This window comes from Bos taurus, chromosome 17 (genome assembly GCF_002263795.3).
Source record: "Bos taurus isolate L1 Dominette 01449 registration number 42190680 breed Hereford chromosome 17, ARS-UCD2.0, whole genome shotgun sequence".
In the NCBI taxonomy this organism is placed as follows: domain Eukaryota; kingdom Metazoa; phylum Chordata; class Mammalia; order Artiodactyla; family Bovidae; genus Bos; species Bos taurus.
Genome location: NC_037344.1, coordinates 69,763,992 through 69,885,887, shown reverse-complemented (window position 1 = coordinate 69,885,887; position 121,896 = coordinate 69,763,992). Strand labels below are relative to the sequence as shown.

Below are 121,896 nucleotides of genomic sequence, written 5' to 3'. Positions count from 1 at the left end.
CTTGGCTATTGTAAATACTGCTGCAATGAACACTGGCATATACGTATCCTTTCAGGTCATGTTTTTTTCTGGGTAAATGCCCAGGAGTGGAATTGCTGGATCAAATGGCAGCTCTATTTTTAGTTTTTTAGTTATTTTTAGTTTTCTGAAGGACCTTCATCCTGTTCTCCATAGGTTCTCCAATTTACATTCCCATCAACAGTGGAGGAGGGTTCCTGTTTCTCCATACTCTCTCCAGCATTTATTGTTTGTAGACTTTTTTGATAATGGCCATTCTGACGAGCAGAACAATAACACAGTTTATAAATGTTTAACTAACTCAGACATCCTTTTAAAAAAATCTTCATTAAACATTATTTTTCTGTTACAGAAGTAACACCTGTTCATTGTATCACACTCAAATACAGAAGTATGGTTTAGGATTGGGACCATGCTGTACTTACTTCCACAGGCCTGGATTTCAGAGGTTTGATAAAGTTCACTGAATGAATGAATGATTCCTGCCTTCCTTCTCCCATCTCACTATCTTCCTATTCACATTTAAAAGAAGTCAGACCCTTAAAGTTCTAGAATGTGGCTCCAGGAATCGAGTTTCAGCTGCTGTGGGAGCCAAGGAGAATCAGGCTCCATGGTGGTGGGCTGTCCAGGTCTCAGGCAGAGGGGTGCTGGGTTTCCCCTCTTCTAGGCCCCTTTCATCACGAGTGAGGCTGCAGCTTACATGAATTGAACTCTGGCAATAATTCCAAAGGTAACAAGCTTAGGGAAAATAGCAGCTCAACTACAATGTTCTGAGGAGGTTGGAGGGGCAGAAATTTCTGGGTGACAACAGCCTGTGTAGCCTCAGTTTCCTTTATGAGTCTCTTTTGCCAAGGCCCAGCCTGGGAAAAACCTGAAGTCATTAACAGTGGGATCTGGCAACATCCCAAAATACCAGGAACAAGTTCACCCTTCTGATGCTTCAAATTCTTTAGAAAACATGGGCTGACGCTGTGGAAAGGGCAAGTTACAAAACAGTCTGTACAGAGAGTACAGAGCTTTCTCTGTAACTTTATTCAGCTTCTCTGCATAGAACCAAGTTGGGGAAGGAAGGCTGTTTAGCAGTGTGTTATCTGTGGTTATCTCAGGGGGTGGGAGGAAATTATTCCCAGTGATTTTTATTTTCTTTTTGGTGTGCCTCCAAAACTTCTACAGTGAACATCTATCAGTTTTTATAATCAAGAAATCTTTAAAAAATTAAAAAAAAAAACCAACCAGGCAGTTTGATACATGTCCTTTGTCCTGCTTGGTAAGTTTAGGACTTGTTCTAGATAGAATTAGTAAAAAGAGGAACAATCCAGCAGCCTGGTTACGGGAGACCGTGGGATTGTCTGACACATTCATTTGTTTTCCCTTGCTGTGTAACAGAAGACCACTGAGTGAGTGGCTTAGAGCAGCATATATTTATGATCTCAGTTTCCGTGGGTTGGCAGTCCAGGCACAGCTTAAATAACTCTTCTTCTCTGGGGCCCACAAGGCTACCATCAAGGTGTTGACCAGGCTGCTTTCTCATCTGGAGGCTAGAATGGGGAAGAACCTGTTTCCAAGGACACTCAGGGAGTTGGCAGATTTCACTTCCTAGGTATGTAGGACTGAGGGTCCCAGCCTCTCGCTCTTTCTTTGGTTCGAAACTGCCCTCAGCTTCTAGAGGCCAAGTGCAGTTTCTTGTCACGTGGGCTTTCCCAATATGGCCACTTCCTTCAACAAACCAGCAAGAAGAGCCTCTAGAGCAAATTTGCTAGCAAGATGTTGTCTGCATTAGTTGCTCAGTCATGTCTGACTCTTTGTAACTCTGTCCGTGGGATTCTCAAGGCAAGAATACTGGAGTGGGTTACCATTTCCTTCTCCAGGGGATATTCCCAACCTAGGGATCAAACCTGGGTATCCTGCATTGCAGGTGGATTCTTTACCATGTGAGCCACCAGGGAAGCAAGCAAAGTGTTATCTTTAAAAAAAATTTTTTTTTTTGCCACACTGCACTGCATGTGGGATCTTAGTTCCCTGACTAGGGTAGAACCTGTGTTCCCTGCATTGGAAGGGTGGAGTCTTAACTGCTGGACCACCAGGCAAGTCCCCAAGATGGGGGACTGTGTCTTATACAATGTAATACAGTCACGGAATGACATCCCATCCTTTTGGCCAGATGCCAGTGGTTAGAAGTAAATTGCAAGTCCTACCTCAGGGGGATGTCTGACTTCAGGGGAAAGGATTACCCGAAGGTGGTGTTATGAGATGAAGGTCTGTATCCCACCTCCCCAATTCATGTTGAAGACCTAACCTCCAGTGTGGCTGTGTTTGGAGATGAATTCTCAAAGGAAGTTATTAAGGTTAAATAAGGTCATAAAGGTGGGGTCCTTATCTAATAGGATTAGTGTCCTTATAAGAAAAAGCTCCAGAGATTTCTCTCCTTTCACACACACACGGAGGACAGAGCGAGAAGGCAGCCACCTGTAAGCCAGGAAGAGAGCCTCCCTAGAAGCCACATGGGCTGGTGACCCTGATCCAGGATGTCCAGCCTCCAGCACTTTGAGAGAATACATTGTGTTGTTAGAGCTGTCCAGTCCGTGGTATTGTTATGGCTGCCTGGGCCAACTTGAACTTAGCGTCAATGCCAGTGGCCACTGACCACGGTAAGGGCAACTTAAGAGTCCATCAGCCACACTTAATATTGTGAGGGTGGCTGGAATTCCAAGTAGAAATTTCAGAAGCTTCTAGTAACATGTGGATATTTTTGTAAAAATACAGATTCTTCTCAGAGATCATCCTTCTGTAGACCAGTGTAGGGCCTGAGAACTTTCCATGAACCCTCCCAAGGTGATTCCAATGCTGAAGCACGTCATCCACGTTTGATGGTTTGAGTCCAACAGCTTCAAATTCCAGCCCACTTGCTGGCTATGGGACCTTAGATCAGGGACTCCTCCTTCCAGCTAATTTTCCTTCATCTGCTGAAACATGTCAAGTTATTAAAAGAAAATAAAAAACACCCTCTGGGGAATTCCCCTGGTGGTCTGATGGTTAGGACTCAGCATTTTCACTGCCATGGGATTAGGTTTGATCCCTGGGTGGGGAACTGAGATCCTGTAAGCCATATAGAGTGGCCAAAACCACCCCTGAAACAAAAAACAAGCAAACCTACCCCCTGGTGTTAGCAGCTCCTCTTCCCAGTCCAGCCTCAGCAAAAGGAGGCTAGAATGCCTTATATCCCTCTCCCCACCTGTCTAGGTCATGGAAAAGTTCGAAATCAGAAGGGGTACAAGTTTTGGGGCTGTTCAAACATGGAGGTGACTTAGGTCTTTCTTCTTCTCATGTTTCCTTTTGGGGAATGCTGAAATATACCGTGGGGGCATGGAGAAGGTGAAGGTCCAGATATAGATCTGAAGTCAGCTGGGGGATGAAGTAAGGACCAGTGTTCCTGGACACCAGGAGGAAAAGCAGTCTTTGGCCAGGCTGTCCATGAGCAGGTGGAGTGGCCTCCATGGGGTGACTGCCATGCAGGGGCCTCAGTTTTCTGGCATCACAAGGACAGCATGGCTGGGAGTAGGGCTGTGTGTGGACTAGTTGACTCAAGAGAGTATTAAGTGAGCTACCGAAATGAAGTATGGGAAACTTCTTGTACTAGGTCTACAGAATATAATTCACACCAGAATCTTGTCAAATGAGAAGGTGCATGAAAACTGCAGAGCCCCGTGCTTGGTGTGTACTACGGGTTTGCTAAACAGAAGTTATTTTTCTATTATATCAGAATCTCCTGGAGCATTTGAGTGCCTATAACACCTCTGTTCATATTGTCCACCGTCATGGGTCCCGTTCCTTTTGAAGCTGAGAGATCTGGGGTTTGAAGGATGAGGTTTGGTCCCCACAAACTGAGGGACTCTGGTTTTCCTCCTTTGTGATGGCTGGAGTACTCTGAGTATTAACTGAGCTATTAAAGGCAGAGGGCTTAGCCCCACTCCCGGCTCTAGCAAGTGCTATTACTGTGTGTTGTAATAAGGACACCAAACGGTGGCAGACTGGGCGGCAGGGATGTGTTTTAGTCTGGGAACCTGGGTGAAATATATCACCAGGTCCAGATTCCTGGGCACGTGGCCTGTGCAGTCACAGGGGCCCCATACTTCAAAGAGCCCCACGCTCAGGAGGCCCTCAAATTTGGCTCAATGCTCTGGTGTCACCATCTTGAAATTCTTCCTAAGGTTTGACAAAGGCCCCTTAATTTTTGTTTTGCACTGGGCCCCATAATTATATAGCTGGTCCTGTCATATTACATTTTGACTCAGGGTTCTTAGGAGCCATCTTCATGTGAAGTTTCCAAATTTCTTATATCCCTTTATCTTGTATGAGTCTTTTTCTTAAAATTAAAAAAAAATTGGCTATGCTAGGTCTTAGTTGTGGCATGCAGGATCTTTGATTTTCACTGTGGCGTGGGAATTCTTCATTGCGGCGTGTGGGATCCAGTTGCCTGAACAGGGATCGAACCTGGGCCCCCTGCATTGGGAGTGAGGAGTCTTAGCTACTGGACCGCCAGGGAAGTCACTATCTTGTACGAGTCTTGATATATCTTGAGTGCCTCCTTCAATATGAAATTTCAGAAGGCAGGGGTTAGGAGAAGGTGGACACTCGAGGACTAGAAAAGGGGGAAGGAGCCAGGGCTGGAGAGTGTTCAGGATACCCTCAGTATAGTCCTGACACGTGCAGATGGATTAAAGGATGTGGTTTCCTGTTAAGACCCATGCATGGGGCACGTGGAGGCTTGACTCGAATTTTGAGTGGAAGGTAGAGCGCAGAGTAAGAGAAGCAGGGGAGGAGGGGCACAAGCAGGTTCCACTTCTCCTTCTTAGGCTGGTAGGCCCAAGGACAAGTACAGAAAGTGAAGCCAAACGTATCTAGTTATCATGAAACAGGTTCACGCAGGCGAGGCCAGGCTCTGGGGGACAGAATGCTATTACAGCAAAGCTCTTCGCCTTAAAAAGAGGGAACTCAGAGAGGTATCCAGGCAGAGAGCCATAAACACAGCCTGAGCCCTCGTTCCCTTTTTGGGTGCCCCAGGCACAAGGAAACTGCATCCCATTTGGCAAAGTGCTAAGAACAACTTGGTATCAATTTGCTTTTCGGCCCAAGCCAATGATGCCTGTTAAAGACTCAAGGTTTCTTGAAATTTTTCCAGTCACTTTTGATTATTGCAGGTTTTCCTATAGTTAGAGATAATGAAACCCCCAAAGTGGTTGAAGGGTTTGTTCTGGGTCAGGAAGTGATGGGAAGAAGATACGTAACTACCTACTTCCTCTGTAGGGCTCTTGAAGAGGGCCATCCCCTCCCATTGCCATGGAGACCCCAGCGAGGCCCTGCCTCTGGGGCTGGCTCCCTGGGCTATCAGCTCAGTGGTGGGGGTGGGGGGGCGGTGTGTGTGTGTGTCCCTGGACTCTGATTTCATGCTTGCTTTGTCGTATTCTCTTCAAAACTTGTCGTATAACACAAATGATCACACTGGAAAATGAATGTGGTAAAATACACAGAATATACTGTGGTATAATTGTGCTGGTCGTGGAGAAGTGGATATTTATTTTTAAATGTCAACTCATAGCGCACTATGAATGATGTGTTCTGACGATGGGATGTCTTGAGGACTGTTGTTGCTGTCTTTTTGTGTGCTCAGTCGTGTCTGACTCTTTGTGACCCCATGGACTGTAGCCCATCAGGCTCCTCTGTCCATGGGGTTTCCCAGGCAAGAATACTGGAGCGGGTTGCCATTTCCTACTCCAGGGGATCTTCAGGATTGAACCCGAGTCTGTTGCATCTCCTGGACTTCCCAGGCATTGCTAGTGGTCAAGAATCCACCTACCAATGCAGGAGATGCAAGGGCTTCTGAGATATTCAGAATTAGACCTGAATAGGAAAACATCTTTTATTTTTATTTATGTTAAGGATCAGGGTCTTAACTCTGTATATTAAATATACATATTTTTAACACAGGGAGCAGTGGGAGTGCTGGTTTTTGATCTGACCAACCCTCTGGAATGTGCCCAGGGTCCCAGGCTGGCTGTCTGATCTGATACAGATGAAGGAGGACATATTTCTAACAGGAATTGGACCTCCTTAATCCAGGCTTCCTACAACATCTGCTAACAGGCCATCTGGCCCAGGTGTCATCAAAGGACCTCAGCCCACGAGAGGAATGGAACGTGACATGTTTGCTGCTACCAGCACTCCAATGGTGATGGGGCAAATAAGGAATTGATTTTCTTTATAAAAGAGTCAGAGTAATAGTGTGTTCTGTGAACACTGGCTATTTGAAGTTAAAAAGATAGCAAGAGAATGGTTGTCTGCTGAGTTGAAGCTTTCAGGGAATTGTTGCCTTAATAATACCATTATTAACATTTACTGAGAACTTACTAGGTACCTCGCCCTGTGTTCAGTGCTGTGTGTACATCTTTCTCTCCTAATACTCAATCTTTGAGGTATGGACTGTTGCTACCCCTCTTTTTATAAAGCAGGCTTAGAGAGGTTAAGTAGCTTGCCAGCATCCTCAGCTTTGCCAGTGCAGAAACTCCGTGGCTCAGTCTGCTAGAGTTAGCAGGTTCTAGCTTGCCTTTTACAAAATGATCTCATATTTCCTAAATACGTACTGTGTGGCAGGTGCTGGTAATAAGGTGAATTGGAATGGTTTAGTCAGGGCTCTGGCCACTTCGTGAAGAGATGACAACTCAAACTGAATAGGCAGAAATTGGATTTATTGACTTACAAAAAATGTCCAGGGTTGGTTTTGCTTCAGGCATGGCTGGATCCAGCAGACAAAAATGTCTTTGGGATTCTGTTCCTTAGTTGCCATGTAGGTTCCATTCTCAGATAGGCAATCTTGTGGTAGCAAGATGGTTGCCAACAGTGCCAGGCTTGCAACCTTACAGTTCTAAGTTCAGCAAATTAAAAGCAAAAGGAAATGCCTTTTGCTCTTAAAAAACATTCGCTCACCACCCCGCCAAAATTTGGTTTGTGTAAGACTGGTTTGGCTTGGATCATATACTCATTCCTTTCCAACCACCCTGGCCAAGGGGCTACAGGGCTCTGGTAGGTTAATCTGCATTATGTGTTCACCTTGGAGCCATGGGTAGTCATCAGAGGGATAAAACTGGAGGAGGGCTGAAAACCCAGCAGGCAATTGATGTGCAGTTACCAAAAGAAGTGGGGATGGATACTGGGGAGACAAAGGCAACAGTAGGGAGTTCTGAGAATATAAAGAAGGGGCACCTAACTAATAAAGCAAGGGGCCAAATTATTAACTTATGATGGAGATATATGCCTGGTTCATGACCCAACTAGACACCGACCTAGAGCACTGCCCGCGTGTCAGTCCAGCTAGGAGCAGGTTGATTTAGTATAAAATCAGAACAAATGCAATTATGTGTTTCTAAGAAATTTGTTGTTGTTTAGTCACTGTCAAGTCCGACTTATTGTGACCCCATGGACTACAGCACACCAGGCTTCTCTGTCCTCCACTGTCTCCCTCAAATTTAAGAGTTTGCTTAAATTCATGTCCATTGAGTCGGTGATGCTAACAATCTCATCTTCTTCTGCCCTCTTCTCCCTTTGCATTCAATCTTTCCCAGCATCAGGGTCTTTTCCAATGAGTCAACTCTTCACATCAGGTGGCCAAAGTATTGGAGCTTCAGCTTCAGCATCAGTCCTCCCAGTGAATATTCAGGGTTCATTTCCTTAAGATTGACTGGTTTGATCTCCTTGCAGTCCAAGGGACTCTCAAGAAAGAGTCTTTAGCATCTTCAGTGCTCAGCCTTCTTAATGTCCAACTCTCAGATCTGTACATGACTACTGGAAAAAATCTAGCTTTTGACTATATGGACTTTTGTCAGCAAAGTGATGCCCCAGCTTTATAATATGCTGTCTAGGTTTGTCATAGCCTTACTTCCGAGGAGCAAGAAATATGTCCATCAAAGCATTTGTGGGCAAGTTGGCTCAGTTGTGAGGAAAAGAAAACCTAAAATACCAATTATTTAAAGACGATGTAAGTTTATTTATAGTTAAAGCAAGTCCAGAGGTAAACGGGTTAGGCCTGGTATGGTGGCTCCATGTTCATCACACACCCAGGCTCCTTCTCACTTGTGGCTCCATCACCATTCACACATAGCTCCTTCATGGATCAAGTAATGTGTTCAAGTTCTAGCCATCGAGCCCACATTCTACCCTGCAGAATGAAGGGAGCAGACGGGCACATACTCTTTCAAGAACAATCCCAGAAGTTGCTCACACCCCACAAGCAAAAGTTGAATCAATGGGTTCTATCTATCTGCAAGGAAGGCTGGGAAATGTGGGGTTTACTCTAGGAAGAACAGATACAGGGAGACAACAGGTCTTTGTCAGAAGGGCACCGCATCGGATAGCCCCTTTTCTGCTACAGACAGTGGCCTCACCAATGGTTGAAGACTAGTCATCTGGAACCCAAGCACCTTCCAAAGGCAACCCTAAACGTGTAGAACGTAAGCAACTGTCACTGTTTGTTGCGCTCTTGTTTGATCATCACTCTTCCATTAGCATATTCTAATATGAAAAAGTCCAGTTGCAATTCAACTGCTTCTTCCTTTTCTAAAAAATTTTTATTTTTAGCTGTACCGGGTCTTGGTTGCTACATACAGGCTTTCTCCACCAGTGGTGAGTGTGGGCTTCTTGCTGCAGTGGATTCTCTTGCGTAGCACAGGCTCTAGGGAACATGGGCTCAGTAGTTGCAGCTCACAGGCTTAGTTGCCTTGCAACACCTGCAATCTTCCAAGACCAAGGGTCAAACCCATGTTCCCTGCATTGGCGGCAGATTCTTAACCACTGGACCACTAAGTCAATTCAGTTGTGTCCGACTCTGTGCGACCCCATAGATGGCAGCAAGTTCTAACTGCTTCTTAAAATTATACATTATTTTTCTTAGAAATGAGTATGTTTTTAAATTAAAAGAAAATGTGTTTTCAATAAGTACTAAAACAATGCCAATATGTATAAAGTACTTTCTCCAAACCCTTTATTTTAAACCATAGCAGCCTGCTGCAGGGCTTCCCTGATAGCTCAGTTAGTAAAGAATCCATCCACCTGCAATGCAAGAGACTCTGGTTTGATTCCTGGGTCAGGAAGTCCCCCTGGAGAAGGGATAGGCTACCACTCCAGTATTCTTGGGCTTCCCTTGTAGCTCAGCTGGTAAAAGAATCCTCCTGCAGTGCGGGAGACCTGGGTTTGATCCCTGGGTTGGGAAGATCCCTTGGAGAAAGGAAAGGCTACCCATTCCAGTATTTTGGCCTGGAGAGTTCCATGGACTGTGCTGTCCACGGGGTTTGCAAAGAGTTGGACACGCCTGAGTGACTTCCACTTTCACTGTTCAGCCTGCTCCATGTCCTCCCGCCTTTCTTTCATGATCATTTAAACACAGCTGTTATGTTTCATTTTCACAAAAATGGGTTATCATGATATACACAACTCTGAAAATTTCTTTTTGCTTAAGAAATACATCATTGACATGCCAGAGGTTAAGAGCTAGATATCTGACTCATTTTAACAGCTGCATAATGCTCCAGAATATAGTTCTTCTATAAGTGATTCAAGCACTCCTTTTGATGGGCTGTCATTTCCATTCTTCTGCTACCTTAGGCACGTTGCAGTACACCTGTTGTATGGATGTCCTTATTTATATCTCAGTGCTCTTAGTTCTGAGATGGGGTCTTTGAAGTAGCACTGTTGGGTTAAAGAAAAAAGAAAAGCCATTCAGTCGTGTCTGACTCTTTGCAACCCCATGGACTGTATAGTCCGTGGAATTCTAGGCCAGAATACTAGAGTGGGTAGCCTTTCCCTTCTCCAGGGGATCTTCACAACCCAGGGATCGAACCCAGGTCTCCTGCGTTGCAGGTGGATTCTTTAACAGCTGAGCCACAAGATGCATTTAAAAAAATTTAATCAATATGATGAGATTACCTTCTAAAAGATGGCTGGAACAAATCACATTCCCACCCATAATGTATGGAAGTTTTCACTGACCCTAATTCTTGCCAGTACCAGAGGTCACTGCTCTTCTGATCGACAAGATTGTTGCCATCTGGTTGACAGTGACTTATGGTACCTTGTTGCTTTGCTTCACATCTTACTGACCACGTGTACACTTGATCCTCTTTCATATGCTTAGTGAAATGCAGACAAGCATAATGGTTCAAGGATTCTGGAGTCATTCCACCCAAGTCTGTGTCCTGGTTTAAGATGTGTGACTAGCCACTGTATAACTTGGGCAAGTTACTTCATTCCTCTGAGCCTATTTCCTTAGCTGAAAAACAGGGATATTATTTATTTCATAGGGTAAGTTGTGAGAATTGAAAGAGATATACTTGTAAAGTATCCAAAATTCTATCTAGTCTATAGCAAATACTAAATAAATGGTTGGTGACTATTACTGTTGAAATTTGAGATTTCTTGAGTTGCCTATTGGGTGCTCTACTGGTGTGATTGTTTTGTAGGGATGAATTTGTGGTAACTCTTTGTATATTAGCCATACTAATCTTAATCTGTCATTTATGTGGGAAATATTTCCCCAGTCTATCATGCATCTTTTACAGGTTTTCCCAAATTTCTGCTTATGTAGTCAAACATGTAATTTCCTTTAGGGTTTCTAGGCTTCTTGTTTCACTTATGATCTCCTGTTATAAAATTATAGTCTCCTAAAAATTCTTCCAGTAATTTTCATTTCAACATTTACATCTGTAGTCCTTCTGGTATTTTATGTGTATGATGTGAGGTATGGATTTGGTTGTTCTCTGGAGTTCTGTTTGAATAGTAGTTGCACATATCAGATTTAATTGAGAAACTTCATGAAAAGAGACATTTGGGAAGAAAATAAATTACAGTATTTGCGGCAGTAAGTAATTAATTGGGTAGTTCTGAGTTTTAATGGAATTTGATTTTTTCTCTTAATGGACTCTTCCCCTTCTCTCTTTTTTCACATGAAATATTATAGGAAACTCCAACATACAAAACTGGCTGTAACTGACATGGTGAAAGATAATGACGTTACAAAGTTGAAGAGTAAGATAATCAAGAGCCTTGTAAACAAGGATAAAGTTTTATAATAAAAGTTTAGATTTTATTGTGAAATGGGGGAAATGACTAAAAGATTTTAGGCAGAGGAGTGACACAATCAGCTCTTCCAAGAACGGGCTGAAGGAAGACAACCGTGTTTGGGAGTAACATCGCTAGAAAAGCGCCAAGTCCCAGCGACACACTGTTCCCGCGGACAAATGTGATGGACATGGAGATGGTTGCGGAGTGTGTTTAAATGACACATCACGGGATTTAATGGCTGACTAGGGTATCTGGGGTGAGAGAGAAGAAAGCGTCAGGAATGATGTCTGTGTGGTGGTTTGAGAAACAATGGAGGAGGGTGCCATTTATCGAGAAAAGGAAACAGTGGAAGAACAGCAGATTGAAGGGGAAATGGTGGGGTTAGTGTTGTAATGTGTGCCTGTGTGTATGCTTAATTGTGTCTAAGCCTTTGTGACTCCGTGGACTGTAGACCAACAGGCTCCTCGGTCCATGACATTTTCCAGGCAAGAACACTGGAGTGGGTTGCCATTTCCTACTCTGCAAGGTATCTGGATGTCAAATAAATGGGGGAATATCCAGACAACAGGTGGTCGTTCAGACATGGAGCTCAGGGAATATGCCTGGACTTAAGATAGGAGTCTGAAATTTATCAACATGCAGTCAGAAACCACAAAGCCATGAAACTGGATGAGATTTCTCAGACCGTCTATAGGGCAAGAAGACCTAAGACATAGGAGGGCCACTGCTTTGGTTGGGTTCTTGGACTGTAAGGAACAAAACTCAACTCTGGCAACTGAGCCTCTGCATATGGTTGTACAGGAGGTACCTAGTACAGTGATAGGTTAACAGTCTTCTCAGGCAGTGTAATTTATTGGAGGGATATGAGGCAGCTCTCAAAAATCAGAGAAGCGTAACATTCAAGAAAATCAAGAACCTGAACTGAGGAAATCTCAGTAACAGGAACTTACATGCCTCTTACATATTATCTGCTGGCTAGCTTCCCAAAGGGAAGGTGAGGTGCTATTCTCAGAAAAAAGGGGGAAAGCGCACTAAGTAGGCAAATGCAGCTGTCTCCCTTGGCTTTCCAGTACATGCATTCTTTAGAACAACTTTATAAATGACTCCATTCAACATACTGTAGAAAATGAATTCCATCTTCTCAGGGGAAATAATCTAAAATGATTTCTAGTTAACACATTCAGTGTCAAATCTAGATTTCTGGGTGATAGTCATTCCCCTCTAGATCTGAACCCCATCTTGACAGTCTACTATCTATGGATTTACTGGTGCCTAATCATCACCAGCACACCCGTATTAGTTTGGGGGAACACTGCCAGCAGAATAGCTCAGGTCCAATGGAGGAAAGTTTGATTGGGGTAACTTGGAACATGCTCGAACTTCAGCCAGGAAGTATGAGGGGCAAAGTATTGAAATGGAGGAGAGGGATAAAAAGACAAGGTAGGAAATATGGGTAGAAGCTATACAGACTTATTTCTACAAGTCACAGGGCTAGAGCTGGTAGTTCTCCTAAGGTATGCATAGGTGACTGGTTCCAGGACCCCAGTGGATACCAATATTTCAGGATGCTCAAGTCTCTTGGGTAAATGGCATAGTACAGTTGGCTTTCTGCACCCATGGGTGCCACATCCCCAGATTCAACTGTCAAGTGTGATCCATGTTGAATCCAGGTGCAGAACTTGTGGTTGTGGACGGCCAACTGTGCGTTCTCTTCTTCCTTGCTTATACACTGTATTTTTCCTTCAGTCAAGAGTTTTTGACTAGTGGGAAGACCTACATTTTTATTCCTGAGGTATACGTGGGTTGAAAATTTCCAAGTCTTTTGAATCTTCCCAGATACCAATATTACGTGTCAGTCTCTATTCAAACTTTTTCACAAAAAATCTTAGTAATATGGCAAATTGCCCTCATAATTCTGCAACTTGTGGAATCAATCTCCAAGTTTTAGTTTATAATTAAGCATGCCTAACTCAAGTGGTCTTAATCTTCCATATCCACTTCAGATTGTTCTACTATCAACAGCTACCTGATCATCCAGATGTTTTCTCAACAGGTACAAGATTCCAATGACACGGGGAGTATCTCTACTAGCTTTTTTGCCATTTTAAGTGGCTCATTGCCCTCCACCCCCACCCCAGTCCACAGACAGCAAGTGTTTCTGCTGCCTTGAATTCAATCAGTGCAATAATCAATTCCAGATCCCCCATGCTTCTGAGGGTTTGAAGCCTACTATTTAACTGTTAACAATTTCTGTAACCAGTCATTTGGTTACAAGCAAAAAAAAAAAAAAAAAAACCCACTTTGTTTGACAAAAACAATGAAGATATATGGTGGTCTCACAAACAATGGAAAATCTGGATAATCAGGTTTTGACAACAGAAACTAGGGCATCTTTGGGGATGTCTTCATGTAACTCCTATGATTTCCTTGGGACACTACAATCAGGACTCAGTTCCTATAATTTTGTGTCACCTCTCTTAAGACTCAAAGTCCTGGTGGGAGGGGAATTTATATTGTACAAGCTTGGATCACACAATCCAACCTGTCAGACAGGGGGCATGAGACAAAAATACTGTCATTTACAGCATTCCCACAGAATGGCAAAGAGTAGCATTCTGAAGGAAAAATGGGTACCTATCACTAAAAAAAAGGTGGGGGTAGGAGACAAAAATCAATGGATGTCTGTTATACCAATACTGAGAACTGAACCTACAAAGGAGCAATAGCCGGCAGGGAAGGAGGGAAATGACACTTGAGTCAGGATGCTGGTGGGAGTTGTTGTGCTGCTGAACATTCAGATGTTTATGTAATGGATTTAGCAGTAGAAGGCCATTATTGACTTTGACTGCAGGAAGATCCGAATACTCAAAGATTTCAAGGAGAATGTGTCTTTATCCTCCTCTCTGCCTAGTGTGAACACTGCAAGAGGTCTTAAATAGATTAATGTTGGTTGAGAACTGGAATAACCTTTGATGAACACCAAAATTATAGTTTATAAGCCAAATACACTCAGACAGTAAAAATTAAGGAAGTTACCAAGCTCAGAAAGGTTCAAGAGTCATCAGTTTGAGTAATGGATGAATATATTTATCTAAATATTCACTAATATAAAGGCAGGTCTTTTAAATTATTTGACAAAACAGGCTCAGTGTTAAGTAACTTGTCAAGGTTGAACAGTAAGCATTATATTTAATTTTTAAAATTCTTTATTTTGAAATAAGTTTAAATGTGAGTAGTGTAAAATATTCAAATACAGAAATGTATAAAGTTGAAAGTCATGTAATCTACACTGAGACTTTGCATTATGAACATAAATTCCTAGATGAGTTCATACTACACATTTTTCTAGCAATGGTTTGTTTCACTTAATAAATTATGGCCATTTTTCCATGCCCATATGTAATAAGTGTATTTTATTCTTTACAACAGACATGTAAATGTCCTTATATGGTTGAACCAGGTGTTTTATAGTGGTTATAACAAATTCTTTGCTGATAAGCATTTAGATTTTTTACTATATTTTTCTACCATGTAATTAATTTTTATGCTTCTGCAGTAACTTAAACATGTCAGCTCTTGTTCCACTCTATCTTCTGGACTGGAAAATAATATCAGTGTGGCCTTGACCTCTAGTTTAATAAAGATTCTGATATTGGTAGACAAGTATCTTAGGACTCAATTTCAAGTAACAGAAACCCAACTCAAAGTAACTTAAGCAAAGAAGGGTATTTATTGATTCACATAACTGAAAAGTCCAGGGGATATACTAGCTTCAGGCACGGTTTGATCCAGGGGCACAAACGTTGTCATCAGGACTCAAGTCTCTCCATCATTTGGCTCCATTTTCCTCTATACTGGCTTCATTCTCCGACTGGCTCATTTGATATGTTGGGCCCTGTTGGTTTGAGCTTTTCATCCTACAGAGCTAAGCATTCTCAGTAAAGAGCTTCTCTTCCGTAGTTCACTAAAACTCTTAGGGTTGAGAATCACTGGACCAACTTGAATCACATGACCAATCCTGCATCAATCACTATGGTCAAGGAGATGGACTGTGCTGATTGATCAGGTCTGAATTACGTGTCCATCCATGAAACCTAAGATTAGGTCAGACTGAACCATGTGGACTGAAGAAAGGGAGAAGGGGTTCGAAGAAACATCAGGGAGTCGTTACAAAGGAATGGAATGGAGGCTGGTCAATCAAAAACAACTGATGTCAGTGGTAAGACCAGATACTGAAAAAGTTTAATCTGTGCTCATAAAGTTGAATGGTAACCACTGGCATTGTTCCTTCCTTGATGATAAAAGTATTCTCGAAAAAATCATGAGTAGTAAGTTTGTCTTCTACTCAGGAGGCTTGTAATCCATCTGAATGGAATAATCATGTCCAATAGCATATCTGGATGATACAAGAGTTTCAATGTAAGTAAACTCAGTCGGCATGAGCCTGAGAGCCCAACTGTCTTGCTGACATGAAACAGGACAACCAGCCTCCCACTGGCAAAGAGTTCTGTGAGACTTCCTCAAGTCAGTGGTAAATTTTAAGTTCAGTGTAAAAGTTTTATGTTCCTTTAAGTCTTTTGCCAAGTTGAACTGGTACGTTTCTGTGAATACTGTAAATCAGATTCATCTCCGTATGACCATAGAATGGAGGAATGGACAGTGCTTTCAATCTGCTCTGCTCCTTCAGATCTGGCAGAGAAGGTCCCAAGTGCTGAAAATGATGATCTAATATATATAGGCATAGAGACTTACTCTGCAGTTAAAAAAAAAAAAAGCTGCTGGTCAAGGAGTATGTAGCATGCTCCTTCCTGTTGTGAACATCAAGTCCTGGAGACTACAGAAGTACAGGTTGCTTCTGTTCAAAACTTCTTGGTGGAAACGGATATAAGATAGCCGAGATCAGCTGTAGTCTTCTGAAGGACAGTGTCAGATTGCAGCAATATGTCAGAAAGGCAGGCAATGGCTGAATCAGGTAAATAGACAAGTAAGTAAGGTAACTTCAGCAGGGCCAGTCATATCAGTAGCCAGGCTAAGATCTGGAAAAACAGGCAGTTTAACGTTGAAGTTCTGTAAATTAGCTTTAACCCTGAGTATTCCAGGGTTAATCCATACGGTTTACTCTAGATACAATTTTCTGATCTTAAAGGGCCAGTCAGGTATAGCAACTTTCACTTTCCTGCTGATCTGTCCAAGAACTTTCAGCTCAGGAGAAGGGTATCTCTTAAATCCAGACTTGAGGTTCTGTTTAGGAGTCTATGCTACATCTGGGAGTGATAGGGTTGGGAGAGCCAGGTTCATCAAGGTTGGCCCTACTTTCTTTGGTAATCAAGTCTCCATCTTCTGTAATTCAGCTCATCTCTGAGAAACATCTTATCAACAAGTCAAGGCCTCAGACTGGTTGAATGGTACTGCTGCAAGATGAGATCTGAGGCATGGAGACAGTTACTAGGTTTGAGTTTTAGGCTTTTTCCACCATCAATTCTTATACACAGCATACATTAGACTCTTGAACAGATGATCATCTTTACCTTTTTAAGTCTCTCATTTTAACAGGGTTAAAGGAAATGACTGGCAGTGATAGATCAATGTATCTTCCGGTCAAGTCCAGGAGAAAAAGAAAATCGAGTTGACATTATGAAGGTAGTGAAAAAACCGAGTTTGTAGACAATTTCTTCTTTACAAATAATAGTTGTATATACACAAGCAGGCTAGTCATCAGATTTTGTTGAAAATGAGCAGTATAGAATAACCACTTAGGCTTTGTTTGATGATTTGTACACTGAGTCACATAATCACAATTAGTGTAGAGGATAAGAGACAAAGATATAAACATTCCCAACTTTTAACCAGTGCATTCATTAAAGTAGTTGAGGACAGCTGGCCCTTGAGTCAATTCTGAAGAAATAAGATTTTTTTCTCAGGGCATGGATTAAAGTCTACTTGTTCTACATGATCTGGTCTGGGAATTCATGAATCAAATCCCTCCTGAACAGACAAGTTGTCTTAATGCCTGAGAGTACTTCATGACAAGAAATGAAGTCAGCCACTGTGATTCAGTTAAAACAACAGATGAAATTCCATGGAAACATCCACAAGGACAAGGGACTGTGGTCTTGTGACATTGGGAAGACTCAAGAAGCTTGAGCCTATTGCTAAAACTCTTTAGCTGCAGGCTTTATAGATTTCCTTTCACGTTAGTCTACATTTCCAGCAAAAAGGTAGATACGGAATTTGAGATGCCCACCAAGTAAGCTATCAAGGCCTGATCCAAAGGCCTACCTCTAAATATCATTAACATCAACAACTGATGGTATCAGACATCAAAAGATTCATCTTAAACTCTCTCATTGGCTGGAAGAAAATTTTTACAATGGCCACATTTTAAATTACACACACAAGAAAAGGGTGTTCAGAGATTGTCTCTTGTGGATCAGGTATTACATGTAGAGCTGAGTACTAATTTCTGAGCAGAACAGGCAGATGTGCCAGTGATGGAGGAATTGTTTTAGCAGTTTTTCAGAGGTTATTTGCTTCTTTATTCTGGAAACAGCAGTTAAACGGAATAAAAACCAAGCAGTAGTGTAACTGCCAATGGCTGAGTGATAGTGACGTAGTTTGAGAAGATGAATCATCATCAGGTGCCCTTTTCGGTAATGTTGCCAGTCTCTGAATTCTGCTTTCATAGTTTATGGTTATCCCTTGCACACGAAGTAGAGTACCATAGCTGAGAATGGGAGGTCCAATGTACAGCTGGTCTAATACTGCCTCAATGAGGCATCGACTTTAACATCAGCTTCAATACTTGGTGTTCACTGTATTCAAGGAGGATCAAGACTTCAAGGTCATGCATCTTAAGTACCACTAGAGCATCCGGTGTTTGTGGAAGAAGTTGAATAAGGGGGTTTGTCAGTGTAACATACAAATTGCTCTGTGGCTGTATCATTCAGGAATCACTGGAAGTCTATTTGTGGTTAGAGGGCTATTATTCTAGGTCTCTTTGATATTACTTTCAGCCCATATAACTAATCTTGGGGGCAAAGATATGTCCATCTTCTTGCACTCTCTGAGTATTCCTAAGAATGCTCATTATCAACTGAACACCGACGTGTTGGGTAGAGGTACAGAACAGAATGCCATTCAGGTCGTACTGTTGTCTAGGGCAGTGGTTTCCAAACTGTGTTCTGAAGATTTCTAGTTGTTGTAAGGAAGTCTCCTTAGGTGTCACCATGATGGTAAAGTAAGATGCTTGTGGCAGGTTTCAGGCCCCCCACTTCTGCTTCCTCCAGAGCAGCTTCACTTTTACTCTGGGCTTCCATAAAGTTTTCATTCAAAGTGCTTCATGGCCACAAAGCCTTTGGAAAACCAATGATCTAAGAGTAAGTTGGTTCACAAAATGCTGAAATAAAAAAAATAGGTCACAGAAACCAGAAACTGTGAGCAAAGCCTGTGGTAAGCCAAAGCATTTTCCTATTTATTCCTTCTCTAATGTGGGTCACATTACAAAATGAAGAAGTTAACATTCCAGTCTGCTACAAACTCAGATCGCCTGATTGGGCTTTAAGTGACTATCAGGGCAAGGGTATTGGTTTTAAGCGACAATAGCGCTGGGTTTTCTGCAGTCAGCAAGTGACTGCAAAATGCATTAGTTTCTTTGTAAATATTATTTCAAGAAGTCCTTGCCTGGATGACTCCAAGTATTATAAGATTTCAATGGGCCACAACTTAAATCCTAAGAAAATATCTCCTTCTCATCCATTCCCTTTTACTCTATTTTTCTCCTCTTCCCTCCTCACTCACCTGAGATATAGTTCCCTTAAACTAGATTTACAGCACAATTCTATGAGACAAGTATATTGCTAAACATCATAGAATTAATCCATCTTTCTGGCAGAATTAACTTCCCCACACCCCTCTCCCATGTATCCCCACAAATCTTCTAGAGGTTTCTTTGACAGAAAACAAAGCTAACTGTCAAGATGTAGGGTTCTCAGATGATAAAGACATACTAATTCAAGAAGTTATTGACAAGAAAAAGGGGGGGAGGTGGAGAGTTCCAAAGATACTGTTTATTCCTAGGTCTCCAGGGCAGTTATGTTGGCAATCAGGAAACACTGGCTATATTGCTCTAAAGAAGTTTTCCCATTCCATTAAAAGAAATGCTACAAAAATAACATTATGTATTTGATTAAACTTAGGACACACTGGGCCAAACAACTAAATGAGGCTCTTTATGTAAGCCTTTTGAGATCCTTTAATACACTATACTGCATTAACAATCAGGGAAGGGGACACATTTTACAGTATTTTACCACATTATTGGACTACAGAAGCTCTTTATATATGATACATATTACATGTGTATATCAAATATATACATACACACATACATATGAACAGTACTGTTCTAAAAAAAACTGATGGCTCATTCTATGTAAATATTAATTTGGGGATAGAGGACCACAGAGTTGGTGTCTGGGAATATTAATAAGAATTAAAAAAAGAAAAAGGAAGACATGGAATCAACAGGGATTCCCAATCAACTAGGCCATCTTTGCAAAGACCACAAAGATGGATGAAAGATCTAAAAGTAGCTTTGTGTTTTCTAATAGGTAATCTTGTTGTCAGATGAATCTACTACCATAAAGACAGTCTACTACTGCCAAACCTCAGAGAGGATGCCATGGACTTCAGGTCCAGGCACAACTATGGCAAAATCACATCTCTGACATCCTAACTGACTGAGGGCACTGACTGAGATCAGGAAGTTGAAAACTTTTCTGGGGTTCCAAATCTCCAGTTATTTTAACACTGCACATAAAATAGAGGCTAAGTTAATTCCAAAGACAGAACTGGACTGGGAGTCAGAAGGCCTGGCTTCTACCATTTTGCAGCTGTGTAACCTTGGATAACTTTTAAATTTCCATTTCCTTATCTGCAAAAAGGGATTATAATTTGAGTTATTTGGTAATTAATAAGATTAATACAAGTGAAAGTGCTTTGAAACTGTAAAGTGCTAGATAAACGTAAGGGATTACCATATAGGTTCTACCTGGATGTATCAAGAGGCCTTTTCTGGAATCTGATTGGAGCTTTATGAGATGCTGTTAGGTAAAGGGATTCCTTGGTAGAATTTCTTACATTTGTGTGAAAAGTTCTGGTTCCTGAGTAATCCCAAAGAAGATGCTGTGAGTTCACTGTGCCTTTGTTTTGATCCCAACGGGTCAGAATATCTGCTTGCTCATTCAGTAGGCTACTACAGATTTGAAATGGAAAAAGAATGGGGTCCAGATTAGACAATTCCTGAATTTCAATCATTTGAGACAGTGGGGCATGGTCCGATATGGTTCTCAAAAAGATGCTGCCATTCTTCAGACAGTGCTGATAACTAAAAATCCCCTGGTCCAAATTTATTATGTGTCTCTGAAAGCTTTAACTGGAGAAACGAAATGCACATTTATGGAACAAGCTGAACCTTTGTTGTGATAAAACAGCTTCAGCTATTTGGCTTGAGAAGTTGAACTTCACTACAAAAGGCTGTGTTGAATCTGGGTAGAACAGGACAGGAGTGGAGGTGAAGGCCACATCATGATTCGCTGGATACGCCTCCTAGATCACAGTGGTCCACTGGAATGATGTCTTCTTCAGCACTGAGGTGGCAGAATCCATCACCATGGGCAAAAATCCAGGTACCAGATCTGTAGGCTGATGGAATAGCACAAAGGTGATCAGAAGATCCAGATGAACACTCGGCAACCAGGAGGCACAGGACTGGAGAGGAGAGTGACAAAACATGAGATAGCAAATGCTTGGCATTAGAAACACAGGACATTGGGGTGGGGCTGCTGTCAGCACACCCACTGCCTGATGGATACTGATTCTTGACAAATGCGAGGGGGCGGGGAGGGGGGGAGCTTACGATTAATAATCAGTGATGCTAAGAACAGAGAGTTCTCAGACAAAGACTGTTTTTGGACTCTTGAGGACAAACTGTTTCAGGGAAGCAGCAAATAGGAATGGCTCCAATTCTCATACTCTGGGGGAGTAATTTATCTGTATTCAGATTCCTGGGCAGTGGTTGGTGGGGGAGAACAAAGTGGCTCCCAGGTGGTCTGAGAACTGGATTTAAGTTGATATACAAACACCAAAGCAAAGGAGACACTGCTGTTCTTCCTTTTCCAATGCCTTTCACAAACTGTCTTATAACATATCAATACTTGTAAAACTTATCCTTAACTTTAATTTTAATGATTCCATCTTGAGCAGGAGAGAGTAAGGTATACAGGAACAAAACCCTTGCCCTCCTCTATTATACCCTATGCAATATGGTTATTTCTCTTCATATTTGAGGGGTCCCTAAAATCTTTTTAAAGTTAGAATTAAAAAATAATAAAACATCAAGTAAAGGAGGAGACATGGCCCATAATTAGTGACTTTTTCAATAATCAAGAATTAGGTTATCACACAGCAACTAAGCAAATATTGAGTGCTTATTTGGCGACAGCCTGGTCTCTAAATTTCTTCTTTCTACTAAAGCTTCATCATATGTGGTTAACATGTCTGGGCAAAAGTTCTGCTTTCAAGGGGCTGTTACCTGTAAAGAGAACTAATGCAATGCACACAAAAAAGTACTTTATAAGCTACTGTATATAATGATAGATATATTAAAAAAAGAAAACATTAAAAAACTTTAAAAAGGTTAATTTCTGCCTAAGGTTAAGAGATTCATGGAGAAGAGAGCATCTGAGTTGGATATTGAGGAAATGGCAGTTTTGACAGATGAAGAAGCAGAGGAGGGTATTCCAGGATACAGAACACAGCATGAACAAATGTGCAGAGATGGTAAAGAAAAAGGCATTTTGGAAAATGGCAAGTACCGTAGTTCACTTTGGATGAAGCATCGCCAGAGTATGCACTGAGCGTTTGGTGAAAACTCAGGTCTCCGAATTTCCAGTAATAGCGCTGGTGGCAGTGCTTGCTCAGTCATTGTCTCTTTTTCAAAACAAGGACAACACTCCTCAAATTCAAAAACAAGTCCAGCTCCCGAGTTCCTGTCACACCCTGGTATTTTCTTCCAGGTCCCAGATCCAGTTCTTGAAATTCTGGAAATCTGGAGCCCACGCGGTGATTACACTGAAAGACATCGGTTCCAGCGAGTGCAGAACGCTGTAGTGAAACCCTTTCAACCTCCTATTCTGGACAGTTCATGTTTTGTCACAGAATTTCAAGCTTTGAGTTCCAGTTGGTTTTCTCCTCCTTTCTCCTGAGGAAAGCATAGTATCACCACAGTCTCAAGATTCTTTTGAGGTACATCCAGATTTAATTACAAAAGAGCTAAAAGACCAACACATTTGTCTCCAAAACAGTCATTTCTCTGGAATTGAGATCATTTGTCTCTGCCCTCCAGGTAAAGGGAACAGTCAATTGATTTTTTCCAGACATTTGTATGAAATAGCAGAACCGGCTAACACCTAACAGACAAAACACTTAAGTGTGTTTGCATTTGCTTACTTAGAGCTGTACCACGGTAAGCACCACTCCACAAAACGAAAATGTTTGAAATCCAAGTGTTCAAACATTTCTATAGTGTTTGCTGGACAATGGCCTGGAATCTGATAAAAAGCAGCTGACAATTAACAAAGAAGCAAAAACTGGCATTTTGGCCATCTTAATAACACACTTGCAAGCAAAGAGAATACAAAGCAGGCAGGGAGGAAAGTTAAGGTTTGAAACACTTCCAGACTACTGACTTTGAGGTTCAGAGGAAGTTCTAACAAAACTTTTCAGAGAATGTCAACCTTCAATTAATAAAAACAAACATCTTCAGGAATTCCATGTCTAGTTCAGTCTATTCCAGTGAGACAGCTTGCTAAAAACCCACCTGCACCATTAATTAGCTGGACTTGGCAGCACCATTTAAAAATAAGCCTGCTCACTACCAACCACACGGAGCTAAGAATATAAAACAAGAGCAAGTAACGGATGGCAACCATGGTCATGGAAAATGGTCAATGAAAGAGTCAGAAAGGTAGTCAGGCACCAGAAAATAAAAAGTTGTTGGGCCAAAGATTGAATAGGCTTCTTGACACTAGAGAACACATCCACTCCTAGTTTCAGCTGCTTTATATTGGGTGTCACTGTACCATAAGCATCAGCCGCCCTTCAGGCAACCCATAGTGAAAGGACTCAGAACAGAAGCCAAGCAGTGGAGTGTTGTTACCCCGAGTAGCCACTATGCATAGAACAGCTCACATATCCCAAGGATTCAACAGGGGCTTCAACTTGATTGTTACGGGTCCCGAATGACATCTAAGCCTCAGTTTCCTCCTTGTGGCAAAGGAACTGTGGTTCTTAACTCTTCCGGGTCACAGCCCCCTCTGAAAACTTGATGGCGATGGATCCTCATTTCCCTTAATTGCATATTCCCACTAACTTCTGCACACAATTTCAGGGAGTTTGGGGATCTCCATCTCCAATCCAAGGTTTCCAGGTTCAATATCCAAGGACTGGGAATTTCTAAGTTTTCTTACAACTCCAAAAAAAAAAAAAAAAAAAAGCCAACCATAACGAACAATAATCATTCCTTTCATCCACCGACGCTTTATGGTTTACAAAGCGCTTTCAATCCCACAAACGTTGATAGAGGAGGAAACTGAGGCGCAGACAAATTACTGAGTGACTTGCTTAAGGTCACTCGGCCAGCTGGTGGCTAGGCCCGGAAGCAAACACAGCTCTTCCGACTCCGGAGCTCGCTTCTCCACCCCGGAGTTGCCGCCAGAGCTCCCGCCCCTCACTAAGGCGGCATAAGGAGGAAAAGGCAAAGTAGAAAGCCCACCACCAACCATCCCCCGGCTCCCTCCTGCCCCCCCAACTGGGTCCTTGCAGGCCCCGAAGGGTGGCGCCAGGCCTCCAGGCCGGCCCCGGCCACCCCAGCTTCCCCGGCCGCGCCAAATCCCGCCGCCGCCGCCTCCCCGGGAGCGGGGCGGAGCAGCTGCCCGCCGCCGCCAACAACCCGGACGACTCCTCGTCGAATCGCAAACGCATAGGCCGCCGCCCGAGTTCTGCGTACGAGAAGAAAGACGCGGCGCGAGCGCCAACGGCCACCGGGCGCGCGCCGCGGCGGCCGGGCCTGCGCCCCAAGAGCTGGATGCCAGAGCAGGAGAAAGAGCCGCCAACCGATCGCTCGATCGACCGCGCGCCCGCTCCTTCGCCCTACCAGACCGGGAAGGGGGGGAGGGCGCGCCAGGGCTTCTTTGAGTTAGGGGCCTGACTCCCCGGCGACGAGACAAGATGGCTCCTCCGGTCCGCGCTGCAGCTGCCGTCCCGGCTGCGTCGCTCGGCCCGCCCCCGGTACTGTTTCTTTAAATGGCGGAGAGGGTCAAGAAAGCAGGAAGAGAGGCGCGCGCACTCACGTGACAGGGGCGGGCCCGGCAACAAAATCCGGTCACGTGGAGACACGCTACCCACCAATCAGGAGGCGTCGCATCAGGGCGGGGGCGGGAGGAGCTGCGGCTCTATGATTGGCGGAATGCGCCGCGGAGGCCTCGGGGACTTGGGGCGTCGGGGAGTGCGCGAGGCGGCCCGGGTTGTGTGCACTAGCGGAGACAAAGAGGTGGCCGTGGCGGGAGCGGCGGAGCAGCCCTAGTCGCCGAATTTTGTAGTGCTGAGTCCCGTCACCATCTCATCTAGCGCGGCGCGAGGGCGGCTGGTCTCGCGGCGGCGGCGGCGGACGCGGAGGTGGCGGCAGCACATGGTTCCAAGAGCGCCCTGCGGTTGTTGGGTTCCAATTCCGTGGGGAGGGACAAAGGCAGCTGTGAGCGCTGGGCAACGCCCGGTCAGGTGGTGCTCTCGCCACTGCCCTCGATCCGGGCCTTGAAAACTGGGACTAATTTGTCTCCGTGAGGAGGAGACCACGGGACCGAGGCCCAGTGAGGGCCTGAGAGGCTGAGGCCGCTGTCTGAGGGAAAGGGGGAGGGGCGCGGTCCGCCCGAGTTGATTGGGTGGGTCAATTCTGTGGCGACTTAGTGGGCCACTGTGAGGTAATTTGACTCACTACCCTGAGGAAATTGGGGCGCACAGCAAGCTAGGTTTGATCTGGCTTTGAAAACGGAAATCGGTCTTCAGCGCTTAGGAAATCTTTCAGTTGGTAGGTGGTGAAGCCGAAACTAACGCCATATGCACTCGAGCAACATCGTGATCGCCAGTCTGAGGCTTATTTAAGGATCCTGGGATCATTGATGGCGAAGACGTGTGTGGCTATCCAGTTTTATGACTGCAGTTGCTAGATTTCCGGATTGGTAAGTTTCCGGATTGGTGAATTTCCTCACAGGAAATTTAGAGGAACAACAACAAAAAACTCGGAAGAACGTGAAGATGGAGCAGTAATTAAATCGCCAACTCCAGTATCAGCTACTCTAGGACGAACCACATCCACTCAGTGAATTATCGCAAATTCATGCTAAAGTTCCTTAAGACTACAGATTTATGACGTAGTTTATTCCAAAGTATTACATCGTAATCATTGAGAGGATAAAAAAGATTAAGAAATCAGTTTTTGTTTTAGACGTTTTTTTGAATATATTATAGATGGAAAAGTAGATAACTTTGCTTAACTGAGGAGCAGAGATTTACCAACTCTTCACTGGAAGGAGTCCTGAAAAATCTATTCCATTGTAAGCTTGTATTTCCCAATTAGTGGTTAAAGAACTGGAGACATCACCGCAATCATGGCTTTCTCGAATTACAGCAGTCTGAATCGAGCTCAGCTAACCTTTGAATATCTACACACAAATTCGTAAGTATTCTGTAGGTGCCTTTGAGGTCACTGATAACTCATTGCTCGATATTCATATGGAAGTCTTTCCCAGGAAGTCTCGCATTTTTTTTTTTTTTTTTTGGGATGTGTCACTGGAGGAGTCTTGAGCTCTGTATGGAAGAACTGAGATCAGTGAAATGTCTGTTGCTAATCCAGAAGAATATGATCTTCCTTTACTGGATCAAAATTTATTTGATAGAAGGCAAACTAATTCCTTGGAGTCTGTGTATTGAGTTTCATTCAAGTGTTTGATAGGAATCCAACAAATACTCTTCTTGGATCGCCAAAAATTGGACTATTCAACTCCTTGTCTTTGGTGTCAACAGCCAATACAGTTGGGTAATAACAAGTCTTTTTTTTCCCCCAAAACCAGTGTCGGCGTTGGATTTTTCATTCAGCCTGTCTGATGCAGAAAAAGAATGAAGACATTTAAATGACAACTTGTGAGAAGAAGTTATTTTTCCCCCTAGAAAACAGTTTGCTTTATTTTTCTGGGAAATTTATCCTCATCCAAAATAGTTTTTAATATGTTAAGCAGGAAGTGATAACTGGATTAAATCCATGATTTAAATAGCCTTTCCACCAAAGTTTCACAAATCATTGAATACATGCTGTGTTTGTAGTTCTTTGAGTTTGTGAAGAGATTGCCATCACTCCATTGATCTGAAATATTTCAAGGTTAATCCTTACTCCCACTTTTTTGGAGTTGATGCAATGAGGGCATCATTGTTTAGTCTTTTAGTACATTCATTTGGCACTTTTGAGATGAAGGTAAGTTTCTCATTTTAGTACTGGAGAAGTGGTGAGCAGCTTAATGAATGGTCCAGAGATCAGAAGAACCACCTTCAGGATTGAGAATATAGACTCCAGTTTTCAAGTAATAGTACAGTAACTTTAGCTGGCAAGGAATAGTACAATAATGCAATAACTGTTTACAGAAAATAACCACGTATTTGTGATAATATCTGTAATTTTTTGATTGCTGTTTTTCTTATGAAGGAAATAAAATTTTTCTGAGTAGTGAATTGCCAAATGAGAGCCTGGTTTTGTTTAGGAAGGTTCTTACTGAACCAGAGTATTAGAGTAGGGATTGTAGAGGTCACCTAGGTGTAGTTTTGTGTCGCAGCCTGATGAATCTGAAATCCAACTAGATAAGGTCTCTGATCAAAAGTTATACCCATCTTGCTCATGGCATAGCCAGGAGCAGAACCTTTAGTATCCTTGTTTGTATTTGAGCTGCCACATTAAGAACAAGCAGTTGAAGGCCACTTTGTTCACAGATTGTGTTTGATAAACTCAGTTCTGAGTTTTGGGGTGAGGGGCCAAATTTGGAATGACAGACTATGTGATGATTTTGGAAGACCGTTGAAGGAGACTGGAGACATTAGATTCTGGGTTCTTGTTTTAGCTTACCTGAAGATTGTATTTGATAATAAAACGATAGTGAAAAGTGAAAGTGTTAATTGTTCAGTCACATTTGACTCGAAGCTGCATGGTCTGTGGCCTACCAGGTTCCTCTGTCCGTGGAATTCTCCAGGCAAGGATACTGGAGTGGGTAGTAGCCATTCCCTTTTCTGGGGGACGTTGCCAACCCAGGGATGGAACCTGGGTCTCCTGCATTGCAGGCAGATTCTTTACCATCTGAGCCATACCATCTGAGTTACCAGGGACTGTGGCTTCTGCCAGTCACATTTAAACATGGTCAAAAATCATCGTTTTAGCAATCCTACTAGAGTAAGGATTATTCTTGTTTTGCATTTGAGAAGACTGAAGTTCAAAGAGATTATTACATGCCAGAGGTTACACAGCTTCAAGGCAGCTTCAAGGCACCGCTTCAAAGCGGTAAGATTTATCTGGCCACATGATTAGTGCTTTTAACCATTAGGCAACACCAGCTGTAGTCAGTTTTACCTTTAAAGGCTTGTTTCCTTGTATATATGCCAGAAGGTTTACTTTCCGTTTTGAAAGTCTTCAATTTTAGACTGGGCTTCCCTTGTGGCTTAGCTGGTAATGAATCCGCCTTCAATTCAGGGAGACCTGGGTTTGATCCCTGGGTTGGGAAGATCCCCTGGAGAAGGGAAAGGCTACCCTCTCCAGTATTCTGGCCAGGAGATAAATTTTAGTTTATCTCAGTGAACCTCTTAAATTGAGGATTCTGGGATATTTCATTTCTGTTGCTATTTTATGGCTTATTGAAAACAGAACAGAGCAGAGGGAAAGAATTGAACTTCAGTTAAGTCTCTTGTTTGAAATTGGAGAATTTTCTGGGAATTTGCCTTACTGTGTTGAACTGGAACCACTTGCTTGCATAAATGTTTTTGAGAGTCAGATGTATCATTTTGGAAGCTCTGGAATTTATTATCTGGATCAGACCTTAGAAATTGTTTACTTTTGAATGTATCCAGTTCTACGAGAAGAAAATATGAAGCCCAGAACACCTAGATAAGTTTTTGGTTTGTAACCAGTTTCAAGACCTTTATTGTGACTGGACTGGAAGTTCATTTCTAGAGGAAACAAATTTAAAATTTTTCAGAAAATGTGACTTGTTAATGGTAAGGATGGTAGATGTGTCCACTGGGTTAAGTGGTATGGTGTTAACCTTCAGAGAAGGGAGGGTTTCCCTTCTCCCTTTTTATAATTAAAAAAACACAAGACCATTTTAGGCTGTCTGATATCTATAAATTGCCATGGTGTATATTGTGAAAGAAATGACTCCTTAGCACCCATTTAGCAGAATCCAGGATAGAAGGGTAGGAATCAGTGTGATGCAGTAGAAAGAGCATGGGCTTGGGAGCCAGCCAGGCTTCTCTTTGCTTCCTGGCTGTGTTCTTGGGTAGGTCTACTTATATGAGCCTCAGTTTCATCATTTACAAAACAGGACTAATCTGACAATGTTTATGAGGATTGTATAAAATAATGTTTATAAAGTAATTAGATTGCACATAGTTCATAGTAAATATCAAATAGATAATGACAGTTATTTGTTCTAGTTATAATATTAGCTCATATAAACCAAAAATTGGTCAGTGTGATAGCAACTTGGTGTTTGGGGATGGTCATTAGGCAGATTAATTTTTAATAAGTTCTCGAGCATCTGTTGAAGATAATAAACACCTGCTTAGAATTATTATTGTTTTGGTATTGTTCTACATTAACTTGATTATATCAGTAAGGGTTTGAGGCAGGTCTGGGAAATTCTAACATGAAAGTCTTAGGTGAATTTCTTTGAAATACTGCAAATTGGTGATACGAGATGATTGAAATTAGGGTTTTTGAATAAAAATAGTTTTATGATTTTACTGCTGTTTGGTGTGGTGGGTTTTGTGACTGCTGCTGAAAAGTCCATGAGCAGTCTAGGTGCTAGATTCAAGATGGAGTTATAGTCGTGATGTTCCTTTGGCAGAAGGTACATATCTTAGGTCATTCTGTTTGCAGTCTTGTTTAGCGGTTTGATAGAGCAGGGTGCTTATGGATAAGATGCCTGCTTTGTATGTCTACTCCTGTTGGCACATTTAAAAGCTTACTGTCCCGGCCATTTGATATCTTTGAGTTGTTTTATTGATATGGGAAGTGAAGGTAGAGGAACCTTTCAACTTTACGTTTCTTGTGATTTATATTCCTGTTGAAATATGGGTTCACACTAAATATATTAAAGCCTTTGAATGTAAAAAGGTTGCCCTGGAATTTTTCAGCTTTATTTTCTAGCAGTTAAGGCAATTAACTCTGGACTGCATATCTAAGAACTCAGTATTACTGTGTGATGGGGTTATAAATATTCTATTGCTTTCAATTCAGACTGAATATAAATAGACCGTTTTCCTTACATAATGAGTAGATTTAAACTTGAATTTGTCATTGGAAATGCTGAGATGCAAAGCTATTTTGATTGTGGCACAATTGGTATAAAAGCCACAATCAGTTGAAAGTGAAAGAGTTCGTTAAAAATCTTTGTCTTTTTCCAGATGGTTGATCTTTCTTGGATTACATGTAAAGAATCTTTATGTCTGTGAAGAAAGGAATTTCCTTTGTTCCTTATATAAATAACTCTAAACTGCTTGCTAGCAACGAGTGCATCTCTTTGAATATTATTTGAAAAAAAGGGAAGATCTTTTATAGTTGGTATTTTTTTTTGTTATGATTTGAGAGATATTTCGAACTTTAGCATTTATTAGTAGGATCAGTTGAAGGTTTGAAGATTCTGAGTGTCGCCTCTGACCTTAGCAGCAGTTGTCGCAAAAGGCCCCTTTTGTGAAGTGTCAGTGCACATCATAAAAACACCCCTTAGCTACGTTGAAAGATAGGTTAACTTACCTGAAATCCGTTTTGTGGAACAGCATTGATACTGTGTGGAACAACGAAGACATTTGGGATGTTTTTAGATTCTAAATATACAAAGCAGTTTTCTAATTGTGTAGAAAACAGTGAAAACTTAGCCAGAAGTGCTTTGTCCTTTCCTTTTTGAGATGTTACTGAATTCTGAATGTCTTTAATTTTCATGTGAAGTGACAAAAAATAGGTTTTGTGAGAAGCCATTGCTATATCTGGTTTTTTTTTTTATTTCTTTGCCTGGATGGCAGAGGTATCAGAATTAGTTTTCCAGATTATTCATAGTCACCACTGTCACTACCATAGGCCAGATATTTCATTCTTCCTTTATTTCTACACAGATGGTAGTCTCAGATTGTATTCTTGTGTCCCCCACCCCTACCCTAGGAGCTTACTTCTGAGATTCCTTGAATTCAAGGAAATGAGAAGTATTGCAGTGGAATTTGTTATTTTACATTTTAACCTTCAAAAAATTTTAAAATGTATAGAAAACTAATTCACTTCATAAGTTACTTAGTCACTACAAAGTCAGACAGGAAAATGGTTGGTTGAAAGCTTTAGAGCAAATACTAGTTTTTACTTTTAACTTGTATTACTTTCAGCAAATCAATTTATTTAATCTAGCTTATTTCTCCAAATTTAATACATGGAGTGATATGCAGAAAATTTTTTGTTTCTTCAGTAGGTAATTTGAAGAATTTAGGGTGATACTTTTGGAGACAAAATTTTTTGAATAATTAAAGATATAGATGTTTTATGCAGGTTTTTTTCCTTGCGAAAATTTTTTTATTTCATGTAAAATAATTAAGAATTAGATTTAGAGGAATTTGAGGTCTTTTCAGGGAAATTGGAGATTAAATTTCTACTTTTTGTTAAAGCATGGTACTTCATTTGGATCAGCAACAGATATATTCACTGTTCTCACGGGGAAAAGTTCTTCCTAAAATTCCAAGGACTAGTAGTTTTAATTTAAAAAATTGCATTTATAAAAATTTGAAGATTTATTTGAGGAAAAAACTGTTCCTGGACAGTTGAGTTTTGGTATTTATTTTATAAACAAGTGTTTTACAATTTGTTTTGAACAATACAGTAAGTACTCACAAATCCTAGATGCTGGCTCTTTAATATTGGTATATTCTAAATATATATAGAAATTTTCACTTCATCTATTGACTGAAACTTTGTATACAAAAAAATTAACTGGAATAATATGTTTTTTTTTTACATTATGATAGTAATATATTATGTGGGTTAATGCTTACAAAAGTAAGAGTTTCTTTATTTCCCTGGCAGTCCAGTGGTTAAGACTGCTGTTCCATTGCAGAGGGCATGGGTTTATCCATATGTTGGCACCACAGGGCCAGGGGGGGAAAAAAAATTCTAGGTGGTTCTAATGAGGGCTATTATGGGAAATAGCACAAATTAAAGACGGTGTAAATAGAGGAAAACATGCATTAATACCATCTTTATTGTGCTGTGAATATGGTAATTGTGAATTTATCCTACCTAAATTTTGAGTAGCCTCCTAGAGGAGGAGATGACCATTGGCTATCCTTCTGGAAGGGACTAACTTGAGCAAGGACCCTAGGAGACCACACCAAACCTTTTTCCTCTTAGGAAGGGGTTGTTCAGGAGTATTATGGATTCCTTTATGTGGAGAAAGTTTTGGTTTTGGCCAAAATCAGGGAGCATCAAAAACTGGATTATTTTCTCCTTTCTCCCTACTTTCAAGTAGAGTATTTTTGCATATAAATTACACAAGACTGAATGGTTTTTCACCAGTAAATCATCACAAAGGTATTGGTAAAGCTAAATAGTAATGATTTCTCCATTGAGTGTTCTTACAGATGTGCAAAAACTGACAGCCGGTAAAGGCAATGATAAATAAAACATAGATATTTTTCTAGGTAGAATATGAATAGTGAAAAACATTGCTTTAGCAGTAGTACATCTGAGCTCTAGAAAGAATTGTGGAGAAGTTTAAAACTTGAGTAGTGTAAATTGATGCAGGTAGCAATTTTAGTTTTTTCTCCAAAAAACCTTTTAAATATTTTATAACCTTGACATTTTATTAGAACTATAGCTTAATTCATAATTCTTTTGCTGATTCTTAATATTTATCATTTCAGAACCACTCATGAATTCTTGTTTGGTGCTCTTGCTGAACTAGTTGATAATGCAAGGTATGTAGTCCTCAGGTGTGCAGTCTGTTCTTGAAAACTTATTGGGTTTTTGTGATCTCTGATCTCTGAAGGCTTGGGAGGAAGGCAGTTCTTTTGCATATGTGACTCACTCCTAGGAGGCATCTTACCCAAAAAGTATTTTAAATAGCACATTGGTTGATAATCCATTCATTTGTATGTTGCAGACTAAAAATAGTGAACTTACAACCTCCAAAGCTACTTTCCCTATGTGTTAGAACAAGATGATTGTTGTGAAACACAGGGAATTAAGATAAAAACTTAGGGATCTAATTACTAGGACAAACTGTTTAAATTTGCGCTACCAGGACAGTAAACCATCTATGTCTTTAAAATTATTTCAGAGTTCTGTGTCTTCCCAAAATGTACAGTCAGCCCTCTGTATCTGCAGGTTCTGCATCTGTGGATTCAAGGAACCACAGATCGAAAGTATTGGAAAAGTTCCAGAAGGTTCCAAAGGCAAAACTTGAGTTTGCTGCTTGCTTGCAACTATTTACACAGCATTTACATTGTGATAGTTACCATAAGTAACATAGAGATGATTTGGAGTGAACAGGAGAATGTGCATAGATTATATGCAAGTGTTACACAATTTTATAGAAGGCAGTTGAGCATCTGCAGATATTGTTGTCCTTGGTGGTCTTAAACCAGTCCCCTGCGGATGCTAAGGAGTGAGTTTTTTTGTCAGATTAGACTAGTTGATCAAAGCATCTTCCATTGTTAGCAGCTGTGCTTGGAAGAAATCATTCTTCAGCACGGTGTTATACTGAGTTCTTAGTGATAGAAGCCTCTAAATGTTACTGTGCAAGACTGAAAAGAAGTTTGGATTGGTTCAGGGATGGTGAAGTCCTAAATCAAAAGTCTGCCTATAATTATATCACAGATTTCTGAATGCACACATAAAATTCAGACATGGTGTTTATTGACCTATATGACTAATGAAGAAGAAGATGATAAGAGTTGACAAAAATACTTTCTAAACAGATGTCCAATTAATGACATAATGGTAATTATGTCTACCTATGTCTACCGTTATACTTTTATTGTTATTATTTACTGGACTGCGCATGGAAGTGTGCTAGTTAACAACTTGTTTAACCTGAAAAGCCCCATTTTCAGTGTTTTTCAATTGTTTCAGTCCTGGTTGACTCAATTTTTATATTTAAAAATGTAGCTTAATGGAACTATGTTTGAATTTGCCACTTGTTTAGTGATACGACAGTGTGTTTTGGCAGGCTGCTTTTTTATATATTACATGGTGAACTGGAGATTGCCTGGGAGTGTATGTTCCTGCTCATACACATACTTTGCCGATCTCTTCTGTTTTTGAAATGTTTTTATGTTTTTGGGAATAATTAGCTGTAGAGTTGTATGGATTTGAGTGGATTATTTTGCATTTAAAAGCACTGGAACTCAGCGCCTCATTTTCTTTGCCTGCAGTTGGCAGAATTGGGCTACATTACTTTCAAGCCTTTATGGAAGACTTCACTGATGACTGAGCTTTTATTTCAGCTGATGACTGGGACCTAATGGGGTGCCCTAAACTTCCTTTCAGGTTTAGGGAGGATAAGATTATAGGCTCATGAGTCAGTGTACTGACTGTAGTGTATATACCGTAAGACCTGATTTTCTTAGGCTTTGTGGCAGAGTATTGTTTTCCTTTTTTTCTCAAATCTTGGTGAGAAAGAACAATGGATGAAATATTGGAACATTGTTTATGATCGCAGTCAAACGAGTGATTGGAGTCATTTAGTGTGTAAAGGAATGTTCTTATTTATCCTCTAGCTGTTTTCACTGTGAAATTTTTATTTAAAAAAAGTGTATTCAGACCCTATGTATCTTGTGATTGTTTTAAATAACTTGGAGCTCCAGAGGTGTTTCACAGACATATAAGGAAAAGTGTGTTACCAAATGTAAAAGTATATCTTTAATGTATATAGAATTTCTTTTATGATTTCCTGAAAATAGATTCAAAATAGTATGTATCCCACTCAATACTGTGCATCTTGATGGTTATACTTCATATTCTCATTTGAATATTGATTTTTTTCCCCCAACTTTGCAGAGATGCTGATGCCACGAGAATTGATATTTATGCAGGTAAGACAGATACCAGTCTTCCTTCTCATGCCCAGTTCCCAGAAGAATTTACTGTTGTGCCTAAAAGTAAATGAGTGGGAGATAACTAGTTTCTGGAGTCTGGGTAGACAGCCTGATTACTCCAGGTTATTAGGCAAGACAGGTAGCCCTGATCAGGTATTTAATAGAAATCAAGAATATTGGTATTAAGGGAACTACTGCGAGGTGCCCAGATCTATCAGTCAGTTCACTTCAGTCGCTCAGTTGTGTATGACTCTTTGCAACCCCATGGACTGCAGCACGCCAGGCCTCCCTTTCCATCACCAACTTCCGGAGTTTACTCAAACTCATGTCCATTGAGTTGGTGATGATATCCAGCCATCTTATCCTTTGTCGCCCCCTTCTCCTCCTGCCTTCAGTCTTTCCCAGCATCAGGGTCTTTTCAAATGAGTCAGTTCTTCACATCAGGTGGCCAAAGTATTAGAGTTTCAGCTTTGTCATCAGTCCTTCCAATGAATATTCAGGACTGATTTCCTTTAGGATGGACTGGTTGGATCTCTTTGCAGTCAAAGGGAATCTCCAGAGTCTTCTCCAACAGTTCAGAAGCATCAGTTCTTCGGTGCTCAGCTTCCTTTATAATCCAGCTCTCACATCCATACATGATTACTGGAAAAACCATAGTTTTGACTAGATAGACCTTTGTTGGTAAAGTAATGTCTCTGCTTTATGCTGTCTAGGTTGGTCGTAACTTTTCTTCCAGGGAGCAAGCATCTTTTAATTTCATGACTGCAGTCACCCATCTGCAGTGATTTTGGAGCCCCCCAGAATAAAGTCTCTCACTGTTTCCATCGTTTCCCCATCTATTTGCCATGAAATGATGGGACTGGATGCCATCCATGATCTTAGTTTTCTGAATGTTGAGTTTTAAGCCAACTTTTTCACTCTCCTCTTTCACTTTCATCAAGAGGCTCTTTAGTTCTTTGCTTTCTGCCATAAGTGTGGTGTCATCTGCATATCTGACGTTATTGATATTTCTTCCAGCAGTCTTGATTCCAGCTTGTGCTTCACCGAGTCCAGTGTTTCTCATGATGTACCCTGCATATAAGTTAAATAAGCAGGGTGACGGTATACAGCCTTGATGTACTCCTTTTCCAATTTGGAACCAGTCTGTTGTTCCATGTCCAGTTCTAACTATTATTTCTTGACCTGCATACAGATTTCTCAGGAGGCAGGTCAGGTGGTCTGGTATTCCCATCTCTTTTAGAATTTTCCACAGTTTATTGTGATCCATATAATCAAAGACTTTGGCATAGTCAATAAAGCAGAAGTAGATGTTTTTCTGGAACTCTCTTGCTTTTTCTATGATCCAGTGGATATTGGCAATTTGATCTCTGGTTCCTCTGCCTTTTCTAAATCCAGCTTGAACATCTGGAAGTTCATGTTTCACGTACTGTTGAAGCCTGGCTTGGAGAGTTTTAAGCTTTACTTTGCTAGTGTGTGAGATTAGTACAGTTGTGAGGTAGTTTGAGCATTCTTTGGCATTGCCTTTCTTTGGGATTGGAATGAAAACTGACCTTTTCCAGTCCTGTGGCCGCTGCTGAGTTTTCCAGATTTACTGTCCTACTGAGTGCAGCACTTTCACAGCATCATCTTTTAGGATTTGAAATAACTGGAATTCCATCACTTCCACTAGCTTTGTTCGTAGTGATGCTTCCTAAGGCCCACTTGACTTCACATTCTAGGATGTCTGGCTCTAGGTGAGTGATCACACCATTATGGTTATCTGGGTCTTGAAGATCTTTTTTGTATAGTTTTTCTGTGTATTCTTGCCACCTCTTCTTTATATCTTCTGCTTCTGTTAGGTCCATACCATTTCCGTCCTTTATTGTACCCATCTTTGCTTGAAATGTTCCCTTGGTATCTCTGATTTTCTTGAAGAGATCTCTAGTCTTTCCCATTCTACTGTTCTCTATTTCTTTGCATAGATCACTGAGGAGGGCTTTCTTATTTCTCCTTGCTATTCTTTGGAACTCTGCTTTCAAATGGGTAGATCTTCCCTTTTCTACTTTGCTTTTTGCTTCTCTTCTTTTCATAGCTATTTGTAAGGCCTCCTTAGACAACCATTTTGCCTTTTTGCATTTCTGTTTCTTGGGGGTGGTCTTGATCCCTGCCTTGTGTACAATGTCACGAACCTCTATCCATAATTCTTGAGGCACTCTGTCTGTCAGATCTAATCCCTTGAGTCTATTTCTCACCGTATATTCGTAAGGGATTTGATTTAGGTCATACATGAATTGATGCTTTTGAACTGTGGTGTTGGAGAAGACTCTTGAGAGTCCCTTGGACTTCAAGGAGATCCAACCAGTCCATTCTGAAGGAGATCAGCCCTGGGATTTCTTTGGAAGGAATGATGCTGAAGCTGAAACTCCAGTACTTTGGCCACCTCATGCGAAGAGTTGACTCATTGGAAAGGACTCTGATGCTGGGAGGGATTGGGGGCAGGAGGAGAAGGGGACGACAGAGGATGAGATGGCTGGATGGCATCACTGACTCGATGGACGTGAGTCTGAGTGAACTCTGGGAGTTGGTGATGGACAGGGAGGCCTGGCGTGCTGCAATTCATGGGGTCGCAAAGAGTCGGACACGGCTGAGCGACTGATCTGATCTGAGTGGTCTAGTGGTTTTCCCTACTTTCTTCAATTTAAGTCTGAATTTGGCAATAAGGAGTTCATGACCTGAACCATAGTCAGCTCCTCGTCTTGTTTTTGCTGACTGTATAGAGCTTTTCCAGAGCTGTGTATCTATTTAAAGAAAGCCACTGGGATATTAATTGGGTTGATGTGGAGTGAAATGACCAAGTACCACTGATTTTCTTGATTGGAGTTAGCAGGTGGCCAGGTTTGTGGGGTTCGTAGTTTCTGCAGCCGAAGAAAGATCTTGTTGAAGGCCATCTTATCCCTCTGTAATCTTGGTGAGGACAAATCCCAACTTGAAGAGCTGCTGGTGTCAGTTGTACAAAACAGTTGTGTAACTGGATTGGCACTGAGGTTTGCAGAGATGTTCTCAGGCAGAGGAGTCAGGTGGGAAATAGGGCTGCTTTGCTTAGAATTTTAAAATATTGACACCGTCTATTATTTTTGCCTGATTGGCTTTGCTCTTTGGCAGTAAAGTCCTTTCTTTGTTATGGAGTGTGTATAGCAGTGACAGAAATCTTAGTCATTGTCGTTGCCCTACTGCTGCTGCTGCTGCTAGGTCGCTTCAGTCGTGTCCTACTCTGTGCGACCCCATAGACGGCAGCCCACCAGGCTCCCCCGTCCCTGGGATTCTCCAGGCAAGAACACTGGAGTGGGTTGCTATTTCCTTCTCCAATGCGTGAAAGTGAAAAGTGAAAGTGAAGTCGCTCAGTCGTGTCTGACTAGTAGCAACCCCGTGGACTGCAGCCTACCAGGCTCCTCCATCCGTGAGATTTTCTAGGCAAGAGTACTGGAGTGGCGTGCCCTTGCCTTCTTCGTTGCCCTACCCACCTTTTAATAAACAGCTTGCTTTCTGCCTGTTCAGTGTTTGTACCAGCACATTTTTTGTCATTTGAGTGCTAAAAATTTGGAAGTGGAAAAGAGGAAGATGGCTTTTAAATCCAGTTTGGCTGGCATTGCCTCACTTTTGAAAAACTTGAGTTTTTATGGGAATATATGGTTATCATATAATCCCCCTTTCTCTTTACAGACCCATTTTGATCAATGGAAATAAGCCCTCAATAGAAAGTAATTCTTAGAACTTCCAGTGTCATATAATTGTAAAGAATATTCCCAGATACGATTTCCTTCTGCCTGATACACTTTGGAGCAAAGAAAATACTCAAAACAGTTAAAAATCAGCTATCCTGCTTAAGTTCTAAAAACCTCTGTTCAAAAGGCTCTGCCAAGTGGTGAAAATAAGACTTCTTTTATTTTTAGAAGAGAATAACAGGAGAATGGGTCATAACATAAGAAAGTTAGAAGATGGTTTTTAATAACCCTTAGGCCAGGTGGAACTTTCTTGCTTTTTCCATGATCCAGCGGATGTTCGCAATTTGATCTCTGGTTCCTCTGCCTTTTCTAAAACCAGCTTGAACATCAGGAAGTTCATGGTTCACGTATTGCTGAAGCCTGGCTTGGAGAATCTTGAGCATTACTTTACTAGCGTGTGAGATGAGTGCAATTGTGTGGTAGTTTGAGCATTCTTTGGCATTGCCCTCCTTTGGGATTGGAATGAAAACTGACCTTTTCCAGTCCTGTGGCCATTGCTGAGTTTTCCAAATTTGCTGGCATATTGAGTGCAGCACTTTCACAGCATCATCTTTCAGGATTTGAAATAGCTCAACTGGAATTCCATCACCTCCACGAGCATTGTTCGTAGTGATGCTTTCTAAGGCCCACTTGACTTCACATTCCAGGATGTCTGGCTCTAGATGAGTGATCACACCATCATGATTATCTGGGTCGTGAAGATCTTTTTTGTACAGTTCTTCTGTGTATTCTTGCCACCTTTTCTTAATATCTTCTGCTTTTGTTAGGTCCATACATTTCTGTCCTTTATCGAGCCCATCTTTGCATGAAATGTTCCCTTGGTATCTCTAATTTTCTTGAAGAGATCCCTAGTCTTTCCCATTCTGTTGTTTTTCTCTATTTCTTTGCATTGATCACTGAGGAAGGCTTTCTTATCTTTTCTTGCTGATCTTTGGAACTCTGCATTCAGATGCTTATATCTTCCCTTTTCTCCTTTGCTTTTCGCTTCTCTTCTTTTCACAGCTATTTGTAAGGCCTCCCCAGAGAGCCATTTTGCTTTTTTGCATTTCTTTTCCATGGGGATGGTCTTGATCCCTGTCTCCTGTACAATGTCACGAACCTCATTCCATAGTTCATCAGGCACTCTATCAGATCTAGGCCCTTAAATCTATTTCTCACTTCCACTGTATAATCATAAGGGATTTGATTTAGGTCATACCTGAATGGTCTAGTTGAGAAATCTGTATGCAGGTCAGGAAGCAACAGTTAGAACTGGACATGGGACAAAGACTGGTTCCAAATAGGAAAAGGAGTACGTCAAGGCTGTATATTGTCACCCTGTTTATTTAACTTATATGCAGAGTACATCATAAGAAACGCTGGACTGGAAGAAGCACAAGCTGTAATCAAGATTGCCGGGAGAAATATCAATAACCTCAGATATGCAGAGGACACCACCCTTATAGCAGAAAGTGAAGAGGAACTCAAAAGCCTCATGATGAAAGTGAAAGTGGAGAGTGAAAAAGTTGGTTTAAAGCTCAACATTCAGAAAAGAAAGATCATGGCATCCGGTCCCATCACTTCATGGGAAATAGATGGGGAAACAGTGTCAGACTTTATTTTTGGGGGCTCCAAAAATCACTGCAGATGGTGACTGCAGCCACGAAATTAAAAGACGTTTACTCCTTGGAAGGAAAGTTATGACCAACCTAGATAGCATATTCAAAAGCAGAGACATTGCCAACAAAGGTCCGTCTAGTCAAGGCTATGGTTTTTCCTGTGGTCATGTGTGGATGTGAGAGTTGGACTGTGAAGAAGGCTGAGCGCCGAAGAATTGATGCTTTTGAACTGTGGTGTTGGAGAAGACTCTTGGGAGTCCCTTGGACTGCAAGGAGATCCAACCAGTCCATTCTGAAGGAGATCAGCCCTGGGATTTCTTTGGAGGGAATGATGCTGAAGCTGAAACTCCAGTACTTTGGCCACCTCATGCGAAGAGTTGACTCACTGGAAAAGACTCTGATGCTGGGAGGGATTGGGGGCAGGAGGAGAAGGGGACGATAAAGGATGAGATGGCTGGATGGCTTCACCGACTCAATGGACATGAGTCTGAGTGAACTCCGGGAGTTGGTGATGGACAGGGAGGCCTGGCGTGCTGCAATTCACGGGGTCGCAAAGAGTCGAACACGACTGAGTAACTGAACTGAACTGGAGGCTGGGTGGAGGTATCATTCGTGCACCACAGTAGGTCTCCCACCCCAGAGTGCTTCAGTGAGGAGCAAGAACTGCCACCTCTGGAAGAAGTCGAAGCTGTTTACATCATCGCACAGATGGCAAAGCAGAGAATATGTCTCCACTGCAAGTGATGTGGAAGGGGAAAAAATCATCCTGTTTTGGAAGAAGCTTTTTTTTTTTTTTGGCTGTGTAGCTTATGGGATTTTAGTTCCCTGACCAGGGATTGAACCTAGGGTCACAGCGTGAGAGCCAGGAATCCTAGCCACTGGACAGCCAGGGAATTCATGGGAAAAACTTTTTTTTTTTTTTTTTGTGGTGTCACAATTTTATTTTATTATTATTTTTTTTTTTTTTTTTGCCATTCTCCCAAATCTTCCCACCCTCTCCCTCGGAAAAACTTTTAAAAGAGATCATCTCTGCTCCTGTTTACCACCTTTGACCTTTCATTTCAGTCTTTCAGTCGTTTACCACCTTTGGTGGGTGGATTTCAGCAAAGACGCAGTGCTTTCACTTGGAATGCAACAGAGCAGTTGGATTTCAATTTAAATGCAAATGGCCCAGTGTACTTTTATTGTGTGCTCAGTGTTACCTGTTGTGCTTTGGGAGGACTTCGGGAGGAGTCCAGAGAGTATGAGGTGGGGCCTTTGCTAAATTGCCATTAGAGAATTTAGTTGTTTATCGGAGACAGGACTCCACAGTTGATTAGGGAAGAATAACTTGATCTAGAGGGAACTGTCAAGGTAGTTACGGATTAAATGGCATGATAGAAGCACTAAGCACTCTACCGTTTTGGGAAAAGACTTCATTTACTCCGAGTGCCTTGAGACTGGGAATCTTGACTGAGGTGCCCCAGCTTCACACTCTTCTACCTCAGTGTTACATTAGTACATTCAATAGAAATAAAAGCTACCTCATTTTACAAGTAGGATAATAGAATTTGTTGTTGTTCAGTTGCTCAGTTGTGTCCGACTCTTTGTGACCCCCTGGACTGCAGCACTGCAGGCCTCCCTGTCCATCACCAACTCCTGGAGCTTGCTCACACTCATGTGCATCGAGTTGCCGATGCCATCCCATCATCTCATCCTCTGTTTTCCCTTCTCCTCTTGCCTTCAGTCTTTGTTAGCATCAGGGTCTTTTCTAAGGAGTCAGTGCTTCGCATCAAGTGACCAAAGTATTGAAGCTTCAGTTTCAGCATCCAGTCCTTCCAATGAATGTTCAGGACTGATTTCCTGTAGGATTGACTGGTTTAATCTTGCAGTACAGGGGACTCGCAAGAATCTTCTCCAACACGACAGTTCAAAAGCATCAGTTGTTTGGCGTTCAGCCTTGTTTATGGTCCAACTCTCACATCCATACATTGACTTCTGAAAAAACCATAGCTTTCACTCTACGGACCTATGTCGCTAAAGTAACTGCTTTTTAATATGCTTTCTAGGTTTGTCATAGTTTTACAAAGAGCAAGCGTCTTTTAATTTCATGACTGTAGTCACCATCTGCAGTGATTTTTGGAGCCCAAGGAAATAACGTCTGTCAGTGTTTCCATTGTTTCCTCATCTATTTGCCATGAAGTGATAGGACCGCATGCCTTGATCTTCATTTTTTTTTTAATGCTGAGTTTTAAGCCAGCTTTTTCACTCTGCTCTTTCACGTTCATCAAGAGGCTCTTTAGTTCATAAAGGACAAACTGTATGGAGGATAATAGAATTAATAATATAATATGAAGTTTTTGTTGTTAATCTATCAGGGAACGTATTTTCCTGTCTCCCTTTCTAAAAGTAGCTTGATCCTGAACTTAGAAATCTTCCCAAACATCAAATGTAGTTTGAATTTGCCACAAATTCACATTACAGCTTAAAGAAGGGTGAGAGAGAAACCAGACTCCGGTACCCAACGTGTTCCTGTTAGATGGGGCCAGACTAGAACATGCCTGTCAGACTGTTTTTATTGACTTTCTGGACATCCTTCGATAGGGACTGCTGTGCTTCAAAGAAAGATTCCTCTTGTGATGCCAGGTCAGTGGTTAGTAAATGGAAACTTAGAGCAAATGCAGCTGAAATGAATACTGTTCAAACAGATTGCAGAGTACGATGAATAACTTGACGGTCGTTCTGTTACAGCCTCTGCTGAGGACAGCGTTATCTTGTTACCTCTGATGGTTCACTTAAAGCTCCGTTTTATGTCTCCTCCAGCTTTTTCCTGTTCTTCCCAGTGGGAGCTGGATGGAGGAATGTTGCAGTAATTGGGAGAAGCCAGACTTGGTCATCTAGGGGTAGCTTAGATGGGCCGCCTCCCACACGGTTCTGTGATGTCCTAAGCTGCCACCAGCGTCTGAGGCCAACTGCACAGAAGGCAGTTTGGCTCTGTCCTCCTCTAGGATGTATGCTGAGAGGGGGCGCAGACAATCCCCAGCTGCCCAGAGCCCCTCCTCTATCCAGAACTCCCACCAGCTTCATAGAATCCTTTCCTCGAGGCTTCGGATGTCATTCAGTTGGTTGATTAAAGTGAGTAGAAGGTGTGAGGAATGCATGTCCTAACTGCTGGAACGTCTGGGGGTTTTGTTGCAGGCAGGGGAGTCTCTAGTTCTTGCTAACTCTAGCTCTGCTTTACAAAGAGTGGTCCAGTAGTGGACAGTATTGGCATCACCTGGGAACAGTTTAGAAATGCAGATGGAGACCTCAGATCCTCCAGGGTGGAGCCCAGAATCTGTTGTAACAAGCTCTTCAGGTGATTCTTAAACGCACACTGCTTTTGCTCGAGCTGACGCTCTTCTCTGTCTTCTGCTTAAACCCTCCTTAACCATATGCTTGCAGGGGATAGTGTCCACTGGACTGGAAGCTCCCTGAAGGCAGTGGTCATAGTGGCATTGTTCTTGGCTATTATCTTCATTACAGGGCCGGGCACATCAAATAAATGTGTGATGGTGAAGCATTGTGAAGATGCCATACTGCCTGGTTTTGTTTTGTTTTGTTTACGAAGTTGAAGGAGTTACTGCCATGTCAGCTAGTCTGTCTTGGCTGCACATGACCATGGACCTGAACACTGCTAGACGCTTTCAGGCTGTGTGTCATTTATATGGCCAGGAGGACCCTCCATAGGTGTGTCTCTTAAACGGTATGAAAAAGATTTAAAATGAAGTCCTTGAGCAAGAAAGGGATCTCAGAGCCAGCGTTAAGAGATGACTGTGTGTTAAAACAGCCTGTGAGTCCTATTCTACCAAACGCAAGGGCCTGGAAGCAACTTCCTAGGTAGTGTTCAAGAAATACCAGTAATCCTTGGAGATTTTTCAGATGCACTTAGCTTGAACCACTTTCTAGCTCCCAAAGCAGAGTCTTCATGTGCATCTTAGGCTAAATCATTAAGCAAATGGCTCTTGGCTACATTTAGAACACTTCCTGTACCATGCTCTGTCCCTGACCCAGTTGAGTCTCCATCTGACACTTTGCTTCCTCCAGAAGAAAACTGAAGATTTCTGTCCCTTTTCTGCACTTGGTTCTGCTTACTAGATCTCATTTGGATTCTCCAGACTGATAAAAGGCTCTGCCACAAGGAGAAATTTTCTTATCTACAAGTCGGGCTTCCAGGAAGGTCCTTATGCTTGAACTATCAAGAAGCATTTGTTAATGTTTCAGTAAAGTTCAGCCATGAAATTAAAAGACGCTTGCTCCTTGGAAGAAAAGCTATGACCAACCTAGATAGCATATTAAAAAGCAGAGACATTACTTTGCCATCAAAGTCAAAGCTAGTCTAGTCAGAGCTATGGTTTTTCCAGTAGTCATGTATGGATGTGAAAGCTGGACTATAAAGAAAGCTAAGTGCCAAAGAACTGATGCTTTTGAATTGCAGTGTTGGAGAAGACTCTTGAGACTCCCTTGGGCTGCAAGGAGATCAAACCAGTCAATCCTAAAGAAATCAGTCCTAAATATTCATTGGAAGGACTGATCCTGAAGCTGAAGCTCCAATACTTTGGCCACCTGAAATGAAGAACTGACTCATTTGAAAAGACCCTGATGCTGGGAAAGGGTGAAGGTGGGAGGAGAAGGGGACGACAGAGGATGAGATGGTTGGATGGCATCACCGACTTGATAGGCATGAGTTTGAGTAAGCTCCGGGAGTCGGTGATGGACAGGGAAGCCTGGCGTGCTGCAGTCCATGGGGTCACAAAGAGTTGGACACGACTGAGCGACTGAAGTGAACTGAAAGTTCAGCTTCCTGAACAGCAAGTGATACTTGAAAATTTCTGTGGCTTATTGAACTTTTGAAATAGCATTTTAAATTACATTAACCCATTTAAGAGGCAATTATAATTTACTTGAATCTTCAGCCGGAGGGGAGGACAGAGCATTTTAGACTGAGATTCCCTTGCTTAGGTAGTTGTATAAAGTTGGCAAACTGTAGCTTGGTGGAGATAGAAATGTCCTCAGTTAGGAACTAGACTCCAAAGCCAGTTTGGACTTATCTCTGTAGCACTGTAAACTGGCCTTCCTCCTTTTAGTGTACATGGTCTCCTGATTCCAAGACCTGTGCTGTTCCTCCTTTGCCCATGTCAACCTCGTGACTGGAGTCGAAGGGCACCTTGGAAACTCTCGTTTAGCAGCCCTTTCCCTATTTGGGAGGCTCTTCTGTGGCGTTCGTGGTGTACTTGGACCCAGACTACTCTGAGTGACCACTTGTTGCTGCAGCAGCGGCCGCTGCAGGGGGGTTCTTTTTTCCCTTGGAATGGTGGCCTTACTCCGTGGGGTTCCTTCCCATCAGCCAGGATGCCTGGCCACAGCTGCACCGTATTTTACTGTCCAGTGACTGCCCCTCCTCCCAGGCCCTTCGAGCAGGTGCAGGGGGAAACCAGGCGGCTCTCACTGCGCTCCGTTCGGTCTCGCTCCTGGGGTGGGGGGTCTTGGGTTGAATGAGGCTCAGACCTTTGAGTTTTGAGAGCCTGGGAAAGAAAAGTAAACTTTCCCGTTTCCCTCTCCCCTGCTGGCATTGCTAGAAGGAGAAGACCTTTTTGGGCCCAGCTCCACAGGGATCCGCCTTCCAATCACACCCAAGTCACTGCCCTCTGGTGGGTAACCGCCTAGTAATGGCAGCTCCTCCTTTTACAGAAAGGCGAGAGGACCTTCGAGGAGGATTTATGCTTTGTTTTTTGGATGATGGAGCGGGAATGGATCCAAGTAAGTGATGGGCTGATTGCTTCTTTTGGGGAGGATGTAACTAAGCATTTTTATAAAATGCTTATTGTGTTAATTTGTTTTTCTGTTGCCTCACTCTTGTGACTAGAAGGGTGAGGGCAGTTTCTTGCAACATCTCAGGCTTAATTCCACTCCCAGATTTGCCAGGTCTTGTCCTAATGTGGGAGATAGGATCTGAATGGCAGCCTTAAGTCCGTCAGGCTACCTGTCTGTTGACATTGGCTTGCATAACATCCTGGAGCTGGAACTGTGGTGGCCTGCCCCAGCCTAGTTAGTGCGTTCTGGTAATGGAACTAGGACCTCGTGATGGTGGTGCTGACAGGCCAATCGGAGGTTTCCTCCATTTGCCTCCCAGTTGTGAATTTCCTGGCAGAGGTTTTCAGTAGACAGACAGCCCCGCTTGGATTTATTTTTGAGAGCCTGGGAAAGAAAAGCACACTTTGCCCTTTCTCTCTCGCCTGCCTCTTCAGGTGATGCTGCCAGCGTGATCCAGTTCGGGAAGTCGGCCAAGCGAACGCCTGAGTCCACCCAGATCGGGCAGTACGGGAATGGGTTAAAGTCGTAAGTATACCAGAAGCCCGTCACAGGACTCAACAAAATCAAGCGTTGCTCTCCCTGTCACTTCATCACCTTAATCCTGGAACAGGAGGACAGTCAGGAAGGGGTGGTGGCTAGGGACTTAGCAACTGATGGCCAGAAACGTGAACTAAACCAACTTTCAGTCTGGTTTACGCCACAGATGAAAGAGTGTGAATTTCCAGAACCATTGAGGAGGAGAATCTGTAGGCTTCTCTGAGCACTGTGTTCTGGAAGGGTGCCTCCCCTCTGGTTGGAAATTCTCATTTGTACCTGTGATTGAGGATGCTCGTGGTCGTTTTGTGTGCTGGGGATGCATCTGAGGTGGTGAGGGTCTCCCGGTGCAGCATTGTTCCCAGAGCAGCTGGCATGCTTTGTGCCAGGCACTGGGGATCCAGGGTGAGAGACCCAAAGCCTCCCCCACATGGAGGGCCTGGTTGCTGCTCACATGTCCTGCCAGGCCCTGTAGCAGGGACTTACCTTATGTCTTCATATCCCTTGGGACTACTTTCTCAGTCCCTTGGTTCCCACTTGTTTGGTGTGTGGAATGTGTTGTTCTGGTTTTGAGCAAAGCCCCAAGAGAAGGGTTTCTATTTCTGAAATGCTCACTTCCAGCTGTACATACCTTTGGATGGAATAAGATTTATTGGGATTAGAGTTTGTACAGATGGAGTTCTGAGTCATGTTTCTGGTCTTGCTGTGGAAACGTGTTGTGTTCTTTGAGGGTGTGTTTGGCCGGGCAGCAGCATAGGCTGTGCGTCTGTGCAGCAGGCTGGGGCTTGTGCGGGAGAGAGACGATGCCTCCCACGACTGCACAGACCTAATGCCTGGACTTCCCACTCGTCTCTCAGTGTCAGGCACTTAGCACGTGCTGGACACTGTGCTGAAAAACGTCACCTGGGTGATATAGTTTAATCCTCACCCAAGCCCTGTGAGGTGTAGGTACCATGATTCTCAGCTTCAGATGCAAGAAGCAAGGTTTATCTGGGTGGAGTGACTTGCCCAGAGGTGTGAAAATGCCCAGGGGCTGAGGTGTGCACCACGTCTTTCTGATGGCAAGGCCGGAGCTGCTGTCTGCCTCACTTCAGTCAGATGAACCAGGGTTCGGATGTGATATCAGTCACTTACCCTCTGAGGCTCGGCTTCCTCCTTTGTAACGTGGGGTGTAACGCATGTGAGTGGGTTAAGAACTACGTGCTCTCGCTCAGGGCCGTGAGTGCCCTAGCCTGGTTTCTCACTTCTGATTTTCTCTCTCCTTCTTTAATCTTTCCATGCTAAATTTTTGGCCTGCTCTGGTGGACCTGGGGTAGGGTCTGGGAACCTTTCTTTTGCCCCTGACGTGTTCCCTAGGTGATTCTGGTGTGGTCATCTAAGTCTCCAGCCACTGATGTGTCAGATGTAAGAAGCCTGGACTTCCCTCCGGGATGGTAGGCAGCCTCCTCCCATGTGGTTTCATCAGCTCTATGGCTGCAGACAAGCCCTTTCACCTCTCTGAATGTCTGCTTCCTGCTGTAAAATATGTGTTTCTAATCCCTGACATTCTTCCTTACTGAGCAAGTTTCGGGAGCAGATGAAATGTGAGTCTGAAAGTGCTTAGAAGACCAGGAAGGAAAACACACAGAAGTTGGGAGTGTTGTCATCAGCGTATTTTAGTAGAACGCCTTTTGGGGAGGAGCCATTGAGATGGGGCCATCTAGTGTTCAGACTGAATTCATTTTGAGATGAATTTAGAAATTAAGAGTTTCAGGAGGAAGTGATTTGTGGTGAGAAGAGGGCTAAGAAGCAGAGAAGTCAGCAGAGAAGTGGCATTTTTGAGTGGTTGCTATTTATTTCCCCTCCAAGGTCAGGATCAAAGACAGAGGGAAGAGGCACAAAAGGGAGGTTTTGCCAAATTAGGGCATGAGCAGGCTTTGACAGAAGGCAAGCTGGCTCGCCGCATTTTGCTTCTGGTAGGCTTCAGGGAGGAGAAGGCGATGGCACCCCACTCCAGCACTCTTGCCTGGAAAATCCCATGGATGGAGGAGCCTGGTAGGCTGCAGTCCATGAGGTCGCTAAGAGTCGGACTCGACTGAGTGACTTCACTTTCACTTTTCACTTTCCTGCATTGGAGAAGGAAATGGTAACCTGCTCCAGGGTTCTTGCCTGGAGAATCCCAGGGATGGGGGAGCCCAGGGACGGGGGAGCCTGGTAGGAGGCCGTCTATGGGGTCGCACAGAGTCGGACACGACTGAAGTGACGCAGCCTCAGCAGCAGCAGGCTTCAGGAGGAGGACCATGGGATTGTGTGGGGGAGGGAGCATTGCCAGTGCCTCGAAAAACGGAGAACGAGAGACATAACTTGGCAGCCCCCAGGGTGTCTCTGGATAGTGTCCTGGAGTTTTCCCGAATGTTTGGGGAAGTGGGTCATGGCATTCACTCGTGTGCTTGGCATGCCGGCCCGGCTTGTGTTTGTACACAGAAGAGAGTAGTAAGGTTTCGCACCACCATCACCGCCCTGGGGTCTTAGAGGACTAATGAGGTAACAGAAGCTGCTCAGGAGACGGGAACCGCGTGGCCATTGTTCGGTGGGCACCCCTCCGCCAGGGTTTCACGCTTTTACCCTGTTTCATATTGTTGGGAAAGGTGTGTCCTTGTCTGCTCCTCAGAAGGATTAACTCGGCCAAGTTGAGGAAGGGGCAGTTGATTCCATTCAGACTTCTGCCTTCTGGAAGTCAGCCTCGAGGCATATTTCTCAGAAATCACTCGGGTCCTACAGCAGGAACCAGTGGCTTAATGAGTAGACATAACAATACAATTCAAGACCCAGGATGGCTGTGGTTATAGGCCGTGAGCCAGTGGTAGAACGCCTTGAAACTCTTCAGCAGTGATGCTTTGCCTGGTTAGCCCTGTATTTGGCTGAGCCTCAAGGTCACCCTGGTTTTTGGAGGACTTGTGAGCACAGGTATTGTGGGCTGTTCCCTTCTCCTGACAGTGCTGTTCTTCAACGAGTGGATGGGGTGGGTTAGTGTCAGCGGAGCAAGGACAGGGTGAGAGCTGGATATGCTCAGCGTGGAAGTCGACGTGTTGAAGGTGTTACTGGAGTGAAGCCTGTGTGGCTGGGAGGTGCCCAGAGCACGGAAGCGACAGGCTGGGGCTGGTGCTCGGTGGTGAGACAGGAGAGAGCCTAGTGTGGTGGGGCCTTGTGGAGAAGGTGGTAAGGAGAGCTGGGCCCGTGAAGGGCAGGAGGAGGAGTGTCACAGGGGAGGAAGGGGTTCAAGGGCTGTGGCGTTCAGCGGGGGGTCCTGGGCCCCAGGGACGCCTTCAGGAGAATCCTCCAAAGGCAGTTTCATCACACCCAGAGCAGGGATTTGCCCTTTTTTCAGTCGAGCTTTTGATTCCCTGGGAGAGTAATCCTTGTCTGCTTCCCTTTCAGGGGCTCGATGCGCATCGGGAAGGATTTTATCCTCTTCACCAAGAAGGAAGACACCATGACCTGCCTCTTCCTGTCACGCACCTTTCATGAGGAGGAAGGCATTGATGAGGTGGGTCCCCTCCTCACGTTCCCAGTCACCATCCCACGTCTCCCGGTTCTGTCCAGACTCTTCTCGCAGGTCACTTGTATGCTGGGCTTGTTGGGGTTTCAGAATTGCAGCCACATCCCCGGTTAGGGGATTAGCCAATTGGTTGTATGAATTAGTTAAGGGGTTAAGGCAGGTATCATTTCACAGCTTCAGAGAACAGTTGTTCTAAGAATGGGGCTGCACATGGCAGGAGCCAAGAAGTGCATTTGTATCTCTCCTAGATCTGCAGCTTGAGTTTGGTCCTGGGGTGTGGGGCGGGGCTAGGGGTGTCCCTCCAGAGAGCTGTTTTATCAGGGGGAGTGTATGGGGCCTCCCCCACTACGGGTGGAGACCACAGCTGGTGATAATAATAGGAAGAGCGCTGTCTTTCCGGTGTGATGGTGATTCAGTGCCATGTGCCCTGAGTGCATTTTCTGTTCACCGTCGGTATCAGAAAGGCAGTCTGATTACCCGCAGGGGCCTGGGTGGGTAGTGAAGCAGGTAAACACATGGGAAATCAGTGTAAGTTCTTCGGTAAGTGGCAACTGTCACTCGGCCCCAGCTGATTATTGTTACACTAGAAGAAAGGCCTAATGACTCTAGAATATTCTGATTTTGAAACCTTTTGGTAATTAAAAACATAAGTTACCCAGCTGATTCTGGGCCTGGTGGCTCAGATATCTGCAGAGCTGGTCTGGTGAGGTCCATGCCCGCTCACTGGAGGATCATGGAAGGCCTTGGCCTGCCCAGCCTCAGGCTGGACTACCTCCTTTGCTGTGAGAAATGGAGGCAAGAGGTTGAGAAAGGAGGCTGAGCGGGTCGGCAGAGAACATGTCTGTCGTGTAAGCGGGCGGATTTGGTCAGAGTTTCAGTGGCTTTCATCTGTGTTGGCTGGCTGTGCTTAGACGGGCCCTGGCCTTGTTTAGATGTGAGGTTGCATCGCAGTAGATGAGCTCGTGTGCGTTTTCTTGGTGAGCCAGAGAGCATTTGCCTTTTCAGTGAGTCAGGTGCCGCAGCAGGAGAGCATTCTTGGGAAGGAGGGGCCGGAGGGTGCAGCCCCTGCTGGGCTCTTCGGGTCTTTTCGTGAATGACTGAGGGTGGCAGGAGGAGGGGTGCATGTCAGTAGAAGTGGTCCAGGTCCTGAGAGTGGGTGGGGGCTTGGCAGATGGTAGAAGCCTCTGGAGAACAGGGAGGGCAAGTTGGACTTGACCCCCAGGCCTTGGGAAGTGTGTGAGACTTTATTAAAAGCAGCCACTAAAGGGAATCTAAGCAGGGGTGTGACAGTGTCAGATTCTCTTTGGAAAAATCAGTTTGGCTATTTGGTGGCTGGACTGGAAAGATCAGGGCACTGGTGTTTAGAGGCCGTGGCTGTTTGTAGCCTGGCGGGACTCCAGCAGGAAGTTGGATAAATATGAGTGGTCGTCATCTCGTGGGGCCTCAAATTTGGTGGTCAGTCAGTTGGACAGGGGAAGGGGAAGGAGGAGGGTTTGTGGACGGCTGAGGTCCTAGTGTGCAGGGGAAGCCAAGAGAGTGGCGACACCGAAAGAAAAGGAGCTGTGTTCCCACGGCAGGCGATGCCAAAAGCGGTGAAGTGCCCACAGGTTAAAGCGATGCGATTGTCACCTGGGATGCTGAGAAGGATGAGAGGCGTGGCGAGAGGCACAGATCATAGAACACAAATGGAGCTCAATACCCCTGGCCAAAAAGCTAGGTTGAAATTTTTTCCTTACTTGGTGCTAGAAGGTCACTGTTTTGGATCCTGCTCTAGTGTGAACTCAGCCAAGATTTTAAAATAAGATCATTTTCAGCTGGGTAGGAATGTGTCCAAACCAGCCCCAGGGTTGGTTCTTAGAAACCAGTGAAGTGCCTCAGAACTCTTAACAGTTTATCACCACAGAGCTTGTTAAGTCACAGAGTCCCCTTCTGCACAGGGTGGGCATCAGTTTCGACCCTGCTGGGGTGCAGAGCTTGTTCCCTCGGGAGAGGGAATCCCAGGCCACAGGGCTCCCTGGGAGCTGCGGGAGGTTCAGTTGATGCCTCTGGAGAAGTGGCATTTGCTGTAGGGTTTTTGAAGAATGAGTAGGACTTTTTCCCCCTAGCTTTACTGAGGTATAATTGACAAGAGTAGGATTTTTTAGAAGATTACTTAGATGTAAGATTAAATCTCATACATATGACAGGGCATATTAAAACTGGGTGTATGTAACTGAATCGCTTTGCTATAGAGCAGCAGTTAACACTGTAGATCATAAAGCAGGTACTCACATAGCCACCATCATAGACTGAGGCTGGGGGTCCCTCTGTGCCCCTCACCCACCATATCCTCACTTCACCTCCGAAGAAGCTGCTTTGGGGATGATCGTTTCCTTGTTTTATAGTTCTGTCCCCTGTGTATGCATTTGTGAACAGTAGTTTAGTTTCCTAGTTATGAATTTTATATAAATGGACCCGTACTGTAGGGTTGTTTTTAACTTAACAGCAGGATAACTGCTTTACAGCGTTTTGTGGTTTTCTGTCATACATCAACAAGGGGACCCACGCCCCTCCTTGCGGAGCTCCCCCCTCGGCTTTGTTGTTGATTCTGTACGCTGCCGCTTTCACGTCACTGTGAGCTCCGTCTCTGCTGACGCAGTAGCTGTAGGTGGTTCATTTTCATCACTGCCCAGAATTCCGTGCTATGAATACGCTGTAGTTTAGCTTATCTGTTCCGTAGTTATTGCTGTTTTTCTTACACATGTGTCGGTAAGTACATGCAGGAATTTCTCCTAGGGTAGATAACTGGGGTAGAATTGCTGAGTTGTAAGTTATGTCTGTGTGTACCTTCAGATTCACTTCAGTTCAGTTGCTCAACTGTGTCCGACTCTCTGCGGCCCCATGGACTGCCACACGCCAGGCCTCCCTGTCCATCACCAACTCCTGGAGTTTACTCAAACCATGTCCATTGAGTCGGTGATGCCATTCAGCCATCTCATCCTCTATCATCCCCTTCTCTTCCTGCCTTCAATCTTTCCCAGCATTGGGGTCTTTTCAAATGAGTCAGTTCTTCGCATCAAGTGGCCAAAGTATTGGAGTTTCACTAGATAGTTGGAAATATATTTTGCTTAGGGGAAAAAGTCGAATTATTACCAAAATGGGGGGGTGACCAAGGACATCCCAAGCAGGGACCTGCTCATGCAGAGACCGCCTGGCCATCAACCAGCATATGTACCCAGAGGACCTAGCACCTGAGGCTGAGCCTTGGGAAGGGGCCAAAGCTAGAGCCTCTGCCACCTGGCTGGAGACTCTGGGCCAGTGTGGAGCCACTGTGGGGAAGGACAAGATGGATGCGTATTTGGGGGGAAGGCTGTTCTGGGGCTTCCTTCAAAGCATCTGTTGTGCTTACTCCAAAGGTGATAGTCCCGTTGCCCACTTGGAATGCTCGGACCCGGGAACCTGTCACAGACAACGTGGAGAAGTTTGCCATTGAGACAGAACTCATCTACAAATACTCTCCCTTCCGCAATGAAGAGGAGGTGATGACTCAGTTCATGAAGATTCTTGGGGACAGCGGTAAGGAAGCTTTGCACCTGCAGCTCTAGCATCGGACCGTGCCAGAGCCCTGAGTGGTGTGGGGTTGGCTGGGGTTGCCTGGCAGAACCATAGGAGGATTTCTGTTTCCTAGGAACGCTGGTAATCATCTTCAACCTCAAACTCATGGATAACGGAGAGCCAGAGCTGGACATAGTCTCAAATCCACGGGATATCCAGATGGCAGAGACTTCGCTGGAGGGCACGTGAGTGTGGCTGGGGAGGGAGGCAAAGGGAGGTGGCCTGAGGGGAGGGGTGAGCATGTGCCCTGAACTCCCCAGCTTTAGAGCTGGCAAATCTAAGAATGCATGTCTTCCTGCCATGAGGCAGAAGGGATGAATAGGATGACAGCAGGTCCTCAGCTAATCCAGATCCTTGCCCCAACTCCTTAACTGAGGAAGAGACAGAGGCCTAGAGGGGCGCAGAATTGCCGAGTCTATAGTGGGGATGTGGTGGGCATGTGCCCACCCAGGGAAAGCACCCCTCGACAGCAAGAGAAGCCGAGGTGGGAAGTGGAAAGGTGGAGAGCCTGAGGAGAGGCTGTGCAGCCAGCCCTGGAGTGGCCTGGGAGTGGGGCAGAGACAGACGCTCTGTTCCCGCACCTCCAGGAAGCCAGAGCGCCGCTCCTTCCGTGCCTACGCTGCCGTGCTCTACATTGATCCCCGGATGCGGATCTTCATCCATGGGCACAAGGTGCAGACCAAGCGGCTCTCCTGCTGCCTGTACAAGCCCAGGTAGGGGCCTGCCCACCTGGGCCTGCTGTTTCCTCAGGCCTAGGATGGGGCCTGACCAAATGTCTTTGGGGCATTGTTGGAGTCGTGGTGGATGAGTGGCTGACAGTGTTGACTGCATTTGGGCCTTTAAACTGCTTGCGATTGACTGCGGAGAAACTTGTTGGGTACTGAGGGAGGGGTGGAGCTGGCTCAGGGGGCTCGCTGAATGTGCCTTCTGAGGTGGAGGGTGCTCAGCTGGCACAGGGGGCTATGTCAGTGAGTGCAGGGAGGCTGCTTTTCAGAGATGGAACAGGAGGCAGAGGGCAAGTGGAGTAGGGAATTGAGTCTTTTTGCTAAAAGAAACCCAGCTTCGACTCACGGGGTGGCCGGCGAGGACCTTTGCTGCCCTGGGTCCCTCTTACTTGGGCCCTGAGGTTACCTACCTCTCCCCCAGGATGTACAAGTACACATCAAGCCGGTTCAAGACCCGTGCGGAGCAGGAGGTGAAGAAAGCTGAGCACGTGGCGAGGATTGGTAATGAACCCTTGGGCAGGAGGGTTGGCAGGATTGTCTGGGGACTTGTGGCAAAAGCAGGATCCAGGCAAAAGCTCCATCCAGCACCCAGGGTGGGCTGTCCTGAACCTCTGCTCCGGTTCCTCTTGTACCCTCCCTCCATGTTCCAGTCGCCTCAGCAGTTTTTCTCCCCAGGCTACTCCTTCACCCATTTATAGGCACTTACCTAAAGCAGCACTAACTCCTTAGCTCATCTGCCCAAAGCGAAGAATCCCACGCTGGCCTCTGGCGCAGATACTCATGAAATTGGTTTTCTTGACTCCAGGGCAAAAATTTCAAGGTCTCTCATGCTGGCAGAGCTTCTTGGCCGCTTGCAGAGAGTGATTTGCTGAGGATGTTGGAAACTTGCAGCTCCTACTGACCGTTTAGTTTTTGCTGCCTTGGGCAGTTTTTTATTTGTCTGATTTATTTGTAGAGTTGGGAAAATGTGTCTATTTTCCTCGCAGCCTCCTTGACTTTCCAAGCAAGTCTGTGCTCCGGCGCTCCCGTGTTCCCGGACAGTGTCAAACATCGCATCCCATGGGGACTGCACACTAAGGGGGAATTGACCAAGAGTTTTGACCTTTTGCATCCTTATCATGGTTTCTTCTTCTGGATTTCAGCTGAAGAGAAGGCACGGGAGGCAGAGAGCAAAGCTCGGACGTTGGAAGTGCGCCTGGGCGGAGACCTCACGCGGGACTCCAGGGTGAGACTCAGCGTTGCTGACCTGGCTCCATGTCCTGCCAATCACGAACCCTTGCGCTAAAGCTGTGAAATGGGATATGTTGATGTTTCTGTAGTCACTATTGCACACTCATGGCACCTTGCCACACGAGGAGGACACTGTTATAGTATCCTCAGTTCATAGAAGGAAATGGAAGAGGGTCGATTGCCCAGGTCACACGCAGTAGTAATGGTCGAAGCAGTTCTCTGCCCCTCCTCTGCCATATGCACCTCTGTAGACTGTGGCTTTGGTTGGGGTTGTTTCCTTAATGTCAGCAACTCTGATAACATGAAGCACAGGTTTTGAACTTGTCCCTAGTAAGGGCCCTTTTCTGCAGAAAGCTAAATTTCCAGGTCTGGTCTTGGCGTCCACATGATTCAAAGTGAGCAGTTCAGGCCTGTTGTTGCGACATTCCCAGCTGTGGCCCAGAGGCCTTCCTCTCCTTATCTGGAGCTGGCGTGTGTCTCTAGGTGATGTTGCGGCAGGTCCAGAACACAGCCATTACTCTGCGCAGGGAAGCCGACGTCAAGAAGCGGATCAAGGAGGCCAAGCAGCGGTGAGTGCCCGGCCGCCCGCGGCTCTGGTGTAACCATGTACTTCTGTGTGGATGATGGACAGAGAGCTCGAGGCCTCCCTCCCCACCCTGCTCGGTTGCCCTCTGTCACACATGGCTCCCTTGAGAAAGCCTTTAGTGCTGTGATTCCCAGGAGTGGCTCCTGGCTCAGCTCCCTCCTGAGCCAGGACTCGGCGGGCGGAACCGGCACCGTGAGTGGGGCACCAGCCTGTCCTCCGGGCACTGTCTCGCCTTCCCTCCCCTTCTCTCTCTCGCCTCTGCTCTCTCCCCACCTTTCCTGTCCTTGTCCTCTTCCCTTCCTTTTTAGTTTTTCTTTTCATTGAAAGCGTGGATAAAGTGCTCATCATATGGAGCTTGTAAAATATAGGACGTGTAAGAAATACAATTGTAAAGTTCCTTATATGTCTCCCACTTGGTGATACCGACTCTTAATTTTTATCCCTGGTTACAGATATAGAATAATGCTATAGGTTGAGTTCGTTCCTTTTCATCTAAACTGGGCATTTGTCATGCTCATTGCATGATCTCCGTGTCTGCCTGCGCGTCTGGAGTCTCTGCAGGCTCGGTGTGAGTCCTGCTTGCTTCTTGACCTCCTCACCACAGGCCTAGGTGTCCAGTTTCTGTCTTGTGAGTCCGTCCACTGGTTGTCTGTCTGCTCTTCAGTTTCCATGATTTTGTTAACATCCCATGAGATGTTTGTTCTCTCACATGTTCATTGTTCTTGTGAATTTTTGTCTCTTTAAAATTACTGTCACATTGGTGGAGTGTTTATGCAGACTGTAGTGAAAGTGTTAGTCGCTCAGTTGTGTCTGACTCTCTGTGATCTCGTGAACTGTAGCTCACCAGGCTCCTCTGTCCATGGAATTCTCCAGGCAAGAATACTGAAGTGGGTTGCCATTCCCTTCTCCAGGGGATCGTCCCAACCCAAAGATCGAGGATTGAACCCGAGTCTCCTACATTGCAGGCAGATTCTCTACTGTCTGCAGATTACCTTGTGTTTATTCCAAAGTACAGCTATCTTTGCAGAGATTTGCAGCAGCTTCACAGAATCTGCTTCATTCTTAAATCCATTCCTGTTTGATACCAAAAGCCAAAGTCATTTGCTTTTAATTAGGGGGAACTAAGAGTGACTGCACAGTGACCTTACTGAGTCTTAACAGGTTGCATATTGAATGCAAAGGCAAAACGTCTAAGTGTTTCAAGTTTCAGCTTAATCATAAACACTATGGTGTGTGTTAAGGGGTTGATCTGCTTGAATTTATCTTTCGCCTTCTCAGAGCACTTAAAGAACCTAAGGAACTGAACTTTGTTTTTGGGGTCAACATTGAACACCGGGACCTGGATGGAATGTTCATCTACAACTGTAGCCGCCTGATCAAGATGTATGAGAAAGTGGGCCCACAACTGGAAGGTGGCATGTGAGTGCTGCCAGGGAGGGCTTCTGCGTGGACAGGTGGTGGGTGGGCTTTGGCCAGTGGGTGAGCGCGGTGTCTCCCTTTGTCTCCTGCAGGGCGTGCGGCGGGGTTGTCGGGGTCGTTGATGTGCCCTACCTGGTCCTGGAGCCCACACACAACAAGCAGGACTTTGCGGACGCCAAGGAGTACCGGCACCTCCTGCGGGCCATGGGGGAGCACCTGGCGCAGTACTGGAAGGACATCGCCATCGGTAGTGCCGCGCCCCTCCCTGCCAGCTGGCGCCCTCCTCCCTGCCAGCCGGGGTCCTCCCCGTCCAGGGGCCTGATGCCTCACTCGACTCCTCACTCAACACACGGCTGTTTGCCTTCCAGCCCAGCGGGGAATCATCAAGTTCTGGGATGAGTTTGGCTACCTCTCTGCCAACTGGAACCAGCCCCCGTCCAGTGACCTGCGCTACAAGCGGCGGCGATCCATGGAGATCCCAACCACCATCCAGTGTGGTGAGCTGGGTGTCATGCAGCCCCTCTCCCCGGCTCCTTTCCATCATGGCCCCGTGCTGGTCTCTGCACTGCGCTGACAGTCAGGGACTTCTGTCTCGCTGGGTATACCAGTCTGTCTGGTGATGGCCCTGGGAACTCAGTCTTGGGACTGTGCCTTGCCCATGTGTTCCACCTGAATGAGGCAGGAGGTCATCTAACCCAGTGTGGTACCACATGGGTAGAAATGTGAGTGATGACTGAGCCAGGATCCTGCTGGAAGCAGGAGAGGGCTGGGGCCGCTGAGGGTGTATGAATAAAGTTTCCATCCTTGCTGGAATCACTGTCCCTGGGAAGAGTGACTGTTCTGTTAGGAAGGCAGAGGTGGAGCCAGGCTGAGGATCTTTGCATAGACAGTCAGGGGCATCTCTGTCTTGGGCCTGGCTGGGAGGAGCCTGACTGTTATTGGTGGGCATGCCGACGCTTGGGGGTGTTTTTTGTGTCACAGATCTGTGTCTGAAGTGGCGGACACTCCCCTTTCAGCTGAATTCTGTGGAGAGAGATTACCCTGACACTTGGGTTTGCTCCATGAACCCTGATCCTGAGCAGGACCGGTGAGCTCTTTTTCTAACAAGGAGTTTGTGGGCATCCCCCCACACCCCCTGAGCTTCCTCCACCCTTCTACTGTGCTTCTTGAGGTCACTGCTCTATCCTTACATCTCTGTCTTGCTGTGCATACTAAGTGCCTGGAAATACAGAAGCGTGTCCTGCAGTGAGTATTCTGTGCGTTTGGGAGGTCTGAGGTTGCTCTGATGAGAAAGAGCACGGGCTGGCTGAGGACAAAGGACCCTGCCCTACCTGGAACCGTCTTGCCATGCCTGCTCTAGCACTTTCTCTCCACAGGTGTGAGGCTTCAGAACAGAAGCAGAAGTTTCCCTTGGGAACATTGAAAAAGGACCTGAAGACACAGGAAGAGAAGCAGAAGCAATTGACAGAAAAAATTCGCCAGCAGCAGGAGAAGCTGGAGGCCCTGCAAGTGAGTGGGCAGTGGACAGATGGGCAGGGCCCCTCAGTAGCTCGTCTGTCCCCTCAGGCTAGTTTCACTCTCCTTTTGAACCCATAAGCACTGCCCGAGCTTCCCAACACCCTCTTCTCCTATGCCTTGATTATTCTGAAAAAAAATTGTATATGACAAAGAGGTCCAATTCATTTGGAATGTTTTGAAACTCCAGGAAATATCCTATTTTAGAGGTAACTGTTAACTTCATATCCAGCTTTTCATGACCACTAGCATAAATACATGTATTTCTTATTGGAAATATGGAGATCATGACTTTTGTGTCAAATCACACAGACATACTTTTTTTTAGGTCTAATTATTTTTATAGGATAGTTTTCCAGAAGTTAATTTGAAAGAGTAAAAGGATTTTTAAAATTCTGTGGATTTATTTCCAAGGTATCCTCCAGAAGATGTAGTATATCGTAGGTTTTTTTAATACAAGTACTTTTTAAATGTTTTTGAAAACTTGAAAAAAGATACACATCTTATAATTTGAATTTCATATTTCTAAAATTGAACCATTTTTTTCACATATTTCTTTTCAAAACTGGTTATTGTTTTTTCCTTAATTGATTAGTCAGGGTTTTTTAAGGTATGTATGTAGCCTCCACCTTTTATCATGTTTATTACAAAAGCGTTTTCCTTTCTGGCTTCTGGTCAGGCAGGTGCTCTCATCGTATTGTATGTTCCTCCATCTGCCAAATCCCATGGGTCCTTTCTGGCTTTGTCCATCAGGGATCTCCCGTCTTTTTTGCCTTGTTTTGTAGGAATTTAGTCCATTGATACTTTTCCCGTCTCTTGATTGCTGGAATAATGATGTAGAATCTTGTAATTTGCTGGTGGTTTACTGTCTGTGAGTTTGTCTTCTCAGTGAGAATGGGAGGCTTGTAATATTAGGACTGTGGTCCAGATGGTCTTTATTTGCCCACTGTCCCAAATAGAGAGGGCTCCAAAAAGAGTTGACTTCCAAGCACCAGACAACCTACTCATCCTGTTTACCCTGCAGAAAACCACACCCATTCGCTCCCAGGCTGACCTGAAGAAACTGCCCTTGGAAGTGACCACCAGACCTTCCTCTGAGGTGAAGCCCTGGGGTGGCGGGGGCTCTTCTTGGGTCTCATGCTGGGATTGGTATTCTCACTCTCTGAGCCTCTTTCAGGAACCTGCACGTAGACCTCAGCGTCCTCGGTCGCCTCCTTTACCTGCTGTGATCAAGAATGCCCCGAGCAGACCCCCTTCTCTGCAAGCACCCAGGCCAGCCAACCAGCCCAGAAAGGCTCCTGTCATCAGTAGTGCCCCAAAGCCTGCTGCCCCAGCTGCCCGGGAGGAGGCCAGCACTTCCCGGCTACTCCAGCCTCCCGAGGCACCCCGGAAGCCTGCCAACACTCTGGTCAGGCCTGCGTCCCGGCCCACCCCCCCGGTACAGCCACCGTTACCATCTCCCCAGCCCAACTCCAGGAGCCCTCGGGAGGTCCCTTCCTCCCGAGCTCTGAAGACTCCAGTGGTCAAGAAGCCAGAGCTGCCCACTAAACTCTCCCCGGTGAGCTGCTGTAGCTCCCCCAGCGCCGCCCGCAGTGGTACAGGGATGGAGGGGCCGTGTTGGTTGCATGGGGGCGGTGCTTGGTGGAAATCCGGCTTCCCTGCTGCCCCTGCAAAGGAGAGGGATGTGAAGGCACTGGGTGGGGGGCACAGAGCTTGTTGGTCCCCTGTCCAGGAAGTTCTCTGGTACCCCTCTGAGGTTTGGTACCCCACAGACTCAAGTCACCTCCACTGGCTTCTCCTGCTCTGGGCAGAGGGTGCATCTTGGTGACAGCAGTGGTGGGTGTGGCTCAGTGAGGTGTGAACCGAGAGGGCCCTGCCGTGACAGCTCTGAGCAGAGGTCCTCGTGGGTGTTGGGCCTGGGGGTTGCCCTGTCCCTCGTTGTGTTGGGTGCCCAGCCCTGGTGGGCACGGAGACCCACAGGCCCCTCTCTGAACGGCTTCTTTACATCACATGGGCTCTTCCAGCACCTGAGGGGCTGAAAGAGTCCCTCACATTCCTGCTGCTTTTGCAGCAGGCCACTCCCAGTCGGAAGCGGAGCCTCGGGGTCTCTGATGAGGAAGAAGCAGAGGAAGAGGCTGAGAAGAGGAAGGAGAGGTCCAAGCGGGGCAAGTTGGTTGTGAAGGAGGAAAAGAAGGACTTGAATGAGGTAGGTCCTCAGCCTCCTCCCCACCCCTGCAGTCTGACACGAGCTGACCAGAAGCCCAGGCCCCCTCTGAGGGGCTCACAGTCGTACACACGCCTAGAAGCCAGTGCCTGGGAGGGTCTTGAGATGCACTGTGCCTCTGCTCAAGGCCTGAGCTGACACCCATGCAGATCTGTGCCTCTCTGCCCCTTGCCTCCTCTTGTTCATCGAGGTTTTTGGAGGCAGGTATGTAGATACTGAAATAGTGGTTGAGAGAGTGGTTCTCCGTGAAGCTCGGGCATTTAAGAGGCTGCCTGAGGTGGCATGAGATGACCCCAGGCAGATGGTCTGCTCTGCAGGGGCACTGGCGGTGTCTCTAACAGACTGTCCTTGCAGCTCTCAGACAGCTCTGGGGAAGAGGACTCGGCTGACCTCAAGAGGGCTCAGAAAGGTAAGTTCAGGAGGTGCCTGGAGCCTCTGGGGCAGTGGGAAAGGGTCCCTTGGTCAGCGGCACCTCATTGCGAAGGCTTTGTTGGCTCTGGGCTCTCCTCCAACGGTGGTTTCAAGTGTTAATTCGGAGAAGCCTTCTGAGGATAGCACAGCTTCATGTTTATTTTTAGCGTCAGTTCCTTGGTGTTCACCTCTGGCTGTCACTCATGCTGCTGCTCTGTGGCACCCTCGTGAGGGGGAAGTGGGGGAAAGAGGCCAAGGTGGCTGGGCTCCACGTCCCTGGCGTAGTGGGATCAAGCTTCTAGGGATTCTTGTCTGTGAACCTGGGTGGCCCTGGCTGGGTGGGGGGCTCTAGTGCATCCACTTTTCTGACTCCAGCCCTGCTCCCACTCTCAGATAAAGGGCTGCACGTGGAGGTGCGTGTGAATAGGGAGTGGTACACAGGCCGTGTCACAGCTGTGGAGGTGGGCAAGAATGCGATGCGGTGGAAGGTGAAATTTGACTATGTGCCCACGGACACAACACCAAGAGACCGCTGGTAACACCCCTTCCAGGAAGATGGGTTGACAGTTGGCCAGGGCAGGGGCAGGCAGCCCGCCTGGGAGCCTGGAACACGTGTGGCAAACACTGGGTTCTCCCTAGGGTGGAGAAAGGCAGCGACGATGTGCGGTTGATGAAGCCTCCGTCCCCAGAGTATGAGAGCCCAGACACGCGCCAGGGCAGGGAAGAGGTGGCGGTGGCGGCGGCCCCGGCGGGGGATTTGGTGGCCCAGCAAGCTATAGCCACGGTGGAGCCCTCCACCTCGGACTGCATCCCCATCGAGCCTGACACCACCGCCCCCAGCACCAACCACGAGACCATTGACCTCCTCGTCCAGATTCTTCGGTGTGTCATCGTCCTGCTCCGGGACCAGTGGTGGCTCCCTCCGACTCTGTGCCATTCTGATTTCCTGTCCCACCTTCCTTCTTGTTCAGGAATTGTTTACGGTACTTCCTGCCTCCAAGTTTCCCCATCTCTAAGAAGGAGCTGAGTGCTATGAATTCAGATGAGCTGATCTCGTTTCCTCTGGTGAGTCTACCCACCCGCCTTGGTGCTTCTTGTGACTGCCAGGTCTCAGTTGTGTGCTCCATGAAGTCTGTCCGAGAGAAAAGCAGGGAGTTTTATCTCCATTCCACTTCAAGGAAATGAGGCTAGGAGTTGAAGAAACTCAGGCTCAGAGAGGTTAACAGTCTGCTGTGATAGAGCCAAGATTTGAACCCGGAACACCTTGAGAGGACAAGGGTCTTGCTCTCCAGGCGATGAGTTCCCAGGGTTCCCAGGGAGCTGCTGCGCCTCAGTGCTCGCCCTTGTTTGGGCTGCAGGCGTCTTCTGCAGGTCCTGGGAACACACTGCTGATAGGCCAGCAGGCTTGGCCTGCCATCCTCTTGTCAGCTTCGTTGCTTTTGGCTTCAGGCTGTTGCCAAAATGAGCAAAGCCTGGGTGCAGTGGGATTTCTACAGCGGGCATGACCCAGGCCAAAGCACGGTCAGCAGGAGTGTCTGAGCCGGAAATAGTCTTTCGCTCACGCTTGTAAAAGGAGGCACCACTAATGGGCCACCTTAATAGCTCCTAAGGGAAATGCCTAAAATAACTCAAACTTTGATACTTCCATCTTAGGGACACACCAGAACAATGTTCACTGTGTCTGTGTCCGTTTGTCAACGACCATCCTACTTCTCCTCATGCTGCCAAAGCGCTCCATGAAGCGCTCAGGTGCCCTGCAATACTAGATTCAAATGTGTACTTTAAAAGTAACACAACTGCATGTGAATCTGTAATGGCTTAAAAGTGAAAAAATTCAAAAACATACAGGAATCATAGTTAGGCTCATGACATTGTATGTTAAATTTTAATACTCTTGGCACCTGCTTGAACGTTTATTTTGAGCTGCCAAGTGATAATTATTTTCTGTGCAGAACTTGAAGTTTCTGTTGCCATCTTGATTTACTAGGATAGTATTCTAGATTGTAAATAAAGCATTCTAACAACGTTTTAAAAACAGCACTGAGGAGCCACTCAGTGCTGGGTAGCTCATAGGTCTTCAGAGAAGTAAATAAATGCTATAGTTGGAGAGACTGTGGTGGTCAGCCAGACTGCTGGTTCTAGGTTTGTGTTCATCAAAATGGCCCTTTCGTTCTCACTAGTGATTCATGAGTAAATCATAATAACTTTGAAAATAAATTAAACATAAAGAGATACACCTAAATTGTTTTTCATATTGAGATACCATGTAACTTTCACTCAAAACAAGTGTTCTGCTACTTTGGAAAAGCTCCTGTCTAGAGAAGCTGCTGGTTAACATCACTACACACTGCTGGGGACTTTCAGGTGCTTGGAGAAGATGGTGAAAAGTTGTATGCTGTGTAAACATACTTCACAAACATGGATGGGCTGTCTGCTACTGACGAGCCCAGTACATACTGGTTGGGTGTGACCTGGATGTGGATTGCTCATCAGTGCTGTTGGCAAGTTAAAAGGAGAATGGTTGAGGATCGTGCCTCATGTTTACTCACGGCTTGGGGTTTGCAGAGCTCTTTGCCAAGTGCTTCCTGGGTGTGATCCCGTCTCCACCCTTGAGGCAGCCCTGTGAGGTGGGCCTCAAGGTCTTTCCTCTCGGAGCTGCAGGGGCACTGGCTCCTGGGTTTGATATCCATTCAGGCCGAGCTTCCTGGTGCCGAGCCAGTTGGGGACACCAGTGCCCGTCTGGAAGGGCCCTGGGGACCCTTGTGAGCCCACGCACTTACCCGCTGGCTTCTCTTCCGACAGAAAGAGTACTTCAAGCAGTATGAAGTCGGGCTCCAGAACCTGTGCCATTCCTACCAGAGCCGTGCCGACTCACGGGCCAAGGCTTCTGAGGAGAGCCTGCGCACATCCGAGAGAAAGCTGCGTGAGACCGAGGAGAAGCTGCAGAAGCTGAGGACCAACATCGTGGCACTCCTGCAAAAGGTGCAGGAGGTGAGCCAGGCCACCCTCTCATTGCGGCGGACCACCTGGTGTCTTGGGCGGGGGGGGGCTGGGTACCTCGTGCTCCCTTCTCCCCACTCATAGGAATGTGTGGTTCCAACCCTGGCGGCACAGCATCCTGACCAGGAGGGCTGGAGGTGGTGCGGCTGCCTGGGCCTCATCCCAGCCAGACCCACGGTATCAGACTTCTGCCCTTGTTTAGACATGGTGACCTGCAACCTGGTTTGAGACACTTCGGAGTCATGAAACAAAGACATTCTTGGTTTTCCAGATGACGCCTGGATGGGAGTGGGTAGCCCACAAGTGGGGAATGTCCTGTGGTCTCAGCCCTTCATCTGGGCAGGAAACTGGGGATCCCTGTCCTGTGACCCCTGGTGACCAATAGGGGCCCTGCTCTCGGAGCACAGCAGAGGGAGGAGACAGAACTGTTGACGGCAGGAAGTGCCACAAAGGAAACAGGAGAGAGCAACAGGAAGCCACTGTACTAGAGTGTCAGGGGAGCCTCTGTGAGGAGGTGGTTGGGCCCAAGGCAGAAGCAGACGTGCTGGGGTGGGGTGTGAACTGCAGGCAGAGAGAAGAGCGGGGCCCATGGCAGGGCCCTGTACCAGGTGGGAGGTCCTTGGACCTGTGGTGCTGAGACGTGTGCAGCCTAAGACACCTACTTTGGTTGGTTGTAGGAGAGGCCGAGGTTAGAGTCCAGGACTCCACTGAGGAGGTTCCCAGTTATCTGGGTGAGAGATTCTGGAGGCCTGAACCTTGGATGGTGCCAGTGAGGAGGGAGAGAAGTGTCTGAGGGGAGGACGAGGGAGCAAGGGCGACTGCTCGAGTCTGTCTGAGTCCCTGAGTGGAGGGAAGGGGGGAGGCCTGTACTGAGATGGGAACAACCCGGGGTGGGTGGTGGGACCAAGCTGTTGGATGTGTTGAGTGTAAGAGTGAGGCTGGGGCAGGCGGGCAGGAGTGGGAGGACGGAGAGGGGATGGGTGATCAAGGGCGGCTCGACAGGGTGGAGGGGGAGAGTAGAGGGCATGGCCTGGGCTGCAAGAAGGCTGGGGAGGCGGGCCTCCCACCACCCTGTGAGCCCCGTTTGACCCTGCCCTGCTCTGTTCCAGGACTTAGACATTAACACAGACGACGAGCTGGATGCCTACATCGAGGACCTGATCACCAAGGGGGACTAGGGCCCGGAGCCAGAGATCAGCTCCCCTGCCCCTCAAGGCAGAGCTCCTGAGGGTGGCGTTTCATTTATGGGTTGATGGACTCACCTTGGTTTGACTCACGGGATATCTGTGCTTTTGGTGGGAGAGAGACTGACTCTTTGACTCTTCCACCCTAAGTTGATAAATATTTATTTTTTGAAAGAAACAACATGCTGTGCCTGCTGTGAGACCATACATTTTTTTGGTGACTCTTGGGCAAAGGACAGAACCAGGATGCCAAGTCTTGAGTTGCTTCTCTCGGCTCCTGGCTCCTCAAGATGTGGTGAATTCCAGCGCCGTTTGGAAGTTGGAGGGGCTCCAGGGGCAGGGCTGGGGGAGGGACAGGACCCTTCCCAGGCTGGTGCTCCCCCAGGAGCTTCAATCCAGGGGATCTCCATGGGGCTACCATCAGCAGGAGGCTTAGCGCTGAGGAGCTCCCTGCCTCAGGTCAGGGAGGTGAGTGGTGGTCCGAGTGGTCGGTCTTCTCGGCTGTGGCACTGTGCAGTCAGCTCGGGGAAGAAAGATCTTCCTGTTCAGCTTCCCCATCCACCACCTAAATTCTCCCTGCTGGATATTTCCTTAGCTAGCGGTAGATGGTGAGGTTTCCTGCCACAAAAACTTGAGTCCAGGTTAAGGCGTGGACAGATCTGACTGGTCAGACTGCTGACCTGGGTAGCACATCATTTGCGTTCCAAAGGAGTCCCCTTAGGAATCCTGTGTGTGAAGGAGCGCTGTGCTGGTCTGGTGGTGGCCTCATCTGCCACTGTGGCAGGGTCCTGGGGAGGGCTGCTGCTCTTATTGCTTCCCCTCTGTTCACCCCACCACGCCCTGTCAGGGTCTCTGGTTTGGGGCAGATGGGAGGAGGGGGTCACTGAGCCCCTGAGCACGCCATGCCTCCCTCTGCCTAGTCACAGCCTCATACTGCTGTGGTCCTCAAACAACTCAGGGTCAAAGACCAAGGCCAGAGTCGCTGAGTTTTCTATAATGGCCATTGGAAAAGTTCTGGTTCGATTTCCCCCAACTCACTCCTTACCCCCCTGTATTTGGGGACTTCGGGTTTTCTGAAGGCACAAGAACCATGATCTTGCCCCACTGGTCTGCAATTCTGACCTCTCGGTGTTTCCAGCATCTGCCCACCTCTGCTCAGCAGTGGCCACGTGCCGCCCTATGAAGACTGCAGGAGATGGGGAAGCAATGGTGAGGGAGGCAGGCCACGGGAATTAAGGTCTTTGCCCACTTGTGCATGTGGCCAGAAGTGCCTATGATTTGTGGGCTTGGGACTTCTCAAAACCACACCCCTGGGCAAGGGCTGTTCCGGAGAAATACCAGGGAGGCCCTGACCTCTTCCTCGGAAGATTTTCCAAGAGTCTTGGGGTTTCTTGAGCTGGTGGTTCCTATCCTGTCCAGCTCGTTTTCTTCATCACAGGCAGCATATGATCCATTTTTGTCCTCAAACTTTGTTTTAATCTAGATAGAAGCTGATTCTGCATTTTTACCAGGGGGTAATACTCAAGGTTTTTATTTACACACCTGTAATCAAAATGCAATACTATAAACTTTTACTGGTGAGACTCCTGAACTCAGTCTGTTTTCTTCTAGTAAAACCCAGCACCTTCCTCCTCTTCATTCTTTCCACCATGTGTCTTTAAGCTGTCTTCAAGTTCTTCCTCATCTCCATCTTCATTGTCTTACATCTTCACCGTCTTTGACACCCACAGAAACTGACATACTGAAGTTCGTAAATATTTTAGCTTCAACTTCCAGGTGTTCCTACTCTGCTGTTTAAACCCAGCAACAGCGGTGCTGAATATAGCCTGCTTCCAGGCAGAGCTGTTGCCATTCTGGGCAGGAAGATAAGATGCAGGAACTCCCTTCTAAACTGGGTAACTAAGCTGCTTGGAATTGTCTAACAACTTGGGAAGAAGAGGATGGTCTGGAATGTCTGTTGCAAGAAGGTGAATGGGTGCAGAAACCTGTTTTTATGGAGCAGGAGGAATATTTTTGGTTTTTTGTTTTTTTTTTTCAGGTGACACATGCACATGATGAAAATTCAAACAGTGTAAAAGGTTGGACCGTGAAAGCAGGGCCCCGCCGCCCCCGCCCCAGTGCTCTTTCTCCCTAAAGAGTATCCATTCTGAGCAAGTGCACATCTCCTCTGCTCTGCCTTAGTAGATCCTGGGACTTGTAAGAGTTCACATGGGTCTACTTTATCCTGACAGCCACATAGCGTTTCAGTGTCCTGGATGTACTGTTACTCATTGGTCCCATTTATAGACATTTAGGTTTTTAATGTTTACAAAAAATTCCATGATGACTATCTGTGTGTGTGTACTTAGATCTGTGTTTATTTGGATGAATTCCAGAGAGAAATGTCTGTGTCAGAAGGTGGAGGCACTCCAGAAAAGACTTTACAATTTCAGTCCCCACCAACAGTGTATTCCTCACCCCTCTCCTTGCCTGTCTGCAGTCTCTTCCATCTTAATCTGAAAGGTGAAAAGCCTATGGATTTTTGATTTGGCCTGAATGAATTTATGTGAGGTCAATCATTGTTTCTTTCTGGGACAGGGCTGTAGTTCTGAGTCTTGGGTTAGGGACTTTAAACCAAGGACATCAAACCAGTCAATCATAAAGGAAATCAACCCTGAATATTCATTGAAAGGATTGATGCTGAAGCTGAAGCTCCGACAACTGGCCACCTGATTCGAAGAGTAAACTCATTAGAAAAGACCCCGATGCTGGGAAAGATTGAAGGCAGGAGGAAAAGGGGACGACAGAGGATGAGATGGTTGGATGGCATCACCAACTCAACGTAAGTTTGAGTAAACTCTGGAAGATGGTGAAGGACAGGGAAGCCCGTCATGCTGCAGTCCATGGCATCACAAAGAGTTGGACATGATTTAGATACTGAACATCAAAATCATGAAAAACAAGGGGTGAGTTTTCTGGGAAATGTCCACCTTATACTACCCCTTCAGCCCCTAGGTGTCCCGTGGATTTAGCGTTAAAAACCCCACATCAGTACCATATTACTAGAAGACAAGGATTTGACATTGTTTACCAAAGGAAGGCAATGGATTAATAACAGGATGAGAGAAACTTTTGTTTCTCCTGCATGTGTGTCCGAGTGATATTGCCTTCTGGCTCCTCTTGTTGGGTCCAGGTCCCCTTGAAGACATGACTGTCTTTCAGACCTGTGGTTCAAGCAGTGTTGGGCAAGAGTTCATGGCTCTGAAGACCAACAAGTGTGAGACAGATAAAGCTCAAACTTCCGTGTCTTTTACATAGAACACAGGTTTGGCCTGAGCGGGTGGTGCTGCCACTGGCTACTCGTCCCCAGTGAAAGGCTGTCTTGCAGGTGGACCAGGCTGTAAGGGACCTGTTGGCAGCTGCCAAGATGCCTGAAACATCCTCAGAATTCCACTGGAGGGTTCTGCCCTTTTTTGCAGGTGGAACCTCTGAGGCTTCCTTTGGAAGGGCCATATTGCTCTTGGTTCCCTAAGAAAGTGGACAGGCAGCTTGGCCATGGGAAACAGAGCTACAGAAGAATATTCCTTCTCTGTGGCCATACTTCAATGCTCTGACTGCCCTCAGCACTGCTGGGGGCACCCTCTCCATAGTGAGCAAGACAGACTGGACAGAGAAAAGAGTTTGGTGAGGGACCGCCCACTCAGCAAGGAGCCAGAATGTTGCAAGCCTGTGTTTCAGTCTGGTAGTTTTCATCTAGTAACTTGCAATGTGCCAGCCCCAACCAGGACTCCTGATAGATCCTGCAGAAATTTCCTTTCAGTTCACAAGGCGTCAGACAAATCACTGCCCATTCTGGGTTCCCCTTTCTTTTCTAAAAAGAGTTGGATGACAGTCGAAGTTTTCTGACTTACTAAGCTGAATTCACCAGAAATTTATCCAGAGGCCCACAGAGGCGGCAAATAACTGGTCTCAGCAAGAACAGACAAGAAAGCCTCCTTAAGTGAGAGGAAAACAATAGAATGGGGAAGACTCTAGAGATCTCTTCAGGAAAATTAGAGCTACCAAGGGAATATTTCATGCAAAGGTGGGCACAATAAAGGACAAAAACGTCAAGGACCTATCAAAAGCAGAAAAAATAAAGAGGTGGCAAGAATACACAGAACTGTACACAAAATGTCTTAAGGACCCAGTAACCACAATGATGTGATCACTCACCTAGAGCCAGACATTCTGGAGTGTGAAGTCAAGTGGGTCTTGGGAAGCATTACTATAAACAAAGCTGGAGGTGATGGAATTCCAGCTGACCTATTTCAAATCCTAAAAGATGATGCTGTGAAAGTGCTGCACTCAATATGACAGCAAATCTGGAAAGCTCAGCAGTGGCCACAGGACTGGAAAGGTAAGTTTTCATTCCAATCGCAAAGAAGGGCAATGCCAAAGAACGTTCAGATTTCTGTACAATTGCACATTTTATATGTTAGCAAGATTATGCTCAAAATACTTCAAGCTAGGCTTCAGCAGTACGGTGAGCCTAGAAATTCCAGACGTACAAGCTGGATTTAGAAAACACGGGAACCAGAGATCAAATTGCCAACATCCGCTGGATCATTGAAAAAGCAAGGGAATTCCAAGAAAAATCTACTACTACTAAGCTAAAGCCTTTGACTGTGTTGATCACAATAAACTGGAAAATTCTTCAAGCGATGGGAATACCACACCACCTTAACTGTCTCCTGAGAAACCTGTATGCAGGACAAAAAGCAACAATTAGAACCAGACGTGGAACAACAGACTGCTTCAAAATTGGGAAAGGAATACATCAAGGCTGTATATTGTCACCCTGCTTATTTAACTTCTATGCAGAGTACATCATGAGAAATGCTGGGCTGGATGAATCACAAGCTGGAAGGAATCAAGATTGCCAGGAGCAGTATCAACAACCTCAGATATGCAGATGATACCGTTTAATGGCAGAACATGAAGAGGAACTAAAGAGCCTCTTGATGAGGGTGAAAAGGGAGAGTGAAAAAGCTGGCTTAACATTCAAAAAATGGTCATGGCATCCAGTCCCATCACTTCGTGGCAAACAGAAGGGGAAACAGTGGAAACTATGACATTTTATTTTCGTGGGCTCCAGAATCACTGCAGACAGTGACTGCATTCATGAAATTAAGACGCTTGTTCTTTGGAATAAAAGCTATGACAAACCTAGACAGCATATTAAAAGCAGAGACACCACTTTGCTGACAAAGGTTCATCTAGTCAAAGCTATGGTTTTTCCAGTAGTCACATAAGGATGTGAGAGTTGGACCATAAAGAAGGCTAAACACCGAAGAAATGATGCTTTTGAATTGTGGTGCTGGAGAAGACTCTTCAGAGTCTCTTGGACAACAAGGAGATCAAACCAGGCGATCCTAAAGGAAATCAACCCTGAATATTCATTGAAAGGACTGATGCTAAAGCTGAAGCTCCAATACTCTGGCTACCTGGTGTGAAGAGCGGACTCATTGGAAAAGACCCTGATTTGGGGGAAGATTGAGGGCAAGAGGAGAAGGGGGCGACTGAGGATGAGACGGTTGGATGGCATCACCGATTCAATGGACAGTTTGAGCAAATTCAGGGAGATAGGGAGTTCCTCATGCAAAATCATCAACTATCACAACAAAGCACGAGCCCTAGTACTGGCTGCAACTCACCTGGTCCCGGCCCTCGGCCATCACTCTCCAATGGCTTTTAGGGTGTCCAACGTTCACACCCATCCGGGAGCCTGCCTTCTCTGAGGCCACCAACGGTTGCGGGACACGCAACGCCCCCCCCGCCTCCCCACAACGCCACCCCCCCCCCCCCCAGCCTCCCCGCAACGCTACCCTCTCCCAGTCTCGAGGCAGATGTGCAACTGCCCGTGCATGGCGCCGACGCCTGGCGTGTGCGTGACGCTGACGTCCAGCGCTTGCTCTACGCCATGCGTATGCGCCTTAGAACATCACGAGCCCCGCGTCTTGCCCGAGTCGGATGTGCTGGCGTCAGTGTGTCAGGCAGAGGCGAGGCCGTCAAACCCGGCTGTGTGAGGCCCGCCCTGGGCCCACCCTGGGGACTGAGGCCTCGAGGGTCCCACACCCTAGGGCTCGTGGAAGGCGTTGGAATCCAAGCAGAGAAGCAGGGATTTTTTTGTTTGTTTTCCGCCGGAGTCTGCGTGTTCAGCCTCGACACCAGTGAAACTTTTTCCCCGGTTGTTTCCAGCTCTTGTGGCTTACAGAAAGCTTTTTTGTATGAATGTCCTTAATGGTGTGGTGCATTTACATTTGCAAGACCGACGACCCACAAGGGAAGTTGCATGCGTTAAGTGTCTTCTCCAGGTAATTTCCCCTGAAGGCCCAGCCCTTTGTAGGCCTCTCACAACCTGAGGCCTCTTGTCTTTCGCAGCTTCACAGCTTTTATTTTTTCTGCTGGTTTATCTGTGTTGGTGGTGTAGTTGTTCAGTCGTGTCCGAACCGCCTCTTGCGACCCCATGGACTGTAGCCTGCAAGGCTCCTCTGTCCATGGGATTTATCTGTGCTAGGCTTGGTTTATGGTATTTCTTGAAAGGTTTTGGGGTTTCCTCTCACGTTTAAGAGAATTCTTCCCCCTCTACCCAATTCTCTTGTATTTTGTCGGACTGTTCTTTTCTGTGTCCCCACTCCGTGTGGGAAGTATTTTAGTATCAGCAGTAAGGCAGGAGTCAAATTTTGGTTTTGGTTTTTGCAGATGGAAAGTCACTTATGCCAGCCCCATTATTTATTTTTTTAAACTTAATTTGGGCTGTGCTGGATCTTTGCTGAGGCGCAGGCCTCTTGGTTGCTGCAGGCAAGCGTTCTTCAGTTGTGGGGGTGGGGACTTCTCTGTATGGCAGCGGTGCGCCGGCCTCTCACTGTGGTGGCTTCTCTTGTGCAGAATGGGTGCTGGGGCTTCGGTAGTTGCCCGCTGGTGGGCTCAGTAGTCGTGGCGCACTGGGCTCAGTTGCCCCGAGGCATGCGGAATCTTAGTTCCTGGACCAGGATTCGAACCTGTGTGCCCTGCATTGTCAGGCAGATTCTTAAATTGCTGGACCACCAGGGAAGTCCCAGTCTCATTTATTAATGACCCACGTTGGCCTGTATTTATTTTTCACTCTATTTAGTTTTCAACTTGTTGGGCTTGAGGTGATGCTTGCATGTATCGGTGGAGACATCATGTTACCTGCTGGACAGGTGATTCTGATGCGAAGGGTGCGGTTCTAGGTGAAACAAACATTGGGGGCATCATCAGCATATAGATGGATCAATCTTCCTTGCTGTTTTTCTTATTAAAATATTTTCCCAAACTGTTCTTAGAATTTCTTCTCACATGAAATTTAAAATCATGATAGTCCAACTTTCTCCCATTCCTGCGCACCCCCAACCAAGTTCCACTGGGATTTAAATTTAAATTGTGCTAAATTTAGATGTAAGTTAAGGGGAGGGTTGATATTTTTATGATTTTAAATTTCCCTAGATGATATGAAATGGTTTTCCATTTGTTTGAATCCTTTACATGTTCTAATAAGATTTTACTATTTCTTCATATGGGTTCTGTAACTTTCTCATTTTATTCCTATATAATCACTATTGTGAATGCAATTTTCTTCCCCATTTATATTCCTAGTTATTAATATGTAAAAAGCAGATTGTTTAACATAATTTATTTTCTATCTTATGAACTCTGGTAATTTTAAAAATAAACCTGTTTATAAATCAAATGTGCAGATTTGCCAGAGTGCCGTTTTAATTGCTGAACCTCTGAAACAGTGTTGAATAACTAATTATTCAAATCTTTTTGTTGATGAGGATGGAGATTCATATACTGGAGTTGAGCAGAATATTGTCTGCTGGTGACTGGTCTTTAAAGTGTGGAGTTTCTGTTTTTGTTAAAAACCTTGGGATGAAGTTTTTAAAAAGTGGGCTGAAACCGGGGTTGCCAGTCTTGTCTGAGTTGAGCACCAGGGGGCGCCAATTACACAGGCTGAAATGGGGACTGTGCGCCCGCCATCCGTGTCCCCGGTTGTCAAATGTCTTTTCAGCATCTTGATAAAATCGTGTGGAGTTTTTCACCTTTAATCTCCTGTCTTAGCGATTATTTTTGTTAGACATTGAACGACTGGGTCGGGAAAATCCCCTGGAGGAGGAAATGGCAATCCGCTCCAGTATTCTTGCCTGGCAAATTCCATGGACAGAGGAGCCCGGCAGGCTATAGTTCATCAGGTCACAAAGAATTGGACATGACTGAGCACACACACACGCACCTACAAAAGAAAACTGTGTTTATGAAATATTTATAAGATAGGAAGCATATGCAGTGTATGTCCATCACCTGGTTTAGAAGACACTTTTATTATTTCTTTATAATCCCTGTGTGTGCCTCCTGGGTCCTCTCCTCTTTCCTCCTTGCTCAGCGGTAACTGAGAGAGGAACTGGCAGGAAGGCTAGGGGTCTCCAAACGGAGGAAACAGGCTGCAAGCGTCAGATGTTTTCTATCCCTGTCTTAAGCAGCAGGAGTTAACAAACTCCAAGTGTCAGATGTTTCCCTTAGGAGGTTTCTTTTAAAATTCTCTGTTGCCATGACGACACCTGGTTCCACCTGAACTCAACTTTTCTCAAACCTTAAGCTAACCGATGCGGTTTTCTTAATGGGAATGTTTTTCTTAAGCTATGTTAATGAACTATGTACTTACCTTAAACTCTTTCTTCAGGTCAGTTCCACCTAAGACTCAGACCCAATAATGGCTCAACGAACCAGTATGTTTTACTCATACAATTGTTCTCCTAATCTATGTTAATGAAGCTATGTATATTTTAAAAATTAATTTATTTTTTATTGAAGGATAATAGCTTCACAGAAATTGGCTGTTTTCTGTCAAACCTTAACATGAATCAGCCATAGGTATCTCCCCTCCCTCCTGAACCTCCCTCCCATCCCCTCCCCATCCCACCCCTCTAGGTTGACACAGAGCCCCTGTCTGAGTTTCCTGAGCCATACAGCAAATTCCCATTGGCTATTTATTTTACATATGGTAATGTAAGTTTCCATGTTACTCTCTCCATACATCTCACCCTCTCCTCCCCTCTCCTCATGTCCATAAGTCTATTCTGTATGTCTGTTTCTCCATTGTTGCCCTGTAAATAAATTCTTCAGTACCATTTTTCTAGATTCCATATATATGTGTTAGAATACAGTATTTACCTTTCTCTTTCTGACTCACTTCACTCAGTATAATAGGTTCTAGGTTCATCCACCTCATTAGAACGGACTCAAATGCATTCCTTTTTATGGCTGAGTAATATTCCATTGTGTATATGTACCACAACTTCTTTATCCATTCATCTGTCGATGGACATCCAGGTTGCTTCCATGTTCTAGCTGTTGTAAATAGTGTTATATGTATTTGCTTGGAAACCTGCCTTCAAGATTCATGTCAACTGTTCTACCACCCAGAATGACTACCTTGTGCCACTGTTACCTCAAAATGGATGTTGTGGGTGAGGGGCCTGGTGGCACTCCAAGTTTTGAGACATTTCCTTTCTCTAATTAGCAGCCTGCTGATAGGTGTATAACATACTGCTAAAGACTAGCAGGGGCACTCTTTCTGCCCCCTTTTGATGTCTGTGTCAGAAGCTTTCTCTGTCTTTTCAGTTCAGTTCAATCATGTCCGACTCTTTGCAACCCCATGGACTACAGCATGCCAGGCCTCCCTGTCCATCACCAACTCCGGGAGCTTACTCAAACTCTGTCCATTGAGTCAGTGAGGCCATACAACCATTTCATCCTCTGTCATCCCTTTCTCCTCTTGCCCTCAATCTTTCCCAGCATCAGGGTCTTTTCCAAGGAGTCCATTCTTCGCATCAGGTGGCCAAAGTATTGGAGTTCAGCTTCAGCATCAGTCCTTCCAATGAATATTCAGGACTGATTTCCTTTAGGATGGACTGGTTGGATCTCCTTGCAGTCCAAGAGACTCTCAAGAGTCTTCTCCAACATCACAGTTCAAAAGCATCAGTTCTTCAGTGCTCAGCTTTCTTTATAGTCCAGCTCTCACATCCATACATGACTACTGGAAAAACCAAAGCTCTGACTAGATGGATCTTTGTTGGCAAAGCAATGTCTCTGCTTTTTAATATGCTGTCTAGGTTGGTTGTAACTTACCTTCCAAGGAGCAAGCATCTTTTAATTTCATGGCTGCAGTCACCATCTTCAGTGATTTTGGAGCCCCCCAAAATAAAGTCTCTCACTGTTTCCATTGTTTCCCCATCTATTTGCCATGAAATGATGAGACCGGATGCCATGATCTTCAGTTCAGTTCAGTTCAGTTCAGTTGCCAGTCTTGTCTGAGTTGAGCAGTAGGAGGCGCCAGTTACACAGACTGAAATGGGGGCTGTGTGCCCGCAGTTCAGTCCTTCAGTCTGACTCTTTGCAACCCCATGAATCGCAGATCGCCAGGCCTCCCTGTCCATCACCAACTCCCGGAGTTCACTCAAACTCATGTCCATTGAGTCGGCGATGCCATCCAGCCATCTCATCCTCTGTCATCCCCTTCTTCTCCTGCCCCCAATCCCTCCCAGCATCAGAGTCTTTTCCAATGAGTCAGCTCTTTGCATGAGGTGGCCAAAGTACTGGAGTTTCAGCTTTAGCATCATTCCTTCCAAAGAACACCCAGGACCGATCTCCTTTAGAATGGACTGGTTGGATATCCTTGTTTTCTGAATGTTGAGCTTTAAGCTAACTTTTTCACTCTCTTATTTCACTTACATCAAGAGGCTCTTTGGTTCTTCTTCACTTTCTGCCATAAGGGTGGTGTCATCTGCAGATCTGAGGTTTTTGATATTTCCCCCAGCAATCTTGATTCCAGCTTGTGCTTCATCCAGCCGGGCATTTTGCATGATGTACTGTGTATAAGAAAAGGTGGCAAGAATACACAGAAGAACTGTACAAGAAAGATCTTCATGACTCAGATAGTCACAATGGTGTGATCACTCACCTAGAGCCAGACATCCTGGAATGTGAAGTCAAGTGGGCCTTAGGAAGCATCACCACGAACAATGCTAGTGGAGGTGATGGAATTCCAGTTGAGTTATTTCAAATCCTGAAAGATGACGCTGTGAAAGTGCTGCACTCAGTATGCCAGCAAGTTTGGAAAACTCAGCAGTGGCCACAGGACTGGAAAAGGTCAGTTTTCATTCCAATGCTAAAGAAAGGCAATGCCAAAGAATGCTCAAACTACCACACAATTGCACTCATTTCACACGCTAGTAAAAAAGTGCTCAAAATTCTCCAAGCCAGGCTTCAGCAATACGTGAACCGTGAACTTCCAGATGTTCAAGCTGGATTTAGAAAAGGCAGAGGAACCAGAGATCAAATTACCAACATCTGCCGGATCATCAAAAAAGCAAGAGAGTTCCAGAAGAACATCTATTTCTGCTTTAGTAACCATGCCAAAGCCTTGACTGTGTGCATCACAATAAACTGGAAAATTCTGAAAAAGATGGGAATACCAGACCACCTGACCTGCCTCTTGAGAAACCTGTATGCAGGTCAGGAAGCAACAGTTAGAACTGGACATGGAACAACAGACTGGTTCCAAATAGGAAAAGGAATACGTCATGGCTGTATATTGTCACCCTGCTTATTTAACTTATATGCGGAGTACATCATGAGAAACGCTGGGCTGGAGGAAGCACAAGCTGGAATCAAGATTGCCAGGAGAAATATCAATAATCTCAGAAATGCAGATGACACCACCCTTATGGCAGAAAGTGAAGAAGAACTAAAGAGCCTCTTGATGAAAGTGAAAGAGAAGAGTGAAAAAGTCGGCTTAAAACTCAACATTCAGAAAACTAAGATCATGGCATCTGGTCCCATCGCTTCATGGCAAATAAATGAGGAAACAGTGGAAACAGTGGTTGACTTTATTTTTCTGGGCTCCAAAATCACTGCAGATGGTGATTGCAGCCATGAAATTAAAAGACGCTTACTCTTTGGAAGGAAAGTTATGACCAACCTAGACAGCATATTAAAAAGCAAAGACATTGCTTTGCCAGCAAAAGTCCTTCTAGTCAAGGATATGGTTTTTCCAGTGGTCATGTATGGATGTGAGAGTTGGATTATAAAGAAAGCTGAACGCCGAAGAATTGATGCTTTTGAACTGTGATGTTGGAGAAGACTCTTGAGAGTCCCTTGGACTACAAGGAGATCCAACCAGTCCATTCTGAAGGAGATCAGCCCTGGGTGTTCATTGGAAGGACTGATGTTGAAACTGAAACTCCAACACTTTGGCCACCTCATGCGAAGAGTTGACTTATTGGAAAAGACTCTGATGCTGGGAGGGATTGGTGGCAGGAGGAGAAGGGGACGATAAAGGATGAGATGGCTGGATGGCATCACTGACTTGATGGACATGAGTCTGAGTGAACTCCGGGAGTTGGTGTTGGACAGGGAGGCCTGGCGTGCTGCGATTCACGGGGTCGCAAAGAGTCGGACATGACTGAGGGACTGAACTGAACTAAACTGCACTCTGTATATGTTATATAAGCAGGGTGACAGTATGCAGCCTTGATGTACTCCTTTCCCGATTGGAAGCTGGTCTGTTATTCCATGTCCAGTTCTAACTGTTGCTTCTTGACCTACATACAGATTCTCATGAGGCAGGTTATGTGGTCTGGTATTCCCATCTCTTGAAGAATCTTCCATAGTTTGCTGTGATCCATACAGTCAAAGCTTTGGTATAGTCAGTAAAGCACAAGTAGATATTCTGGAACTCTCTTGCTTTTTCAGTGATCCAACGGATGTTGGCAATTTGATCTCTAGATCCTGTGCTTTTTCTAAATACAGCTTGACCATCTAGAAATTCATAGTTCATGTACTGTTGAAGCCTGGCTTGGAGAATTTTGAGCATTACTTTGCTAGCGTGTAAAAAGAAAGAAAGTGATGTCGCTCAGTTGTGTCCGACTCTTTGTGACCCCATGGACTATAGCCTACCAGGCTTCTCTGTCCATGGGATTTTCCAGGCAAGAGTACTGGAGTGGGGTGCCATTAAGATGAGTGAAATTGTGTGGTAGTTTGAGCACTCTTTGGCATTGCCGTTGTTTGGGATTGGAATGAAAACTGACCTTTTCCAGTCCTGTGCCACTGCTGAGTTTTCCAGATTTGCTGTTATATTGAGTGCAGCACTTTCACAGCATCATCTTTTAGGATTTGAAATAGCTCAACTGGAATTACATCACCTTCACTAGCTTTGTTTATAGTGATGCCTCCTAAGGTCCACTTGACTTTGCATTCCAGGATGTCTGGCTCTGAGTGATCACACAATTGTGATTATCGGGGTCATGAAGATCTTTTCTGTATCGTTCTTCTGTGTATTCTTGGCACCTCTTCTTAATATCTTCTGCTTTTGTTAGGTCCATACCATTTCTGACCTTTATTGTGCCCATCTTTGCATGAAATGTTCCTTTGGTATTATTGTGGAATCTGGAGTCTCAAAACACACCTCAGAGGCCACTCAAAGCAGTGGAGCACAGTTTACTACGCCAGCGGGTCCAAGGGGTTAGGTCCTTCCCAACAAGGACCCTGATGTTTCTGAGAGGCCCAGTTTTATACCCCTACTACGTGATTGGTTGGTTACATGTAGTCCCTTTGTTGTTATGATTGAGTTTTACAACAAGTAGGTGCTAGGAGAACAAACAATTAAGTTTAAGGGTGGTGGGGGGAGACAATGATTACACATCGAGGGGGGATGTTTCCATGGCTAATCTAACAGGGGCAGCCTGACCTCAACTACAGTCTCCATTTGCCAGCTGTAGGGAGGGAAGTCTCCAGGAAACCTGATTTTCACTAGTAAAGGTTTCCTCACTCTTGGGCAGGGTTTAGGCCAGTTCACATCCTGTCTTTAAGATGGATGAGAAGCTTCAGGATGGAGTCTCTCCTGCTTTCCTCACCCTGGCCCCAACAGTATCTCTGATTTTCTTGAAGAGATCTCTAGTCTTTCCCATTCTATTGTTTTCCTCTATTTCTTTGCATTGATCACTGAGGAAGGCTTTCTTATCTCTCCTTGCTAATCTTTGGAACTCTGCATTCAAATAAATGGGTATATCTTTCCTTTTCTCCTTTGCCTTTAGCTTCTTTTCTATTCTCAGCTATTTGTAAGGCCTCCTTAGACAACCATTTTGCCTTTTTGCATTTCTTTTTCTTGGGGATGGTCTTGATCCCTGCCTCCTGTACAGTGTCACAAACCTCCATCCATAGTTCTTCAGGCACTCCATCTCTTTTATACTTTAATAAACTTTTATCACACAAAAGTTCTGAGCAGTCAAGCCTCGTCACTGGCCCCGGATTGAATTCTGCTCCTCCAGAGGCCAGGAATCCTGGCGTCTTTCACAGCTCAGCAACAACCTTTCATAACCACAGTCCAGAATTCTGTGCTTCTCTTCGCCCTTTTTGTACTTCCACCACATTGGTTTGTATTTCTAAGTACTTGTTTTGTTTTGCCTGTTTTTGAACTTGGGTATAGTGTTTTATTTACTGTTCTGCAGTTTGCTTTCTTTTCAGTATTCCGGAAATTCACCCATGTTGTTGAGCGTAGCTACGATTTATTAATCTTCCCTACTGTGTGGTAGTGCTGAACACAGCGATGAAAGCAAACCACGTCCACCCTGAGACAGGAAAGTGCCAGCCGCTCATCGTGGCCGACTCTGCCACCCATGGGCTGTAGCTCCCCAGGCTCCTCTGTCCGGGAAATGTTCCAAGCAAGAATACCTGAGCGGATAGTCGTTCCCCTTCTCCAGGGGATCTCCCCGACCCAGGGCAGAACCTGAGTATCCTGCATTGCAGGCATACCACAGTTTTAAAAATCCATGTCTCTGTGATTGACATTTGGCTTGTTTCTAGCTTCTTGCTATTGCAGTACATTTGTGCACATTCGTGTTTATGTCTCCTGTTGCTTGGATAATCCTTGGAGTACACTTGTTCCGTCATGGGCCATGCCCAGATCAACTTTACTAGGCAATGCTGAGTTTTTCAAGAGGCAGTTGTATCAGGTCACATGCCCGTTGGCACCAAGTGCTTCATTCCTGTGCCTCCTCACCTGCCCTTGACATTGCTAAACTTGACTTGTTGTTTGCAGTTTGATGGGTGTGTAGTGATCTCATTATGATTTAATTTGCATTTACCTGATTTCTAATGTTAAGCATCTTTTCATGTCTTGGCCATTTGGATTTCTTCTTTGGTAAACTGTTTGCTTAAGACTTTTGCTTATTTTTCTATTCTTTTGTCTTTTTATTGATTTATATTTTTGCATATTTCTACATACAGGTTATTTATAAGTTATATGTGTTGCAAAAATCTTCCATTATTTAGAGTACTTTATTTTTCCTTTTTATAGTCTTTGATGAAAGCTCTTAAATTTAATATAGACTAATTTATCAATTTTTTCTCTTTTATTGTTTGCATTTCTTGGAACTTGTTTAAGAAATCCTTTTCCATCCTGAGGTCATGAAGACACTGTTTTGTATTGTCTTCTAAAATGTTTATACTTTTGTTGTTCACATATTTAATTCATCTGAAGTTGACTTTTGTAATGGTGTGAGGTAGAGCTCCAGTTCTTTCCTTCTTCCTGATTGCCCTTACAAAAGTGTTACCTTTCTCTGTTAATTGACAGCACAGTCTCTCTTGTATATCAAATGTTCATGTATGAATCTGTTTCTGGATTTTTATTTACTTACATTTGTTTTATCTCTATGCCAGTATCTCTAGGCCAGTGACTTAATTATTATAGTTATACAATAAGTTTTGATATCTAAAAGACGCTTACTCCTTGGAAGGAAAGTTATGACCAACCTAGATAGCATATTGAAAAGCAGAGACATTACTTTGCCAACAAAGATCCATCTAGTCAAGGCTATGGTTTTTCCTTTGGTCATGTGTGGATGTGAGAGTTGAACTATAAAGAGAGCTGAGCACTAAAGAATTGATGCTTTTGAACTGTGGTGTTGGAGAAGACTCTTGAGAGTCCCTTGGACTGCAAGGAGATCCAACCAGTCCATTCTGAAGGAGATCAGCCCTGGGATTTCTTTGGAAGGAGTGATGCTAAAGCTGAAACTCCAGTACTTTGGCCACCTGATGCGAAGAGTTGACTTATTGGAAAAGACTCTGATGCTGGGAGGGATTGGTGGCAGGAGGAGAAGGGGATGACAGAGGATGAGATGGCTGGATGGCATCACTGACTTGATGGACGTGAGTCTGAGTGAACTCCGGGAGTTGGTGATGGACAGGGAGGCCTGGCATGCTGCGATTCATGGGGTCGCAAAGAGTCAGACACGACTGAACAACTGAACTGAATGAGAGCTAGTTTTACCACCTTTTCTGCTTCAAGAGTGTCTTGACTCTTCTTGGTATACTAAGTGCAGGCGGCTGCGACCGATGCACTAAGCACGGCCGTGAGAAGCTGCCCCACGCCCGAGGTCAGGGGCAGAAGCCGGGAGGACCCCATGCCCAAAGGGTGGTGGCCAAGAGGCGTTACCCCACGTCAGAGGTCAGGGGCAGTGGCCAAGAGCGCCAGGCTGCGAGGGCGCAGGAACGGCTGAGAGGAGCTACCCTGCGTCCGAGGTCAGGGGCAGCGATGAGAGGAGTTACCCCGTGTCCGAGGTCAGGGGCCGCGGCCGGGAGGACCAACCCCACGGTCCAAGGAGCCGTGGCTGTGCGGGCGCAGGAGGGCCTAGAGGAGCTATCCCACGTTGAAGGTCAGGAAGGGCGGCAGTGAGGAGATACCCCTCGTCCAAGGTAAGGAGCAGCGGCTGCGCTTTGCTGGAGCAGCCGTGAAGAGATACCCCACGCCCAAGGTAAGAGAAACTCAAGTAAGACAGTAGGTGTAGCAAGAGGGCATCAGAGGGCAGACACACTGAAACCATACTCACAGAAAACTAGTCAATCTAATCACACTAGGACCACAGCCTTGTCTTTAACTTAATGAAACTAAGCCATGCCCGTGGGGCAACCCAAGATGGGCGGGTCATGGTGGAGAGATCTGACAGAATGTGGTCCACTGGAGAAGGGAATGGCAAACCACTTCAGAATTCTTGCCTTGAGAACCCCATGAACAGTATGAAAAGGAAAAATTACAGGGTACTGAAAGAGGAACTCCCCAGGTGAGTAGGTGCCCAATATGCTACTGGAGATCAGTGGAGAAATAACTCCAGAAAGAATCAAGGGATGGAACCAAAGCAAAAACAATACCCAGCTGTGGATGTGACTGGTGATAGAAGCAAGGTCCGATGCTGTAAAGAGCTATATTGCGTAGGAACCTGGAATGTCAGGTCCATGAATCAAGGCAAATTGGAAGTGGTCAAACAAGAGATGGCAAGAGTGAATGTCGACATTCTAGGAATCAGCGAACTAAAATGGACTGGAATGGGTGAATTTAACTCAGATGACCATTATATCTACTACTGCGGGCAGGAATCCCTCAGAAGAAATGGAGTAGCCATCATGGTCAACAAAAGGGTCCAAAATGCAGTTCTTGAATGCAATCTCAAAAACGACAGAATGACCTCTGTTCGTTTCCAAGGCAAACCGTTCAATATCACAGTAATCCAAGTCTATGCCCCAACCAGTAACGCTGAAGAAGCTGAAGTTGAACGGTTCTATGAAGACCTACAAGACCTTTTAGAATTAACACCCAAAAAAGATGTCCTTTTCATTATAGGGGACTGGAATGCAAAAGTAGGAAGTCAAGAAACACCTGGAGTAACAGGCAAATTTGGCCTTGGAATACGGAATGAAGCAGGGCAAAGACTAATAGAGTTTTGCCAAGAAAATGCACTGGTCATAACAAACACCCTTTTCCAACAACACAAGAGAAGACTCTATACATGGACATCACCAGATGATCAACACCGAAATCAGATTGATTATATTCTTTGCAGCCAAAGATGGAGAAGCTCTATACAGTCAGCAAGAACAAGACCAGGAGCTGACTGTGGCTCAGATCATGAACTCCTTATTGCCAAATTCAGACTTAAATTGAAGAAAGTAGGGAAAACCACTAGACCATTCAGGTATGACCTAAATCAAATCCCTTATGATTATACAGTAGAAGTGAGAAACAGATTTAAGGGCCTAGATCTGATAGATAGAGTGCCTGATGAACTATGGAATGAGGTTCATGACATTGTACAGGAGACAGGGATCAAGACCATCCCCATGGAAAAGAAATGCAAAAAAGCAAAATGGCTGTCTGGGGAGGCCTTATAAATAGCTGTGAAAAGAAGAGAAACGAAAAGCAAAGGAGAAAAGGGAAGATATAAACATCTGAATGCAGAGTTCCAAAGAATAGCAAGGAGAGATAAGAAAGCCTTCTTCAGCGATCAATGCAAAGAAATAGAGGAAAACCACAGAGTGGGAAAGACTAGAGATTTCTTTAAGAAAATTAGAGATACCAAGGGAACATTTCATGCAAAGATGGGCTCGATAAAGGACAGAAATGGTATGGACCTAACAGAAGCAGAAGATATTAAGAAGAGATGGCAAGAATACACAGAAGAACTGTACAAAAAAGATCTTCATGACCCAGATAATCACGATGGTATGATCACTGACCTAGAGCCAGACATCCTGGAATGTGAAGTCAAGTGGGCCTTAGAAAGCATCACTACGAACAAAGCTAGTGGAGGTGATGGAATTCCAGTTGAGCTATTCCAAATCCTAAAAGATGATGCTGTGAAAGTGCTGCACTCAATATGCCAGCAAATATGGAAAACTCAGCAGTGGCCACAGGACTGGAAAAGGTCAGTTTTCATTCCAATCCCAAAGGAGGGCAATGCCAAAGAATGCTCAAACTACCACACAATTGCACTCATCTCACACGCTAGTAAAGTAATGCTCAAGATTCTCCAAGCCAGGCTTTAGCTATATGTGAACCGTGAACTTCCTGATGTTCAAGCTGGTTTTAGAAAAGGCAGAGGAACCAGAAATCAAATTGCCAACATCCGCTGGATCATGGAAAAAGCAAGAGAGTTCCAGAAAAACATCTATTTCTGCTTTATTGACTATGCCAAAGCCTTTGACTGTGTGGATCACAATAAACTGTGGAAAATTCTGAAAGAGATGGGAATACCAGACCACCTGACCTGCCTCTTGAGAAAATTCGTATGCAGGTCAGGAAGCAACAGTTAGAACTGGACATGGAACAACAGACTGGTTCCAAATAGGAAAAGGAATACGTCATGGCTGTGTAGAGGAACTAAAAAGCCTCTTGATGAAAGTGAAAGAGGAGAGTGAAAAAGTTGGCTTAAACTTCAACATTCAGAAAACGAAGATCATGGCATCCGGTCCCATTACTTCATGGGAAATAGATGGGGAAACAGTGGAAACAGTGTCAGACTTTATTTTTCTGGGCTCCAAAATCACTGCAGATGGTGATTGCAGCCATGGAATTAAAAGACGCTTACTCCTTGGAAGGAAAGTTATGACCAACCTAGATAGCATATTCAAAAGCAGAGACATTACTTTGCCAACAAAGATTCGTCTAGTCAAGGCTATGGTTTTTCCTGTGGTCATGTATGGATGTGAGAGTTGGACTGTGAAGAAGGCTGAACGCTGAAGAATTGATGCTTTTGAACTGTGGTGTTGGAGAAGACTCTTGAGAGTCCCTTGGACTGCAAGGAGATCCAACCAGTCCATTCTGAAGGAGATCAGCCCTGGGATTTCTTTGGAGGGAATGATGCTGAAGCTGAAACTCCAGTACTTTGGCCACCTCATGCGAAGAGTTGACTCATTGGAAAAGACTGATGCTGGGAGGGATTGGGGGCAGGAGAAGGGGACGACAGAGGATGAGATGGCTGGATGGCATCACTGACTTGATGGACGTGAGTCTGAGTGAACTCCGGGAGTTGGTGATGGACAGGGAGGCCTGGCATGCTGTGATTCATGGGGTCGCAAATAGTCAGACACGACTGAGCGACTGAACTGAACTGAAAAGTTTTAGAATCATTTTATCAAGCTTCATGAAAAAAGCTTATGGGGGTTTCATTGGAATTGACTGTATGTCATCAGTTTGAGAAAGTTGATATCTTTGTAACTCTTTCAAACCAAGAAGATGGTATAACTCCCCATTAATTTAGATCTTTCTTTAGTGTCTTTCAAGAAAGTTTTGTAATTTTCCCTTTAAAAGTCTTATATGTCTTTTGTTACTGTATGTACCTATGTATCCTAGGTATCTGATGATTTTTGATGGTATTGTAAATATTTGAAAAACTTGATTTCCTGGTAGTTTGTTGCTAATGAATAAAAATGTAATTGATATTTATATATTGATTATTCTAATTTATCTTTAGATTCTTGTGGGTTTTCTATGATACATGATTTGGGAGCAGTGATAATTTTGCCAGTTCTCATATGTTTTTATTTTTCTTGTCTTACTGTATTGGCTAGGACTCCCAATACAGTGTTGAATGTAAAGGGTAAAAATGGTTATCTTTTGTTCCTGTCTCACAAAGAAGGCCTTTTCTCTTTTGGTAGTTTTATCATTAATCAGATTAAGGAAGTTTCTTTTTAAGTGTTTTTTCCTTTTCTAAGTATCATGGATGCATGTTGAATTTTATCTCGTGTTCTCTGCATCTGTGGAGTCATCTTCAGTGCTCTTTCATTTGTTAATGTGGTTATTTTTTCATAGGTTAGACTAACTTTGCACTTCTGGAGTGATTATAGGTTTTTTATATTGCTCATTTCAGTTCAGTGACTCAGTCATGTCCAACTCTTGGTGACCGCATAGTGGATTTGTTAATATGCTGCTTTGAATTGTACCAGCCTTGTGAGTGACACTAGTTTGTAATTTTCCTTTCTCATACTGTCCTAGTTGGGCTTTGGCAACCAGATTTTGCTAGTTTCAAGAAATGAGCTGGGAACATTTGTCTGGGGATAGTTTCTGTAAGATTGGTTATTCCTTGGTCAGCTGTGTCTGGAGTTGTGTGTGTTTATATGTAAAGCAATTTTTTTAACAAATTTTTTTTAAAATGGTTATAATACTATTCAGGTTTTTCTAATTTTTGAGTCAGGTTTTATTTTTCTAGAATTTTATCTCAATTTTCAAAGATACTGTTACAGAATTGTTTATAACACCCTTAAAATATCTGTAGCATCTCTCTGTCTTCTTTTCACTCCAAATGTTTTTTTTGGGTTCATCCGTCATTGTCCTTGTCAGTAAACTTTGTCAGTTTTCGTTTTTCTAAGAGTCAACTTCAGCTTTCTTGGTCGTTTCTATTATGTTTCTTTTCTCTTTCATTAAGTTCTGATCTTTATTTCCTAACGTGTCCTTTGGATTTATCCTAATGTTCATTTTTCTACTCAAATTGGATGTTTAGTTCATTATATTTTAGCCTTTGTTCTTTTATAACCTGAGCTCTTAGGCTATAAATTTCCCTCTAAATACAGCTTTATCTATGTCCTTTAAATTTAAGTATATAATATTTTATAATTTCTATATTTTAGAAATTTAGAATTATAGAAATGTCTATAATTTCTGTATTTTCAATTTTTGTTTTCTTCTTTGACCCATGAGTTATTTAAAAGTATATTTCTTAAGGTTCTTTTTCGAATTATCTTTTTGTTATTTATTTTGAACTGTTTTCATCGTGATCTGAGAATGTGGTCTGTATACCAGTCCTTTGAAACTTGTTGAGGCTTTACAACTGGTCCACATGTGTGGCTAATATTCATAAATGTTCTGTGTGCATTTCAGAAATAAGTATTTTGCATTTATGTGTAATTCCCTGTATGTGCCCATTATGCCAAGTTGTTAATTGTGTTTTCTGAGACCTCATTACTGGGCAAGATATGTTGAAGTGTTTGTGGTTTGTCTAGTTCTCCTTTTGATTGTGTCCATTTTACTTTATTTTGAGATATTAGATGGCTGTGAGTTTTAGAACTTTGAATTTTACTTATTATTATTATACAGTGGATATTTTATTTTCTAAAAGTTGACATCTAGTAATATTTTTTGCCTTAAGGTCTACCTTGTTGTTATGTTTTAGGTGTTTACCTATAAATAACATACAGCTGAATTTTGTTTTTATTTTGATATTTTTTGTTCTTACCAGAGCATTTAAGTTACTTAAATTTTGTATAATTATTATGTATTTGTTTTTCACTTATTTCCATCTTCTTATTTGTAATTATTTTTAAATTTTATTTAATTGGAGGATAATGACTTTACAATCAACGTGAATCAGCCACAGGTACACGTTTCCCCCGATACTGAACCCCCCTCCCACCTTCCTTCCCACCCCGTCCCTCCAGGCCGACCCCGAGCACTGGCTTTGAGTGCCCGGCCTCATGCGTCCAGCTTGTGTGGGTCATCTGTCTCACATATGCTCATATAGATGCTTCAGTGCTGTTCTCTCAAATCACCCTGCCCTAATCTTCTCCCACTGTGTCCAGAAGTCTGTTCTTTACAGCTGTGTCTCCTCTGCTGCCATGCATGTAGGATCATTGTTACTGTCTTTCTAAAAATTCCATATATATGTGTTAATATACAGTATTTGTCTTTCTCTTTCTTCACTCTGTATAATAGGCTCCAGTTTCATCCACCTCATTAGGACTGACTCAAGTGCATTCCTTTTTATAGCTGAGTAATACTCCATTGTGTATATGTACCACAACTTCCTTATCCACTTATCTTCTGACAGGCATCTAGGTTGCTTCCATGTCCTAGCTACTGTGAATAGTGTTGCAGTGAACATTGAGATACGTGTGTCTTTCATTCATTTCTGGTTTCCTCGGGGAGGAAATACAGTGGGTTGTATGGCAGTTCTATTTCCAGTTTTTTAAGGAATCTTCACAGTGATCTCCATAGTGGCCATACCAGTTTGCATTCCCACCAGTAGTGTAAAAGGGTTCCCTTTTCTCCACCCCCTCTAGCATTTATTGTTTGTAGCCTTCTGATGATGGGCATTCTGACCAGCATGAGGTGATATCTCATTGTGGTTTTGATTTGCGTTTCTCCAATGAGTGATGTTGAGCATCTTTTCATAGGTTTATTAGCCATCTGTATGTCTTCTTTAGAGAAATGTCTGTCCGTTTTTTGATGGGGTTGTTTGTTTTTCTGGTATTGAGCTGCATGAGCTGCTTGTACATTTTGGAGATATTATTTTCTCCCATTCTGAAGGCTGTCTTTTCACTTTATAGTTTCCTTCATTGTACAAAAGCTTTTAAGTTTGATTAGGTCTCGTTTGTTTATTTTTGTTTTTATTTCCATTACTCTGAGAGGTGCGTCATAGAGAATCTTGCTGTGATGTATGTCAGTGTTCTGCCTATGTTTTCCTTTAAGAGTTTTATAGTTTCTGGGGTCTTGTATTTAGGTCTTTAATCCATTTTGAGTTTATTTTTGTGTATGGTGTTAAAAGTGTTCTAATTTCATTCTTTTGAGTGTAGTTGACCAGTTTTTCCAGCATCACTTGTTGAGGAGACTGTTTTCTCCATTGTATATTTTTGCCTCCTTTGTCAAAGATGAGGCGTCCATAGGTGCGTGGATTTATCTCTAGACTTTCTATTTTGTTCCACTGATCTATATTTCTGTCTTTGTGCCAGTACCATACTGTCCTGATGACTGTAGCTTTGTAGTATAGTCTGAAGTCAGTAAGGTTGATTCCTCCAGTTCCATTCATCTTTTTCAAGATACTTTGGCTATTTGAGGTCTTTTGTGTTTCCGTACAAATTGTGAAATTATTTCTTCTAGTTCTGTGAAAAATGCCATGGGTAGTTTGATAGGGATTGCATTGAATGTATAGATTGCTTTAAGTAGTATACTCATTTTCACTATATTGATTCTTCCAATCCACAAACATGATATATTTCTCCATATATTTGTGTCATTTTTGATTTCTTTCTTCAGTGTTTTATAGTTTTCTACATACAGGTCTTTTGTTTCTTTAGGTAAATTTATTCCTGAGTATTTTATTTTTTCCATTGCAATGGTGAATGGGACTGTTTCCTTAATTTCTCTTTCTGATTTTTCATTGTTAGTGTATAGGAATACAAGGAATTTCTGTGTGTTAATTTTATATCCTGCAACTTTACTATATTCATTGTTATTCCACCTTATCTACATTTCTTTTTTCCTCTTCTTTCCTTTTGATTAACTGAAAATTTCTTCCCCACATACAATGTTCTTCCTGTATTTTAGAAATGTAATATTCCTTTTTTTCTATATGTTTTACATAGTACTTAACTCATCAAAGTCTAACTCTATAAGCCATTTTTTATTGTTTTAATAAGATATTTTGTTAATGTCTTTATTTTCCTTCGGTTCCTGAAATATATTTTCACTGGGAATACTAACATTTTCTCGTCTACTTTGGAGCAATCACTTCATTGTTTTCTGGCTTTCTTTGGTGGTCAGAAGAAGTAAACTCTCTGATCAGTGCTCGTTCAGGGTATACCCCACCCAAATTTGAGTCCTTTTAAAATCTTGTTTTAAAGTCTTGCAATTTCTCTCTCTCTCTCTCTCTCTCTATATATATATATATTATATTATATATTATAAATATATATATTAATATATAATAGCTGTGGATGTCTTTTTATTTATTCTGACTGGGATTTGTTGGAATTGGCTCTCTGTATTGTATATTGGTGTTTCTTGTTAAAAAGTTGAACTTTTTAGTCATCAACAGAGTGCTTCTCTTGCATTTTGATTGGACATACATGGGACGTTTGCTCTTTATCCTCCATGTCTCGTGTTCTTCACCTCTCTTGCGTCTGTGTTGTTTTCTGGATACTTTGCACAGATCGCACTTCTATGTCATTAATATTCTCTTTGTGTGTAGTCTGCTATAAAATTATTCATTATTTTTAGTAATTTTTTAAAACTTTTGCAAGTTCTTTAGTATTTTTGAATGCTTTAAACTTCATTTTCAAGCCACCTGTTTCTAGAAATACATTAAACATGTTATTGTGTCTCATTAATCTCACTATACTGAGGAGTTTTGTTATGTCTGATTCTGCTGTTACTTTTGTAGGCCATTGCTTATACCTGTTTGTGGTTGTATTTCCTCGTGTGTTTGGAGCTGTTAACACTGTGAGCTGCTCGTTTTCCTTGCAGTTTTACGTCTAGGGTCCCATAAGGCCTGGAATGAAGGAGAGCGCCTCTAGAGAGGATGTGTTTCTCTCGATGACTGAGGACATTGCCAGTTTGGGACCATGCCATATTCTCTACTAGACGTTTTCGTGGACCACCCTGATAACATTTGGGCTGTGAAGCCAAGTGAGAGTCTACTCCTGATTATACATCCTTAGATTCTTTTTCCTGCTTTGCTTTAAGACAAGCAATTTTCCTTGCTTTTGTAAAAATGATTGATTCCCCATCATAGTGAAGGTATAGCCCTGTGGAGGCCGAGCTTTAGAAAGAATATCTCCTACTGGATGCCCTGTAGCAGGCGGGTCATTTGAGGCAGTGAAAACTTAGGCTCAGTGGCGTCAGTGAATGGCTGTGAGAAGCAGGCTTTAGAGCTCTGATCTCCCCAGGTTTCCACACCCGCTTAGTTCTTGGCCTGAGGCTTCCTTATACTTCTTCCAGCTCATGGATACATTTAAGGTGTTTTAGAATTTTACCCAACATGTCTAGTTTTCTACAAAGGATTATGCAGTCACCTAGTCTACCATCCAGAAGGAGAAGTCCTTCTTGAACTGGTTGGTATAATGAATGATTTATAACTAAAAACTTAACGATTTTGCCCCATTCTTGCATTTCTGTGTAAAACCAGCTTGGAGTATCAGTGTTTTGTATGTAGCTAGCTTTTATGTATGTTGGAGAAGGAGATGGCAGCCCATCCAGTGTTCTTGCCTGGAGAATCCCGTGGACAGAGGAGCCTGGTGGGCTACAGTCCATGGGGTCTCAAGAGTCAGACACGCCCGAGCGACTAAACCACCACCACCAGCTTTTATGTGCTGTTATCATATTTGGATATATGAAGACTCTGTTCTTAAAGCCCATTCCCTCCCCTAGCAGATCCTCCTCCCCTGCCTTCTGGTCAGGCCACCCTGGGGTTGCCTCACCGCTGCCCTTCTCTCCAGGGAGAGCTGCCCCTCCAGCAGTGCGGCCAGGACTCACTGGTGCCTGGCTCCCACAGACGGAGAGGAGGGCGCTGTGTGGTTGCCAGTCTTGGACCCCACAGCACGGGGGGTCGTGACCGATGGCTGGCGCCTGGCTCCCACCCTCTTGGTGCCCTGCCTGACTCCCTCCTCTCACCTGCACGTGCCGGCAGCGGGAGCACCACCCACTGGGCCAGACCAGCCGCCCTTGGATGGGTCCCAAGAGCTAGTGATCCAAGTTGCTTGGCAACTTGGCGCAACAGAGTGTCCCAGGTAATGGTTGTTGGGCAGCCCTAGAACTCACCAGGGCCAGTGTGCCTGTGGAGAGTGGTGAGGGCCTTGCCTGGGCCCCAGGCCAAACGGTGACTCTGCTGGGTGCCTCGTCAGCCCTCCGCAGCCTCCCTTCCCAGGCCTTGCCCCACCAGCTCCTGTGCCCCCTTGCCCCATCCAGGCCAGCCCCCCACTGCCTGCTGCCGGCGCCAAGCAGCATAGAGCCTTGCTCCTCCCCTGTGCCACCTGTGGGCGCTGCCTGCTCCCCTGTGGTGGCCTCGCCCACCCAGTCACGGACAGACACAGGGGCAGGGCCACGGGAAGCTCCAAATCCAAGGCTTCTTTATTACTGGTCAGAAGGTGCTCACTCCCAAACAGTTCTGAGAAGAGGAACGTTGAACAGCTCTGCCACAGTCTGTGTGGGGCTGCCTGCCCACCCTCCAGTGGGTACCCTAAGGCCTTTCATACGTTGGTGTTTTCACTTTTGTATTTTTATAAAAACAGAACCAGTCCTGGAGTAGAAAGTAAAACCCTGTGATGACTTTTCAGGACCAAACCAAAGTGTGACGGGTTGGAATAGGAGTTCTGAGGGGCTGGGACAGTGGCCACAGTAGTCCAGTCCCATTCCCCCCAGTGGTTGGCAGAAGCCACTGGAAGGGGGTGTGAGGAGAGGGCAGGGCATAGCTGACAGGAAGGCCAAACTCAGACAGGAGCACCCTGTCTTCATCATTTTTTCACTTCTACATACCATAGAAATTTAAGCAAAATAGCTATTTTGTATATATTTATATCTCATACATATAAATCAGGCAAATAGAGAGCTCACGGGCGCTGAGATGGGGTACCCCGGAGGTGGGACGCTGGGTTCTCGGGCACCCAGGCCACCAGCCCAGGCTGGGCCGAGGCTCGGCTCTTATTGCTGACGTGGCGTGGTTCTGTGGCCAAAGCGCCTGCGGCCCGCCGGGCCCCTCGGAGTGGGAAGTAGCCCAGGTGGCTGGGCTCCACGGGGGCGGTTGTCCTCAGACCCACGCGGCGGCCCCGCAGGGCCCCTTCCCAACCATGGGTGGGGCTGCAGCTCCAGAGACTTGTGCTCTCCTGGCTCCTTCCTCTGGGGGTCCTGGGCTTCCGGGGGGCCGGCAGCTCAGACACAGACAGCCTTGCTATTGGGGCTGCACAGCGCTCCTGACCCAAAAGGGTCTGGCTGGCTTCCTGATGTCTTAAAGAGAAGGGGCTCTTGCCAGGACACTTGTGTGGCAAGAAAGCACAGTTAGGAAGTGGTCCACTAAGTGCTGTACTAAAAATATTTACTGAACATCTTGGCTGAAAAGAAATGGGAGATAACTTTTTCTAAAAAACTCGGAAGTGGCTCCCTGGGAGGGGCCGGTTCCTCCCTGGGGGGCTGGTGACTGAGGCAGCCCAGGGCCTGGACCAGCCTGCCTGAGTTGTGGGAACTGGAGCTGGGGGCCCCAGGGGGCCCGAGTCCATGGTGAAGGCGGGTGGGAGACCCGGGGCACCTGGGGGCTTGAGAGAACCCGGGTCAGCACTTCCTCCTTCCAAGGTGAGAGCCCCAAAAAGTGTTATTAAACCAGAAGGGAACGGTGGGGTGGGAGGGCCACACAGCGCTAAACTGAGTGCGCGAAACAGGAGGTGGAGCGGCGTGCGGGCGCCTGTGTCCGCAGGACGGGCGGAGCTCAGAAGATGTTGGGGCACATGTGCCAGTCCTGCCTCTCCTTGGCCTCCCAGTAGCCCCCCTTGTACACGCAGGCCATTTCCCCGGTGAGCGGATCCAGCTTCTTCTCGAACCACAGTGGCACATACACTTCGGCCTCCTTCTCTGTGGGGCGGCACAGCGGGGCGGCGATGGGCGGCCTGCTTCCGACGCTGTCCCCGGAAAGCCACTCCCTGCCCCCTCCCCGCGGCCAGAAGCCCCCAGCCCTTCCCAGCTCCTGGGCGACCCCGCGGCTCTCCCGCCGGCCCCTCTCCCGCCGGCCCCTCTCCCAGCGGCTCACCTTCATCCACCCCGCAGCCCCGGGAGCAGGCCTCCAGCCGCCGGCGCCGGTTGGCGCGCTGCTTCTCCTCCAGCCGCTGCTTCTCCGTGTTGGCCTCGTCCCAGTGGCCCTTCTCCATGAGCCGCTGGTCCGGCCGCAGCCGGCTGTCTGTGGGCGCCACGCCCTCCTCGTTCTCATTGAGGGTCAGGGCCAGTTCGGAGAAGTAGTACATGTTCTCCGCGTTGTCCCTGCGGGGTCCCGTGGGTGAGCAGTCGGGACACACTCGGTCCCTCTGCTTCCCCTCCTGCGTGTCCACCCGCTGAACCCCCAAACCCAGCCTGGCGCCCGCCTCACCCTTCCCTCCCTGCGTCTTGCAGGCTCCACCAACCTGCATCTGTTTTGCCACCTTATACTTCTCTGGAAACTTGCCCATTCTCTCCGATTTTTCATGTTATCTGCTTGAAGTGTTATAATGTCAGTTCCTTTAATGTGTGTGAAGGCACGTCCTGTGCTGCTTTTTTGAAGCCTTAAAAGCAGCGCGTACTGCTGCTTTTTTGGGCCTCAGGCGCTTTGGATTAGTCCTGATGCTTGGTACGTTGGTCCTTACACGGCCTGCTGGTATTAATGCAGCCTTCCCACCTGACCAAAAGGTAGAATCCTGACAAAATCTACATGTAGCCATGAGGAAAACTCACCAATCCACTCCCTTCTCAGGCAGCCTCTAGCAGGTCTCCTGGGTTTATCAGTTCTTTGCTTTCCTTTTGCTGCTGCTACTGCTAAGTCGCTTCAGTCGTATCCGACTCTGTGAGACCCCATAGACGGCAGCCCACCAGGCTCCCCTGTCCCTGGGATTTTCCAGGCAAGAGTACTGGAGTGGGGTGCCATCGCCTTGGTACAGTTTTATTGCATCTTTGTGTAGGCTTAAGTGTGTGTGTATGTCTCTCTGTATTTTAGGTACTTGTTTTTAAGTATAAAGAGATGTCATAGAACCTTCTGGGAGTTGCTTTTTTAGACTTAATGTTAAATTACCAACATGTATCTATACTGTATGTTGCTGTTCATTTGTTTCATCTGCTGTATATACTGCACTGTGTGAATATACTAGTTATTCACCCCATACATTTGGGTTGTTTTGGTGGTTTCCAAGTTTCTGCTTTGGAGTAATCTTACTCATGTTTCTTGTTATACACTTAGAGGAATTCTCTTGAGTACCTAAAAGTGGGACTTCTGGGCTGCAGAGTTTGTGATGTCCTTCTTTAGGAGGTAAGGTCACGCTGCTTTCCAGTGTGGTCCTACCAGCTCACATTGCCACCAGTAATGTGTAAAAGATACTGTGGATCCATATCTTCAAGACTTGATATTACCAGACTTTTCATTTTTTCAAATCAAATGATGGTAAAACTGCATATCTCATGTGGTTTTGATTTGCATTTCCCTGACTACTGATGATGTTGATAATTTTCATATGATGACTGGTCATGTTGCTTTTTCTGTAAAATTCGTGTTGATAACCCTTGCATTTTCCTTGCACTTTTTTTTTTGCTTTATTTATTAGTTAGAAGTTTAAAAACTTTTTCTTTATTCATTTATATTTGGCTGTGCTGGGTCTTTGTTGCTGTGTGGGCTTTACTCTAGCTGTGGTAAGCAGGGGCCACTCTCCGGGCGCAGTGCACGGGCTTCTAATTGTGGCGGTTTCTCTCGCTGTGGAACGCAGTCTCCAGGGCACGTGGGCTTCAGTAGCTGCAGTTCCTGGGCACTGGAGTACGGGCTCAGTAGTTGTCGTGCACGGACTTAGTTGCCTCATGGCATGTGGGATCTTCCCGGACCAGGGATTGAACCTGTGTCTCCTGCATTGGCAGGAGGATTCTTTACCACTGACTCACCAGGGAAGCCCTAGGCAGAAGATCTCTCTGTATTCTTTTTAAATTATTGTTTTTAATTGTAGTAGAATACATACGTATTCTTAATACTAATTGTTAGGTGTAAATATTGTGATTACTTTCTCCAAATTTATTTATTGTCTTTTCACTTTCTTTAAATCATCTTTCAATGAGCAAAACTTCTTTTAATGAACAAAAGTTTAATTGAATACATCATTGTTTTTGTCTTACTTAATATGTAGTTCCTTAAGTTTTAGAAGATACTCATCTATATTTTCTACTTAGAGTTTAACAGTAAGTCAGATGGATGGAGGAGCCTGGAAGGCTGCAGTCCATGGGGTCGCACAGAGTTGGACACGACTGAAGCGACTTAGCTGCAGCAGCAGCAGACTTAATACTTATTCGAAGTCCTTTATTTGGAGTTGATTTTTGTTATAATGTGAGGGAGTCACTTAACCTTCTGTATGGATAACCATTTTCCCTAGATCCTTTTAGTGCATGGTGCCATCTTCCATGGATAGGATAATGCCACCTTTGTCCGGTAGCAAAGATATATACACGTCCAGGCTTCTGTTTCCAGGCTCACTATTCTGTTAAACTGCAGCTTCAGAATAAGTCCTGGGGTCTAATAGGGCAAGTCGTCTTTTTTCTGTTCTTCTTTAGAAATATCCTGGCCTTTATTCTTTAATATAAACTTGAAAATCATAATACCAAGTTCCATGAATAGTTCAGTATCAGGATTTTGCTGGATTTGCTGACTCTGTGTGTGCTGAGTCACTCACGTCGTGTCTGACTTTGTGACGGCATGGACTGTAGCCTGCTAGGCTTCTCTGTCCGTGGGATCCTCCGGTCGAGGATAGTGAAGTGGCCATGCCCTCCTCCAGGGGATCCTCCCAACTCAGGGATTAAAACCCATGTCTCTTATGTCTCCTGCATTGACAAGTGGGTTCCTTACCACTGAGCCACCGGGAAAATCACTATTGGGATTTTGTTTGATTTACTGACTCTTTAGATCATGATACTTTTATATTCAGTCTTTCTACCCATGACCATGGTATCTTTGTCCATTCATTAAGCTCTTGATATCACAGCAGAGTTTTAGGCTTTTAGAGTTTAGAGTTTAGAGTTTAGAGCAGAGTTTAGAGTCTTTAGGCAAGACCTGTAGAGGTCTTGCATATATTGCAAGATTTACTGCAAGGTCCTTGATATTCTCTGATGTGATAATTGGTGTCTTCTCTTAAACTGTACCTTCTGGTGATTTCAGTGTGTAGAAAGGCAACTGACTTCTGCATATTAATCTTACGTTGAGGCACATAAGATGCTTTTTCTGTATCTGTTTACATCTGTTAATGTAACAAAGTGATTGATGGATTTTCTAGTATAAAATCACCCTTGTGTACCCAGGATAAACTCAAAATATGATTGAAGAACGTTTTTGTTTTGTTTAATACTGTTGGATTTTCTGGTGTGTCATTTTAGGATTGTGCTTATTATCCATGAGTGGAAAAGGGTTTATTATTCTGTGTTCCTACTACTCTTTTATCCTCATTTGGTACCAGTTATCTTATATTTGCCTCACAGTATAATAAAGTATTTTTTCTTTTTTATATGGTCTGAAAGATAAAATTGGGATATTTATTTCTTAAAAACTTGGTAGAATTCACCTATAAAATGACTTGGGCTTTGTGTTTTCCCTGTAGGAATTTTTTAACCACTGCTTCAGTATCTTTAATTATAGGACTATTCATGCTTTTTTATTTCTAGACTCAGTTCTACAAGAAAAATTGTATTTAGAAAAGATATATTTTTCTAAAAATTTGTCTTTCCAGTCTGAATTTTAGTGATCTCTTTATACTTTAAATATCAAAACAGACACAATGAAAACATTAATAATACCTATTTCTATATTCTCTTGCTCAGTCTTGCCAGTAGTTTTCTACTTTTTTCCCTCAAAGATCTACTTACTTTTTAAACTTTATTTTATTTCTACTTTTTAACTATATTTTCTTTTTAAACTTTATTTCTACTTTTTAACTATATTTTCTTTTTTCTTTCAGTTTGTATGTTGAGCTTTCCCTAATTTCTTAGAATGAGACTATTTATAAGCTTATATACCTGTTTAAGGCAAAAATTTCCTTTGAAGCATTGCCTTTGGTACATCCAGCCAGTTTTGGTTTTTTTCTCAGAAGAATTTAAAACTTCCCATTCAAATTTTTTACTTTCCCCATGAGTTACTTAGCACTTAAATTTTTTCCCGACTGCGTGGGGACTCTCTGACGTACCGCGTGTAGCTTCGGCTGTCCCCCGTGGCCTGTGGTCTGCGTGCCGCCTCTTGTGCAGTGTTGAGGCTCTCCTTGGGCTTAGTGCACAGCTGAGTTCTGCATAAACCCCGTGTGTGTTCGAGAAGAAGCGTGTTGTCTGTTGTAGCCATAACCATATGTATATCCTGTGGCTTTTTGCTCTCCATTTTGCTGAGTTGTTTCCCCGTTTTAACTCTCACCGAGAGGGAGGAGCGTATTGAAGTCTGTCTTCCGTTGGGCGGCGGATTTCCCCGTTTCTCCCTTCGCTGTCAGCATGTGCTTTGTGTGTTTTTGAGGCCCTTGCACGACACACGTGATGCTTGTATCATGCATACTGTTCATATCTTCTCAAAGAACTCAGCCTTTATCATGTAGCAACGCTTCCATTCCTGGTAATGCTTTTGCCTGTTTTTACTTGAAATAATAGCATAGCTGTTATAGTGTTTTTGGTTAGTGTTTTCATGATCTATCTTTTACTTTCAATCTTTGCCCATCTTTATACTTTGGATATTTCTTAGAAGGTGCATGCATCTGGATTTTTAAAAATTCAGTCAATATTTTGCTTTGTAACTAATGTTTCATCTATATATTATGCTTTCTGTGTTAACTATTTTTATTTGCCTTTCTTAAAAATATTTTAAGTGGTTTAAAAATCTGTCGGCCTCCGCCTTCACATCCCTTGTCCTTTGTCTCTCCAAACCCCACTGTGTTAACATCATCTACACTCTAATTCTGGGTTGTTGTGGGAATGTTTGCTCTTTTTTTCTTTGGTCTTAGTCATTTTAAAAAAACCCTTCACACCATCTTTTATTCATGTACTGTAGCACCTTCTGGACTCTTCCCTCCCCTTTTAAAGTTATGTCCAGCACTGTTTTCTTTGTGGGTTTTGTGTGCCAGACCTTTTGGTGCTGTTCACCTGAGAATTGTTTTTTTTTAATCACAGCCTCATATTTTGAATGATAGCTCGACTGGACAGAAACTTGTACCTTCTAATTTCATTCCCTTCATTACTTTGAAAATATTACTCCAACATTGGCTGTTTAAAAAATCTGATGTCAATTTGATTTTTCATTCTCTGCTGAAATCTTCTCTGTTGGGAAGCTATTAGAATTTCCTCCTTGGTATTCTTGGTTTTCAGTATAGTATGATCTAGGCAGTTTTTCTTTATTTTTTGTTTCTGGAATGCTGATGGGCCCAAGGTCTTTCATGTCTTCATTTTTATACAGGGAAATTTATCTCCATTATTTCTTTTAACTATTTCTCTCTCCTTTCTATTTTTCTTTCTTTTCCTTTCCTTCTAGGATTCCAAGTAAGCATTAATTTCATGGTTAATCTAGAAATTACAGTATCCACCGTAACATAGTCAGAAGTTAGTGTGCCTCTTGAACCTCCTCTTGGGTAGCAGAAAGGCCTTTGAAAATTTTCCTTCCAGTTAATCCTTTTCTGGGCTTCCCTGGTGGCTTAGAGGGTAAAGAATTTGCCTGCAATGCGGGAGACCTGGGTTTGATCCCTGGGTTGGGAAGATCCCCTGGAGAAGGGAACCAGCTATCCGCTCCAGTATTCTGACCTGGAGAATTTCATGGACTGAGGAGTGCAGTTGTATTTAATGTTTAGATTTTGAACTTCATGAGAGGTTCTTATTCCTTCACTGTTCATGTAGGTTTTGTTCCTCATTTCACACGTCTTGGTTTTTCCATCTGGGAGCTCTGTCCTTTAGCGCAGGTCTGCTGGTGGCAAAAGGAGTTGTTCGAAAATGCCTGTTGCAACTTCAGTCTGTAAAGATGTTCTTGCCAGGTGTGCAACTAAGTCTAAGCTGGCAGCGAGTCTTTCTGCACGTGGAAGATGTCATTTGACTTTTCAGGCTTCTGTGACGTTGCCCATGAGGAGATGTCTGTCTGTCTACTGGTGCTTGGAAAGTAAAGTCTTTCAGAAATCTAGCTACTTACTATCTTCTCTGAGCTAGTTTTAACATCTCCTTGTATAGACTTAGATGTGGAAAATTCTCTGCTGCTTTCTCTGCTGATCTCTTTCTTCTGGACTCTGACCTGCCTGCTGGACCCTGCTCTCCAACCCCACGTGCACTGCACATCCCCACTGCATCCAGCAGGCTCCAGGGGTGCCCGTGCGCTGCTCCCCGGACTCTCTCTGGGTCCCCAGGTGGTCAGCCTTCTCACTCTAGCTTCTTGTCTTTTTCAGGGTTTGTCTCTTTATCTGAAGATTTTGGTTATTTCTTCTGACCTGTAGCCAGTCAGTGGGTTCACTCTATTAATCCTTTCTGTGGAGTTCTCAATTTCAGTTACTTGATCTTTCTTTTGTAGAACTTGCTTCCTTTTCTTCGGAGTCAGCTGCGCTACTGTTTATAGCTTCCTGTTTGCTGCGCTTCCTGTCCTTGCGTTTGTGTCCCTGCCATGGCCTGTGGGGCCTGCCCGAGTCTCTGTGAAGGACTGGCTGCTGCCCATCACACTGTGTCACGCGTGACTCCAGCTGCACATCTGCCCCTCATGGGGGGACAGAGCGCTCTCTGTGCTCCCCATGCTTCCCACCTGGCTGAGCGGTCGCCTCCGCCCGCGGCCCTCTCGCCCCCGTGCCTCCCACTGGCCCCGCAGCCCGCTCGCCCCCATGCCGCCCCCCGCCTGCGCCTGGCCCCGCGGCCCCGCTCACGGCAGCGGGTGCTTCTTCCACAGCAGCTTGGCCGGCAGCGTCTGGTAGACCGTTTTCTGCTTCCCATCTGAGCTGGGGCTGCTGGGGCTGCTTTGCACAATCTTGGCGCACTCCATCTGCTCGTCCCAGGAGCCGGACAGCACGTAGTGGGCCTTGCCCTGGCTGTCACTCACCACTCCAGTCACCTGTGGGCATTGGCAGGGCTGGTGTGGGCACGTGCCCCACCCCGGGGTCGCCCAAGACTTGGAGAGGCGGCCGTGCTTACCTTCCGGGCCACCTCTTTGGAGAAATAGCTGTAGGGCAGGAACTTCAGCTGGCACCGGTCCTTTGTCTTATGGTTCACGATCTCAACGTCCCCTGTCTGGACAGGCAGGGGGTGCTCAGTGGCTGCTACCTGCCCGGCCCAGTGGCCCTCCCCTGGGGCACCCCCTGACCTGGTCAATCCAGAGCTTGCCCACAATGATGTTATGCACAGTCGAGGTGCTTTTCCTCCATACGTAGTGATTCCCACTGGCCTGGAATTCTAAGTGGATAGCACCTGGAAGCCAGACACAGGGTCAAAGGTCACAGCCTGCCAAGCTGGGTCCCAGCCAACCTGCCCCACCCACCCATAACCCTGGGGTCCTGAGGACCAGAAGAAGCATTTGTAGAGACTGGGGACAGGGCGCAGGCCAGGGGGGATCCAGGAGGCCTCTGGGGGGACTCCCATTACCCTCGGAGGCCCCAAGCTGGCTTCGGGGTCGGCAGGCCCTCGCCCTTGCCCAGCACGTCTTTCTGCCCCTGCTCACCTAGCGGCATGATGGAGAGGTATTTCCCCCGGAACTTGCTGGCGATGGTGATCTCCTGCCAGAGGCTCCAGCCATGCTTGGAAAACACGTAGTGCGCGGCGGACGGTGGGTGGTGACTCACCTGAGACCAGGCCCACGGGTCACGAGTGTCTGTGGACACGGCCCAGGCCCCTCCCCTACCAGCTGGGGGACAGATGCACGGGGGGCCCTGGACCCCCCAGAAAGGAGAGCCACACAGCGAGGGCGCGGCAGTGGGAGCAGCTTGGGTGGGGGGAGGCAGGGCGGGCGCCCCACCACCGCGGGCCTGAGCCAGCGGCCTGGGGGTCTCCACACCTGACTTGGGCTGTGGGGCGGGGTGAATGAAGTGAGCGTGATGGGCTCTAGGGAGGCCTTCGGACCCACTCCAGTCACGCCGTGCGTGTCTGCACCGAGGTGGCCCAGATCAGGAGGCCCCCAGCCAGCCCGGCTCCTGCCCCAGCCCGACGGCGGTGCCGCCTGCTCGGCCCGCTGGGCACCTCCACCCTGTCCTCTCCCGCACCGAGCACCCCGACTGTGTCTGAGCACACCACACCCACCGCATCAGCGTTCCCGCACCCGGTCCTCCTCGTCTCTGTGGCTGCTGGCCGCAGGGTTGGGGTGAAGCCCCTCCCGTCTTGCGGCCACCTGGCGCGGCGGCTGTGGGCCCAGCCCTCCCCCAGAGGCTCCTGACACGCCCCACAGTGGCCCCCCACTGCCTTCCACAGCCCAGACCTGCCAGCTGCTCCTGGGTGACAAGTGAGCCGCCAGGGTCCCCACTGGAGCCCACCCCCCACACTCAGGACGTGACCCTGCGCCCTGGAGCTCTGCTCGGCCTCCTCCTCGGGCAGATGACCCCGTCCGTCCAGCGCTCACACCAAATGCCTGGCCCTTCTCACGTTCCTCCTCTAATCCTTAGCAAATCCTGGCTGTTCTTCAAAACAGCATCCAGAGTCCGCCCTGCACGCTGCACTCTCCCCATGGCGGCGGCGGCGGGGGGCTCCCCATAAAACGGCCCCCTCTACCTCCAGTGACTCCTCCACACAGAGAAGAGCCAGAGGCCTCCTGCCGCCCGCCCCCTTCTCTCTGACCTCAGCGGCTGTCTCTCCCCCACTCTGTCAGCCAAGCTGCTCCCAGACCACCCCCCTTCCTAAAAGAGCCAGAACCGTCCATTCACACAGTATCTATCCCCGCCCCGGCCCATGAGACCCCCCAGCGCGAGCACCTCCTGGTCCATCGTGGGCACGGCTCAGCTCTGTTCTGCTCAGGAACCCTGGGCATCGCCGCCGCCTTCCCCAGCCCCGCTCCTTACAGCCACCCCTCCTGAAGGTGCCTCTGCTTGACCTCCGACCTCCCCTGGTCCGGCTTCCCACAGCCCCATGCGGCAGGCCGAGCATGCCTTTGAAACCAGCCACTGGACTGCAGACTGTCAGCGTCCTGACTCATCCCTGGGCCCGCGGCAGCGGCCGACAGAGCAGACGCTCAGCGGCAGCCTGACCGGTCTGTCCCGGCTGCCTTGCCCCCCAGCACGCAGTGCTGCATGGCTGGAACTGCCCTTCTGCAGACGAGGGTGCCAGGGTGGGGCCTGGGGCTCATCACCCCCAGCCTCCACCGTCGCTGACCACAGCGCACGGGGCGCAGGCCTTCAGCTCAGCGGAGACCCCAGCAGCTCTAGCCCCGCGGGTCCCTGCAGACGCCCCTGCCCACCGCTCCTGGCCGCAAGGGGCCTCCTCCCCCGCAGCGCTCCTCCCACGCGGCCCCCCCACCTCTCTGGGGAGCCTGCCCCCCCACGGGAGACCCAGCCACCTGACCAGGCCTTGGCCTGATGGCCCCCGGGGTCAGTCCGTGTCCCATCTGTCTGACCCTGACCCCCGGCCTGGCTGGAGCCTCACCTGCTCGCAGAGGGAGCGCAGGCCCATGTCATCGAGACGGTCCAGCTCGAAGGTCTCGCCCAGCATGGGGTTGAAGGGCTTGGCGATGCGGTGCACGGTGGTGGAGTAGGAAGACACGGAGAAGGCGGCCACCAGGCACATCTGCTCCACTGTGCTGCCGCAGCGCGCCGCCGCGTCCAGCAGGCGGTGGTACTCCAGGTCCTCCGTCAGCCGCTGGAGCATGGACAGGGGCTCGTTGAAGTTCACCTGCAGGCGGGCGGGGGGTTGGTCCGGGGTCTGCACGGACCTGGGGCCGTCACCACAGCCTTGCTCTGCTCCCGTCCAGGGACGTCACCGCTCAGACCACCGTCACTGGGAGGCTCCTCTGCCGCCCTGCCTGCCCTCGCCTGCCCTCGCCTGCCTCCGTTTTCTCCAGGTCCTCACCATGGTCCGACCTGCGGCCTTGGCAGAACAGTGAGGTTTACCTTCAGTCTCCCCTCCTAGGATGCAGGCGCCCCGGCAGTGACTCCTAGGAGTCAGGGAGCGAGCGAGCGAGCAAGTGGACGACATGGGTCCACCTTGCACTCTGAGCTGTCATGCAGCTTTCTGCCCTGGGTCACAGAGCGAAACCAAGTCCAACCTGGAGCCCCGGCTCCCCTCTGTGGGGAGGCCGCTGTGGTCAGCTGCCTGCAGTGACCTTGCTGGGGTGGGGGCCTGGGGCAGCCCAGCTCAGAGAGGGCAGGCCCACTCGGCCCACACCCAACCCAGCCCCACCATTTCCCCTCCTGCCGGGGCAGGTGGCGGTCTGTGAGCCCCACGTCTGATCAGCAGAGCCCCTCCCTGGCTCCTTGCCCGAGTCCGAGACCTCCAACCTGGGGGAACGTCAGCAGCGCCGAAGGACACGATTCAATAATGCGATATGTGCTCAAGTGTGCCGCTAAGAAAGCAACATCAGGGCTGCGTGCACTTCCCACGGGCCACTGCGTCCCCTCCAGGAACCAGCACAGACCCCCGGGGCCCCTGCCTGGCCCCTACCGGCATGGGGATTTTGGAGAGCTCCCGGCCGATGCAGTTCTTCATGATGCTCCAGAGATTAAGGCTGTAGTTGGGCTTGTCAGGGATGCGGACACGCCTCTTGACTTTGGGGGGCCCCTGGGGCACAGGCGAGGCGCCATCCAGCACCTGCCAGGGATGCGGAGTTCACCCGTCAGAGGCGGCGCCGGCTGGCACGTTGCTGGGGGAGGGGCAGGCTCTGCCGGGGCTGAGATGAAGGCCCCCAGGGTGCAGGGCCCCCCGAAGGGCCTGAGGTCAAAGTGCCGGCCTCCCCGCTTCCCCCCCGCCAGGGTCCCCTCACTCACATTGTCTGCGGTCCATTCCACGGAGCCTGCAGTCCCTGCCTCAGCTTTTCTGTGGGAAACAAAGGAGAGGCAAGTTGTTTCCAAATCCCAAGGCCTCCTGGGGGCCTGGCCCCCTTCTATCCAGCTCCCTGGGCAGCCAGAATTTTCAAGACTTTGTTTCAAACATTATTGGGAAACAGAAGATGACTCTGAGTTGGAAATATCCTGCTGAGCTGACCAGAAATTCCCTAAGCGGGTAAGAGGACTCCAGACCAGGCCTCTCCCTGGAAGAAGCCAGGACAGGGAGGTGGTGAGACGTGCTGGCCCACGAAGGCAGAGGAGGAGCAGCCACAGGTTCTCACGGGCCCCCTCCTGCCTGGCTGGGTTTTGAGGGGCAGTAGCACAGGCGTGGGTCTGGGGCTGCCGGGAAGCCAGACACGCCTGGGGACGGGCACGGGGCTGCGGTTCTGTCGGTGTCCCCAGGATGTGGAGAGGCAGCTCCTTCCCAGATCGAGTTCAGGGCCCCCATGCCAACCAACGCAGCCCCCCCGGGTGTCAGGACCTGAGGCGCCCTGGCGAGAGTGAGCGGCCCTGGTGAGGCCCATGCCCTAAGCCCGTGAAGCCCGCGCTCCCGCCCCGCGCGCTCCCCTGCCCACAGCCCCACCTCCCTCTCCTCCTCCAGCACATCCTGCCAGCTCCCGCACGCCTGGCTGTGTCCTGAGGCCCCGAGACTGGCAGCGTGGCTGTCAGCTGTCCCGGTCACTACTAACGAGTATTTAGACAGATCATTTCTGAAAGAGCTGGCTTTTACGAGAAATGAAACAAAAGCTTCGAGGTGGAGAATGAGAGGCTTCCCGTCTGGACCACGACTGAGAAGAAAACCCGGAGTGCAAAGAGCGGAGGCGCGTGAGGGGCAGGCCGGCCCGGGAGTGGGCGCCGAGCGCTCACCCGTCCTCGCTGGGCTCAGTGGTCACGGTGATGAAGGACGCGGCGTCTTCCATGGCGTCGAAGTACTCTGTGTCCTCATCGTCCTCACTGTCCTCGGCTTTGCTGGTGAAGAGGCTTCCTAGAGACACACCGCGCTGCCTCAGCCGGCAGCCTCCTGCCCCCAGCCCCTGGCAGTGCAGAGCCTGTCACCCGCCAGCCACCCTGCTCCCTTCCCCGGAATGGGCTTCCCTCTCAGCCTCCTGCCCAGGGAGCCTCCCTCCTTCCGGAAGCTTCTCCCATCTCCCAAAATGCTGGCCAGTGGCCCGGCTTCCCTTTCCCGGGGCGCCTGTGACCTCCGAGCCCCAGGTTAGGTGGGCGGCCACCTGGCACCCAGGAGGTCTGGCCACGGGGCTCGTCTTTGGAGCCTGTGCCCGTCATGGGGGTGCAGGGGCACGGGCGGGCAACAGGTGTGGGCAGGAGGGTTGTGCGTCTGGGGGGCCGCAGAAGCCGAGCCAGCTGGCAGAGGGGACGCCGAGGGAGCAGGGCGGGTGGACAGGCGCCCGCTCACCCTCGCTGAAGCTCTTGCTGGGGTTGGCGGCCCGGCCCGGGGCGCTGCGGAAGGCGCGCTCGAGGCTGTTGTGCTGCTTGGCCAGTTGCTCGATGGTCTCCTCTAGGTGGACGCGCTGCTCCTGCTCATACTGCAGGGCTCGCTGCCATTTCCGGCTGTGCGTCTCCGCTAGTTCCAGGAAGTCCCTGCAAGCCTGGGGCGGGGGGTGGGGGGTGGCCTGTGAGCAGAGGGAGGCCACGGGGGTCCATCCCCAAAGGGCTCAGAAATACCCACGCTGCCCCTTGTGCCTGTCGTGGCGTCAAGAGACCCCGGCTTTCTCAGAGCCAGCCTGGCGTCTGCCCTGGTTGGCAGCCCGCACTTGAGACGCCCTTCGAGAGCAGCAAGCTGGTGCAGCCAGCAGCAGCCAGCGCTCTGGGTGTTTCTCAGGGCGGGGCCCCAGCTCTCAGCTGCCACAGCTTCTCTGTGTGTGGGGCCTGAGGTTTGTCACAACCCCATCCCCGCTGGAACCAGCGCACTCCTGGCAGCCCGGGCCAGACCCTGACTTAGGTGCAGAAGGAAGGAAAGCCACCTGCTTTCTGCTGCACTGCCTGGCCCGGAGCTAAAGGGTCTTGTCCGGCAAAGAAGTGAAGTTGCTCAGTTGTGCTCAACCGTCTGCGACCCCACGGACTGTAGCCTGCCCTCCATCCATTGGATTTTCCAGGCAAGAGTAATGGAGTGGGTTGCCATTTCCTTCTCCAGGGGATCTTCCCCACCCAGGGATGGAACCTGGGCCTCCCATACATGGGCAGAGGCTTTACTGTCTGAGCCACCGCGGAAGCCCCCAGTTCCAGCAAAGGAACTGGGACTCAGAATTTTGTACCGAGTTAGCACACAGTCAGTTACCACAAGTTCCCTTCAGACTTGTGGCCGCTTTGACACCCAGATTCTGCTCAGCCTGCTGGGTCCACAGGTGGTTCCGGCCCCCACCGAGGAAGCGGGGGATGGCCATTCTGCCCCCATCGCCACAGTGCAGAGGGGGCCGGCACCAACTGAGGAAGCGGGGGTGGCCATTCTGCCCCCATCACCACAGTGCAGAGGAGGCCGGCACCAACTGAGGAAGCGGGGATGGCCATTCTGCCCCGTCGCCACAGTGCAGAGGGGGCCGGGCCTCTGTTGTCCCTGGCGGGGGATGGCCATTCTGCCCCGTCGCCACAGTGCAGAGGGGGCCGGGCCTCTGTTGTCCCTGGCGGGGGATGGCCATTCTGCCCCCATCGCCACAGTGCAGAGGGGGCCAGGCCTCTGTTGTCCCTGGCGGGGGATGGCCATTCTGCCCCCATCGCCACAGTGCAGAGGGGGCCGGGCCTCTGTTGTCCTGGCGGGGGATGGCCATTCTGCCCCATCACCACAGTGCAGAGGGGGCCGGGCCTCTGTTGTCCCTGGGGGGCAGAGAGTTCCAAGCCGGACACTCTGGACTTGCCCTTTCTCAGAAAGGACACTGGCTCCCAGCCCAAGCTGCACTGGTGGTCTCAGGCCGCCACCCTCCCCAGCCACTGAGCTCCATGAACATGGCACGTGGCCCCTCCCCGAGGATTAGAGAGCTGAGTCCTGCAGGGAGAAAGGCACAGGGGCCACGCAGCACAACCTGAAGGGCTGCTGGGAGGAGCCAGGGGCAACGCAGAGCTCAGGGCCAGGGAGCACTTGACGGACACCCTGTTCATGAAGGTCAGCACCCTGCCCGGGCTCAGCCGGCTCTCCCGCCCCACAGGGAGCCGTGCCCCCAGCGGGGGCGGCCTGGCCGGTGGAACGGGCCCTGGCCTGGGGCTCCAGAGGGCCGGCTGCTCAGCTGGTCCTGCACGTCGCCCCTTAACAAGCTCTTCCCAGGCACCTTCCCTCCATCACCCCATCTCCTCTCACCGCCCCCCACCCCCCGCAGCACACAGTGGGCAGGGCTCTCCTCAAGGAAACCAGAAAAGGGTGAGAGATCAGAGTGGAAATGCCCAGTTCCTGCATGGGCCACTCGGCTTCTCTGAGTGCACGTCCTGTCCGTGAACCCCAACAGGAATGCCCTGCAGACCCCGCACTCATGAGCCCCTGTCCCTGCTCACCCAGCAGAGTCCTCAAGGTGGGAGGAGGAGGACTGTCCCTATCTGACAAAAGAGGAAACAGGCTCAGTCCCCAGAAGCTCCCCTGCAAGGCTCTGGGGAGCGGGTGTGTTCAGGGGCCCCTGCCCTCCCTGGCAGGTCTGATCCCTGCCCAGCCACACCTAAGCCACTGTAACTCACTTCTCCAGCGGGGCAGGGATTTGTGACAGGTGTCCCGACATGGGCTGGGGGAGGGAGAGACTCGTGGGGAAGGGAAGAAAGCTGCTTATGTGCTCAGCAGGCTCTGGAGGTGAGAGGCTGCAGCCCGGCCCTTGCAGGCCTAGGGCTCAGTGGGCTCCATAAGGCTCACCCCCTGGACTGGAGCTGCAGCCATGGACTACCGCGCAACCTGGGGGCCCCAAGGTGGGTCTGAAGAGGCCTGCTCCAGGCCCATCTGTCCTGCTCCTGAGTTTGTGACCTGGAGCCAAGCCTCCCACCCTGGGTCCCACAGTGGCCCCAGCTTCACCCTTGCCCCGCCCCTCCTCACGGTAAACCTCAGGGTAGGGGCCCTGACAGCAGCCGCGGACCACCCCTGCAGGGGCCAGACTGGAAGGCACCTCTCTCCTGGGTCTGCCCCCTGGCAGGTTAAGAGGTAGCAGAGGGATGGGAGGGCCGAGCACCCCCTCAGAAACGTCCCCCACACAGGAGCCCCAGGACCCCAGGTCCTTGACCCAGAGCTCAGCCCACCCTGGTGAGCTGCCAGCCTTCAGTGACCTGAGCGCACGTCACCCCTCCCCTGCTGACCCCAGTGACCCGAGCACGCGTCACCCCTCCCCTGCTGACCCCAGTGACCTGAGCACAGCCCCAGCGCCCCGTCAGGTAGTCTGGACTCCGGCCACCTGTTTGCCACCCGAGGAGGGAGCCCTAACTGTAGGGTACTGGTCCACTCCGCTGCTGGTCTGGGCAGCACTCAGGCCACTGAGCTGGGTGTGTGGTGTGTTAGAAACTCACCCCAGAGGCCTAGAGTTGGTGGGAGGGGTGTGCCCTTGTCTTCTTGGGCCCACCGCTTCAGGGAAGACCCTTGCTGGGGGCTCCTAAGCCCCCAAAACTGAGGCCCAGGGAGGAGGGGCTGCCTAGGTGAAGAAGGGGCGAGCAGGACAGGATGCCAGGGCCCCTGGCTTGCCCGTCTTGGGTAGGGCATGAAGGGACCAGGGCTGAGCCATGCGTGGAGCCCTGTTACGGGAGACACACGTGATGGGTGCTCACGGTTTTCTGGTTCTTGGGGTCTGTGGGTGCCCTGCCCGGTGGCACTTGGCCTGCCCCACTGGACTGGCTTGGCAGCTCCCCAAGGGCCTCTGCCGAAGCGCTGCTTCGTGGCACCTGCTGCCGTCACTCCCCCCAGCCCTGCAGAGATCCTGCAGCCACCCCTCCAGTTTTAACAGAGGTGGATGCTTTGCTTTTATATAACTCACAGCATTTAAAACAATGCTTGTGAAAGAGCCACAAACAACAGTATATAAGAGCCAAAGGTCAACCTGCATAATTCACACAGACTCAGAGAACTCCACGTGGCCTCAGCGCCCTGCCAGCAAAAGCAAGGAGGGGAAGATAAGGACTACTGTCCAGCACAGGGAACCCGACTCGGTATCTTGTAATAACTTGGAAAGAATCGGAGAAGAATGAATAAATAACTGAACCATGTTGCCATATACCTCAAGTTAGCAATGTAAATCAGTGTAAAAAGGGGCTTCTCTGGTGATCCAGTGGCTAAAATTCCACTCCCCCAACGCAGGGGCCCCAAGTTTGATCTCTGGTCAAGGAAACAGCTCCTGCAGGCTGCAGCCAAGACCCAGCACAGCCAAATAAACACTTAGAGAACGACAAAGCCAAGGAGGGAAAGATGCTTGTGGTATGAAGATGAATTAGCCTCCCTTCCTCCTCCTCTTGATGTTCATGAGGCTCTAAATACTCTAGAAACGACCATTTTCTCGCCCAGCTTCTCTCAGACCTGGTCCCGGACCTCTCCACACTCACCTCTGGGGCCCCGTCCCTCCCCACACTCCCCCTCCCACGTGGCCCCTGTGTCTTCCTCCCTTTCTCCAGCCCCACTACCCTCTGACCCCCCCACAGGCTGGGGTAAGGGCTGTCGGGGCATCCTCACAGCGCTGAGGAACCATTACAAGTATGGTGAGGACGTGCGGCTCAGGGAGGCCAAGGGACCTGCTCAAGACAGCGGGTTGTGCTTTAGGACCAGGGTCCGAGTCTCCCTTGTCAAGATGGATACTTACGCCTGTCTGGGCGCCCCTTGGGCTGGTGTGGCCTCCAGGGCCTCCCTGCAGCGGAGCCGGGCTCCTCAGGATGCTGCCCTGCCTGGTCCCTGAAGCTGAGACTGTTGCTGACATGGCCAGGGCTGCCCGCCAAAATCCCGGCGCCCCCCCACCTCACCGTCTCTGAAGGACAGGTCGACACGGAGCCACAGGGGCACAGGGAGTCCAGGGCCGCCTCTGGACTGCATGTGGCTGGGGTGGGCCATTCCCACCGACGCCAGGGATCAGGGGTGGAGGTCTACAGGTGATGGGAGCCCGTGCCTTCGCCGCCCCGAGCTGCCTACCTGGTGTCCGTCCCCAGAGGCAGTGGTTTCCCCTGAGGCTGCCGCCCTTCCCCGGGCCCCATCCCGGCCGGTGCAGAGGGAGCAGGGGCTGGCCTGGCCCCGCCGCCCAGAATGCTGAGCTGCGCTCGCTAAGCTGGATTAGGCCTGGGGCCCGGCGATGGGCAGGCAGCCGGGGGTGGCTCCCGGCAGCCCTGGGAGGGCCTGGCTGACCCTGGCCATGAGCACGGTCATATCTCATCTCCCCCGAGGCCCCGCCCTGTACAGGAGCAGCGCCCCAGGCGCTGCAGAGCCGCCCACACCGCCCTGGGCCTGCACCAGGGCCCCTAATGGCATCGCCTTGCCACTCACCCGGGGGCAGGCCTGTGAGGACAGCTGAGGGCTGCCCACCTGGGGAGCCCGTTGGGGCCCAAGGGAAGCGGCTGCCAGTCACCCCAGCAGGTGTACTGTGGGGCAGACGCCGAGGGTCTGGGCTGCGCCCCCAGCCCAGCTGCACCCAGAGGAAGGAGGACGCACCGTAAATCGCTTTCGTCCCCCCTAATCCTAATCCTCATCGCAACCACAGCCTCCCTGTTCCCCACACGCGGGCCGGTGAGCAGGGCGTCGGGCCTCCGCCTGGGTCTCTGCACCCTCTCTACCTGGCCCAGGAGCCTCTCGAGGTCTAGGAGGGTCTGCAGAGCTGGGACCCCTGCTTGGGTCTGGCCTTCCCAGCAGCCACTCAGAAACCATCGGTCTCCTGCCTGGCCACAGCCACCCCGGCTGGGCCACGAAGGTGCCGGGGAGTCTGTGGGTGTCGACTGGGTGGCCCTCAGAGCCACAGAGGAGGTGGGTTCAAGGGCCAACGCCCAGGACTGAGCAGGGCAGGCACCCTCAGCCACAGGGCCAGCTCGGAAATGGTCTCCAGCCCTCGACACCCAGCAGGTTCCGCTCACCCAGCTCACAGGGAGGATGGGGGAAGGGCCACGCCTCCCCTGCAGCAGCCAGGCCCTGCCCGGGGTGCATGGCCCCGTGGCTGGCTCTCAGCCTTGGGCTCCCAGGTTGGCGGGCAGCCAGCCACCTTGCTACATCGACCCTCCTGTGGGCCACATCGTCTGGACCCGCCCCCACTGCTCTGTGGTACTAAAGGCAGCAAATAGGGGGAAATTCTGTGAGCCCCTCTGTGTGGCCAGCAGCTCATGCCAGGTCTGGGGAGCCACCTTCCCCTCCCACCCAGGAGCGGCAGGCTGGCCTCTGCGCTCGCCTCCCAACGGTGGGAAGGGACTGCCCAGGTCACAGGTGGCCACCTGGGGAGAAGCACAGCCATCCAGGCTCTGAGACTGAGAACAAGGGCCCCCGAGGAGCCACAGCAGTGCCGAGCTCTCCAGGAGGCCTCTGTGGCTCAGGACCAGCCATGTAGCCACATCGTGCATTCACCAGCCTCGCCACCCCTCTGGGCTGAGCCGCTCCTGGGGCCAGGCCCCCTGCTCCTGTGGGCTTGGCTCAGCCTGGATCCCTGGACATGGAGGGCACTCGCTCACAACCCTGTGGGGGCGGCTTCTCACTTCCCTCCACATTTTCAAGTAGCTCCTTCCAGACTCAAAATAGTTCACCCTTGTGGGCAGGAGCCGGCCCCATCTGGACGCCAGTTCGCCGACCGATTTTAGGCCGTCCCGGAATCTATTTTTACTCCTCTCCCCAGGCCCTGAGTGAGCAAGCTGCTGGGAGCCCGCTTGCAGGCCCTGGAAGGACCTGGAGGGTGGCTCCACTTGGGTGGGTGCGAGGGGCCTCCCATGCTCTCCAGACGGGGCTCAGAGCAGCCCCAGAGGGTCTCCAGCGGGAAAGGGCCACTTCTGACCTGGCCTGTTCCTCCGACGCCCCACAGGCGAGGCCCCGGCCCAGTGCCCGGAGCTGCTGCCTCTGCGTCCACGTGCCTGTCCTGCTGTGGCGCTTTCCCGCTCGCCGTCCGCCTCCCCAGCCCCCAGCACATTTGCTCAGCCCGCCTTTGTCCTCACAGCTCCCCCAGCTGGAGCTGGCCCCCCCGCCTCAGGCCCAGCTGTGCTGGTCGCGTCCGGTGCCCCTGCCGTCAGGGTCCGCAGCCCCCCGCTGGCCAGCTCTGCCGCGGGCAGCAGGGCGTGTCCCTTGTGGGCGGCTACCTTCCCTGGCACACGAGGGACCCAGTGCGCAGGTTCTGTCCTGCTGGGCCCTCGTCGGGGGTCTTGGTGGCCCCCACCCCTCAGCTTCCGGCACCTCAACTGTCTTTGGTCTTTTGTGGGGCGCACCCACCCCCCAGCTCTGCTCACCTGTCGGTGGCCCTCATTCTCTTCCTGCCCAGCTCAGAGGGGCCGCGTCAGTAAGGGGTCCCGGGCTGTCAGCCCACCAGGGGGCCCGGCACCTCCACACTGGGGCTGCCCTCACTCTGGGCCTCGGGGTAGCACCTGAATGATCCAAATGACGGTGACAAGGAAGCTGTAAGGACACCAACCAGGTGTGGCCGTTGCGGGGAGCAAACAAGACACCAGGAAGGAAGCGGGGCATCCTGGGCGCCTGCTGTCACTGCCATGCCCCAGAGGCTGGCCCCGAACCAGGGCATCTGCTTCACCACAAAGACAAGCTCGGGGGAAGAAGACGGGAGTGCATTCTTTCACCCCGTGGAAGCTAACACCCAAAGATGCACTGGTGACGTGTTAATTCTGCCTGTCTCCACCTCAGACCCCATGGTGGAGCCACTGCTGTAATACAGGGCGTGTCCTGGCTCTCCGGTGTGGCTTGCGGCCTCCACACCCAGGCCAGGGTTGGGGGTGCCCTGCACACACTTTGAGGCTCAGCCTAGGAACCCCGGTCGCTCACAGTGCTGTCAGGCTCCTCCTAAATGGCAGTGATGCAGTTACCTGGTCGGCGATGCCAGCACAGGCCCGCCGGGCTGCCTTTGATCAGTCTCACGGAATCGCTCACTAGGGAATTCTGCCAGACACGGAGCGGTTCGCTCGGTCGCTCCTGTGTTCTTTCACAAGCCTCTGCCCCACCCCGCTGTCTTTCTCATTCACTGACGCTCCCACATGCCAGACTCTGTGCCACGCCTGGAAGTTGGGCTCCCGCAGCATGAGGGAGACCGTGTCCAATCCCTGCAGGCGCCCAGCTCAGCGGGGAGGACGGGCACGATGCTAGGGCAGAAAAGCCCATGAAACAACAAGGTCCTACCGCGTCAGCACCCTGGATAAGCCACAGTGGACGAGAACAAAACAGGAACGTGAACACGTGCGTGACTGAGACACTGTGCTGCACAGGAGATACTAGTGCAACATCCTAAATCAGCTACACTTCAATTAAATAGATTTTTTAAAGCCCCGGAGATGCGTGGACCTGCCAACAGGGCAGAGTGGGATAGGCGGGGATGTAGGGCTGGAGGTGGGGTGAGGGTGGGCAGAGGGGGGCTTCCTGACCCTCCTGCCCCCTAGGAGGCCACAGGCTGGAGTCGGGGGCTCTGGAGCCTCAAGACCTGGGCCCTTATCCTTAGCAGCTGCCTCGGTTTCCCCACCATACGCTGCTGAGTGGGCCAGGTGTGCAGAACGCCTCGTCAGCAGTGTGACCACGGGAAGTTACTTCTCTTTCTGTCTGGCTCCTTGTGGGCCGTGGTCCATCCCAGCCCCTGGCACCAGGGCTGAGCCAGCCAAGCGGACTGTGAGACAGGCCTGGGAGTAGCTGTTGGGCTTGTGGGTGGGCTCCGGGTGACCTTCCCGTGAGAAAAATGCGTTTACGATCTGACAGCATAAAGCCCTGTTCCTATTTCTCCACAGCTGGGCCGGGTCACGTCTCTGTAAGGCCAGGTGACCGGGTGGTTCTGCACCGCGCTCTGGGCCTGGCCTGGGGGCAGCACCCGCACTTTCTTACTGACGCGGCAGCTGAGGAAATGGGGCTAGGATGACTTTGTAGCAGGTTACTGAGATTTGGGCCACTTGGAACGTCTTTCCTGAGACGTGAGGCCCAGTGAGACCACAGCGTGGTGTCTCGGGCAGCCCATGGGGCCACTGTTAGGGCCACAGGTAAGACCTGCACTTGGCCTGAGGGGTACAGCGTCTGGTGGGGATCGGACGCGGAAATAGCAGGTTAAATCTTGGCGGGCTCAGTGGTGCTGCCTGGGGGATCTAACAGGAGGACCTCCTGGCCGTGGTGATGTCCAGGGGCCTCGGAAAGGATGAGCAGGGATCTGCCCAGCATCGGTGTGGAGGGGGAGGGGTGTTCTAGAAGGCGCAGCACAGCAGAGGCAACACTGCAATATCCCTGATGCAGAACCCCAGCCTCCTGTAACTCGAACACGCATCACAGGGGCTGCCCTCGGTTGAGGCCAGGCGCCCTTGGGGAGCAGGGCCACGGAAGGCCTGCCTCAGTCGCCACAGTCCCTGGGGCCTTGGAAACTCCAGCGTGCCTCCCTCTCTGCCCTGCTGGGAGCTCAGGATCTAAAGGCTAAGAACGACGCTGCCTCCCCGCAGATCTGAAGGAGGTTCAGCAGCCTCGCCCTGCTTCTCTCCTGAAGGCTGGGCAACCCTGGACTCCCGAGGAAAAGTGAAGGTCCAGCAGCTGCCTCCCTGGGCCTCCCGTGGAGGTGACCACCTGACCAGCTGGCCCTCGCTTCCTGCTCCCCTGCCACGACCCAGGCTCAACTGGAGCCTGTGAGGTGGAGAACCCACAGTTGTTCACCATCCACAGGAGGTGGTGGAGAGGTCCCCAGATTCCCATGGAGGATACCCCCTGGTCAGGGCGGGGTGGGGGCCAGGAGTGGGTAGGAGGAGAGGTCTCCCAGGTTCCTGTGGAGGGCTCCCCACAATCAGGGCAGGGAGCTGGGAGGGGGTGGTAGAGAGGCAGGGGCTCCCAGCAGTGGGAGATCTGGCCTCCTCCTCCTCCCGTGAGACCTGGGGGATCTAGGGGACAGATGGGGCGGCTCCCGCCCATCCTGGGTCCCCACCGTTGCAGGAAAGAACCCGGTGCGGCTGCTGCCCAAAGGTAAGAGGCGCATCAGGGTCTCGGCGTCTGAGACGGGGCTTGGGCCTGGGCAGAGGCCACCTTCCATGTGTTGACCTCAGAGTAGGAGGGGCCTCTGTGGCCCTTGGGGGTCTCACCCTGATGGTCACGAGGACTGACACTCCCCCCGTAGGCTGCACAGACCTGGGCTTGTGTCCAGCTTTGGTGGCCCCCAGCAGCTCTCCACGTGGGTGTTAATGGTGAGGCCATGGGGAGGGTAAGGGGTCCTGGGCGGGACGGGCCTTGGTTACAGCTCCTTGGTCCAACCCCTCCTCAGAACCGGGGTGGAGGCCGAGGCCTGGCCAGGGGTGGGGACGTTCCGCCTGCGTGGCCCTTCTGCACACGGTGGGGGTTTGGGCACTCGGTGTCTGTCAGCCATGCAGACCGCCCTCCCAGAGCCACGCCGACTCCTGCCGGGCGAGGAGCAGCTGAAGGGAAGGGTCCCCAGAAGGAATGGGGCGTCTGCTCGAGCCTGGTCTCCCAGCACCTCACTTCTCGGCCCCTCACAGGAGCCAGACGGGGCGGGGCCCTCCTCAGGGTCACGTTCGTGGCGGGCAGAGCGCAGGCTCCGCCACGCAGCCACGTCTTCTGGTACCAGAGCTGCCCACGGGCTTCCTGACCAACCCCAGGGCTTCAGCTTCCTTCCCGCCACACAACTCATCACGCGCTCAGGTGGCAAGCCGTCTTGATGGCTTTGTAAACACAGATGAGCCTCTGATGCCCGATAAATTCTTTTGCCTAGAGATGCCAACTGAGCAGCTCATTATCTGGGAAAACCCAGAACTGCCCGTGGAGATGATGCGGCTCCAGGCTTGGCAGGCGGGGAGGCCAGGTCACGGGAGCTGTGGGGACCCGCGAGCGCGTTCTCGCCCTTGAGCCTGTTACCAGGAGACACGCGCTGACCCAGGCCCCTGGAGTCCGGGGACGGGGTGCAGGGGCTGGGCATGCAGTGGGCTCCAGCCCCCGCCGTCCCACTGCCCTCGGCTCCCCTGCTGCTGAACGGCTGGCCCAGCCTCCGCCCAGGCCCCTTGCTGCAGGGCCCGAGTCCCCAGCAGGGAACTAACTGCTGCCACTGTGGCCAGCCCGACGCCTGCCCCGGCCTCGTCCTCTGGACCCGCCTCCACTCCCCACGCCTGGCCCTGGCTCCCAGTGCCGCCATCCCAGCCAGGGTGTGCCCTCCTGGGGGGCTCACCTGGAGGGGAGGCTGTGGCCGGCAGGCCTGTGTCCAGAGGGAGCACTCATCAGGCCGAGAGAGGGCGGGCCCTGCGGCCTGGCTCAGCCTTGTCCTCCGCCACCACTGAGACACCCTCTGGGTTCCTGGTCATGTTGCCGTGTGGCTCCTGGGACCCGTGCAGAGGGTGACCCCAGGGGCTGAACCCTCAGTCCACACACGTGGTCCCTCGTTCAGCCCCTTACTCTCAGGTGGGCAAGACTGCGGCAGCCTCAGCTGGGAAGCTCTGCTAGCTGAGGGATACCCCCCAATGCCAGGCCCCCCCCCACGTGCACGAGCCCCCCTGGTCAGGGGTCCCGGACACGCCACGTCTGGGCTGGGCACCCGAGAACGGGGGGTGGGCAGCAGCTGTGTTGGGACAGTGTGGCAGCCGCATCCCTGCTGTGGGCACAGAGCTCACTGCTCTGCTCAGCACGGCCTCCCGTGCCCAGGCCTGAAGTGCCCGGCCGGTCCCCACGCCCAGCTCCGGGCTCCACCTGACAGTGAGGGCCAGCAACCTGGCCTGGCCCCAGGGGCGTGGATGGGGTGACATGGAGGAGGCGGACAGCAGGGAAGGGGCAGCCCGGACCACCCACCGGGGAGCGAGCGGCCCCTCCCGTGGGCCCGGGCACTCACATTGATCATCGCATTGGACGTGATGCGGAAGAGGGTGGCCCGCTCGTTGACTGCCTTCAGCTTCTCGCTGCTCTCAGCTGGGATCCGGAGGCCGTCCAGCTCGTTCAGGGAGCGCTGCAGCGCCACGCCGTGCTTGGCCACGAGCTCATTGCATGTGCTGAGGTCGTCCAGCTTCAGCGAGAGGCTCTTGATGGTGCTGTGGAGCTCGCTCTTGTCGGCTGGGGAGGGGGTCCCGTCCTCGTCGTCCCCAGAGTCATCTGTGGAGAGACGCGGCGTGGTTCTCAGGGACCAGCGCACACTGAGGCCCCCGGGGTGGGGGGGGGGTGATGCCAGGACGGAGGGGCAGGTAGAGCTGCCCGGGAGAGCGAGTGGGTGAGGGCGGGGTGTCCCGCAGCCCCCTGGTGGGTGGGATGGAGAGAGGAACCAGCTTGAATGACAGGGCCCGGCTGAGCTCTGCAGGGTACAGGCAGGGGTGGGCAGCTCCCATCCCAGACACGCAGAGGCCCCGAGTCACAGGCTGGGCCCAGCGGACCCCGCTTCCCCCGACTCCCCGCACCTCACCTCCCTATCCGCTCTCCGCCCGCCTCCCAGCAGCACCCAGCCGCCCACTCCCTGCAGACACAGTGCTGCTCGTGCCCCTGGGCTTGCCCTCTGTGTCCCTGGCATGACGTCGGCCCACCTTCAGCGCCCCCCGGGACGCCCCCCAGGCCACAGTCACAGCCCCTCCCTGCTGCTGCAGGGCTCCTCCAAGGAGCAAGGCCACACTCGCCTGTGGGCTCTTCTGCGTGGAGACACTGGCCGTGGCCTCTCAACGGCCTTGTCAGGCAAGGACTGTACCGTCCCCGGGGGACAGACAGGCAACGGGGCTCGGGGAGGTGAAGTCCGGCCCCGTACTCCCCCCGCCCCCTCAACCGCGGGCTAGTCTATCTGCCTCCAGAGCAGCCCCCTCACGCCGGGCTGCAGGGGTCCCTGGCTCACTCCCCTCCTGCCACCCCCTCACCTCTCATGGGGCCCCAGGTGCCCTCAGCGCCCTGTCCTGGGAGTCTGGGGTACCTTGGAGCCTGGCCCCCGGCCGGCCCAGCCTGCGTTCGAGGGGGCCTCTGTGGCGAGTGGGGCGGGGTGGACGGCTGGCCCGGGCCCTGCAGCTGCTTCGATACCAGCCTGTGAGTGCCCAGGGTTTCTAAGATGCCTTGTTTCAGAAATAATCAGCAAGAAACTTATATATATATATTTTTTTGATGACGAAAATCTGTAACCCAAGATACAGATTTTTGAAAAAAGTACACAGCATGAGGAACAGACTTCCTTCCATGGCAGGCAGGGTGCGTGGGGGCGGCCATGGCTGAGTCACCGCTGCGCACACCCTGAGCTGGGGGCAGTGCCTGGCCAGCCGAGGAGGGCCCCCCCAGCAAGGAGGCGGTGGGGGGGCAGCCGGGCCAGGGACAGGGCTCACCCCACCCATCCAGCCCCACGGCAGCCCTGAAGCAACCCGGCGTCTGGAGACCACACGTGCCGGGCCAGGTCCTGACCCCTCGCCTGACCAGCGAGAACGCTGAGCCGCAAGGTGGCTGGCAGACAGCGACGGTTCCCACTCTGCAGGCCTGAAAACGCAGCTCCTGACACTGAATCGCGGGTTTAGGGCCCTGCCGCTAGGGGGCAGAGGTGGATCTGAACCCCGGTGGTCTGCACGGAGGCGGTTCCTCCTCCTGGATCACCTGAGAAAGGCTCAAATGGCTGGGAAGTATCTGGGTGCCGGGCCCTGGGTAAGGCGCTGCCTTGGTGAGTGCACGCTGATGACCTGATGAGGTGGGTCTGGGGGTCAGGAGGTGCTCTGAGATTGCCCAGGGCCACAGTCGTGGATTCTGCAGCCTCCAGGCCTGCCAGCTTCAGAGCCGGGGCTCTGAGTTACAACGCCACCTCCTCTCGTTTCCCGGGTTCACCATGTCTAATAAGCAGAACGGCCACTGATCGGTCAGCGTGGCTGCTGCTGGGCACCGGGAAGGGCATGGGGCGGGGGAACCCTGGCTGTGGTCAGCTGGAATGTGAGCCCCTGTACTCCAAGCAAGAACTGACTGCCCAAACTCTGAGCATCATCCTGCAGGGCGGCCAGGAGTTGGGGTGGGGGGCAGGTCATTGCACCTCAGCAAGCAGCTCTGGGGTCCAGGTCAGGTCCAGCTGCCCGGGACACAGGGAGCTGCTTGCTCTGCTCCTGGGGCGCTGGCTGGGTGTCTGGGGCGGGATGGGAAGGCACTAGGTCAGCAACTGCTGAGCAGCACAGTCTGCCCTGTGGGGAGGGGCAGCCAGTGCCTCCCAGAGAGACAGTGAGGGCACGAGGAAGGAGGGGGAGGGGAGTGAACGGACGACTGATCTTGGGTGCGTCCCAGGAGGCCTGCACAGAGGCGGCAGTCACACACAGGAGGGCAGGGTCGGGAGAAGGGGCACAGAGCTGCAAGCTGGAGCAGGGAAAGGGCACGCTGAGGAGCCTGGGCCTCCATCCTGTGGCCAAACGGACTGTGTGGGCATTTGAGCAGAGGTCCACGTTAAAGAGGAGGCTCTGGTGGCGGAGTGCAGGGAGGAGCTGAACGAGGAAGGGGACCCTGGCCCCCAAATGGTGCACTCTGGCCATGTCGAGTCCCAGGTCTCAGTTCAGGGGTCTCTGCAAGCAGCAAATCCACGCTGGACACACAGATAAAGCTCATCAGAGATGCAAATGAGACGACTCGATGTGACCGTGCTCAGGCTGGCAGAAAGGACAGGTGGCATTAACTCCACTCACACTTTCTGAAAAATGGACCGGCAGATCCCCTCACGTGCATGAACAGGGCAGCTTGCTTTGCGCCCCCCACCTGAGAAGGGAGCTCTGCTGGCGGGCATGTCATCCGGGGAAGGAAGACGCTCGTGTGCAAAGTGGCTTAGGCTGCGGTTCTCGAGCAGGTGGCCTTGGGGGCTCTCAGGCTTTTCTGACCCCACATGTCCTCTGTGTCCCCACTTCCACTGGGACTAAAACTCGGGGACAATGAGCTTGTGAGAGGAACAAAGTAACCGCCCACATCTCAGCAACACGGCAGACACTGAACTATCCGTAGACTCAAAACCCTACAGAAATGCTACAACTGCGAGAGCAGCAGCGCCTGAATTCCAGGGCCACGTCGAAGCCACGCTCCCAGCTACAAGGGAGCCCTGGCTGGTGGCAGTGCCCACGTGAAGGCCAGGACTCGGCACAGCACAGCCTTGGGGAGGGCCTGCCAGACTGTGCTGGGGGCGAGAAAATGAAGGGGTCAGAGAGCAGAGGCTTGGCCCAAGGGGGCTGAACGGAGTGTCTGTGCCGGAGGAAGGACGGGAGAGCTGGGGGGGATGGCGAGGAGGAGGCCGGGGCAGGAGGAAGCAGCTCTGCCTGCCCGGCCTCCTGCCTCCTTCCCCCCGGCCTGGCCGCCTCTGTGCTGAACCCCTGCTGCCTGCCCGCCTGCCTGCCTGCACGCTGCTGCTCCTGGGGCTTCTGGCATTCAGATCAAACCTGCACACAGGACTTCCCTGGTGGTCCAGTGGTTAAGAATCCACCTACCGATGCAGGGGACACGTGTTCAATCCCTGGTCCAGGAAGATTCCCCGTGTTGCGGGACAGCTAAGCCCGTGAAGCACAACTGCTGAGCCTTGCTGCTTCGCAACAAGAGAAGCCACAAGACTGAACACCGCAACTGGAGAGTAGCCCCCACTCGCTGCAACCAGAGAAAGCCCGTGTGTGGCAACGAAGACCCAGCATGGCTAAAAATAATTAAAAGTAAGAATATTAAAACAAACTTGACAGAAAAGCAACTAAGCAGGAGCCCAGCGAGCTGCTCCACCAGCCGCAAAGGCCACGACTCCTGAGAGCCGACACTGGCCTGCAGGTGGGGAGGCCAGGTCTGCCCTTCCTCCCCACGGAACTCCAGGCCAATGCGCTGGCACCTTCTAAGAACGACGTTCCTCAG

General features: G+C 48.3%; 3 protein-coding genes and 1 long non-coding RNA gene across 23 annotated transcripts in view; 1 reads left to right on the top strand and 3 right to left on the bottom strand.

Annotated features, from left to right (window-relative positions):
* Window positions 1-14,831: 14,831 nt before the first annotated feature.
* LOC100848149 (taurine up-regulated 1 (non-protein coding)) lies at window positions 14,832-22,546 on the bottom strand. Its single transcript, NR_131898.1, has 3 exons — window positions 21,999-22,546; window positions 20,174-20,826; window positions 14,832-18,520 (listed from the first exon to the last, which is right to left on the bottom strand). It is a non-coding gene; the product is annotated as a taurine up-regulated 1 (non-protein coding) (long non-coding RNA).
* Window positions 14,836-24,379, bottom strand: TUG1 (taurine up-regulated 1; the record flags this gene model as incomplete). Its single annotated transcript, XM_059876211.1, has 2 exons — window positions 14,836-20,892; window positions 21,999-24,379. A coding segment is annotated over one exon (465 nt), but the record flags the coding sequence as incomplete, so codon positions are not given.
* Window positions 24,380-24,667: 288 nt separating this feature from the next.
* Window positions 24,668-67,308, top strand: MORC2 (MORC family CW-type zinc finger 2). 15 transcript variants are annotated; one of them, XM_059875899.1, is made up of 28 exons: window positions 24,668-25,418; window positions 32,392-32,445; window positions 34,529-34,563; window positions 39,668-43,039; window positions 45,635-45,703; window positions 46,192-46,282; window positions 49,709-49,817; window positions 53,225-53,384; window positions 53,497-53,608; window positions 54,011-54,136; window positions 54,570-54,649; window positions 55,291-55,373; window positions 55,862-55,947; window positions 57,243-57,383; window positions 57,476-57,630; window positions 57,752-57,880; window positions 58,365-58,470; window positions 58,760-58,892; window positions 59,923-59,997; window positions 60,076-60,456; window positions 60,970-61,104; window positions 61,477-61,531; window positions 61,909-62,068; window positions 62,173-62,415; window positions 62,505-62,598; window positions 64,336-64,524; window positions 65,211-65,264; window positions 65,643-67,308. In XM_059875899.1, the coding sequence occupies exons 5-28, from the start codon at window positions 45,664-45,666 to the stop codon at window positions 65,709-65,711; spliced, it is 3,006 nt and encodes a 1,001-aa protein (XP_059731882.1). In that variant the 5' UTR covers window positions 24,668-25,418; window positions 32,392-32,445; window positions 34,529-34,563; window positions 39,668-43,039; window positions 45,635-45,663; the 3' UTR covers window positions 65,712-67,308.
* Window positions 67,309-92,399: 25,091 nt separating this feature from the next.
* Window positions 92,400-121,896, bottom strand: part of OSBP2 (oxysterol binding protein 2) — a 153,615-nt gene continuing 124,118 nt past the window's right edge. For 3 of the 6 annotated variants that reach the window (XM_024977147.2, XM_024977146.2, XM_059875955.1), the window contains exons 2-13: window positions 117,929-118,185; window positions 106,420-106,612; window positions 105,873-105,990; window positions 104,946-104,994; window positions 104,623-104,769; window positions 103,609-103,854; window positions 101,702-101,822; window positions 101,348-101,451; window positions 101,179-101,274; window positions 100,914-101,098; window positions 94,094-94,320; window positions 92,410-93,918 (exon numbers count right to left, since the gene is read on the bottom strand). In XM_024977147.2, coding sequence (XP_024832915.1) covers window positions 93,776-93,918; window positions 94,094-94,320; window positions 100,914-101,098; window positions 101,179-101,274; window positions 101,348-101,451; window positions 101,702-101,822; window positions 103,609-103,854; window positions 104,623-104,769; window positions 104,946-104,994; window positions 105,873-105,990; window positions 106,420-106,612; window positions 117,929-117,937 — 1,638 coding nt within the window. In that variant the 5' untranslated portion in view covers window positions 117,938-118,185 and the 3' untranslated portion in view covers window positions 92,410-93,775. Of the gene's footprint in view, window positions 93,919-94,093; window positions 94,321-100,913; window positions 101,099-101,178; window positions 101,275-101,347; window positions 101,452-101,701; window positions 101,823-103,608; window positions 103,855-104,622; window positions 104,770-104,945; window positions 104,995-105,872; window positions 105,991-106,419; window positions 106,613-111,090; window positions 111,208-117,928; window positions 118,186-121,490; window positions 121,665-121,896 lie in introns of those variants that run through there. The other 3 variants (XM_059875954.1, NM_001192252.3, XM_010814174.3) reach the window with 3 other exon arrangements.

Excerpts from the sequence above, each read along its gene's own strand:
- MORC2 (XM_059875893.1), top strand. The coding sequence starts at position 25,848 with ATGGCTTTCTCGAATTACAGCAGTCTGAATCGAGCTCAGCTAACCTTT. Across the intron at positions 53,609-54,010 it reads GAGACTTCGCTGGAGGGCAC|GAAGCCAGAGCGCCGCTCCT; the intron begins GTGAGTGTGGCT and ends CCGCACCTCCAG. Across the intron at positions 62,599-64,335 it reads AGCTGATCTCGTTTCCTCTG|AAAGAGTACTTCAAGCAGTA; the intron begins GTGAGTCTACCC and ends CTCTTCCGACAG.